General features: G+C 40.1%; 1 protein-coding gene and 1 long non-coding RNA gene across 2 annotated transcripts; one reads left to right on the plus strand and one right to left on the minus strand.

The window, feature by feature from the left end:
- Window positions 1-22,342: 22,342 nt before the first annotated feature.
- MDFIC2 (MyoD family inhibitor domain containing 2) lies at window positions 22,343-64,708 on the minus strand. The gene is made up of 6 exons (XM_015875453.2): window positions 64,533-64,708; window positions 63,764-63,851; window positions 42,198-42,236; window positions 35,184-35,252; window positions 30,302-30,523; window positions 22,343-26,606 (listed from the first exon to the last, which is right to left on the minus strand). Exons 2-6 carry the CDS (start codon window positions 63,849-63,851, stop codon window positions 26,347-26,349), a joined length of 678 nt encoding a protein of 225 aa, XP_015730939.1. The 5' UTR covers window positions 64,533-64,708; the 3' UTR covers window positions 22,343-26,346.
- LOC107320015 lies at window positions 24,782-27,958 on the plus strand. The gene is made up of 3 exons (XR_001558090.1): window positions 24,782-24,847; window positions 26,351-26,509; window positions 26,911-27,958. It is a non-coding gene; the product is annotated as an uncharacterized LOC107320015 (long non-coding RNA).
- Window positions 64,709-144,179: the final 79,471 nt, after the last annotated feature.

Raw genomic sequence — 144,179 nt, forward strand, 5'->3', positions numbered from 1 at the left:
GCTTTGTAGAAAGATGTCTGTGCAACTAGCTGGTGGTGAAGCCTCATGCACTGCAGCTTGCACCTCCCCCCCTGCTTCTCAACCCCGCTCTGGCTGAGATATGAAATATTCTGCATTGGATTCATTTTAGCCAATTTTTGGAACCTGTTTTCCACACTGCAAAGTAGCAAGAATAGTTCTGCTAAGCTCAGTGGTCCTCTGACATCAGCTGGCATTAGCAATAGTGAATGAGAGGTCTAGAAAAATGTTTATATATACTGTCAGCCAGGTAGAAAGGTGGGAAAAGGAGTGCATTAAATATTCTGCATTTATTTGTCAATATCAGAGTGTGCACTGTCAGTAACCCCTGGCTTACATTGTTTTACCATGTCAATATTTCATAGCATCATAATGCTATTATATGGCTGACTAATGGGAATGGCTATTAACAGTGTTGATGTAGTTTGAAAATAGCAATCCATATTTTATGGACCAGAAAGAGACCAAGCCTTTACCTTAGACCTTAGCAAGCGTAAAAAGGGAGATAATGTAAATGAAATTTACCTTCTCATTTCCATCTTCCCCCAATTAGTTCATAATTCACACATTGTCCGTCTGCTTTCATGCCTTGAATGCACTTACACAAATTAAAATATCCTGAAGAGGTCTGCTGAAAAGTCATCCTTTTTTAGCTTGAAGTACCATAGATAGTTCTGCTCTACCCAGCTGAGGAGTCTTACTAAATCACATCTGTCTTTCATGTTGTAGGCTATGCAGTATTTTGAGTGATTTACCAACACATACTGCTAAGTGTATGGACTGTTGGTGCTGAGTGTCTTCACAGGGAAGAGTAGAGGATGGTGGCTTCCCAAGATCTCAGATGATGACCATAGTATCTGTAGCTTCAGTCAGGTTTGGTGTGAATGCAGGAGTTTAATTGTGATAGCAGGCAGCCCAGATCTTACTTAAATCCAGGGCTGTGTGAATAGGACCCTGTTATTTCCATGGGCACTAGGCTAATGGCACAAGCCTGTTTCCCTGGCTGAATATCCAATATGTTAAACATTTCTGTGCCTAGTAGAACACGCAGCTCTGCCTGACACTCCAGTTACTCTTATTTTCCAGCTCCTTTTACTTCGGAGGACATTAGGAGACATACACATTGCTGAGCAGCGCTGCTCTGAATCTGTGCAGGTTTCTAACACATGCTGTAGAGAAGCAAAAGGAAGTATTATTATGCTGTAATCATCAATCTTCTGCACTAACCTCCTCTAGACCTTCATGGAGTTAAGTCTATGACATTAAAGAGAAGAGAAATGAAAATTGCAAATGGCCTGTGAATAGCCTGACTCTGAGAAGCTGCCATAATGCATGGTTTTACACAGGCAGACTAAATAGACTTTAATAGTAACCTAATGGCGGAGATAGAAATTAAATAGATTGGGTGTTAATTAGGTATTGGTTAATGCTATTATTTCACTTCATTATTCCATATTCCACCCTCAAAAAGTAGAATCTACCCTTCTGCTTGGTAAGCCCCTACATATGTAACAATTAAACCCTATTGCACTCAGTGTTGGGGTGTAAGCTCTTCTATTCTGCAAGAACAGCTGGAATAACACATCTGAACTTTCTTCCTTTGACAATTAGCAGCATATTGTTATGAACTTGTTTCTATGAAAACTACATTAAATATCTCTCCAAGCTAGAAGATCATTAGTTAAGTATTCAAAGAAAGTGATGGGAAGCTTTCATCAAGGCATCCCACTAAAATATTTTATGTTTCTTACCTTATTACCACTGCACTCTACTTATAAAAAATGCCGTCCACACAGTGGTAGGCAGCATATTGCCCTTAAACTAAGTGCCAGTGAACAAGTATAGAGCTTGCCAAAAAGTGGGAACCCAGTGGCCAGCCTGTGAGTCCAAGAGAGCAGGGTGTGCTGTCAAATCTGGCTTCAGTTATGGGCATGATGTCAACGTTCCTTGTGAGCACAGTGAGACGTCAGAGCTGCAGTAAGCTTGCTGGGAAGAGAGACTGAGTGACAAAACCACTTAGGTGAGTGAAAATAGAGTTTATCCCAAGGCCTCTTGAAACTTCATTGTCATTTATGTTTCCCTTTGGATCAAGGCACCAAATTTCCATGGTTTATTGTTTTAGTATAATCATGGATGGTCCAGTAATGGGTGAGAGTGATACTACTTTTCCCAGTAATCAACTGTAGAAAGATAACAACAGGAATATTAAAGGTAAGCAGGTTTCCTTGGGTACAAAAAGAAAAGTCTGATTTACTTCACTCAGCATTACAAGAGTTCAAACTGAGATAATTTTCTCATTGGATTTTGCAAAAAAACATCTTTTCATTTTTTCCCCTGGAAATGCTGACTCCTTCCCATAAAAAAGACCAGGGATCTAGCATGGGCAGGCATGTTCAGTGATGTGAGTTTTCATCCCTGTGGGATTTTATCCAGCCTGAACAATTGTGGGTGTAGACTCACAGGATAGGAAAACCAGATAATTTTCTTGACTTTTTATTAGTAGCCCCACACAAGCATTTTGTTCCCTGTAATTTATGTCACTAGAGCCTATTTTCTTCTAAACTTAATCAAAATATCCTTGGCATGCTTTAAACTTTTAATACTGTGGTACTTGCCAAGTTAATTTTCAGTCTTTTCGTTGACACTCTGGGTTCATCATTTCCAGACTCCTGCCATGACATAACCATAAATCCTCTGCACCATCAGAGCCCAATGGCATCTTACTCAAACAAGAAGGGAGGGTTTTTTGTAGTTAATGTATGAACCAAAAGGCTGTAAGAGACTCCAGGCTATAGGGGCCTGACTGGGGGTGAAAATGACCAGTAAGAGCTGCCCTGAAGGGGCACTTTTACATTAGGAGAAAATGGAAGAGCAGGGCAAACAAAATGCCTCTTTCTTGCTAATGTTCTTAGCAAAATATGTCTTAAAATATATTTCAAGTGATTTCTGCTCTAATTAAGCAAAAAGACATTGTCTTTCCCCACACCTTTAAAAAACTCTTTTTTGCTAAGGTCGTCCTTTTAGGGATGTGTCATGGCAATGGGTTTGGTCAGCACAAACCAGCGTTGCTCTGTTAGCACAACTCTATTGCTTTTCTTTCCTCTTGACTAGCTGGGCTGGAGCGCTGCAGGAAAAATGTCTTGATCACCGAGTGAGTTTTAAAAGCATATGATTTAATCTACAGAATTTGAATGGAAATATTTTAGTGCTATGTTCTCACTTTTTTAGTGGTTAAATGGAAATGGAAAATGTTAGCTTAGAGAACAGAGTGCAAATTGAGCATTTGTACAACAGAGACAAATTGCTCCCACCTCCGTTCGGTGAAACAAGAAATCATAAAGTATTTTTCTTTCTTAAAAGAAATTGTAAATATGAATTTGTAATCCAATATGTATTGGCCCTGGTTTCTTCGAAATATATAGTTTCCAAATCTGAATTTAAATATTTATGCAGTAGCGCACATTCCTTTTATAGCTAATATAGGTAATATATTTATCTTTCGAGGCAGCAATATTTTTTCACTCATCTCTGACTTTTAAGTTTAAATATGCGTATGGGAAATGGTGCTATCTAGGAGTTGTCTATGCTTATTTCTATGTACAAATCAAGATAATTCAGATTGCTCTTTTAGGAGGGAGGTTTTCTATTTCTGTGTTCCAGCTGATCAAGCACATTGTGATAGTTTATTGTCACTTTTCATTTTTCTTTTATGGCTTAGACACTTTTCTGTACACACCTTCCAGAGTAAGAAGGCAAATTTCCACAGCCAGTGGAACTGATGGGGAAAAAAAAATCTAATGATAAATTGCAGTTTTTCCTGTAAGAACCCCAGAGAAGATTTTCATACATGTGAAGTCTGCTTTGCATCATTCTCACACTTTAAAGGGCTTGCGATGCATATATATTTAGAGAAGCGCGAGAGGGATTCAGAGTAACTGAAGCTCTTGTCCATATATCTGAGTAGCTGGAAACATCTATTTCTGTTGGACATTGCTGATAGATCCCTGACGTATTCTTCTCTGGTACTGAATCCATGGCAGTTATAGCCACTGACTCCTGCTGAAGAGGAGATGCTGAGACCCTGCTGGTTGTTGCTGTCTGGGTTTCCAATCCTCAGTTTTGCTTGGGCACTGAACTTCCTTTTCATCAGACAGAATTCCTAGATAAAGTTTTAATTTCTTCTCCAAATGCTTGAGGAAGAACCTTTGCCCTGGGGAAGTTCTTCCTCTCTCAATTTTTCTTCCTTTTCTTTGTCTTTCACCCCATTTTAAAGCAAAAGTAGGTGACAATGGAGTATTTTTTTCCCCCTAATTTTCAGAGGCACTGTTTTTTCACAGAAATTTTGAGTAGGTGACCCACCAGTTGTTCCATAGAGAATTTCATGGGCTAGAGACACTGCAGCTACAAAGGATGTCTGAATGTCCTCATTTCACAAGGCTGCTCCTCATTCTCTGTATCCTGAGCTCTCCATCCAGCAGGACAGCTATGGAAGAGTCCTCCCTTCCCCCTCCCCAGAAAGAAAGTCTCTCACGCACCAGCTCTGCAACAGAAGTATTATTCTGTCAATACAATGGCCCTTGGGATGTCAAAAGTTAAAAAATCTGAAGTGGAGAGAAAAGCCTGATACAGTTGCACTGACTTTGCATACACTTTGAATGAGCCATCACTGTGTCAATCAAGTGTCTAAGACTGAGTGATTTCACAATGTCAATGCAAGCTCTGTGTTAAAATCAATGGCAGAGTTCCTATTAATATTTGGAATTTCTATTTTCTTAGACTCTTAAAGCTATTTTCATATCTTTTGAATATTTAGCAATGCATGTGAGAAATATTGCTGCTCTTCAGCAGTCGTCTTGTTTTCTGCATTAGGGGTGGTGTAACAGTAAAGTGTTTTTCATGAACCTCCCTGCTGGCTCCTGCTTGAACAAGGATGCCTGGGAAAGATCTCTGGTAAGCTCTGTGTATATACACTAGAAGAACAAAATATTCCTATGGTTTCTGAATCTGCTGCCACTGATTCTTACTTCTTTAGGTCAGTCAGGAGAAGAGTCCATGCAGCCTTAGAGATAAGTTAAGTTGCGAAAGGGATGAGAGTTGATACAGCCAGATATCTGCCTGCTTTCATACGGACAGCCCTGATCCAAATGCCTGTAAGAACCCACTGTATTAACCCAAGCACCAAGCCAAAATTATCTGACATCTCCCATAATTTTGTAAACTACACAGGGGCTTATCAATGGCATTAAAATCATTATGCAGTGCCCCATTAAGTCCCTCTGCAGCTGAGTTATAAGAAGGGAAATAAGAGAGAGCATGCTCAGAATATTGTTCCTCGGCATAGGTTGCCTGTCGACTGTACCAAGAGAGCAGAAGGCGAAGCAGCACTGGGTTGTTGGAGATAATGCCAGCACATCAGCATTAGGCAATAATGGGGAATGTATTCCTCATCCTTCTTCTCTCCCAGACAGATAGAGGTGATATATCTTTTGGCACTGTCAGCCTAATCTAGGTCAGTCCTATTGTCAGGCTCCTCAAATAGTACCTGTCCACAGTTAAAATTTATGTTGGAAAAGCATTAATGCAAGCTTTTAATAAGATGAAGAATTTAACAGTATGCTGTTATCTGGAGATGATATATTTTATATACAGGAGACATATTTAATTAGCTTTGCAATAGTCAAACTGGCTCGTGCCGAGGCAGGCACTGCTGTACCTTCACTCCTTCCTCCCATAATTAGAGGCAGCAAATGCAAGGCACATATTAACTTTTCTGGCGGCTGAGCTGCCTTGGGTAGACCTACACACAGACTGCTGCTCACATCTAAATTAGCTTTTGTAAAGCATACTTGGTGGATAAATAAAAAGGAGGGAAGATCTTCCTTGAAGTTTCTCTGTTAGGTACCAATAGCAAAGGAGGAGTCCATGGACATTCACGTGGTATTGCACTTGGAGCTAGTAGGGTTGCAGGGAGCCAAGTTGTCCCCATCACTGGGAACCCCCATCTCCACTGCTGGTCCAGCATCAGCATAACCGTGGTTTGACACCTATCAGCAGTGTATAAGCCACATTCCTCCCTCCTGGAGTCAGCAACATGGTTGCAGCCAAAGATGCTTAAATGAAAGGTGAAGTTAGGAGCTACTGATGATCCTGCGCAGGTTGTTACAGAAAAAAAACCAAAAACACTCCAGCTTCTCCATTTCTCCATCAGCCCTCATCATTTCCTCTCTGCTTGTGCTAGACCCTGCCAGGAAAGCAAACATCTCACTGCCATGTGCTTCTGGAGGCCCTACGCAGTGCAGTGGCCAAGGACACCCTTGAAACCCTGAAGTGTTTCTGCTCTTGATTACAGCTCACCTGTGCCCCAGAATAAAAACCCTCCATGGGCAGGGTGAGGTCTGATGATAGAGGAAGGCTGAAATGCTGGGACCCCATGGCAGCGTGACAGCAAAGGTAAGCACTGCCATCACATGTGCCTTGGGGACAGCATTCTGAGTAGACTATAAGTGCTCTGATGGGGAGAACTTTGTTGTCTTAATGCCAACATGATTTCTGAGGATCAGTAATAAACAGCAAATCTGTTTCAAAGGGGTCACATTTGTTAGTGCTTAAAAATGAAACATCTGTGAAGAGATAAGTCAAGAGAATGCTTTAGTTCTCCTGTAAGAATGATATATCTGAGGCTAAATAGACAAACATGTTTTATAAATACAGTCTTCTAGGCTATTAAGATTCTTCTCCTGGCTGAAAAGATGCAACAAATCACCATAAACTAACTAAATTTAAATGGTTTCTATTTAAAAAACGACACAATAGCTCACTATTAATAAGCTGTTGAATAACAGGCAAGAAAGACATAACTATGATATTAAATAGATAAATGTAAAGTACTCCGTGTGAGTTTAAATGTGAATATCACATTAGGAGCTGAAAATTACAAAATTTTAAATACTGTAGGAGGTTGTTATGTAGGTAGTCTATAAAAAACAGACAATTTGGAATTCCTCTAAAGAACATAAATCCTAGATAGAGCTGCTAGTTCCTTTGATAAAGACAGGTCTCAAGCTGAAGGTTTGATGTTTAAACCCCCAAAAGGTGTCTGAGCTATCTTTTTCTAAGGGATTATATAAGATAAAAGCTTGCACTGTAAGTCCCTATTTTAAGAAACAGAGTTGCTAGGAAGTTGCTAATACGAAAGGCTAATTGTGCATGCAAGAACAGCATTGCTCCATTCACAAAATGAAGTGCTAACGGTTTGACATGAGCTGAACATTTTCTGCTCAGAAGCTGCTGCAGGATGTGCTTCATCCAGGGCTTCTCCTGGCCTGGAGCATGGGACAATGCCCGAACCAGGCCAGAGGCAGCTATAGGCACAGTGAAAGAGTTGTTAGCTCTTATATCAGTTAGGAGTGAATAGAAGCACGACACATGTAGGTTTTGTTCAGTTTTCCCAGACTGTTTGCATCTCTTTTACCTATTGGATTTATTCCATTCAGCACATTTTCTTCCCCTCCAACCTCTCCCCCTAACATTCCCATCTGACTGATCTGCTGCCCATTTGTTAGTTTTCTCTGGGATATTTTCACCTTTGGGTCCCAGGTTTCCAAGCTATAATGCAAGTGCTTGGTGCTCCCTTTGCTGTCACTGAAATTACCTTTGCACCCCACAGGCGACATCTTATATCTTAAGAGGGCTGTGTTCCCTACTGGTTCCCTACTGGCACCTAGTGCTTTCCATAGACTAGGACTGCAAACCAGCCCTGCTAATTTAAGCTTTGCAATTAGTTCAGATTCTACAGTCTGAACTTGATTCTGTGATCAGGGGCTGAATCTAAGGCTAGTTTGCAGTATAATTCCTCCACCAGATCTGACTTATGTGATCAAGGTGCAGGAGGAGTTGTATACTTTTAAGTGAGATGAAGGGAAAAAAGATGCTGAGTACGATTGGGTCAGCAGGGACCTTACATGCACCCTGCTGCACAGCCTTGTAATGCAGAGCTGACCCTTCTCCTTTCCTATCCTCTTCCTTGGCTGATGAACACACGTAGTGCAGCCCATGTTGTCATGCCTTCCCATCCATGGCATTTCAAGGGTTCATTTTAACCATCAAGATCTTATATTCCTGGTGATGCAGCAATTTATTTTTGTGTACAAGGGCTTGTATTAGAATTAAGAGCCAGATCCTCAGCTGATGCAAATTGACATCACTTCATTAATGTGGCTGCTCTCTGTGTAGCTGGGTTGATTTACAGCAGCTGAAAATCAAGACTCAGAGCTTCCTTTCATTAAAACACTCCTGATCTGTAAAATAAAGTTGCGAATAAGATGATGGTGACAGAAGGGGATAGTCTGCTTTGTAGTACCTTGTTCGCTAACATTATAAATGGTATGGAAATTCAGTTGATGTTTTGCCTTTAAAATATTAGTTAAATCATTCTGTCAACACATATTTTTTAATACATATCCTCCCTGTCAGATTTTACACTTAATCTTGGAGTCTGTAGACAGCTCAAGAGCATCTCTTTCCACAGCGACTCCTGCATCAAGGTCTCCTTTTCTGTTACACTCAGCTTGCATCTGTTTAAACACAAGATAGGAGATAAATGATAGTGCCAAGCTTAAACATACATCATCAGGACTCTGATGTGAGGCTGTGGAAATGGCAGGCCAGATGGTGTAACGCAAAACTCAGACATCACAGTTTGTCATGCCGTGCTCCAGTCCACTGTACTAAAAATGGACTTCCCGCGCACTTAGTCAATCATCCCTCTGGTGACCAGGAAGTGGGGATCAAAGCAAGAAATGTCATGAAACAGAGGTTGTGGTCCTGCTTGGCAGCTGTTCAGCCCTCCAAAACTGGGCATTGTCCTTGCTAGCTGCAGAGGAAAAATTAATAGTGAAAGGAGCACATTTGTGGATGATATCAGTGGGTCTGAATAGTCACACTAAGGGTTAATGAAGGAAACTGAGCCTACTAATAGAACAGTCAAGAATATAAAGACCCATCTGGAGGAATGTAGTGCTAGGGAACTGTTTTCCTGGAGGACACTGGAGAGTTCGATATATAAATAAGTTCTTGTTATGTTTGCTTGAGGGAAAGTACGTAAATGCCACCCAGGGAAGAAAATTAGCCACTACCTCACTATATTTATAGACAAAGTGTTGATCAGGGAGGGAAGAGGAGTGGCAGAATTAAAAGATGCTAATTTGAATGAGTTTTTGGTGTGAATTTTTGCTTGTGACATACAACAGAATATAGAATGGTAGCCATATTTTAGATTTTTCACATGCTGGCCTTAAGATTATATTTACAGCTAGTCTTACTGATGGACAGACGTCAGCATCAGATATATGAAACTACCAGGAGTAATTGTATTGAACATTCACTAATAGTCATATATATGTGTTTTGGGAGAATAGTTGCTTCAGTTTTGTATGTGTGTGCATTTGCAGTGAAACGTGTACTGAGGATCCATTGCTCCAGCAGCGCAGTAGTGTAAATGCTGGGACAGAGCAGCAGTGAGCTGAGCCCTCTGCTATTAAAGGCAAGCTGGGAAGGAAGGAACCAAGGCTTGCATCAGCAGATTAAATACATTGTAGACCCGACAAATATGAAATGTTGCTTCTAGTTATCAGGAAAAACAAACAAACAAAAAACATTTGTTGTATTATGCAGGGCGGATTTGCTTGTTAAGCTCCATCAGCAGGAGAAAAAAAGGAGTATGTGGTGTATGTTTTTGATTTATCAAGGTACGTTTTGCATTGCACTGATACCTCTGCAGTAGAAGGTTTCTTAACTCATAAATTCTTGTCTTTCTGTTATTCTGTCTTATCAAGCAGCACCTCCAGCACGTGTGTGAGAAGTGGAAAGACTCAAACAAAATGCAGACATGTTTAAAAACTGCTCCAATTACCCAATTTTCCTACATATTCAAACTGCCCTGAGATTAGACAGGGCCGAGTAAGAGCCCAGCACAGCTTAAAGCTTGTCATTATTTGTTGCATAAAATGAGATTTTTGGAAGCACATGTTGACGATACAGTGACTCGCTGGAGCAGACTGATAGAAGTTGAGTTGTCCTGGTTTGAAAGCATAGAGTTAAGCTGAATTTTATTTATGGGAGCAAAATTCCGAGAGCCCATTGGTATTTTATAGAGCTTTGATTCGATAGGTTATTGATTTTGGTTTCAGGGGATATAGCCTCTGTTCAGAAAGTATCAAGCTCACACTGAATAAAATTGTCAAAAGCCTTAAAACCAGTAGTGAGGTACTGGTTAGGTGCAACTGCAGTGCTTCTAATGGAGTGGGGAAGATATGCCTTATTGCCTTCAGACCTCTGGAAGCAGTTATGTGTATTAAATACTGGAATAACTTGATATTTTAAAAGCTTATACGCTCATCCAAGTAAAATGGGTTTAGAAGACTGCTGGGAGTTTCATTATTTTATGACTAAATCGATACCCAGATTTATGCTTTTTGGACACAGAAACTTAAATTTAATTGAGAAAATGGATCTAATGAGAATAGCCTTTTTTTTTTTTTTTTTTTCCATGCAGGTGCCCTTGTTTAAAAGCACACATGCAAGCAGCTCTATACCAAATAAAAAGAGCAACTTTTGTTTTAAGGTTTGAATGCGCCCACCAGAGAGAGGGACACAGCTAAAACACTGGGGAATGGGCAGTGGCAGAGAAATAGTTCGCCCGAACACCTGAGAAACCAAAGGATTTTTTTCTTTCCTCTTGAATACAAAATTCATTAGTTAATGCATAAAAGCATATTATATTCCAAGTTATCAGCAAAATTAATGGCCAGATGGCAATAACCTGGCCATCAAATTCTGCACTTCTGGCTGACTCAAGTGCAGCATCAGTATTTCCTTTTTCCCATTCTTTGGCGAATGTTTTATATGTATGGTATTTATAATACACTTTTCCTACTATAAATTATTATCTGTAGTGATGAAAATCAGAAGGAAAGTGTATCAAATGTATCTAGCTGAAGTCTGCTGCTTGCGTGGAATCAATTAAACAAAGAGCCCCAGACAAGTACTTATGCATGTGCTTAATTTTGTTCCTGTCTCTGAGGCCAACTTTAGACCATGTGCTTTGCCAAATCAAAATCAAAACGTGGGGTAACCCCATTGACTTCAGTGAAATAACTTGAGAGCCAGTCCCACATATTTGTCTCAATATGTGTTTCATTGGCTATAATAGGCAGGAACTATTTATGACACGGTTTTCCTGGACTTTTACAGGCACAATTAGCACTTCGAGGGGCAGAAGAAAACTAGAAGGAAAAGCTAACAAGTATAGAAATGTAGATAGAGATTCATTAACATTTCATTTCTTCTATACTTAGGCGCACACACACACACACACACAAATGACTCTCCGCTGGGAATGTACACATCTTGAAAATTCAAATTACGCACTGAGAATAGGTTTGTGTTGCAACGTACAGCACGAAATTTTCAAGTTTATGGTTGGCAAGAAATTAGCATTTACTATATAGAGAGACAACATGATGGGGTGTATTTTGCTCTTTATGCAGAACCTCCATTGATTGCTATGGGAATATTCTGCACGGAAAGGCGGTGGGAGCTGTGCCTGTAACAGGAAGCAGCAGTGATAGTGATGTTTCTGTCTGCACAGAAGTAAAGTGCTAATAAAAAACAAAACCCTGCATTTGTATTGTTTAAAAGTCACAGCCGATAGATTTTTATTTTCCCCACTGACTTGAACAGTAAACTTCTGTAAATAAAATCTGACATGCCTATTTTATTTAATGTAGTTTAAATGAGTACTCTGGAAAACAAAAAAGGCTTCAGTGAAAAGATACATGGGGTAGGACTTGAAAAGTTTACTGGTTAGGAGGGTACTTGGGTAGGGTGCTGCTTTTCCTATGGAAATTGGTATGGCCATTGGATACTCCTTTCTTTGCCAAAGTGCGAAGGCACCCCTTCCACACAGGGGTGAGGACAGATTGGTGTAAGGGGACCAAATGGCCCATGTTGGTCCCTGTATTTCATGGCCGCTTTGGGTTCATGCAGCACAGCGGCAGTGGGAGCAGCCAGAATGACTCTTCTGCTGTAGGGCTTACGCTGGGGCAAACACTGGGCTAAGCATTCACAAATGCACAGCTGCAGATCCTTCTGTAAATAGCTGCCCATACAAATAAATCTTGAGAATGGATAACTGCAAGCTGTGTGCTCTGTGTCTATTACTGCTTGCTGTGCTGATAGAAATTCCCCGGCAAGCCCACACCGTTCGGTTCACATCAGCGGGTTTCTGTTGGAGTTAATGGTGTGACTGTTGTGTGCAGGGACTGCCTTTGTGCACTGCTTTGCCCAGGGTAATTTGGAAGGAAGTGATCCCCATGATGAGCCCACTGGCTGTGACGTAAACCCCTGTGCTCTGTCCCGTGGCTCCCAATGCTCGCTAACAGTGTGCTGTGCCATGGAGGAACTCAATACTTATTAAAAATAGATTATTTCCTGCCACTTAGCCATACTTTTACTAAGAGTTTTTGCAGTAAGTTTTCTTTTTTGCTGATATATTTCTTAAATTATTGTTTTAATGATCAACATATGATTACTCAAAACAAATCTAAAAAACCTACCCCAAACCATGGATGACAATCTATAAGACCAGAGTGTAAAATATAACACTGGAAGATAAATGGCACTCTCTTAGAGACAACCAGGATGACTCTAATGTCCCCATGCCCTCTCCCCACAAAGAGCATCCAAGTAAAGGACACTTCATCAGCCTCTTTTCAGAGAAGGAAGCTCACATCTTTGTGATTAAGCTGCCCAGAGAAGAGCCTGCTCTTTCATGCTAGAGCAGTTTGCGTTTGGTTTCTGCCAAGTGAAGTTTTCTTTTTCAGGCATGTTTTTCACTTTATTCTGTATATGAATAGGGTCCAGGTAAAATATTTTTAATTCATTTCAGGCTGGATTAGTTATTGGAAAAAAAGAGACCATTTTTTCCTTGTTGTTACTTGATTTAATTAGTGCTCTGTTTTTAAAGTGGCAAGCCAAGCTTTGCCAAGTCTGGTTCTCTGACTCATGCTAAAGGGTTTTATAGCCCCACCTGCATATATGAGGAGGAAATAAGACCCAAAGCTTTATTTTTAACTCTATGTTAAGTGTAGCTAAACCATTCCATTAATGGTCTGTGGATGCTGACTGGAAGCCCACCCGAATCCTTTGGTTGGTGGATGCTTCTGCAGTTAATTAACATAGAAAATAACTGAAAATTGTGTTATCATTGCTTTTCTTCTCTCATGGGACTCTGCCCTTTGTGCTTCTTGTGGGTGGATTAGAGGCAGCAGGTAACTCAAAATGCCACTTGTTTTCCTGATGGGATGGAGAAAAATGTGACTGCATTTCTCTTTCTCTTTTTCTTCCTTCTCCCTTTCTCACAGTCCATATTGGCAGCTGTGCTTTGCATTCCTAGCCCAACATTTCCATCCCCATTCCCACCTCACCCTGACCCCAGGGCAGGTCTCCCTGCTTTGGGCTCACCAGCAGTCTGGGTTTGAGCCTTGTTTAAGTCCTGTTGGAAAAAAATGTCATATTTACCATTGCTGAGGCTTTGCACAGGAAGAGGCCTGCTGTGGTGGATCACTCCAGTTTAAAAAGGGCTTGGGTTTAAAAAGAAACAACAACAAACATAACATTCTTTTTATGAAAGCTGTCCAGGTTTTGACTTTGATTTGTTTTTCCTATTTTTCCTCAAAATTCTTGTGACTTTATTCCTGAGGCTAAAAACCAAAAATTTTGTGAGCTAAACAAATAGGGATATGGTTTAGTTGGTGTGGTGTTGGTGGATTGATGGTTGGACTTAATGATCATAGAGGTCTTTCCTGTCCTCAATGATTCTATGATTGAAGGCTTCAAAATGACAAAAACATAGAATTTCCTTTACCTCTGCTCAGAAATGATACTTTTAAAAATAAATTCCTCCTTTTTGTTTTTAACCCTGAGCACAGACAGTCAGAGCCAATGAGTGGTCAAAGCCTCCTGCATGGTGGGAGAACTCTCTCCCCCAGGCTCTGCGTAGTGCAAGAGTTCTCCTTCCTCCCTCCCTTCTCGCTCCCTCCCTCCCTAGAGCTGCGTCCTCTGGCTGTGTCCCCGATCCCGCTCTTCCTGCTGCTGGCACCCTCCCTACTGCCTTTGGCAGGAGCAGGCCTTTTCCTGTTGATTTTTTTTCCCCTCCCTGTCAATCAGTTCCTTTGACATCTAAATGTCAAATGACACCACATGGCATTTTTCGCTTGTGATTTAATTGCAGGCGCAAAGCGGTGGGTGCAGAGCGAGAGGGTTTTGAGAGAGTGGATCATTAGCAAATTCAATCAGCTGGCACCGGCTCGGGCTGGCATGGAGGGCTCTGGTGGTGCCAGGGAGGCTGGTGCCATGCACAGCTCCCCAGGCTGGCTGCTCACCTCTGCTTCCCCCAACCAGCCCATGATCCTGCAGTGCAATGCGAGGGTCTCTGCTTCCAGGAACGATCCTCCTGCAGCAGCACATCAGCATTTCTTCTATTGTAACATCGTTCCTGGAAGTGGTACGATGTGACATGCCCTCGCTGCCTGTCTCGGTGTGAATGAGAACGCAGCAAAGCTCATGTTTCCCATTGTTGAAATACCAGCATAAATCTCTCACTAATGCACTGCTGTCTTTTATTATAACAGTCACTGTGGCATAGAGAAGTACGTCAAATCTCTCTGTATTGGTGCAGTCAGTTGTTGGCATTGCCCTGACATGTTGTTTCTTCCCTTAAGATGGCTTTGTGAAGGGACTCAAATGAGTTGCTCAGATTCTGGCAGCACCTCCGCATGTTTTGACAAATCTGAGGCTTCACTGTTTTGTGTGAGAAGGTTCAAAGCAGGGGGAAACTGAGTCCTGGTGGTGGGCTTTGACAAATCCAGGCCCATGTTAGTGCTGAACGGGTGGTAGTAAAGAACCAGGACAGGAGTATGGGGTGTCCTTCAGCCATGGGTGGGAGAAGGTTAATCTCATATTCAGGTACAGCTTTATTCCACTTTTCCCCTTCACATCTGAGTATTTCAATTGTGTCTGCAGGATTGCTCACAGGTTGAGGTTTGAGGTTGTTTAAGCAAACGCTTGTACAGAGAAATAAAACCACAATGAGGTAATGAATATAATGACTGGCTGATGAATATAATGACTGGCTGTTTGAATTCTGGAGCATTCTGTATCCTTCCTATCTGTCCACCTGTTAATGCCTTCTTTTATTTTTCTTCCTGTTTCGCTGTTTTTCATTCAGTGAGCTCTTGCATGATGGGAAGCCTCCCTGCACCTTCCAGCAGCGGGCTTCCCATGGCCCAGCATAAGCAGCTTGTCTCACCTGCTGCAGGGTGCTCCTAGGATGCCTGCCCCAGATGCTGGCTTAAAATTGCCTCTTCTTGAAAGAAGGTGAGCCCCTCTCACCTCCTTTCAAAGAAGCAAAAGGAGCAGCCTCAGCCAGCTGACCCCTTGGTTCATTTTCTCTCAAGTTTTTGCTCCTTATAAGCAGAAAAGGAAAATACTTATAAGGTTTCTCCTCATGCCTGTAAGGCCCTCCTCCTCCATCCCTGGTTGGGAAAAAACACTTGAAGCTGGTGATCTGGGTCTAGGGAAGGGCTCATCTCAAAGGTCCCAGTAGGGCCACAATGGCAAACCACTGCAGAAACTTCAAGTCATTTCCAAAAAGAGGGGAGCTTGAGTCCCATGTTTTCCAGTTTTTCTGCTTTTCAATTTCCAAACGATGCCATTTGGAAGTGGATGTCCCTTTAGTGTCCAAGAGAACCAAGTATAGGACATATTCACTTTTTTCATGGGAAAACTCAGGCAGAAGGCTTGTCTGAGGCAGCAGGGCTGCACATAGATTCTGGAGCAGAACTGGACTTAAACTGCACCTCAAGTGAAAGCTTTCCTCTCAGGTCTGTCTAGCAGCCTCATCTCTTTGCAGATATCTCCAAAGTGTCCACCCCTAACCCTTCTCCAAGGATGCACACTTTGTGGGGCTGCTGCAGGGTAACTTTCAGATGCCCCTTGCAAAAGATTGCAAAGCATTTGGCATCAGTGCAAATGAGCAGAAAGTGTTTGGCAAAGCTCCCTGGCATTTTTTTGTTTTTCTTTTTTTCTTTTTTATTTTTTTCCATTCTGCACAAGATGTTTTACAGCCTTTGTGAGCCCATGTAGAAGCTGGTTCCTGGCATGTGGTGTGCTGGAGACTGCAGGCTGTTGCTGAAGCCTCAGGAGTGCAGCTGGCCTTTAAGCTCTGCTTTATGGGAAGGAAACTCTCATCTTGCTGGAGGGAGAAATGATCTTGTGACGCTTGGTGGAAATAGAGCTGGTTTCGTTTGGTCAGAGGGAGAGGTTTTCCAAGGAAATATGAGGTTTTTAATAGTTTTCCCAAGTCCAGAAAAGTTCAGTCCAATTGTCTTGCTTTCCCAGGCTAATTTTACGAGGAGGCCCTAAAATGTGAATGAGGAGTGATTTAGTTCAGCCTGAAAAATAAAATTAACACCGGTATGAAAGGGACTGAAGCCCAGGGAACTGCAAGTGCCTCGTATTTTACTGAAGGATGCAAAGGCTGCATTTGGTACATGAACAAAGTCCACTTTAAATAACGTATTTCATACTTGCCTAAGAGAAAAAAGTAAAATAAGATCCCTTTGGGTCGAAGCAAGCCCTCAGTGCAAAAAAGGAGAACACTGAAGTTCCTTTTTTTACCTTTTCTCTTAGAACTGACTTTGGGTCCTTTCCCCTAAAATCTGCCATTTTTCTCACTTAGGTAGGGTGTTCTATCTATTCTTCTCACCAGCAATGTTGGAATTCATCTGGGCTCTATTTGCTTTGGTGCCTTATGTGTGTTCCCATCCCCTTTCTTTTGTTCTCTTCCTCCAGCACTGTCCACCAGCTCACCCCTTGGCTGCAGGCATCTCCTGTACCTCACCCCTAGAGCTTCAGGAGGGTCTTTAGGAGCAGTGTGACCAAACCTGGGTTGAGATGGATGGCCACTGTGTCTGTCAGCAGTAGATAACTCAGATCACTGATATTTGGACCATTCAAAAGACAGTTTCTTTAATGTGACAGTTTAGCACGCAGTTTTCCCAGTCAGTTAGACTTTTTGCAACCAAACATATTCTGGTAACTTCTTTGCTATATATAAAGTTTCCCTCAAACCTTTCTCCAACTAAGTCCCGTCTCCTCCCTGTGAAGCATCTGCTTCCCATTGCCGAATTTTTTTGCGTTCCTGTCCCTTTGGTCGTGTTTTCTCTGAATCCTTAAAAAAAAAAAAATTGCATTTTGGCTGCGCGGTCATGCCAAAGAGTGTGAGAGTTTGCACATTTCGAGCAGGGATTGGCCCGTCTTGAATTGGTGCATCCAGAGAACCTGTCACAAGTTCGTTGAAGCACTTCTGCCTTCTGTTGTGCTGGCAGCGAGCTGATGGGCGCTCATTTTGCATGTCTCGGCTCTGCGCTTGGCTGCTGAGGATATTTGCAAAGCTGGATATTTCTGGTTCTACTCCACGGAAGCCTTAAATGGAATATTTGCTGTGCCCTGCCTTACAAAAAGGAGGCTGGTAATAAAAGTTTGAAGGCTCTTGTTCAAAGCCTTGTGTCAGACCTGCCTGGGCGGTGATACGTCTCTCTCTGTTTGTGAAGGAGTTTCAGAATTCCTTGGCTGTCACCACGCTTCCTGAGCTCTCCTTGCTTTGCCTTACTGATGGGTTTCGGAGCGCTTATTAATGCCAGTTCTTCCTATACTGTTCAAGATGTTTTTTCAAGCCTGGATTTAAAGGTTGGGAAGCAGCCTGTGGCTGAGCTCAGACCATCTGTGCCCTGAACCTCCCAGTAGGGCTGACAGCAGAAAGTGCTTATAGAATCATTAAGGTTGGAAAAGACCACTAAGATCATCAAGTCTAACCATCAACTAATCACCACCATGGACACCCATGCTGCCGTCTGGAACCCCAGGGCAGGTGAGAAGCACTGACAGGGAGCAGTTCCTTTTCTTATAAAGCAATGTATTAGAGCCTTGATAGCTCCATTTCTGTTCAGCCTCATGGCCTCCATCACTTAGTGGCAGGAGGAGCCAGTGTTGCCTGACCAGCATGCAGCAGCAGCTACAGATCACTGTCTGCCTGCAGAGCAAACTGCATCCTTTGAGGATACCAAACTGGAAGTGACAGCATATGGATGCAGGTCTATCACCTGTCTCATCTGTCAGCGGTGACTTAATTACCTGGCACCTTGGACTCCCTTCATTGCCCAAACAGAAACAAGAGGAAGGAATGACTGATTAAAAACCTCCTCTCCCCCTGTAGATGCTGGGCTTTGTTGCCAGATAATTTCAGTGGTACCTTCTGACCTTAAGAAAGATGAATCTAAGTTAAATATCAGGCATTTCAATCTCGGCAAAGTTCAGATTTCCAAGATGAAGAAATACAAATAGTTAGAAAGGAGACACCGTGCCTGCTCAGGAGGGCTGAACAAGTGCCATTAGCGCTTGAGTGTATTCCCAACTAGATATAAAAGGAATCAGGAGTGTTAAGGAAAAACAGAGTAAAGTGTATGTCTATTACAGCTGTCGCAATAGGAAAGTTGCAACATTTGCTTGTAGGAAAAGATGCAGAAGCACACAGAGTACCTGTTAATGCGAGCGAAGCCAGGCTTGGGCAAGATTTCAAGTGTTGCAGACATAATCCTGAAGGCTATATACAGAGCAGCAGACTTTTCCATTATGTTGGTTGAGATGTGCCATTACAATTTGTTTTTAATCTTTTTTTATTTTTAGCCTGCTGAAGTTTTCTGGGCCTTAGATCTAGTAGACAGCTTAGGAGCACTGTGTGCACTGCAGGACAGGGCTGAGGGAGCAGCGTCCTTGGCCACATTACAAACACCGCTAGTCCCTACTCTCCTTCGCTGCAGATCAAATTCTTAGTTGAGGAAATAACATTCTCAGGGGGAAAAAAAAAATCCACCCTTGGTCCCTTTGTCTTGATTTCCTGCTTACAGGCTGTGCGGTCTTACACTTTTCCCTATCTGGCTTGAAAATTAGAAGCTCTCTGGGTCAGACGGGGTCTCGTCCCTCCCCTATAAAATACTGGTCATGACACAGATGTTAGACACAAAGCCAGGGGTTTTATTCTGCCAGGGATTCTGAAGTCGGGGGGGGGGGGGGGGGGGGATGCTTTTTGACATTAGAAAAATGAAAGGACTTGCATAGAAGGATAGTCAAAAAAAATTCATTTGGGAAGAAAAGGAAGGTTTCTGTTCTAGTTCTTATTTTATATTTTAATGAAATGGAACAGATGGTTGACCTGAATCTCAAGGACTTCCAGGCTTCCAGGAACGTGCCTGGGTCATCCTTGCTGCTATGGGCTGCCAAAGCCCTGCAGAGCCCTCCAGGGAAACCAGCAGTTCCCAACACTTGGTTGCTCGTGATGCTGCAAGGTCGGTTTGAACAAACGATCGTTCTGTCATGAGCAACCATTTTAATGGAAAATTTCTGCTCTACTTTAGCTCTGATAATTATACAGCTTCTAAAGGTATTAACAAATAATGCTGATCTAGCTTTGTCTTATGAAGCTTTGTATCACAATTAATCTTTGCCCACTCTCCATCATTTCTTGCTTCTTGGAACGCAGAAGCATTGCTATAAATATCCTTGAATATAAATATGGATTTCTACATACACACATACACTCAAGTGCACAAATTGATATTTTATCATATCGTACCGTACTGTGTCATATAACTTAATACAGTATTGCAGATATGCAAAAAGAAGAGGCATTTTTTCTGGCCCGGTTAGTCAAAGTGAAACATCGAAGGTTAATTTCTCTCTGCCTGTAATTTGCACCAAGTAAGTTAAGCCTGACTTTACTGCACCATAATAAACTTTGGGTAGTATACCTTGTATAAAGGTAAAATACATTTTCCATGACTTAAACCCTTGTGGATCAGCGCTATGCTAAGGGCAATTAGATTTAACATCCCTGGAAGCTCTGAAAGCATTTTAAAGGGCTCACTTTTTTGTTCCAACTCCGGTGCTCAGAGAGACTGAGACATTTTTGGAATGGGTTTTGATGGACTTATATGAAAATTTATATGACTAAGAATTGGATTTGTTCCTCTGGAATATTATGGATTATTTTTGCACTGGAATTACATAAGTGTGCAGAGCTGCGTGCAGTTGGCTTAATGTAGCTGAAAATATACATTCTGATTTCCACTTGGTAAGGTGGCTGGATTTTTCTCGATTCCCCTCTCAGTAATGACTTTGTGGTGTGTATGGGTTATAGTTTACATGGAACTTGAAATGTGGAGTAACATCAAGGCTTTGGCAATTGATTGCTATTCAATTACATCTTTGAGAGGGTGATGTTATTGCGTGTCCTTCTCCTCTCTTGATTTTGATCAGAAGATCCAGCTCTCCTATTCCAAAAGAGAACAGATTAGAAAACCCAATCCTTTCATTTTGAATGATTGACTCTCCTACTTAATGCCAACTTTCAGCACATTTTTTTTTGTTCCCTCCATGAAGAGCAAAGACAGTATAACACCCCAAAAAATTTTAGGAGCTCAAACAGTGTGTCTGTGGACAGCTCTGCTGTTTCCCAAGCAGCGAGCTTGTGTGTGCAATGACTGCATTGAGTGCTAAGGAGGACTGATACTTGGAGAAGATAAATTACACAAACACACTGAACTAAAGATGAAAAAATTGAGCAGCTAACAGCATGCTTCCATTAGGTTTTCGAGTGTTTTATAAGGTGGAACACATGGCATAAAACCAAAACTCTACTTTTGTTCTGCATCTTCACCTCACCCTGTGTGCTTTTTAAAATGGACATGTCACTTTGGCTGTATAATCTTCTCGTATTTAGATTTGATTTAAATCTTGCCTTTTCTCAGCTGTGCTTGCTAATGGAATCACTCATGCTTTTTATACAGTTGATCTAATAATATTTTCTTCACCGCTCTCTGATACTATTTTCTACTTTGTAGAAATTGTGGCAAAGCTGGTAACATATACTGAGTCTGCATCTTAATGATATTGATGGTGATTTTCCTGTGTGCTCGTATAAGGTATGGGGCTTTCCTCTTTCCCTTCATACCATGATCATTCCAATATGCTGTGGTATGAGGCAGTAAGTGACTATTTCAGTGGCAAGGTTCCCTAATAACAGACAACTATGTCATTTAAACTGCCCTGCTCAGACAGGCCATCAACACAGTGCCTATGAGAAATGTTTTTTTTTCATCTTCTTCTTCTTTACATTTTATAAGCAGAGTGCTGTAGTGCCTGTGAACTGGGTGGTTGGAAGTCTACAGTCTTCTGAGGTCTCTCCTTAATATCAGGAGAGTGGTGGCTCACTCCTGGAAGGTTCTACGAGAAGATAACTTGGTGACCTTCAACATTTTCTGGCTTGTAAATTTCTCATATTTCAGGTGAGGATTTATGAGTAAGTACATAATATTTAGTGACAATAGATTTTTCTTAGCTCCCTTCTGGACATGCCTAAAGAGAGGACAAAGCTGACAGTGACTGCCTGTTTCATTTTCTGCTCATGCAAATTCCATGATGACTTTCCTGGGGGACTGGGAAGAGACATGCTGAGTATGCCCCTCCAGAGCTGTTTTTCTCCTTGTTTTAAGGGGGATCTGAGATGCCAGAGGATATCATAGAGGAGTGAGGCCTGTTACAGAGGCAGCAGATGCATTTCAGTATTGCTTTTTCTACTCTGACCATGGAAGAGCTAGCACTTGGGACAGAAAGTGCTCCATTTGCTCTCAGGCCTTGGCATTTCTCCTAAGGTTACAAATTATAATGATGGGATTTTGTTGTTGTTGTTGTTGTTGCTGTTTTTTTTGTGATATGGGCACACATCCATTAGCAATTGGCTTGTGCCCACCAACTCATTTTGCACAGGCCATGGAGCACACATCATATGGCAACAATTCCTGTTCACGTGCAAAGCTAAGAAAATCTAGATTGTTACCAGCAAAATGACAAATTCCATATAATTGTTTTGCTTTGCAGTGTCAGGAAGTATGCAAAGAAAAAGTGCAGTTTCTCAAGAGCTCTTCCCCCCCTTTTTTTTTTAAACCACAGGAATGATAGATTATTAATCATGATTAATTAATACTCTGTTACTGTGAGTTATGGTAGAGAAGTGCCTAGTGATCCCAGTCTGTGCAGTAACCTTATGTTCTTGCATAACAGGAAACTTTCCTTTCATTTAAGACACCTAAAATACAACTAGGCATGGATGACAAAGACAGCAATACAAAATACAGATTAAAAACATTCATTTCACATAATTAAAAGACAAGTTTAATAGATATATACATTCTTAGTCAAATGGTGAATAAAGTTTTCCATATATACAGGCATAACAATAGGATTGCAAGCATCTTACTTGCTCCTATATTTTGCTTTCTTCCTGAGAAACAGTGTTTTCTAGAGCTCAGTTGTAGCATGCAGTCTGAATCCCTAAGCAGCACTGGAGTTAAGGCAAGAGTCATCTTGACATTTGGAAGAGCTTGGTTATTCTGGTTGTGATTGCTTAAGAGAGTATGAAGGATTAAAATGCTCTAGGAAGTAACAGAAAGTCACAGGCAATAATATAATATGCTCCATTCCCAAATTCAGAAAAATACATGGGACAATTTTTGTTTGCCCCCTACCTGAAGGTACTTCTGTGCACGGAGTGTAAGGCACCAGAACTACAGATGGGAAGACTCACTCAAAGATCAGTTGGAGAATTGCATTTCCTTTGAGATAACTGCTTAAATTTGCAGAAGCACCCCCAAAGCCCCATCATTGGGTTCTGTACGATATTTAGCAAATGACAATTTCAGCTGCAAAGAATTTGCATCCAAATCAGGAGATAAAAGGACATTTTATGTTATTATTTTTTTTCGTAAGGATGAGATTGGTGAGTCATTTCCAAGTGGAGATCCTTAGAGAGCATCCCATGGTCCGCTCCTGTAGAAGGCAGCAATAAAGATCTTCGTTATTCTCTCCGTCTCTCTCTTCCCCCAACCAATCTGTCGGCTCATTTATGGTGCTGAGGAGAGGCGTCGTGTCAGAGCGATGTTCCCGTTTGCAAAATGGTAACGTTTATTTGTTGTTCTGAGGAGCCAGTTTCACACACTGCAGAGCTGACATCTCTCCGGGAGCGCAGCTGAGTCCAACATGTTCAGAACAGCCATCCACCCAAATGCCTCCTACTCGCACACTCAGGCCTTTCTCCACAGTAAAGGAAAAATACAGAGAGAGCCTCGAATTGTTCCTGATAGTTCTGCTTAACTGGAATGTCTATATCCATGTTCTTATCTGATAAACAGGTATTTCTCTGGCTGAGGAAGTCAGTTTAATGTAGAAATAGGGTGGTTCCCCAAGCAGGAAAACTGATTTCTGGAATGCTGAGTGGAAAAAAATCCTTGTTTTTCTGGTGTCAACACATTAAATAGTCCCAGCATGGTGAAAGTATATTACAATTAGCACTTTTATGGCAGAAAAGTTGTCATGAGCTCTACAATGTTGCATTAAATAAAGTATGAAAAACATTAAATATGGAAGAATATTAACACATTTCTCAAGATTTCATTGCTTATACAGAATTCTTCTACAAATTTACTTCCTAAAGCAGGAAACTGAGCAATATGTCCTTGTAGACTTTAGGCAAGAAGATATTGCTGTACTGTTTAAAACACTACTGTTCGTAGAATCATAGAATCATCACCAAGGTTGGAAAAGACCTAAAAGATCATCCAGTTCACCTATTACCAATAGCTCCCACTAAACCATGTACCTCAACACAACATCAAATTGTTCTTTCATCATGTTGGCAGTTCCCAATATTTTCCAGCATGATTTAGTTCATATTGTTGGGGCATCCTGTCTAGCTATGGCTGTGGCCCCAACTGTTTAAAATCTGTCTTTGACCTTACCCATGCCCTATTGTAGACTTGACTTCAGTATCCAACCTACACACTACAACAGGAAGAAAGGATTTATTTTTTTTTTAAATAGTGGAATAGCTGAAAATAATATTTTATACCAGTAATCCCTAATTTAATTTGGTTTTCGAACTGATACATGAAGCCATCTATCACAGGTTATCCCAGCATGGCAGAATCATGAAGTCTCGTGAGCTCAGAGCTGGAAAAAGACAAGCAAACACTTCACCTCTATACACCTCATTGTCTGTGCTTTGGTGTACATCACCCTCTGGATGCCTCTTGGGCTCCTGCCAGGCATTGCAAAAGTGAAAAGTTCTTTTTTGGATGGCAACATCAAGAACAAGTATTGCCAATATGCATCACTATTGGTACTCCTCTCAGAAAATATGTGTGGGTGAATTTTTTCCTCTTCTGACTTTTAAATGTTGTGGGTCCATCTCTTTATTCACATGAGCCTACTTGCCAATTTGTTGAAGATAACCTATGGCATTTTTGGAATGATCCAGGCTTCTGTCACCAATACGCAAAATGTTGCGTTACCAGTGTAGCCTTAGTGCTCAGTACGATCAGATTTAAGATCAAAACCCTGCAGGAGAGTGCAGACTGGAGCACTGAAGCTCAGCATTGCTCAGCCCCAGGTGTGCAAATACAGTGCCTTGCAGATGGTGGTGGTTAGCACTTTCCATGTTTAGGTCCCATTGCATCTGGCAGGTTGGCACAGGTGTGACAATTAAGAACTAATGACTTTCTTCCTTCAAGTGGCTACAACTCACAAAAGGCCACTGTAATTAGAAGAAGAAAACCTATTATTTTTCCCACCGATGTCCTGGAAGGAGCACAGAAGCAAGGTATGTTGGGCGTCAGGCTGCATTTCTAGTTTTGTTGTCCTCAAAGCTACCTCATTTGTTTATTTGTTATTGTAAAAGTATTTCATTTTCTATGAGGTAAAGAAACTTTGAAAGATATTTGGTAAAGATTGTTAGCATTTATACCTACTCCTTGCTTTATGATTTCCAGAAGATGAAAACAATAGAAATTCACATTGGTCTCTGTTTCCATACATTAAAGATGGGTGTGGCACAACTGGAGATTTGAGACTCAGATTATTAAACAAGTGGCTTCAATGATTTCAGCAAAGCTGAGTATCCTGTAGTTTTGTCCAGAACTCTTCTTTGGGATACCCCAGGCATTTCTATGCTGAGATCAGTGGGGTTCTGGGACATTTTGTGACTATACAAATCAAATGTGGTCTTTGGTATTAGTCTATAAATATCTAATGAGAGCAAGCAACTCTGCATTTTTCTCTGTGCTTAATACGATCGTTCTGCACCTTGAGGCGGCTGAGTTTACGTGCTTTTGTTGTCATATGTGTGATGCACAATATGTATTTCCTTTCTATTAATCAGACCTGCCATCAGAAAAGAGATAGAGGGAGTCTGAAAGCACAACCAGGATAGATACTGTCATTTTGTAATCTTTTGTGCACAGGTAGAGATGCCTGTTTCCACTAGAATAGGTGGCAATATTCTGCTGCTTGCAGGAATTTTGCAAATGAAAATCAGGCAAAGGAGTTACTGGCTATCCATGGGGTAATTCTCCTCTGGAAGTGTGCAGTCAATTCCCATTTAGGCTAATTACACTTAAGGAGCCCTTTTCTGCAACTAATGAACAATAGGCATAACCTGTTATTACATAACCATAGGCATGCACATTAATACACTGCGCTACCCTGTTAAAGTGCTTCCTCCACAAAATTCACTGGAGGTTTTTAGAGGCATTTGCTGTAATTACAGCTAGCATGGTTTCTAATTCATTTAATTTTCTTTTCTACCTAAACTGAGCATATATAAGTGTGTTTTAAGAGATTGAATAAATAAATTTTTAATTATAAAATGATGCTGTATCATACATTATTAATAATAACCAACAATGTGTAATACATGTTTATGTATGAATCCATTAGGAAGATGAACTAATATATATCAGTCCTAAAAGAACGTCCTAATTTGTCCTGTGTTTGTGAATGGGGGAAATCCATGTTTAAAGCAATTAGGGGTTTATAAAAGCATTGCATTGGCAGCGGGTAACACATGGATCACACTTGGCACTTAGGAATTCTGTTGTTGTCTATGGCAAAGGAGATCTTTTATTTTTTTTGCCCTTTATTGTCATAGAACCAGAATGTTACAGATATACAGACCTCAAGGGTGGGAGCAGCATGATGGCATAGTCCTGGTTGGAAAACATTCCTGTTGTGGGTTTTTTTCACTAAAAAAAAAAGGGTCTCCTTGTACTCTGTCCAATCCCTTTCAGGCAGTTTTCAGGATTTTTGTCAATTGTTTTCCTATTAGCGATAGCAGACTTCAGAAATCTCCATGGCAAGTTCCAGGCACTCGCCAGTCTCGTGGCAGGACTCAAAGAGGCTGCAATCAATGTCACAGTCACAGTTGCAGTCATTGTTGGAGTGGTCTTCATCGGAGGTCTGGTAGTATCTATTGGATGGACAACAGGTATCTATCAGCCAGTGTTCACAGGTATCAGGCAGCATTATAAGAAAGTCCCAAAACTGGCAGAATAAGCAGGCCAGGATAAGTGTTGCACATTCATCTAAGAAAAAGGAAAAGCAGGGAGACATGAGAAAAGGGGTATGTTTGATTACCCAAGATTGTGCTGCTGTGATTATGCAAAAATGAGATAATTCCTTTAATTTGACACTATGGAAATATGGAAAGATAAAAACAATCAAAAACAATCAAACTTTCTTTGAAGGTTGGAAAATAAAAAAGAAAATCAACAAAAGAATTCTCCTCCCCCCCCCCCCCCCCAAAAAAAAAAAAACAAAAAAAACCCACAACCTCTTTCAAGGGTAATTTTTTGCTTACAAGTATTTTGGTACTGAATCTTTTTTCAGGAAATCTTTTCTGGGCTGCCTGTTGCTGTGCTCTTATTCAGTCTTTGCTGGAAGTCAATGCACAAACACCCAAAGCTTTTGTGGAAAGTGGAGCAAGTCTTCAGACTCTCCAGTTCTGGTTCTTACTGCTGTACCTGGTTGTTCTGGATGCATGGGACATGGTGTCCTTAGCCCATGAATTAGATTTGGTATCTGGGTAAGGACTGAGATGATCTTATGAAAGCTGTACTCACAGTGGGCAGAAAACAATTACAGATTCCTCATCTATTTACAGTTTGGCTTCTATTAAAGGTTTGATTCCGTGCAACTGTTTAATGACTGCTAGATGGCCTAGCCAAAGAGAAGGGGTAACAGCAAATACAGAGAACCACCCTTACAGAGGGCAGTGCAGATGGATTCTCAGCCCAAGGCCCTTCTTCTTTCACTCCCAGATTTTACCACTTTTTCATTTACAGCCTTGTCAACTTCCAAAACAAGACAAAAAATATATATATAAAAAATTGGAAAACAATATCAGGAAGGATCATGTCAGCCTGTGACAGAAGACTTTCTGTTCTATTCAGTCCCCCACAAAAAAACATATGTATGTATTGGTTACCACCCCAAGTTCAAACTATGGCATCTGGGGAAGCTGGTGGAGTGCAGCAGGGCTCCAAGCAGGTGCAAGATTCTGACGGTGTGAATCCTGTTGGATTGCAAAGAACCAAACGTTTCCATTTTCTTCCCTCCTTGTTTTTGGAAAAGAAAAATGCTTTCAACAACACAAATGTTTTTTCATTGGTTCGTTCAGGAAAGCATATGGTTACATCCGCATTTCTTGCCCTGGGATGACTAACTGTGAACTCATTCAACTGCATTGGTTCTGTTGTGGCATTTTTTTATCTCACGTAACATAAAGTTCACAGCCAGGAAGTTTCCAGAATTATGTTCCTTTTTTTCCACCTTTCTTTTATATGAAAGATTTCTTGATGGAAAACAAAATTAAAAATCATTCTGATGTCTTTATGTATACAAAAAGAAGGCAGTTATAGCAGGTAGCAAGAACAAATAGCATGTGATTGAACTCCTTTCTAAGTAGCATATCATCATCAATGCTATCAATTTTAATACTTATTTAAATATGTCAAGATCTATTTAGGTTCAGACAAGCACAACTAACTTCTAAGTCGGTTCTGTTGAATAAGAATGACTAGATTTTGGTGATACTGAGTAAATTCATGCTTATATTTTTTTCTAAGTAAATGAACTGAAATAATTATAAAATTGAAACATTTTATAAGGTGACACTGCTGCGTTTAATTGTATGAAATTTACAGTGTAGAAAATGTAATCATTTTATCCAGTAGCCTATGGTGTAATTAAGACTATTTTTCTTAATGTGTGTATGAAATTTCCTTTCTATACCTAGATACAAGAGATCACATTCAAAATCATGTATCAATTAAGGACCTTCCCTTTATTTTTTTTCCCTCTCCGAAGATCTGTTTTCTAATATCTTTTTTCTATCCCCCCTGATGTGCTCACCATATTGGTGCTCCTGTAATCTTCAGAGGAAAGGTGCCATCCTTAGGGCTCCATCCAGGAGAAGGAGCACACAAAAAGCTTAAGATTTTAATAATAAAGTAATGTTTCGGCACAGAGTCTGTGATGTGAAGTAAAGATGCTTTTAAATTCCCATCAGAGCACACACCATGAACTGTGATAATGGATGTAACACATTTCGAAAAATCTGCATGTGTGAGGCTTTTTTTGTCCTGTTTTAAGTGGGGTAATGTATATAAATAATAGATATTAGCAATTAAGCATCCATTCCTATGCATTCATTTATATATTTGAAAATAAATTAGCCACAAACTGCATAAAAGGAGATGCAATCTCCTGTTTTCTCTTCTGTTTTCCCCGCTGTTTGCAAAAAGACATTATTGCATTAATCTCAGTGAGAACAATGACCTCAGCTCTCATTCTCTACATTAGTAGATTAATTACCACAAAAGAAGAACTTATAATAATTTACCCAGTCTGCCTCATCTCTACTTTTCCCTGTTCTTGTCTGGTGGCTGCCAGTTTGCCCTGTGTTCAGCACAAACGTGGACTAGAGCTTGCTCATGCCACCAGGGCCAGCATGGTGAGACCTCTGAGCTTTGGATCTGCTCTTCTCTCAGCACTTCTCCAATTGCTGTGCTTTCAGAGATCCTCCATGCACCAGTGAGTAGGATTTAGCTTTGTTATGTGTGTGAAGTAAGCAGTAACCTCTCAGAGTAGGGAGAGCAGGGTATGCAGTGACAATCACAAATCTGGTTTCCTTTGGTTCTCTTGGCTTCCATCCAGTATGTAACATTATTAATTGAGCATGGCTTTTTTTTTTTTTTTTCCTTCTTTTAATTATTTCTTTTTTAAAAAATTTCTTTTGCTTTTTAAGGATTATGAATTCTGTTATATACATCATGTGTGCACACCTGTGTGCCAGTAATGATTGATGGGCCTGATCTGATAACCAATAAACTCAAAAAGCAGTGAGTGTCTGGGTGGGAGGATGAGTCCCTTAAATGGAAGGAACAATGACTGTCCTTCATTGAAATTAAATGAAGTCCAACAGAAGTGATGGAGGCATCACCTCTGTTACAGGATTGTTGTTAAAACAGAGATGACAGTTGTTTCTTGAGAGCATTACAGTTTATTGTGTTTACCTGTATTCAGAAGTTCTTAAATCAGGGATAGTTTTTATCCTATGCATGATAGATCTCAACATTGCTTGATATGAAGCACTTACCCATTATTGTATAAGACACACGTTAGAAACTTTACAAATGATTCACATAAGTACTTTTTTCACGTCTTTGTTAACAACCAGGAATAGCTCCTCATGTGCCGGTTATTTACTAAAATCAGGGCTGTTGTGCTATTTACATTCCCAGGAGTCACAGCCTGTGGCCTGTAATGCACACAACCATTTCTCTGCCTCCTTTCTTAGTTCCTTCTTTAACAGCAACAATAAAATTACAGATACTCTGCTCCTTAACCCATGCTCTTATACAATTATAAAGATCAGCTCCTCCATCTTACAAGGTGACACAGCTCTGATCAATAGTCCAAGAGCACGCTATGCTTTAGCAATATGTAGTGTTCACATGTAGGGGAGCACAGGAGCTCTGTAGGCTGTAAGCTTCTCTTCTTTTAGTCTAATATCATTGAAAATTTAAGATTCATTTCTACAGATTCTCATTACTCAAATGAGAAAACGTCTATAGAGCAACTTATTACTGCTTTTGGCTATGTTCTTGAGCTTCCCATTAAGCATGTGAGCACTTATTTCAAGTTAGATATGCATTGTGTTCTGAAGTGGTTGTTATTTAGAAATGTGCTTCAATGCAATTTGTTTTACCAAACATACCATCACTGTCTCTCTGATGAACTGAGGCATCGTCTTCAATGTAGGTGAATTCTCTGCATTTCTCCAGGGAAGCAATGGATGATCTGCTTGCTTCTGACAATTTCTTCTCATTTTTGGTTTCTTTTGATGAAGTGTCTGCCATGCTAAATTCTGCGACTGAACTCATAACAATACCTTTCACAGTCTTTTCATCCGTATGTTTTTCATTTGTAAGCTGGTTTTCTGGTAGGAAAAGAATGGAAAATAAAAGAAAGACTTGTTTGTGATACTAAGGCATAGATCTGAAGAAATAACATATACAGAATTTCCAAGCCTATTGGTGTTTACTTCTAAGGGCTAACCCACTTGATGATTTCAGTCTCTTTATCTATGTAAAGTTTATTCATCAAGCATGCAATCATAAACTTGCACTTAAGGGTTTTCCCTTAACCCAGAGGATTTATAGGCTAAGTAATGACTCCCTTCCACTGTGTGGGGTCAGGTGAGAAGAGAGAACAGAACTATAGGTTTAGCAGAAATCTATTTGGAGCATGTTCTCCTAACTTCAGTTTTTGATACGTGAGAATGCAGAACAACAATTTGGTTTTTCAACAGCAGCTCTTGTTTCCCTAAATTTACAGCCAACAATGTGTGTAGGGAGCATCCAGCTGGAGCTGGGCCAGCTGACCGTGGGTTCATAGTCTTGTTACAAAGAAAATCAGATTATCTTTGTTTTAAATTGAATTTTGTTGTTTCTTAACTTCATCCATGCTTATATTGTTGGCCTGAAATTCAACTAGAAGGTGGGATATTTTGCATGCTGTCACTGTTCCAGAGAGTCATCTCAAAAACCGGAGACAGAGCTTACTTCTGAGTCCCAATTAAGGGAGAAGAAAGAGTTCTGATCTCAATGTATTCTTGAAGAACTTCTTAGGAGCAGATAAACGCAGGTTGATGTACAGTTACACTTATTTTCAAAAGTGATCGAGAGTCCAAGAAACACAGTCATTTGCTTTACTGCTGGGATGATAAAACCTCATTAGTTCTTATCTCCTACTGATTAACTCCTGTACCTCACATCAAGCACAGCCTCACTTCTTATCTTGCTTGAATCTTGTGATATCCTTGCTCTTACGCTATATACAGAAAATCAATCTTTACAAACACCTCAGTTTTGCAAACATTACTTTCAAAGAGGATCAGTAAATACTCTAAAGCAGTTAGTCTGCTTTCTGCTTGCAAGGCGCCAGAGGAGAGATCTTGCTTATCTCTTGTTTTTTGGGTATCTTTGATGCCTGCTGTATATTAAAGAAAAGCCAAGAAAAGATTGATAGAGTGAAACCTTGCAGTTGTGCTCCTACAATTATACTCGTAGCAGAAAGAAGGAAATTTGGGCAGGACGAGTGGACTGCAATATGAGAGGATAAAAACATTGTGATCATTGGGCTTGAACTGAGAGGAAGTAAAAGTTCAAGGTAATACTGTCTCTGGAGAGAGTCTCATGGAAGTCAGCAAGGTGGTGAGGGGAGCTTGATGTAAGAAAAGAGGTGGAAAGAGCTGGATTTGTTTGCCCTGGAGAAGAAAAGGCAAAGACCTTTCTAGAAGCTGTTTTCTACTGCAGGGTGATGGAGAAGATAGACCCCAAGTTCTCTCTGTTTTGTCCACTTACAGAAGGAGAGAAAATTCCGTATAAGATTTTACCCATAATCAGATTTCATCCCGCTGTCATCTTCATGTAGTGAAGTTTCTAACAGTGAGAAAGCTGGGCACAGGTTATCAGAGTAATAGCATGGAAGAGGATAAAAGGAAATGCTAAGCTAGTGTATTCATTTTTATTTTAAATCATGGTTAAAAAAATGTTTGTTGGCAGGTATGTTTTTTCTTGATTGTGAACTTGTTCTGAAGACAAGGTCTGCTGTAAAGGAACTGTGGGTTTCCCTATCCCAGTGAGTCTATAGGTTGGCCTTAGGCAAGGAATGACTGGTAGGATAGAGAGAAGTGGAAGGAAGAAGGCAGCAAGGCAGTAGCGGCACAGAGAAGGGGGCTTGGAAACCTACAGCTGTCAGGTTTTGTGAGCGTTATGATGACAGAAAGCCACAGGTGAGACTTGAGAAGGGCAGAAAAGGCAGTGGCTCCTCTGGGTGAGATGCAGCAGGGCAAAGCCTGTAGGTTGCACAATTGATTGAAGGAAATGAGAGTCCTGGACAAACATGTCTGTTTTTTTTGGATACAATAATTTGTTGATAGCTTTTTTTCCAGAGCAATAAGTATAGTTTTTTCCTCTCCAACTTCTTGATTAACCTCTTGAATCCAAAATGTGAAAATTCATGCAATTTGGATGTACTTATATGTACAGTAACTACTATTTCCCAGTGTTTATAAATCAATGACAAATCACAATTTCCCCTGTGCTTTCTTCCAATAATATTCCATCTCTTAGAAAGGCAATGTTAATGGAAGTAGCAGAGATCTGGAGGAAGCAATGTTCTCCTGGTCATGCATTGCTATTATTGGATAATATCTGATTTGTGGGTCCAAAAGGCACGTGCCCCACCTGGTATTCAGACGCCAGTCTAACAAATGGATCTTATTTGTCCAGGCTGAGGGCTGAACATGGGCAGAGCACTTGAATACATGTGGGTCAGATTGAAAGGTCTGTGCAAGAATGACATATTGTATCATCTCCCCCTTTCAAAATTAGCCCTAACTTCTAAGTTGGGTATATTTTAAATTGCAATATATCCGTTCAGTTTTCCTATTTTGCCACAACACAATGGCCTGTGGAATGCATTTAAGCATTCAACAAATGAGACTGAAAAAAATCAGACGGAAGTAATCAGTAAATGCCAGACTAACATTTACTGTATCCACCAACTTCTACTATTCATGCTTCAAGTTAATTTTTATTCTTGAAGTGCTGTTGAAGAGAAATCAAAACCAGAAATAGAAAGGCATAGACATAACCTGAATTTTTCAATACAGCACCATCAAACAAAAGGGTAACAAAAGCTGTCATTCAAGGACTCTTCTGTTTGTTAAAGCGTACTACATCTTTGAAAATACAGTACATTTTAGTGTCAGACTCTTAGTTTGAAAAGCTCCCTTTAAGTAATGTTATACTTGTCTTGTACAGCTAGATCAAGTCTTCATGCAATCACTGTAACAAGCAACTTGCTATGACAAGCGAGATCCGTGCTTCCAGAAAACAGTGCGATAGAGGCTAAAGCAGTGTACAATTATAGGTCTCCATTTCATTTTTATGCAATTACCTTCAGTTCAGCTGTGGGTCCTTCTACATTATGTCTTTTATCAATTTAATGTTTGCACAAAGTGTTTAAAGAAATAAAGATTAAGCTAGACCAGCATAAAAAAGTGGTACGCATTTTTTTCCCCTTTTTTTATAGTTTCTGCATGGAGCAGTAATAGGCTGAGTGATGAGAACAAATAAGAAGAGCAAAACAGGATTTAAAATATATATATTATGTACTACTGATATTATTTATGACTGTTTTTAAATGAGAACATTTTAAAAAAATAGCAATTGGAGATGGGCAGGAGGGGAAACTTTGTTAGCCTTCTAAGAGCCCGTGTCCACAAATGCCCATTTTTAACAGGTAGAAATCATCCAGTGAACTGGATTAGAAGGGAAAAATAGGTGCATTGTGATAAAAAAGATCTCAGGCTATTTTGTGTCGGTTAGACTGTTAGAGGTGGTCAGGGGCAAACTCCCTTAATGTACCATTTTTGAAGAGTTTCCTGGAGTAGCCAATTTATTCCTCATCCAGGGAGGATGAGGGTTTGCTTGGACTGTTATTGCAGGGGACTGGGTTTGCTTACCCATGCTTGTATTAAAGACAAATAGTAGAAATTTAATGTGAGTATTGAGACATTTATTAAGCTGGGTGATTCAGGCCGCTGACAACAGCATCTAAATTCATGAAAGCACAAAGTAAATCACCTGCTTCCCACTGATGCCAGCCACAGATCCCTCTTGTTAACAGTGAGGAGCAGTGGTGCTGTTTGAGACTGGTATTTACAGCAGGTCGCCTGACCCCTATTTCTCTTCATTGGCTCAGGCAAAAACCAGGGTCTTGCAGCCCTGGAGAACAGGAGGTAGGATTTCCTTGCACACTCTAGAAATTAGTTTTTATACAATGGCATATAAGGGCTTTAAGTCTGTTCTATTTATTTATTTGTTTGTTTGGCAAGGGACACTGGGAATGAGAGGGCTGTGCTCAGCTGGACAGGGGTTGATGCAATATGGGCAATGCTGCAGAGCTCACGTACATCTTACAACAAGGAACAAGTGGGTGCATGGCTCTGCTCACCTACTGTATTTGTTCCCAATCCATTCTGGCTGCAGCCCCAGCTTTGTGTTCCTGGGGCAAAGAGTCCCAAGGGTTAACAGTGAATTCTGTGGAAAACTCTGGCAGTTTAGGATGTGTGACTTCTTAATTTCACCGTGAGGCATCTTCGTATATCAGTGCAGAAGAAACACCGAAGGAATGCCTGGCTGATCTCCCTGCCATTCCCTATCCTATGCACTGCTGTCATGGCCTGTCTATTCAATATAGCACGTGCTTGTCACTTGAGGAGCTGAGTGCCATGTCCATTCAGTCCTGAGATAGAGCCAGCAGACCTACATCAGACCTGATGGAGGATAACTTGTAAGTTTAAAGACTCGAATTGAACTCAGTTGATTTGAAAAGACTCACAGGAAAATGAAACTCAAACTCCAGAAAAGAGAGTGAGAGATAGAAAAGGAAGTAAGAAAAAGACCTTTGGTCACCTGTCTAAAGGACACCATGTTTTTCTTTAAATAATTATTTGCAGCCATGTGATGGGAGGCCAGATGTGCAGCTGTATGGTATGATGTGACACATGCATGGGGATGGCAGCTTACCTGGGTGGTCCTCACTGCTCAGCATCACCTCATGGAGAACTGGGAGAGGCAGGGAGCTGGTGCAGCTGTCTTGGTGGAAAAACAACACAGCATTGAGAGAAACAGTGTAAATAGATGTGGCTCAGCCCAGAAACTGCTCCAACCACCAGTCATTTAGTGGAGTCAAGCATTCTTCCTTCATCGAGACACAGAATGACTTGGGTTAGAAGAGACCTTAAAGGTCATCTCATTCCTTGTGAGAGAAAGTTTTATCTGAAAGGCCAGGGCATAGGGAACAACACAAGCGCAGTAGTTCTCGTTTCAATTTGTTACAGGAAGTGTAACTGAGACTGGGATATTTGTAATGAACTGGGGCCATCATCCATTCACAAGTACCCCAGAGACTTTAGGTGAGGTTCCTGAAAGGCCAGTGAAGGAGGAGGAAAGAAGACGCACTCAAGGTGCAGCCTCCATAGCTTAGCCCTCCTAGTGAACAAGATGCACAAGGTCCTCATGTGAATGCTGAGATCCTCCACTCCTCTTGCACCTGCCCATCCAATTCCCATGCAGTGCTTGGAGTATTCAGTCTTTCTTCTTCACCCAGAGTCAGAGGGACAAAATGGGATGGGGGCCTGTCCCTACAACAAGCCCAGGCAGTTCCAGAGTAGTACATCATGGGTGCTCTCATGATTTCATGCTCATTGCATTTTGCTAAGCTCAGGCATGAGGATAAAAGGGATCTAGAGACTGTTTATTTTTGTAATAGGGCAACAGAAAATAGTATACAAGGCTATAAATATTTGTATGACATCATGAACTTGTGCAAGTGCTTCTCTTCTGATTTATGATGATGGACTAGTAATTCACAGAAGCTTTGGGTTTACTTCCTTTTTTTCTTTTTCTTTCTGTAACAAAGTTGCAATCCCTGGAGGGGGTATTTTATCAATAGTGAATTTTTGACCTCACTGCATACACTTTAACTTTATGAATTAGTGACCCAGCTGACTGTAAAACCTTCTATAGGCTTATTATAAATCTATCAGAGGACTAGCAAAAAATTTTGGCCCAGATCCTAAACTCTGACAGGCATGTGTTGATGGACTGCATACCAAGCACTTCCACTAATATTTCTCACTAATTATACCATATATTTAAAAAATGAATGAAGCCAATGTTTATATGTAGCTTTAACTGCTTTTGATATAAGAAAGCAACACAATCTCTAATAAATTTTCACCTTCAACATTTCTATTCATTATAATTTTTACCATGATGAATGAAGTTAGAACGGGAAAGGGAGGGTGTTCGTCTTGAAATCTGTTCAGTGAATGACTGAATTCACTTCCCTTCCCCAGCTTGTATTGAGGAAGGAGGGAACAGATGGACACAGGAAGAAGAGGGAGGCGAGTGTGGAGGGAAGGAGATGGGTGAGGAACAGATGGAGTTGGGGGAAAACGAAGGGAAGAGTCAGGAAGGATGATAGGAAAGTTTTCCACCTGACCTTGAGCTGAAACTAGGATCTGCATGTACCTTAGGTTGCTTTGAGATGCATACTTATATACCACTGAGGCACTTGCACCTCAAAGTCATGTGGTCCATCCCAAAGGATTTACTGCACTGTACTCTACACTTTGGTGAGGAGGCAGATGCCACAGGTGGGCGTTTGTGCTGCGTTCAAGCCCTGCTGGTAATGGCAGAGGGGTGAAATAAGAGCAAACACCACAGTGCCCAAAATGGGATAGGAGGTGGTAAGTCAGCCAGGCATCTCAGCCAGCCCAGAACTTAGAATTCTGAAGAGGTATCTTGCACCGGGTTGGCTGTTAGAATCTGATTGACAAAATGCTCAAAGTGATTTATGATTTTACTTGCTTAAAATAGGACATTTGAGATGGCCTGATTTTCAGAATGTGCTCGGCATCTGCGCTTTGAGGTGTATTGAATTATATAGCCCAAATCACTAGTAAGTCCTGGAAACCTTGACTGTATTCTTAATTCTATTAAATTGCCTGCATTGGTTCTGGCTCTGCTAGCTGAAAAATGGAAGAGGTGAAAGTTAAATATTGGCCATGTGTGCCATTCCCTTTGAAGAAAATGGGAGCCATGTGCACACACCTAGCAGAAAAGTTTGGCCCCAACTATGATTTCACAGCTGGGCCCTAGCTTGAGGAATGCTAAGGCACTAAATGACTCAATTGGGGTAATCTGATCAATGCTGTATTTTTTACTCTGCATTTAAATTGCACACACAGCAAGAGCAGAGTTAGTTTTCCTCTCTTTCAAAATCACTTTTCTCTGCAGAATTGATAACACACATATATGATGTTTTGCTCTCGTCACACAAATAAGTGAAATGGCAGAGAACGTATGTCAAATAAAACGCATAATATTACATCCTTTTTACTTTCTGGAGGCTGTTTAAGAAAACGGCTTCATTAATTTTGACTGAATAAAAGGTTCCTTTAAGAGATTTCAATAGGTGACATGAAAAACGTTAATACGAACGATCAAGACAATGGAGGTTAAAACTGTTTTGAAAATATGTTTCTTTTATAGATCTCAGCTGCTGGAAGAGTTACAGAATAAATATATGGTAGTGCTGACATTCAGTGCTGTTTCATCTTAGGAAAAGAGTTTTTAATAAAGAAAATTCTTTTCAAGGAATGCTTTCTGCAGCCAGTCTTCCAAAAGAGGTTTTCCCCTCTCCTAGTTTAATAAAATTAAAGTAATTTATGTCACACTGATATGTCGATATGTTTTTCAATAAACTTTTTAACAGAGATTTTTTTAAAATTCTCTTCACTTTAAAAATTATAATTATATGTCTTCCTCCCACTTTGAAAATGGCACAAGGTGCTCATTTGCAGAGCTCTACTGTTCAAGTCTTCACTGAGAATAGAAATGTCATGACTCAGTTAACAATGCTTTATTATTCACATTGATCTTTTTTTATAGTGTTCTTTATCTCAAAAACATTGTAAATCAGATATCTTCCTCCCACTCTTTTGTTCATTTGCAAATTTTTATTATTCTAGTTTAAAAAAGCAATGGAGTGTCAAGAGTCAGTGTATATTGTTTATGTTCTTTTTCGCTTTAAAATTACTTTTAACTATAAAAAGCAAGGATGTACAGCCAGGAAAAAAAAAAAAATTAATAATAAAATTAGCTGGATTTAAGGATGCTTAAAAAAGAATTGAAAGGATCAGTGTGAATTTTATGTTGTTCACATACACTTCACAGTCGCAATGGACTTTGAAGAAAAGGGAGACCAAACACTTTATGAAAAGGTTTTTATGCTTTAATTCAAAAGTGCCTATTGCATCAGACATCATCATCTGCATTAGACACCAGACATAATTCATGCTCCCAAGGAGCACAATAGCAACATTCACAACTGCTTTTGTGGCACGTTCCCAGGATGGTTTGCAGGTGCACACCCGGAGCCCTGCACTGCCACAGCTCAGCACCAGATCCATGGGGCCCTCAGCTGATGTGTCCCAGATATATCACTGGTTTTTCACAGCAGTGTCATAGCAGTGGGACTAAGTATGCAATTGCAACAGAGAAGTAACCTCCGCTGGTCAACAGGTCGCAGAAACCAGTGGGCTCAGGTACAGGACATGGCCATGCATCCTTTGGGAGAGATGTTCCAGAGCCCTCTGGGTTTGTTTCCAGGTCAGATCTTCCATGTTCTGCCTCAGGCCCTGTTTCCTTTCCTACCAAGTTCTTCTTCACATCTTTATTCGTGTCCTGGTTGCTGTGACAGTGTGAAATATATCCATGATAGTAGGAGAAGCTAGTGCAGAAGGCAGCAGGACCTCATGGTGTTTCATATACTCCTTCATGCTTTGAAGGGGCAGCAGTTTCTGACACTGATTTTAAGCCCTAGATTGGACTTCTGGGTCATGTGGCAGCTCTATCCCATAAAGCCGCCCTGGAAAGTTGTGGTAAAGAGAAACGAAGCCTTTCCACATCCTCTTTTATTTTCTTTCTGTTTTAGAGATAACTCAGAACTTCTAAATTCTCTTTATTCCTCACTTCAGCATAAAGCTGTTGATTCTGGTGTATTATCTTATCTGAACTGATCATGTTATTTTTCAAATGAAAGAAGACCCAAGCCTTATTATTGTTATATTCCTGTCTGGGCAGCACTGCTGCATTAATACAGCCTTCCTTCATTCCTCTCAGGGTTAATTGCCCTCCCCATTGGTGAGGTTAAGACTGTCTGCCAATATGATCAAGTTTCAAAAACCAAACCCAACCAGAACGGAGAGCCAAGAAGTGGGCAGGGGTTTCTTTAATGTGTTGGCACAGTAAGGTAAGCCTCAGTGATGGATATGCCTGCACAATTGCTTACTGTTTAGTTTGGGAAATTTATAGATGAGCCACTTCTGAATTTATTACAAAGGTGATTTTTTATTTTTTTTGGTTTTTTTGTTTTTTCTCAGTATTTTTTCTCTATCATTAATTTTGGCAAGGTTTCATATTTGGTAACCTCTATCTGTTGAGAAGCTGGAATATTAGAGCAGCTAAAGTCAGAATCTGTGAGCTCGTTACACACCATCTTCCTTTTGCATCCCGTGGTCTTTGGCAGTTATGGTCACAAATTTATCAGCATTAATGCCAGAGGAGCTCTGAGGCTGTCAGCACTTGAATTTGGTGGAGGAAAGCAGCATCAAAGCAGCACAGTTTCTTAAAGAATACTGAAAAATGCAGCCTACCGCTCACTGCTCCTGGATGGTGTAGGAGAGAGAAGTGATACTCAGAATGTCCCTCCCTGTTTATACAAAACTGTTTGGAACAAAACAGCATTCTTAGAAACAATGAATCTTATGGCAGAACAAAGTTGCCTTCATGACTGTACTCCAGACGTTTCTGAACGAGCTGCTTGATCGTTTGAGCGCATGAAATATTAGGTTCAGCCCCGTCACCAGCAAACACTTAAATACTTCTCACCATGACACCTTCACTGTGGTTGTTTCTGCCTGGCTTTGTACACATTAGCATGTGTAGTACAGGCACAAAGTCTTCACAATACATGCAGGCTTTCAGTGGAGAGCTGCAGATTTCCTGAGATCTCCCTAACATTGACTATCTGTTCTGCGTGGCGTAGAACTGTGCTCCTGAGGAGCTTTGCTGGTGCCTTATGTGAGCTGCACACAGGGATTGAGGGCTGGTTGGACACTGGGCACTGAGCTTGCCAAGGCCCCAGGAGAAGCACCCTTGTGGGGCTGCATGGACACAGGAATAGATCAGAAGACCCACTGGAGGAGCTCATCCCTCTCCTCAGCACTTCCTCAAGTCAAAAGCTTCAGGAAGGCTCCGGTGGACATCCCCTTATAAGCACGGAGGTCACAGACAAGGCCCTGAGCATGAATGAAATGCAAGAGGTGTCACTGAGGTTTAACACTCAGTTTAGGCAAACCTTAACCCCATTAAATCTTAAGAACAGGGTCTCTAGTTTGCTCTTTTTTTCAGTCTATTCTGTATTCAATGCAAGTACATTTTTTTCTGTCACTATACCACTATTGTTAACAACTATAAATGTATTAAAAACACAGGGGCATTTTAGTATGTGTATTGTGCATAAGAAATATTGTTACATGACAAGCTCCAATTGGCAAGTGAAAAGAGGTTTTATTGAAGGAAATCGCAGTAGCAAACAGTGAACTATGCAGAATAATGGTAATTGTTCCTTTAACATTGGCAGCGCACGTTCACTTAATATGACTGCTCCTCTGTCTCTGCCTCATCCAGACCCAGAGGACCTGTTAGACAAGCAGGCAGCCACCTCTCTCTGGGATCAAGCTGTCAATGCAAACTTGCTTTCTTTCTGTTTCTCAGAGCTAAGCTATACCCCCAGAGCTCCTGAAGCTTTTCCTGAGTGAAAGCTTTAAAAAAGCTCCATTCTAAATTACATCACACGAGCTGTTCTCTTCAGACTGACAGAACAAAAGCACGGGGTAGGGGGGCTGGGGGGAAACGCCAAAAGTACCATCTGAGTGACTTCTGAGTTGCACAGAATGATTTACCTCCTCATGCTTTATCAGAGCAGACTAACATTGGCTTGACCTTGCCCACCAAAGCCCAGAAGTGTCCTTTAACTTCCAGAGAAACTTTGCATCCTGTGTGTGTGCGCAATACAGATAGTGCTAGGCTGTTGTCTTGCATCAGCAGGGTCTTGGACGCTGCATTGAGAATTACCCTTGTGGGGGTAAGATGCTTATGGAGCATTTTTGGATAGTGCAGACTTTAATACAGCCGGTTTGCTGTTACTGGTATGGCCCAGTCTGGTGTATCTTCTTATTAATAACACCCCAATTAGCAGTTATAAAAAGGACTGCTGAAGGCCAGTTCCAAAATCTGAAAACTTGGGTTGGCTCTGAGTGGGACTCTACAACCACAGGTCATCAAAAGAGAGCAGATAGACATTCAAATTCTGCTGTGGCTGTGGAGGAAGGGGTTAAACTGACTGATCTTCCCTTGCTCTGAAAGTTTTCAGGTGGTTGTGATGGGTTACACCCTCTCAGTCAGGAAAATGCTGTCAGCTGGGAAGGAAGGCAGGAGGTCATGGCTGTTACTCCTTCCTCAGCAGATAAATACAGGTAGGATGAAGGCAGAGTAAAGTTGTGGCTGCTCTTAGTGTCTCTTTGTGTTTTGTCTGAGCTTTAGCAAATTAAAACAAGCAGATGTGGCTTATAGGTTGGTCCTTTGAGGTTCTTACTCAGTTTTCAGAAGAAAATTCCTCGTATTCTAGGGCATGTAGGCTAAGTTAACTGCACTGCAATTCTTTCTTCATTATACTATTTTGGAATAAACCTTGAAATATTTCACTAATTCATAGTAAAACAAAAATATTCTTCTTGTTGAAGATAAAGTGAAGCACGATGAGTCAATAATAAGGAAAAAACGCTTTGCTCGTATTCCCTGTGGAGTTAGATTATCTCGTCCTCTTTTCTCACGTGAAAGGGACCACTAAATGTAGTTAGAATTATATGGTACCATGAGGAGACAGAGCTGAGGAGGCAGGGATTCTACCTGAGTCTCCATGGGGCTGGAGGATGGACTTGGTCAGTTCTGGAAAACAAGAATGGGAAAGAAAGACTTAACTAAGCAGGATAACTCAGCTGGGGAGGTAGGGTTGCTACCCCATGTAAACACCGGTGTTTTGCAAAGCTGAATTGTTATTGGAGGAAAGATGGGAGAAGTCGGGCTGCCGGGGTTGGAGGCTTTGTCTCCTGATTGACTTCACAAGAAAGGAAACAAAGTTGTCCTGATGGAAACTGGGAGATAACTGCTCCTTAAGGGCCCAGCGTCCTCTGGCCTTTCAGACTGAGATGTGATGTTTCCCCAGGGGATGCAGCCAGTTTCCATTCGGTCAGCACGATGCAGACAGAGGAGCAGCAACTCCCTGAGGACCCCAGCTCAGTGCTCATCCATGAATCTGAGTGAGTAAACCTTATGGTTTTGGCTTTGTCTTTTTCTTGGCTGATTATTTGAGTTGTTTTTGCCTGATCGGGGAAATGGCGCTGGTTTGCTGTGTAAGGGACCAAGCTAATGCCTATTAGAGCTGATTGGAAGTGCTTAGCTTCGGGATGTGCTATATCAGGTGTTGTATCTGCTTCCTACGCCAAATCATGAAAATCTTAATTAGGCAAAAATCGTCATTAAAATAATTGCAACCGAGGAAAATGCTGGTAATGAACCTGAATATAGTCCTCATTGCTGTGTGCATCGTCACAATCCTTTTCCAATCAATGGTAAATACAGAGATGCTGGACTTTCTGTTTTTGATGCAAGAAGAGTAAGTCATTATTCAAACATTTCTAATTCATTCCCTTACTTTTTTTGAGCTGAGGTTTTGTCATATGTTTCAACAAGACGAAGTTTCTCAGGTTTTTAGCTCTATTAGGGCTTTGCATTGTCTTTCATCACCATAGTATCTGAGCATCATAAAATCAATGATGATGACAAAGCAGAAATGTAACGGTGTCTGGAGCAATACACACTTCTCCTCTGCTTGGAGGGGAAAATGTAGGCCCTGCCTGAGGGAAGGACTGTGTACTTGGGTGGCATTGCTGCACTACAGTCTGTGGGATTTTGTGCTGTGCAGGTGTCACTCATAAAAATTTCAGATCTTTATTTATTTGGTAGATCTGGAGCTGTATGTGTGAACTAAGAAAAAACCTCACCTAACTCGTAAATCCCAGGTAGGGTTTGGAATTGTGGCAACCAGAAGCTTGCTTGTAAAACGAGGAAAACTTGAGCTGGAAATGATTTTGAGGGTGCCACAGCCCTGTTCCCAGGCTCCTAATGTGAGCATAGCTGGCTTTGCTGCAGGACAGCAGTAAAGGTCCTGGTGGCACAGGGATGTGTGCTGTGGGTCATTTACACCACCCCACAAGCAAGATCTGGAGTTTCTGGGATAGTGTGTTACTGAGGAAGTTAATTGATTCATGCCTCTGCTCCTCCCTGTTCTGATTGGCATCCTGTGTTGCTTTGCTTTGTATGCTGGTACTGCCTGCCTTTGGGGTGTATATGGTTAGTTGCTTTTGCTTAATCTGTGGTCCAGAAATTTTACTTAGAAGTCTGTAAATGATGTTACTTGTTTTTCTTCTAAGAATTATGTGCAAACCAAGCTTTGTATGCTCTGAAATAATTGGAAATTTATGCCTTTTCTGTGCATTCATTTCATAACTCTTCTAAGAAGTGTGATGTGTTTGCATGTTTCTGTAACAAATTGCAATGGGTAAGGTAGAATCCCTGCCGAGCTCTATGTGTTTTCAAGTAGCTTACTTTCATCTCCTCCAGAATATGTGGCAGCTCTAGGACCATGGAACTTAAGGCAAGAAATTTAAGGTCCCATAGACAGACAAACGAACAAAATCACAAATGTACAAAGCGAGTTTGTAAATGTGCTGTATTTTTCCTTTCCTGAGGGAAAGACTTTGGAAGGGACCTCCAGAGATTGAGTCCAACCCCCCTGCCAAAGCAGGTTCCCTACATCAGGTTGCACAGGTAGGTGTCCAGGCAGGTCTTGAATATCTCCAGAGAAGGAGACTCCACAACCCCCCTGGGCAGTCTGTTCCAGTGTTCTCCTATAAAGCGGGAACACGTACACTTCTTAATCGTATACAATTGTTTTGGCACTAAAGTCATGGCTGTGAGTTAATATATGCCCTGTAAATGTGGTTGTCAATGTCTTTTGGTTGCCTTGTTCAGCTTCAGAAAGAGTCTTAAACTTTTATGCAGTTAACTTCTATGGCCATTACAGTTTATGGCCACCATTTAACTACTGCAGGAGGGTCAAATTTTGCAGGCTCTAGTTGCTTTCCAGCCTGCAGGATTCCTCCTCCTCCAAGTCTGTTTTCTTCACTTGCCAGTACGCTGCCTTCTGTTGAAAGGCATTCCTAATACCAAATAAAGCTAAAGATGCTCATTATAACAAACAAGTTGTTTCCTTTTCCACCAAAGTAAATGCTTATACCATGAGGAACCTGCATGTGCTTCTGGTTTAGGGCGCAGTAAGACAGCCATTTGTTAGAAGGCCAGTGCAGTGCATGTAATTTTGCTTTTAATTACACATTTACTGGAAAGCAGCTATGAGCATTGATAATCTAATTTTTGCCCGGTTGGTGGTGATGGAAATTCAAGGAATGGGGAATAAAAAGTTATTGCCATGTGTGCTGAATTGTGGTTTGTCAGCAGCAGTTGTCTTGTAGTTAAGTGGCCATCAAAACCCTTCTTGGGGTGGCAATAAATAAATAATAATGAAAATAAGATATATCAACTTTCAAAGAGCAAGAAATAGTTGCAGTGATTACTGTGGCACAGGTTTGCAGTCTGTTTCTGATTATCCTTTTGGCTGGGGAGTTGGGGTTTCTAATTGCGAGGTTAAGGAATCCTTTTTATGTATCTCTTGCCTCCTAATCCTATGCTAGACAGTATTGTTTTCTGTGTCTTTTGTCTTCTGGGGAAGGAGACAATCTCTGGCTCATACAAACATCTTGTTAAAGTCTGTTGAGGATTAGGGGGTGTGACAGTTTTCTTGCTGAGCCTTTTTATTGGGGATTTTTATGCTTGCTTTTTCTGGGAGGTCTTTGAAATATCTTTTATGTAGCAATCATTTCACTCTTTCTTTGTTGTCTCAAATGTTGAGGCTGTATTCTTCTCTGTTCCTGTTTATATGCCATACTAGCTGGTCACAACAGTTTGGCTTGAAACTATCATCCTGCTGTGTGCTTCTGAATTGCACAGTATTGCTAACCAGTCTGTGACAATTGCAAATGTGAGCATTATTTTTGGCCATCTGAAGCTTTAGCATGGTTGCTTGCTATGAAATACTGTTAAAAAACGTTCCAGGTGAAAAATAACCATCTCGGAGTTGGGCATTTTTAGTGTCTGTAGCTGGGTACAGGCATTAAAACTGCTCCTGCTGTAATAGGGTCGGTCCCCCTCAGGGTGGTGTTCATCGCAGCAGCTGCTGTCTGCCCTAAACTCCTGCAATAATCAAAGGGAGAGATGAGTGTCCTGCTGGCACTGCAGCCCCTCTTGATAGAAGAGCTTAAGCCAAGAATGAGTTGCTCTTTGGAAGAAATGTTTTGTCCATGCTCCTCGCCCTTCTACCCTGCAGTGTTTGGCTATAAATAATAACAGTAAAAATAATAACTTAGGCTAGAAACCAAATTTATAGGTGACTAAAATCAGATAATGAAAAGATTAATCCCCTATGAAGAAATAAAGGAATTTCTTCAGCTTTTCATACAAAGATTGGAAAATTTGGTTAATTTCATATTCAGAGAGCTTTGTCAAAAGCTTTGCGAAAGACTAAGCAAATTGATGAAGCAAAAGACTGCTTCTTCAATTTAATTTTCTAATGAAACCAGCATTTCTACACCTTGAATAACTGTTTTAACACACACGGACCCCTGAACCTTTTTTCAGTGAAACAGTAAGCTCTTGTTATAGCTGATCTTATCACGGTGCTTATTTCGGACACTACATAAGCTTATATACTGGCTGGGAACTCAGTGCTAAGCAGTGAGCCAGGGCTGTGTTATGTTTTGCTGATTGTGAAGGTACGAGAGGCAGGTCATACCAAAACAGATGCATCACCTTCCCTTTGGTGAAGGCCTCAGGAAGTGTTTGGGAAGGCACTACCAAAGCTATCGCTGATTAGTGCGTGCTAAGGGCTGCTTTGATTTGTTTTTTTTTGTAATTGTAAGGCTGCTTCCTTCTTTCACTCCATTAAATATTTTCCTATAAGGCTGCTGTTTCTCCTAGTCAAAAACATTTCCCTTGTAACGCAGTATTTCCACCTGCATTTGCTTACAGCTTTCCCAGCCCAATTTCTAGTGTCTGAGGCCATATATAACACTGTTCCATTTCACACTTAACCACAAAAGCCACTCTTCCAGATATGACCTCAGTTTATTTTACATCACATGTCTTTTTCTTAAGGTATTTTATACATAGCATAATATGCAATGATACGGCACTGATGTTTATCAAAATTGTTTCACACTGTAGTTATTTCTATTCCTGTCTTTTGGATCAAGTGTGGTACAGCTGCAAATTAATGCCACCTTCTAAAATGGGTTTAATGTGTTTATTTTCTTACCACATTCACTCCATCCACTAACTTGTTATATGGATTATATTTAATGGGAATCTTGTGGGACTATCAAAGGGCATTTATTTTCTATTGAAATAACAATTAAGATAACAGACAAACTAATATAGTAATCAAATAAACCTGACGAATAACAAAAACTTTTTTTTTTTTTTAAAGCTGCAGAGGCATGCTAACAAATCTATTTGATCAATATATGGGATGTGAAAAAAGAGGAGACAAGATTGACTGATGAATAAAATGGAACTGACACAAATAGGCTGACAGCCAGTCGCAAGTCTCTTTAGGGCAAATGCAATTAACTTAGAATAATAGACTCAAATTTGATGGTTAGAAATGCATTTTTATTAACAATCACAGGCTGAATCATTATGCACTCTTATGAATAAAATTGTACTTATACTGAATGTCTGTGTATACATGTATGCATGTACATACAAAAAAGGCTTGTTGAAGGAGGGCTTTATTTTTGTGACAGAAAATAACTGTATGAGATTTAAAATAAAAAGCATACATAAGTACAAGTCTGAATATTCAAGCCAGTGATATAAAAGTCCCATGTAGTATGCGAGTATTAATGATGAAGGCAATAAGCATCAGTCCCAGGACTGCTTGTTCTTTTGGGATGTGAAATTGCAATCAGGGATTTACAGATTTCATTCTAAGGCAGAGAAGTCATTACTAGAAACATAAGCTCATTCTCTTTACTTTAATAGCTATTTTAAATCATTCATTTAGAAAATACATTAACTATTTATTGTATAGACTGTACATTTCTATTGGCCTTCCATTTTCATGCTTTTTAATAATCCTTTTTAGCAAATTATTTTATTAAAAGAAGATTAGAATTAGCAAAAGGATTCTACCAATTTTTGAAAATGCTACTCTTGAAGAAGGATATTTCCTATTATTAACAGGTACAAGGTATTAAAACTTTAAAGAGACAGAAGATATTCAATTGCTAATGTGTCCTTTTTCTTTTGACCTTCATGGCAGAAGCTGATTGCTATTTGTACATTACTTTAAAATTTACTAATCTCATTTAATTTCTGAATAAATATAATCTTTTTTCCTCCCCAAACATCCTTGGATTTAGATGTGAAAAGAGCTGCCTGTAGGATACGCTATGGTGCAGAAGTCTTGCTTGTTGGAAAAGATAAAATACACCACTTAATGCAGAGAAATTCTAGACAGCATAAGCAAAGTGTGACATGAATATGAAAACATGAGGCCTACAATTGCAGAACAGTTTGTGTTGGAAGGGACCCCAAGGATCAAGTTCCAACTCTGCAGTACTTGGTACTTGAATATCTTGAGAAGGTGTAATGTTAGCTGGTAACATTTGTGCACTGGAAGAGTCTTAAATCAGGTGTTATCCAGCACTGTGTACCTGCTGGACCACTGAATGGCCAAGGATAGGACAGCAGAGAAATAGGATGCTCCTAGAGTTTACCTGCGAATAAGCTGATAAGTAATGTTGTCATGCTTCTAAGAGTTTCTGGAGTTGCTGAGCTGCATCCAAGAATCAACTACTCTCAGCCTTCTCCCTTTGGAAGGTGGTTTTATTCCTCCCCATTTCCCAGAAGTGAGAAGAGCACAGATGTATGGAAGGCAGCCTGTCTGGCTGCTGGTGGGGAGAGAGGCCCGCGGAACGCATAGAGAAGCAGGGAGGGGATGAAGCTGGGGAACAGACTTCTTGGTAAACGCTTGGTATCTGGGGAGTTAGTGCGTTTGCTGCTACATTTTCTGCCTCTAGTTAGCCATGAAGTTGTTGCCATGAAGGCAAAAGTTTCAGGGACTCCAGTGATGGCTGGAGATTTTCCAGCCGTTTTCTTCTCCCTTAATCTAATTTAGATATCAACAGCAGTGCACCACAACTTTTCCTGAGGTGACTTCTTGAGTAGTTGCTATCGCCTATTCTCAGAGACAACGTGGGAGGACCACACGTAGTGCTAGCACCACCAAACCTGGTGTGTGTCTAAAAGAAGGGTATGAGACTGTCAGGTCTGGCATAGAGTTGTTTTTTCTTTGACTCAAATTTGTCAGGGGTTTGAACTGCTGAAGGATTATCACAGATCTGAGTTTGGTGAGGAGGAAGCTGAAGTGCTCAAGTTTACATTTCTGATTCTGTTTCTCCTTAATATCTTCATAGCTCTGTCGCTGGAGTCTGCTGGAAGCAAATTTACTTCTTGAGTGTGATGCTGAGCAAAGGATACATACTGTTTTATAACCGCAGTTACTTAATATTTTAAATGAGCAAAAGGTCTTTAAATGATTTATATGAAAGTTATAGTAGGTAAACAGTCCAGAGAAGGATCAGATGATCCACTGATTTAACTGGGGGTAGATTCTTTGCAGACAGTGTGAATCTGGCATAGGAGACTGGAGCTGTGGCTCAGCTCTTTCATCTTACTGGTTTTAGGAGTGAAATATTGTTGAACTCCACACAACATTTCTGAAGTATGGTGATATAAGAGGAAGGCGACTCAGACCTTGCATGATGATAGACTAATTCTCCACTGATGTAATCATGCAACCAGAACAAGAGTGACTCACTCCGTCCATAAATATCTTAGGACCTTCTTCAGATCGCATTTAAATTTGTTCACACCAAACTCATCTCATTTGCTTGAACAGGCCTATTCCTGAGTAGGACTCATGCATGCAAGAGGAAGTCCAGGCCCTTAAAAAAATGAAATCATAATTAATTACTTCTTAATAGCGGCTCTACTCAAAAAATAAAAAATAATAATTAAAAAAAAGTCTGGTATTTCCAAAAACATATTAGAAAGCAAAAGAGGATGATTTTAAGTGCATTAGTTTTTTTCTTAACCAGGCAGCAGTAGAGCTGTTGATAATGTATCATACTTACAATATGTTTCTACTGGCATTCGGGCTCAAAATTTATTTTTTTTTTATGTCTTCTTTTCAGTAGTTGTTTCATTAAAAGAGGATTAGAACTAACAAAATGCGACCAGCAGGTTTTGTGAATACCTCTTCCAAGAAGGATATATCCCCACCAGCACCTTCCATTTTCATTCCACTCCTCCTTTTTAAACCTGTTCAGGTTTGGATCTCTGATCTCGCCCTTTCATGATCCCAAAATATTAAAAGATTCCATTCTCCATTGGTTTATACTCTTCCAGTTTGCCTGATACAAATCTGGTTTGGCCGGGATGTTCTCAATGGAACAAAAATACTTTCTGTTCACCCTATCCTCAATCAGGTGCCAGGCAATCTGTTGTAGCTGTTCTGCTACCTGAGGAGCAGCGTGCATATATAGCAACCCCAGGCCAGCCTTCACTGTCACGGTATAGGAAACCAAAAATAGATGACATGAACATATTTCCTCCCATAAAGCTAGGTGAAATCTACAGATTAGCAGGTTTAGGTGATAGAAAATGTAGTTTTGGAATGAAGAACCTGGAGTCTAATACAAAAATAGTATCCATATTCTATACACATTTGAGTAGATAGGGATAGAACGTTGTATCTGTGCATTTCTCCTTTCCCCAGTGATGAGGGCTCTGCCAACAACCTGTCCTCCACATCAGGTGTACATCTCTTCCTCTGTTAGCACTGCGGCTGGGAAGCTACAGAGAATTAAATTGCCTACAAATTCATAACTTATTTAGTGGCCACAGCACTGATTTACTGTGAAATTCAGGATTATTCTTAAGTTTGGGTTGTACTGGACATTGTGTTGTAGTAGTGCCAAAGGCAGAGGGGAAAAAGCTGAATTTTCAAGGCAAAAAGAATCAAAGATGATGGACCTGAGAAGGACCTCCTGGCTTTGCTACTCCCATGCATGCATTAATTGCTTTAATTCCTTTAGGTTCAGTTTGAAACATTTGTATAAGAACATTTATGTAGTTGTAGTGAAACTGCTAACGTTCTCCCAGGGGAAGCTGAATTTGTGAGGGTTCCAGTCATGCTTCTCTTAAAACAAGCTTTCCTACAGTATTAAGGAAGGAAAACCACAAAATTGCACTAAAATAGCAAAGAAAAAAAACAACCAACTCCACAGCCCACCTGTATAAAACTTTGCTTTCTTGTGAAACTAAACAGAACTGTACCTCCCTCGAATTTCAGAGTGTTCTGTAGTTTCATGAGATTCTGGGACCAGGCAACACAATTATCTCATCTGACCAGAGCTCAATAGAGCTCGTACAGCTTTCCCCAGTAATTTTCCCTTCGGAGTGAATTATTCCTCTGCACAAAAGTGAACGTGGTCAGACCCCACCATGTCTAACTAAGGGCTCTTTTCTTTTAAGCAAGGTGCTGCTCCCTGAAAGCCAAAGGGAGGTTTGCCATTGACTTTGAAAGGAGGGGGACAAGCTCTTTATTTGCGACTTAAAGCAAGCATGTTAGAATTATGAAGAATGATTATTTAAAATAGCAATGATGTAATATCAGTGTCAATTCCATTATTTTAACAGATGTAAATTTGCTCTGCTCTTGAACTCTGGTGAATTTTAATGGCAATATTAAAGAGATACTATTAAGACTACTTAAAAGAACTATTTGTAAAAAGTGTCTCCAGCTAGGGAAAAAAAGTTTAAATTGCTTTTTTATTCAGTCTGCACAATTATTTATTTGAATGGTTTTGTATATTACAAATTAATATGGATTAGAAGCTAAAAGATCACACTAATGTTACCAATAGCCGTGGGGCATGGGATAACTTGCTCTGTTTAGACAAAGATAATGGACTTCTTATCTAGCTGAAGTTTAGGTAGCCTACACTTCACCATACGGCAAATATAGATTTTTATGGTGCACATTATGGACAATATACATAAAGAAATACTTGAAATCTGGCTAAGTAACTTCAGTAGGGTACATTTATGTATATTGTGAGGCAAGTTACAGGTCAGCTCCAATACTGTGCCTGGCTCATGGTGATTGTTGCCACTTTCCTTGCAGCCAAATGAATTTGAAGGTACTCATAGAATCCAGTCCTAATTTTCAATGGGACACCAATGGAAAAAGGATTTTACATTCTCAAACCAAAAGGAAAAATCTGCAGTAGTTTCTTTTACCTTTTCCTTGTTAGGAATTTTAAATATAAAGTGCCTTAGTGAAGCTGGACCTTATGAATCATTTGACCTAACAATTATGTTTTCTCCTAAGCATTTATGAGCAGCCTGAGAACGTGTTCTTCCAAGTACTCAGTTTTGATCCAAGAAGAAATGTCTCTTTCTATTAGTTTTTATTTCCTCCTCTTGCTTCAGATGGAGTATTATAGAAGGGAAATTTCATGAATTTTTTTCTCCAAATTTCCGTTGGGGGGGGAGGGGAGGGGGGAGTAAGCAGGCATTTTTATCTTAAAATGACACTTTCTGTTTCACAAAAATACTTATCATTTCTGTGAAAGCCACCGTGTGGAAAATCCTAGGCTGCCCTGTTATGGCAGGGAGGATGTGAGGGTGTATTTCACTGACACAAGCTTATGAAAACTCAGATTCGGGCACTGTGTATAATCACAATCAACAGGGACAAAGATCTATTTCTTCTGCCAACAAAAGTTTATCACAATTCTTATCTCTGGATTTAACATCACTTACTCTATTATGCAACAACCCAAAGCAGACAGCTACTTGCAGCACTCCTTGTTTTGTAGCCCTTGGCTACCTGGTTTAGACATGAGCAATCCAGAACCAAGAGCTCAGGGCAGCCAGTTTGTAGCATAGATGACCAAAGCAACCGTACCTCTATCAGCATGTGGTTTTAAAACTGAGCCAAATGCAGCCTAACAGACAAATTGCAGCAAACTTGGAAGAGGTCTTCTGCCAGAATTCAAACCCCATTCTGCCAACCTGCTTGTAACTTACTGGTATAGTGTACATAGTGCTCCTGAGAATAATAAATGCATAATCCCATATCCCACAGTCCATTACCACATAATACTTGAAAAATTCTCCATTAACAAAACACAGTACATACAGATAAAAATATCAATGGGTCTCATTAGAGGGAGAAAAAATGGAAATTATGTATTGCATTAAAGCCAAGTTTGGGGCTCTTGTGCAGAGTTTGAGGGGAGAAATACATTTCTGCAGGTGGTCTCCAGTGTGGAAGAAAGGATACAGTTTCTTGGCTATGCTGGCAGTTAGAAATAGACCAAGAAGCGGCCTCTATTCTAGACCAGTTTTAGTGACTTTGCTCCTAAAATCCTGGGTACAAGAATCTTATCCAGTGTTTGCCTTGCTCTGTGGCAGTGCTGCCCAGGTTGTGTTTGGTTGCACAGTGGCCCATAGAGTACTCCACTCTGGTTCTTATCAGCAAGACTGTTGAACTTTATGTGACAGGGATGCGAGTGGGGCTGAATTACTGGGGGGGATTGAGGCCTGAGATAAAGTAATGCAGGAGAACTGTATGTGATGAATACATACGGTGCAGAAGTGTGACTTGAAAACCACACAGGACAAACCACTTGTGCTTTAGTGTGTATATAATCTTTTCTTACCAATTGATAGGAATACCTGTGACTGATATCATTATTGCAAAATGCTATTGCTGGCAGGACAGTGACTTTGGTATCATTCATTTCTATGAACAGCTTCTGCTCTTTAGGCCTGTTGTGCTCGCTTATGTGTGAGATGCTCAGTTTGTGCAATGGGTCTGAAAGGGAGCTTGATAGCTGCAGGACGCTGCCTGAAAGAAGTCCAAAAGGACCAAAGCTTAATTCTTGAGTATATAAACAAACTGTTTTGACCTGCTCTTTTGACTGAAATAATAGAATCTTTAACTAGTGGTGTTTATTTAAGGGAAGAAATGCTACTTTTCATAGATTTATAGAGTTGCATGCATCTTTCTTTGCATAAATGCAAACATATTGAGGATCTTTATGATTTCCTACTGTTCTTACTACACTGTAGGCAAAATCTGGGGCATCAGTTTCCACCAGGAATCTTTGCACCTTGCTGTTAATGTGGTGTTTCTGGAGAGATCTCTAATCTGCGGGAGAAAGAAATTAATGGAACTGGAAGTCTGGGTAGGGAGGTCTGTTGGTTTTTGGCTCGCATAAATTCTCTGCAAAACATGTGTGGCCCTTAAAGGCTGTGTTGGGAGGAACAGTTCCCCAAGCAGTGCAGCACCACGTATTTCTGCTAGCCTGTGTTCTCAGTGCAGCTGCAGAGCATATCTCATAACGTCATCAACTGCAAGCATGTTGCCTTGCCATTCTAGAAGGGCCTCCAAGACTGTAAATGACAATGGGCAAAAAAACTCCCTGAAATAAAACATTTGAGCTTGAAATTTTTGAGCCCTGCTGGGTCACAAACCCAAGGCGATCGGTTTGTCCCAGGCTCTTGCCATGGAAGCTCTTCAAGAGAGTAGCTGGTCAGGTATGATACAGAACATAAATTACATGCTTTCAGGGGCATGGGAACTTCCCTTTTCTTTTGAAGCAAGATGAAGGGGAGAATGTTGCTGTTGTGCTCTCTAGAAGTTCTGGCAGGCAGGGTTAGAAGATTATGAACCTGCCTGGTGGCCCAAAGGTGTTACCTAGATATCCATGACATCTGTTTTCCTGAAGTTGATCGTGAAGTGCCATTATAGTTTGACCACTCATTGTTCAGTTATCTGACAAGTTTGTTTTATTAAAGAAATAATGGTGTTTTACATATAAAACTGTTTCATTTTGTATGAAATTTAAGCAAAATGATCTTAATGACTTATGTAAAGGGAGGTATTGGGTTTTCCTTTTTCTTTCTCTTTTAGCCCTGGTCTCACACAGGCATATTAATGATTATTTGTCAAAGTCACACTGTTTGCTTACAAGGTACGAAGGCTTTTTAGACACTATAATGACAGCTTTTGATTCACTTGATAATATTTAGAATAAGCCATAAAAGCCAATCTCTGAACGAACAGACCGCTTTTATTGGCTTTTAGTGCTATTACTGCTATCATAAGTGGTAAATTGGCCTAATGCAAGTAATACTGCTGTGTCATACTGTAAAAACCACTGCTTAGTTTTATATTTTATTTATTTTTCATAGGCTTTTTTTTCTTTTAAGACACTGAGACTATACTACCCTTCTACAACTCTTGGTGATTCCCTTCAAGTGAGAGCTGGGGGAGCTTCCACTGCTGTTTGAATTTTTTTTTTTAATATGGTGATTATCATCTCTGCTGGACAGTGCTGATCCTAAAGTTAGGGACAGAGAGTTGAAGAAAATCATTCTGAATTCAGGATGTCATTTGTCGAAGGAGCTTCCAGGGAGCCTTGTATGAAGCCAGATTTGGTGTATTTATGTAAGTTTAGAACATCTTTATTAAAATAACAATCTATATTCAAAATTAGAATATTATTCATAGTGTCTGCCTTGCTGCTTTCTTAGCCTCTGCTTTACATGCTACACTGGATTGACTATTTTTGGTACAACCAAAGCTGCCTGACTTCCTTGGGTTTGTAGGGTTCCTGCAGAGTCTCTGGGTCCTTTGCAAGGACCCTGCCTCTCTTAGGCAGCCTGAGGGGTGATGTTTCCTTGTAGAGTGGCAGTAAGTAAAACCCAAAGTCTTTACAGCTCAGGTTGTTCTGCTGGAAATGAGATATTTAAACATGTTTGTTTCCCGAAAGTGGCTGTCTCTCTGAAGCTTATAGCTGCAAGAGGAGCACTTTGTAGGAGGACATTACATGAAGCTGCACAACAAAACTGCAAATACCTGAGAATGTGCTCTGTTTTTCCAAGATTCCTCTGAACTTATTTCTAAGTTTTATGTGAGCTAAGTGAGCACCATGCATGTAGCCAGCATGAAACATGGCTGAGAGTAAACCTGAATGTTGGGCATGGCTTAGTGAGCATGGTGGTGCTGGGTCAAAGGCTGGACTAGATGACATCTGTGGTCTTTCCCAACCTTAATGAATTCCATGAATAAACTTTCTGACTGTCAGTACATAGGTCAGAAACCCTTGGGATGTTAGGCCTAGGAAATACCAGTCTGAATTTGGCTTTAGTGATTGAAGTACTTATGTGATTAAGTACTTGGTGCTGTTTGATCTGAGAATCAAGAGACAATGAAGATGAATGGTTCTTGGGCAATAAAAAAATATATTGTGGTGTTTTAAAGCCTGAATGTTTCATACCCAAATTTAATTTCATTTTGTTATACCATGAGACTTTTGAAAAAAAATTATCTTAATGGCAGAAGAGCCTACGTGAGTAATAATCACTAATTTAATTGAACTCATGCTTGAAATAATTGTTTACTTTCAATATCCCACGGGAACAAGAAGGTGAATCAGATTCCAACTATAATTTTGGCATCTGAGTATTTGTGCAGGTGATCATATAAGATAACCATCCTCTTTAAATCTGATGTCTGATGCTTGCTTTGGTAGAAAAACATTGCATAAACTTGTGCTCTTCTCTGAAGAACTCAGGTGAATTTATTTACCCAAGTCTCCATCTCTGCTTTTCAAATACAGGTGCAGTTGCACTGTAGAAAAGTGTTGCTATCTGCATCTTTGATATTGCAATAACACTTTCTTTTGAGACTACATGTAGGCATATTTAAGCAGAGATATGCAGGAATGTAATTTGTCAGTAATCAGTTCTCAGATGTCTCAACACCATCAAGGCAATGTTTGTGTTTTTCTGCAGAGCACAACACTGAGCAGTGCATCTACTTCATCTCTGAAGCCTACTGACATATTCAGGGATAAGTTTTTTTCTTCCTGCACATATTTCTACACTGCGTATATTCATTTATATGTGAGAGAAAACATTATCGTGTTTAACTGCTGCAATCATAAGCACATTAAGTAGACAGATAATAAACAATCCATCTGAATTTATGATTAAGTTAATTGTGTCTGTGTTTTTCTAATGTGTTTATTCAGATTAAAGACTGAAATTAGAATGAGACTATATATAATCAGGAGACCCTGAGAGACTGTTTCAATCCTATAAAATAAGAATTAATCTAGTTTAGGGGGAAGGAAAAGATCTCTGCCACTTAAGTATTACTTAGGAGATAACGAATCTTTGTTCAGTTCTTTTTGAAGAGATGAATCTCAGTTATGGTACATGTCATAAAGAAACTTATCCGAATGGGGGGCTTCAGGTCTTTGTGTTTGCTTTCCCTACATTCATCCCTCCATGCAGCACATGTACATCTTAGTGTTAAGTTGAGAAATCTTGGTAATAGGTTTCCACTTCTTGCTGGATAGGTTAATATGCTTTTGCTGTGACTAGAGCCAATCTATTGCCCTCCATGCAGGTGCCCTCCCAGCAGAGGAGTCCTTGCTCTAATCTGGAGCAATGCGCTCTGAGTAGTCCACCCAAACATATGTACTTGGGAATCCATAAACCATGCTACTAGAGCATCTGGTAGCTGAGAAGCTGGAGTATTTTTTTCCTCTGGAAGATGTGAATTTAAGTCCTCTAACACAGTTGTGTACTCTCAGCACAGAACAGACCTGAAGTGTCCCAGAAGAAGTCACTTCCCACTAAGCTGCTCTGATAAGGGTTTTATTACGTCCAATATTTGTTATTGTGCATATAGAGCAGACACTTGGTGTCTAAGTGTATTTACATTTGGATTTAGTTCTAAATAATTATTTTAAATTGATGGAAAAATCATTTTTTTTGAACCTCAGCTAACATAATGAAGCATAATGTCTAAACTTTCAGAAGCAATAGATATAACACCAGAGGCAAATAGAAAAACAGCATGCCCAGGATTTAACCCACTTACTGCAATGCAATTGAGTATTTAGAAGCTGCTGTATTTTGGAAAAGTATTACAAATCTGCAAGGAGAAAAGGCCCATTTCTTATAATGTGATTACCTTTACCTTAAGTATCTGATTGTTCCCCCAGTAGTAAGGATTTTGCTGTATTACTATGTGACAGTCAGTCCAGCTCTACATATCAGTGCATAACCTTGCAGGCCTACAAAACTCCTGAAAATTGGCACTGAGCTGTTTACATCCATGATGTCCTGTCTTTAAGCTTAATTAAGAATTTCACTTCTTTGAGATAATCTAAAAGCCCACCAATAATAATAATTTCAGTGTTTTTAGGTGTCTAATGTGCATTTAAAATCCAGCATCTCTCAGTCACCTCAGTATTCTCAGTATATTCTCAGTAGAATATAACACCAATGACATTTCCATTATTCAAGATAAGGGGAAATATGAATAATAATATTTTTCTGAGCTTTCTGGAGCGCAGGCTGAAGTTGATTAAAGAAACAGATTGGGCTGTCAGTGAGGAGAAACAAACCATTCTACGGCAGCGATGTATGTATTGGAGACTAACGCCAACAACGTCCCTAATTAGGAATAGGTACGCAGTCAAAAGCATTAAGAATTATCAAGTTTCTAAAGCATGCTTTTTTTCTATTAGCACAGAATTTTCTTTATCCGTCAAGGTATTCTACTTACTACAGGCATCCTTCTTGTTTGTATTACCTTCGAGCTGGGAAATCAGTTTCGTATTTGACCCTTCCTTCTACTAATTGAAGAGGTAAAAACAAGACATCTTGTGAATGCTGTTTTATTCTCACTCATTTATGCCCTGAGACAATTACAGGTATACTTTAAACATGCTGCTTCAATTAAACTTCTGCAAATCAGTGTAACTCCACTACTTTAGTGGCACTGCTGATCGTGTTGATGCAGCCTATCTTACCACGGAGGTCCTTGGTAATGAGGATTCTGCTCTAACGTGTGCTGCTAAATCATAAAAACCAGCGGCTAATGTCTATTTGTGTTATTACATGGGGTTAGGGTTTTAATTTATTTTCTTTTTTTGACTGCAGTCATGCAGCTAAGGGGAAAATTTTGCACCGGTGGGATCAAGAGCAAAATTGCTCTGGAAAATCTCCAGGGCTGAGTGATACAAAACAACATCTTCAGGTATTGCCTTGCATTGGCAGTTGAACACAATGTACTTATTTCATTTGTGGAAGATACAGTTAAGAACTCAGACAAACCTAAGTAAACCTTGTCCGGCTTTGAAGCGTGACTTTAAGATAACCCTCTCATCCACAGAAGTGTCAGTGTACATTCATTCCACCTATGTGTCAGTACTCGAAGCCTTACGTCTCCAAGGATCCTCCGGTTCAAAGATCAAGGACCACTCAGTTTATAAAACTATAATTAGGAGTGGTGAGCTGGGACCATTGCAGATTTCATATACTCCCTTCCCATTGGAAGAGAGTCCTTAAATCTACTGTTTTACAACTTAAAGGAAGGGTTGTCTCAATTAATTCTTGTGGTCATAGTCCTGAAGCTGACAAGGCATCTTCCAGGAATTTGAGCCTGCTGGGATCCTTGTCATCAGTTTTTAAATGTGCTTTTGTGTGTGTGTGTGTGGTTCTTATCTGGAAGCAGTCTGCTTAGACTACAGCATTCATCTTATAAGCATTTGGCATTTTCTGTTATGTGAAACTGAGTGGTTTTTCTTTGCTATCAGTACTCTATAAAGCTTTTCAATCCAATGACTTAGTTCAGGCTGGGAGAAGGGAAAAAGCTGCTGGACGCAAGTCAGCAAAATGCAGGAAACAAGTGTCCAAGTGTGCATGCAGTTGTATTTATCATTGTATTTACTGACTTCTGAGTATAGGAAGAACATCTCAAGTCAATATGTCCTTCCTGCTTTGTTACTTTTACAAAAATCTCTTAAAGTCTTTGAGTATCCAGGGTGAGAGGTATGATGGGGAAAAGGTGTTTGAGTGCTGCAAAAACAAGAAGATTTTGCTATTGGGAACACTTCCCAAGGTGGGCTGTGGGATGTTATGGGACGGTACAGTTGGGAGTAGCCTAATTCCCACATCAGAGGTCTGGGATATACCGCTAAGAAGCATGGCACAATCTCACCCAATGGGATAACTCCTAGAATAAGGTATTATTTGAATAAAGTGAACAATGTCACCACAGCCAGGTTCTATGATATGAGTAAATCCTCCTTTTCATATGAACTGTGGTCCTTGGAGAGGTGAAATGCAATCCTGAATAGAGGCTCCTTTTACCACTTAAGCCCTGTTTTATGGTTTAAGTGCTGACCTTGCACTGACCCTCAGCACAGGGCTGAATTTTAGCCTACAGCGAAAATCTGCTGGCTAGAGCAGCCGATTAAAGAAATCAGGGCTCGATTTCTTACTCTTTGCAAGACAATGAAATTAGGCTTTTTTTTTTTTACAAATATTTCTTATCAATGAGAAGTTTAGGGCAGAATGGAGCTCTTTTGGAGCAGATCTGGTAATTAGCCTTTCAGCTATATTTTTGGCAGGAGAATGGCAAGGAAGCCATTTCATTAACTTTTCCCTGGAAGTTATATATGGAGGGCATTTGTGTACACAGCTGGGCAGCATAAAACAGGAGGGCTTTGTGTGAGAATATCCTGAAATGAAATTTCTGTGCAACTTGGATTTGTGTTCCTGGGCTGCCAGGGTCAGTTTGTGATGAAACCATGGGAGGGCAGTGTTAAGCCCTCACGTTTTCCCTCACATTCTGTCTTTTGCGAAGGATGCAGAAATGGGGAAGTAACCACTTCTTCCCCTGTGCAAGATCAGTGTCACCTTTTAAAGACCAGTGTCAATTAGATAAACTCCTGCCTGCTTCTATGTATCCATATGGCTGTAATCATCAAGTGATACCAAGAGATTATATGTTTGTAAGGCATTCCAAAAACCATATGCTGAATCTGGGTGTGAATTTAGCTCTGCTTTGACCTCTCTACCCATATGCTTGCTGTTCTGACCCTGTATCGCTGCCCTGGTGGAAAGAGCCCTGGTCCAAGTGGAGGAGGCACCTCTGGCCATGAGGGTGGTGTTCAAGTTGGGTATGTCCCTCTCACAGTCCCTGTGAGTGTTACTCCTCTGGTGCTGCATTTCTGAAGCCATATTTTGCAGAGGATTCTCTAATAACTGTGCTGATGGCCTGCTGCCAATTGGTTTTCTCAACTTTAGTGTGATCTTCAAAAACAATAACCCTAAAGGAGCATTCCATATTACTGTAAAAGGTAACTGATGCAAATTCTTGATCTCAAGACTTGTTGGGATATGACTGTGACCACCTCTCCATCTTCATTGAGGTCCTCAAACCAGGATGCCTGCTGATGTTCAGAGCCAGGCTTTAGCACTGGGTGACCTAGGAGGTACCAAGCTGGTTTAGGACTTCTGTATATCCTCGGAAAACCAGACAGCACATCCACCAGTCTGATTCCATGGTTACATTTTTATTATTTCTCAATAGATCCACATTTTCATAGCTGCTGTGGAGGACCTCAGGCCCTTGATCAAATAATTATTTTTATGATAATTAAGAAACTAAAGGAGAGGGTAAATATATTGCTGTTCCTCTTAAAAATAAGTTCTAGGGCAGTGTTTTTATAGACATTACTCTCCAACACTGTGCTAGCTTGATGCAGCATTATTTTTTCCCTGTGTCATCTTCAACGCCAAACAGTCTTCTGGTGCATTTGTGGCAGGGATAAATGTATGTAGTAGTGGGTATGAGTGACTTCAAGGTAGAGTCATGAGTAGGAATCTTTTGTGTCTTCCGGCCTAAGGATACGATTCAATAAACACAGCCTAATGTTTTTCTATAGCACTTTTTTAATGTAGCTGTTCTGGTTTCTGTTTTGTCTCCTGGAAGCTTTTCTTCAAAATGAGGGTTTGATTTCAGCTTTTAGAGGCTGAGAGACAGAAATAAAGTATCTTCTTTGAACAAAATAGAAGAAAAATAAGTAGTAGCCAAATTAAAACACCATCTTCCAGCCCAGGTTAAGTGCTCCTAATATTGAAAGCCAACAAGCAAGTAACAGATGCTTTATTTTGGTGCTGACCCACTGCACTACTAGTCTACGGGCTGTTAGTCTGCAAAGCTCTAAGGAAAAACAAACGTCTACAAGAGATACTAAAGCCACAGCCTTGTCTGTATTTTGATGTTTATTTCTGATACTATGTGGTTCATGATTGTTTCTTTTAGAAGGAACAAATAATCAATATAAAACCATGAATAAAAATAACTTTTCTTTAAAGCGTGATGTTAAAAGAACATATAGTCTTCTTACTGTGCTTGACGGAAACAGTACAAATCTGTTTTCCACTATTCATTGCTTATTAGAATGCCTGAAATCTATATGTAATGTATTTTTAAAGCATTTAAACATAGAAGTTAAGCTTCTGCTCCAGACAGTTTGTTTTAGCATACTCTAAAAAAGCAATGTTTGCTTTAAGCAAAGAAACAATAACAGTTTCTTAATAAGCAAATTTCAGTGTAATATTAAATAATGTCCATATCAATAACTCAAGGAAATATTCTGTCTCTTCTGAGACACTTCATCTATTTATTGACTCAGCTGCAGGAAAAGACCTTCAAGGCCCCGCTTCTCTGTTGCATTTTAGAGAAGAAGTGCAAAGAAATAGCACTTGTCTCACTTTCTAAATATTACCTCCTCCAAGAACAAAACAATTAAAACATTGCTAATGACCTGGAAACCCAGGACTGTGGATCTCCTTAGGAGGGGGAGATCTACAGTGTGGATGTGCATCGGTAAAACTAAACCAACTCAGGAATATACTGGTAGGAGAATTACGATTTGGCTCCTGGAGTACATCTAGGCCAGAGGATGGGTAACTGTCAGGCTCAAAGGGCTCGTGCCAATGGTCTAACCCTGCTCAGAGTGTCTTTCTTACTAAGGACCATTTAAAGTCCCTTGTACTTCTTTTGTAAAGTTGCAGTCTCTTGTGCTATGCTGTATTCTGATGAAACAAATATTTATTTCATCTATGTGCTTGTTGTTTACAAGCTAATGTGCAGTGCTATCTTGTAGAACCAGACCCAGATCTCACTCATCCATGCTGTTCTTTGCGATCCTCTACTTGCAAATCTTCTGCCTACAGATGTAGCGGATACCTTGCAAGCAGGGGGTTTTGGTTGTCCAGCCAAACAAGCCCTACATGTTAACCAGTGAAACAACAAAAAACCACAGGGCAGAGGCTTTTAGGTTTACTTTAAGTTGCCGCTGAGGTTGCATTAAAAAAATCAAAATTAACTTCACGAGCTTAAAATAGAGAGACATGTTTTACAGATGACATAATAATGATTGTTGTCTTTTCCTCAGTACCCACCTAGTTAATGCTTTCAAAATATGAAGTCACTTGTTGAGTCTTCCCAAGGCATTTGTTAGGATTACAATACAACTGCTTTCATTTAGAAGCCTTAATTCACACTTAATGAGGCTTGTATCACGCTTATCTTGGAAGCCTTTGCCCTAAGACCCACTTTAAGTCATATAATTATTATACCTGCGTATGTATGAAATACAGTGAAGTTACTCTGCAGTGATGAACTAACCTGCACAAAGAGGGCCTAAGAATGAGCTGTGTGTTAACTTACAAATACTTCCTTTCCAGCAAGGCAATCTTTTTTATGCATATAGGGATAAGTCATAAGAAAACTTTTATAATCATGTGTTTGCTTTCTAAAATAGTTTAACATATTACTTGAAACACCCGTATTTGACAATTATTTGCAGTGAGAGAGCTACTAATTAGCTGTCAATTCCAAGAGTCTATACTTCATGAACTGCTGACAACTGATATTACTTGATCCTAAAATAACACACCGCCAAGTCCAAAGATTTGGGTTGGTTTTTTACATGTTTGAGGAAACTCAACACATGCGGATCCTTTTCAGTAAAAGTTTGAGTTAAGAAAGTCTTTTCTTCAGGAATCAAGAGGATGGTTCATCTTTCTTAGTGCTGTAGTTGAGGTTAAGCAAAGCTTCCCAAGGAATGCAGGCATGTTGGGAAAACAAACTTTCAGGATACTTAGAATGTTGGCAGTTTAGGCCACTGTGCACCAGAATAAAGCATACATGGATATTTCATAGGTGTCAAGTTATGGAGTTGGCGGTGGAAACCCCTAGACCTATTTAAAGCTGTAAGATTTCTAGTGTGGCTTTATTCTGAACACAACCATGCAACTAATAACCCAGCAATGCAGCTTACCTTTCTTCAGCCAAGAAATATTTTGCTTGTCATTTTCAAAACTTTCTGCTGGTTTGATTTGTGCCTTGTCTGTCTTGGCTTCTGACATCTATGAGAGGGGGGGCAAAAAAGGAATGTTGGGACATCAGGAATTCTCTTAACATTTATCTCAGATAAATATGTTCTCTGTTTAGGTTTCTGTTCTGAGGAATTGCTCACTTAACAGACACACTTTTTCTCTGCAGATTATTGATACTATATTATACCTGTCATTAAATTTATGTTCTGTTCCTAAATGCTTTATCAATATTACATAGTTGCTGAATATAGATGGTTTCTTTTGTAATGTTACCATAAATTACATGATGAAATGAATGAGTGAGACATTCATAGCAGGCTGCTAAGAGAAGTACATACAACAAACGGAACAGGCACTGTCTGGCTGTAGAGGAGCATCCAGCCTGCTCATCGTGGTTCAAAGTAGCTGTAAAGCCTGCTGTCAGAGAGGTATAATTATGTAAATAATGATCAGCGTTTATAAAGGCAACTCAAACAAACTGTATCCAAAAAAAATCCTTTAGTGCCACTTGTGACTATTTATTTGCTGTAACGAGAAGAATCACATGCAAGTTACAGTACCTGAGGGTATTATGTATACAGGAGCTATCAGCCCGTGCACTGTGGTTTATTTCCATCGCCTGCTAGCAATGAGATTAGGCTGTCCGGGCTTCTTCTAACTGCTTTCTATTTTTGCTGAATCCTTTTAGCAAAAGCATTTCTCTGTTTTTACCTGTATCTTCCAAACGAGGGTGAAGGCAGCAGGGCTCAGATGCTGAGGAGGAGTGCTTTCGGCCGAATCCCTTGCTGTGTGTTGATGTCCAGCATTCCCATACACTGACAAAACCGAAAGGATGAGCAGTGCACTCTCTTCCTGCCTGCTGTGTGGTGCTAGATTTGTCTTGCTGCCAGAATCAGCCAACTTATTGCTGAGGGGTTTTTTTTTGTTGTTTTTTTTTTTTTTTTTTTTTTTTCCTTTTTGTTTGCATGCACTTCTAAGGCAGAGTAGTGAAGCAGGGGCTGGTCAGCATCCCAGCACTACTGAAGGGGTGGAAAATCAACAGCTTTGCAAAAGAAAAATTGGTTTGGTAAAGGTAATTGCTGCAGTTCATAACCCAGTGGATCAGCAAGAGGAGGAAGAAAAGAAAAAGTCAACCAGGAGATTAATAGGGACTAATCAGAGAAATTAGTCAATGTTTTGGCTAAATGTTAGTTGCAATACTGAAAGCTGTAGGAATTAGACCCTAAGTGTCTATTTACAGCCGTCACTTTGGCAAAGAGAAGGGTCTAATCCTGTGGGGAGCTGGGTGCTGTGAGACCCCAAGGAGCTGTGGGCATGGTGAGTGTTGGGCAGGACTGAAGGCTCATGTGGGAGCAGCTCTTGTGCTGATGGGCAACACAGGGGTCAGTGTGGTGGGCTGGACTGCCCTCTGCCTTGGACACTGAAGCTTGGAGGTTGTTAGTTGGCCCTGTCTGTCTGTATCAGTGATACTTCTCTGATGTTGGTGGGAGCAAAGAGAAAAAAACTTCAGGGTGCTCAGAGGTCACTCCCTACTTTTTCTATAGGACAAAAAGCAAATGCCACTCTGCTTACCCAAACTGAATTTTGTGAGTAAATTGCTGAGTACTGGATGTACCCAGTTATTTTACCTTTTAGGCAATATTTACAAAATTTCAAGCAGTGTTTGTCACCAGATACTGTAATCCAAGATCCCAGTGCTTAAGTGTGGCCAATAAATAATAACATACTCCCTTTGTTATGACAATTATCTTCCTCTACTCTCCCATCACATGTCATTCTTGCATGAAAAAATGTTTTGCTTTTTTTTTCTTTTTCTTTAAATCTCCTGTGCCAACATGCCTGAGATTCTTCTACCATCTTTAGCTAATTGTGAATTGCATGGTAAGTGCCTACTTACATCTCCAAATTGCAATGATTAGTCTTGCATGGTTTGAAAACCTATTTTAAGCAGGGTACTTTGGGAATAATTGCAACCACAGGGGGGAAACATCTAGGGGTAATATTTTAAGATCTTTGTTCCATTCCCCTTGGATGCAGCTTTGAGAGTCATCTATTTTCAATTGCAGTTCCCCTGCTTCTCACAGAAATACTTACCTATTTTTTTCAGTGTTGTTGCACCTGTAATGCTTTAAATTTATCAGTGGTGCTGATTCTTCAGCTGGATTTGGTAGGATAGGCTACATAGCTTTCATTTGGCCCTAATAAAATCAACTGGTTTTCGTGTGGAACAGCCAAGACCTACCTGATTGTAACTTGGACCTGATGTTAATGGCCACTTAAGAAGCACTGTTTAAAATGAAGATATGAGTAGTTTCCAAAGCAAACTAGAGAGGAAAATTTATACATTCACTCAACACATTCATGTTTTTCTAGAGATTTTGTCAGCATCCTAATGTCTCCTAAACAAAGTAAAAGAGACAAGAAAAGCCCCTCCAAAACCACAGCCATGAGAGCTGTTGTTCTTTGAAATCACAGGCCCTAAAAACTTGTCTTCGAGTTTGTTTTTGCTGATTTTAAGGTCTGCTTGAAACCAGCAGGAGCTAGAGCTAAGTCCAGGTAGCCTCCTGGAGTGCAATAAACCAGCACTGCTGGAAGATGCTGATGGCCCATTGCTAAACATCTCCCTAAAACCTTAACGATACTGATTTGACAAAATCAACCAAATTTAAACCTGGCTTTTAATTTGCTTTTCAGCAAAGGTAACACAGGTTCATGTTCTGAGATGACCTATCCATCTGCCATTCCCAAGTGTGATGCCTGCAGGATCCCTTTACCTGCTGGTAACATGCAAACCTTCAGATGTTACCTAACCTGAACCTTGGGGTATTACCTATCACTGCTATTCAGTTACTGGTCCTGGCGTTTCCAATCCAGAAGGATATAATACATTGTTCCTTAATCTCAATCAACTCTAGTTTTCTACTGAGGCATGTTTGTGTGCTCTTTGTTTGTTTGTCTTTGATTTTTTGTGAGTTTTTTGCTTTTTTTCATCAATATTTCTGTTTCCTAATCAATCTTAAAGCAGTTAGAGGAAAGGCAGGCTTGCCTTGCATTCTCAATAGTGCTAGACTTTGATAAGGAGAAATAAAATAAACATTATGCAAGAAGGTCATTAAAATATTGAGTAAACTTGTTTCTATTAAAGCTGTAATTGAATTTTTAAAGCCATGGCCCATTTTAAATGCCGAACTTTAGTTTATGGAGTTTATGGTTTGATAATTCATTTCACTTTTATTTTATAGGTTTTACTTTATAGCCATTAAATAGCTATGGACCATCACTTGAACCTTTTCCTTCCATATTGTGAAACAGGGCATTTATATGGAGGTTTTTTTTTTTAAAGAGCATAATGCTAAAATAGATGCAATATCAATCAATTGCCAGATAAATGTACTGTATAAAGTGCATGTTGAGATTAGAGTGACTATTTTTCTGGTCTGCTCAACTAGGATTGCATTCAAGTCTTTGTGGAGAGGAAACTTTAATAGATTGGAGTAACCATCAAAGCAGAGGAATAAAAGTCACTGTTGGTCCTAGCTATGATAAAAGGTTGCAAGATCTCCTTGTGCACACCATTTTAGTCAGGAGTCCAAAATGAGGCACTGTCCTGAGTCTAAGAGAGATGTTAGTTATATCCATGGGTCCAAAGTTATATTTCACTACCAAATGGGGTTTTTTACATGAGGACTTGAACTGTGTACCTGGAAGTTTCATTTCCAGGAGATAAAATCTCATGGAATTTCTACATCGTATCATGAAATTAAGCAGTTATTTCTCTTTTGCATAGCCCAGGTAATATGTAGGTAGGCACTTGTCCACTGGTAAGTGGCGCTCTGTAGCTTTGGAATGCCCTACACTGTAGTAAATGTGTGTGTGTGGGGGGTGGGGGGGAAGTGTGATGAAACAGTCTTTGCTCCCTTTTACACCCTGGGGTGATCATTTCCAATAATAAAGTAAGTATAATGTGATGTGCCCTGTCAAAGTTAAGGAATTTCTTCTTGATCATGCATCTGTAGGTAGAATATTAAGTTGTGGGAACATGGTATACAGCCAAATTATCCTGGTGATTACATGTAAAATGCATGGTTTTTTAGCCGAACCGTCATGTCCTGTGAGTACTTCAAATGCAAAGCAGCCTGTTTATATAGATTACCTCAAACTGGCACTGACAAATGATCTATATGCTGCAGAGGCTCTGAGCAGTACAAAGATAGTCAGACTTCACTCCCCATCACTCTGTCTAATAGATACTGGGTTATTTTTCAATAACTCAGTGTCCTACAAGAGAGATACATGGGACATTATCTCACTTTGCCACTTTATGCCATTCTGAATTGGTAAATGGGAGTATGTTTAGGTGGAAGGAAGAAATAAATTCCTCCTACCAGCTGTAAATTCTTGGATTGGTTAAAATGAAGGCCTAAGCTTTATAATGTTTTTAATCCTAATGTGAGGCACGTGAACCTTTGTAAAACCTGTCTGCAAGCAGAAACTTCTCTTGTGTTGTTTGGTTTTTGGTTCCCCATTACCTGTGTGAGTGCTGTCTTTATAGATGGTTCTGCACTGGTGGGCATTTAAATGGCTGTGTTTGAGTGGACAGTGGCTTCTGCAAGTGTTTTTCCCCCCCAAAAATATTGACACATAGTGCATTGTGGGACACCTTGCTTTTTTAAAATGCTTAGTTTGGTAAGTAAGGTGGAAATGTAAGTCCCTTGGCTAAGGGAGATGTGCTGCAGCAGGTCTTTGTGGACAGAGGTTTGAGTATTACAGCAAAAATTAGGGAAGGCTGGATGAGATGACATGAGAACATAAATGGAATGTTGTAGCTACTGCTTTGTCTCAGCGTATGCTGGTGTAAGGGAGACTAGAATGCAACCATTGTGGGTTATGTTCTTCGGTGACAATTGCAGGATGCATAGTGGGATTGCTGACAGAGTGAGCTCATACCATCCTGACCATCCTTTATAAGCCAGTTAGGCGCTGCAGTGGTTTGGTATGCGTGCCATCATATGCAAAAAGTCAGTGGCAAATATTTGTAATGAAGAGGAATCCAAGCACTTACTGCTCGTAAGCAAAACTTGAGAGCACCTCCCTAAACAGCAGTATCCCAGATGAGATGTCAGTGAAAGCACTGCGCTTCTCAGACAGACAGAAAACTGACTTGAGTGTTTTCCCTTCAGGCTTTCCGTAAGCCTCTTCCCAACAGTATTGAAATGTGGTCAGCTTCTCGGAGGTGCCGAGAATGGATGGGAAGGATTTCTTTTTTGGTCAAAATTACTCTTATCAGAAAGGCTAAATTAAACAGCTGGCTTATTTCAGAAAGATGTCAGGGAAACTTCTTAAGCAAACCACTGGTGAAATTAGTTTCTTCTGTTCTCTTGCTAAGTTTGTTTGTTTAAGTCTCTGTTAGGCTAGAGAGAAGGCAGCAGTAGAAAGAAAACAGCAACTTCGTGAATATTAAGGGTCTTCCCAGAGCAGAAGAAACTTCAGTTCAAGCTCCTTAAGAACGATTATATTCATTTTTATCTAAGGTGAAACAGCCTCAGCAGGAGAGATTAAGTACTCCTTGTCCTAAAGGAAGTGGTAGCTCAGTGATTATGGGAGTTATTTGGGATCTTTTTTTGTTAGCTCATCTGTAATGCCTGTGATTTGAACAAGTGGAATGAGAAAAAACTTTGGAGTCTCAAAGCCTTGTGAAATGGGAAATCTGCTCTCTGTCTGAACACACATACCGCCATAACTGAAGTCAACATGAGTTCTGGGAGTGCAGCACCCTGAAAATCAGGCCTGATGTCTAAATGAAATTGAACTTCAGAATGAAAAGCAGTTTTCTAGCCCTTTGGGAGCCAAAATAAAAAAGTAGGTTTTTTTTCCTATTTGATCAGCTATTCACAAATGATGCCTTTGTATCTTTAAAATAACTGCGAACCAAATTTAAAACTGGAAGCTCTCATCTTTGATGTTATCTGCAGATAAGATAGAGCTTTGAAGCATTAACAGAGACTAATTGGAACAGAATACCAATACAACCAAATAGTAATGGAAAACACAAGAATGGTTTGGAGCGCTATCGCTCTAAACTAGGAACGTTTCCTTTCAAATACTATAGAATTTCAGGGAAAAAAAAAAATAGAAATGCAGTTCTCTGGAGTGTAGATGAAAGAGGAGAATTGTCTGATTTGATGTAGCATGATACTTCAAAAACAATCATAAGGATTAAACTTATTTGTACGTATTCACTGATGTTTAAGTATCAAATTCTTTCCTATACTAACAAGCTGGAGGATGGAGGAGTTTGGGGAAGGTGTCACAGGTGATAGAGTATCAAATTGATATTTTTACTTGAAATAGGCTCACTTCCTGTTTTGTTTTGAAAACTGCATTTCTTTCCGTCCTGAACATGAAAAGAATTTGTCAAAGTTGCTGGAAGGGAAGGAAAAAAATACAACTAGTGATGCTATATATAGAAAACATGCAGCTGAGAATAGAGGAAAATTATATCTGCAATCAGCCTAGACCTGAACATTAAATAATAAATTGCCATCAATTCTAACAGCATGTGATTGTGAGACAAAAGTAACTAAAATTTGTCATGGAGATTCAGCTCATATCCCATAGGCCAAGGCTGTTTCAGTGCTCATTGAGGTTCTGCTGGTGAGACAAACCAGGGGAGAGCTAAAGAGGAGAATAAATGCACTTTAGGGTTACTCTGGGGGGTGATTTGCCCTGGTACAAGATCAGGCAGCTCTTTGGGTGTGCTGCTTTGCACCATGAGCAATGTCAGATCCTGAGCTATTTTTTCCAAATCTACTGATGTAGTGGAGTGGAGATGCGTATACTTGTATCCTTACTTCTAAAAGCATGTGATGGCAGTGCTCTCTAGATCTGGACAAGAAACCCACTTGATATAAAAAGAAAATTGTACCCGTTGCTTAGTCAAGTTCTCTGATCTGAAGCAATACCAGAACTGAGGTTGCTCAGGCAACCTTATTTCTGCTCCCTCATTCGTTAATGTACTAGATGATCGTAGAGTTGAAACTACTAATTTTCAGTTCTGTTTAGCATCTTGGGTTTAGTCAAGGATTTGTGCAAGACAGCTTCTCCTATCATGGAAAGCCTAGAAGAAGGTTTTTGCAGCGTGTTTCAGGCACCATGCATGTTTTAATGAAAATGTGAGGGATGGGGGTGAGGTGGCCGTTCTGAATAATCTGCCAAATTAGAGTGTGATTTCCAGTGAGGGCAATTGCTTAGTTGTGAGACCCCAGCACGGAGAACCTCTGCCCTGTTAGGACAACACCCTCTGCTGTCTCTCCCTTGCAAGAGCAACCCAAGCAGCCCAGCCTCTATAGTCATGGTCCCACATACGTGTTTCATTTTGATGTGGCATTTTGATGTGGTTTGGGCAGTTTCTCTCTGAGCACACAACTATTCACCGCTATGGACTTCTCTCTCTCTCTTTTTTTTTTTTTTTTTTTTTTTTTTTTTGCACCAGTCCCACTTAAATTCTTATCTCTGATTTCTCTACTGTGCTATCCAGTCCTTTTTCCTCTCCCTCGATTAGCAAGCACAGAGTCTATCCTGTTCTGGATCTTTCACATTTGGAAACATCAGGCTTTTAATCCATCTGGCTTTTTAAACTATCTTATCACTTCCAAACCTTTTGGAGGGTGATCATCTCTCAGTCTTTACCTTTGTTTAGTCGTGAAATACCATACCTCCTTTATACTGTGTGCTTCTGCAAAGGTCTCACAGCTTAGTTTGAGTGAAAAGCACGGTCTTACTTGAGTATGCTTAGTTGTCTCCTTAAAAGCAAAAATCTCTCTTATCTATAACACTAGAAAGTAGTACACAATATGCAGCTTTTGTTTTTTCTTCTTGCGAACCTGGAATTTTGTAATCCTGTAAAGTGCTTGTTTCCTCTTGTAAATATTCCTCTCTGTTGCTATATTTCAGTGTTAGGTTTCTCAGGGGACAAAAGCAGTAAAGAAAGAAAATGAATAAATAAACAGCCCGAAGCCTTGAGTGTCCAAAAACACTGCAGAATCTTGATTTGAATAATCGAAAATTGAAACACTTTATTTGGGTACATTTCACACATGAAAAACTTTGCATGCAAATCTAAAGCCTGCTATTCTCTCCCATTCTATTGAACATTTTCATTGCTGATCTTTTATCTGTTGTCTGTTCCAGCATAAGAACACACCTATGTATTATTCAAAAATAAAGATAACAACTCCTGTACTTAATATTAAAAAGAAATGACCTGCAAAACAGAACAGAAGGACCGTGATCCTGTGTGGGCTTTTTTTTTTTTTTTTTTTGCAATGTCTAAATGAGGTCCCTTGATTTTTCTTGTTTTGCTCTGCTGCAGGAATATGAGAAATGTCTGAGTTTGGCACTTGATGCCAACCTCTCTCAATCTTTGAAGCTTTGTTTTTTCCTTAGTATTAGCTGACAATAATTAATCTAATTAAAAACAGCAAGAAGACCTCTGCTCCCAAAAGTTTATTGGGAAGTTGGACTTAGAGGGGGCTTAATGCAGTCATCCCAAATGAGACCATTTCAGTTGACTTATGCTTCTAATTAAAACTGCAAAACAAAGCTAAGGGTCAGTGATGTCTGACTTCTCTTGACTTGAGAGAATGCCAGGAGGGTTTGTGTCTCCAGGTCTGTCCTAAACATGTGGAAAAGAAACCAAAATGCACAGTGGGATAGGGCAGTGATGTGCACTGTGATGTGGTTGGGGCCTGGGTCTGATGTATCTGACAGTGGTGAGTGACAGGAGAACATCGCACCAAGGCCTCCAAAGGATCCTTCTCACTGCCTGGCCCAGCTTGTTGGACAGTACTTAATTTTTAACATGTGGAAATTTCTGAAATATGCATCTTAGGATATCTGCTTAGCTTGCCTAGAAAGCTTTAATAATTAATGGATATTCAGAGTTGAGGTATAGTAATGATTTATATGGGGAGCTGTCTTTACACAATCTGCTCTCAAAGCTTTCTAGAGTATTACTCTTAGTGTCTAATTAACTTCCGAAGAGTGAAAGGAGCGGTATCACTACACTGATTGATCAAGGGCTTAACTGCAAGTCATATTTTCCAAGTGATTCCCCAGTGTCCTCTCTGCTCTTATGAGTTCTTTGCTGAACTGTCTCAAACATCAAGACTGACTTTTAAGTTTCAGATTTAGAACCTTAGACGTCAGGATGTTTCTGCTGCTGTTTAGCTTGTATATCTGTAGCACAGAAATTTCTGGTATTTAGAGATGACTTGGTATGGAATAATACAGGCTGGATGGAGCTTTGAGCAATTTAGTCCAGAAAGAGATGTCCCTGCCTGTAGAAGGGGAGTTGAAACTAGAAGATCTTAAAGGTCTTTTCCAACTAAAACCATTCTATGGTTCTTTAATCTAAATATTTTTATTTTCCCCTTCCCCATTAGTGAGTGTTCCTGGCATGCCATTTCAAGCATTCTTCCTTTCACTCGTTGGCATTTACTGTAATAACTATATGCTAATACACTAAAATACAATAAAAAATTATAGTAAGTGATAGTGATTTAGTGCTATGAAATGATACTGCAAGTGCCAATGACCAGCTAGGGACTCTGAAAATACAGGGTTGTTTCCTCCTCCTCCTTCCATTTGAACAGTGAGTGAGTGAGGCAAATCCTTTTATTTTCCTCATCTCTAAGAGGATGTTGAGTAAAACTGTCCATCTTCACAGTACCTTATTATCCATTTAAAGCCTGTTTCCTACTAGTTTGTCCTGTTTGTCCCACCACTTTCCTGCTTTCTTGTAATCTCAGAGGAGTAAAAGTATCTTACAAATCTTTGCTCAGTCATGGCTACGTTTACTTTTCATGCTGGCAGCTTGTCATCAGCTGGTGAAGCAGACTTCAAAGAGAATCCAGTCTTTCATGAGAAGCCCAGTTCCTCTTGGGCCCAAACATGAGGGCTGCCCAGAGCCAGGAACACATGGCACCTTGACTTTGTGTGTTGCTTTAATCACACATTATCAGTCTCTCAGCAACACCTGAGAAATGATGGAGCCACTTCCACCTCTCCCTTTAAATCAAATATATCACATTTTAAATTCTGGCAGTCAATTCTTAACCTGTGCCTTTCACGTTTATGGTGTTCAAAAGCCTCAGCATAGGCTGCTCTTAAACCAGCACAAGGTGTGCTGTGTATTCGCAGGATATGGGTTTCTCTTTCCCACAACGATGGTGCCTTCATCTCACACCTGAGTGCACTGCAGTGATGGCGTTGGCTTTGGGACAGTTACCACTTGAGAACATCTAACTCCTTTGGATCCAAATATTCTTCCGACAGGATTAATGGTCCCACCTCTTAAGAGATTAGCTACATCTCCATTTCCTCTTTTTATCCAAACGACATTTCTGATGCTAATAACATCGGCCAGACTGAAAGAGGAGATAAAAGCACTGGTGGCAGAGATCCACATGTGAAGGAAGGTGTCATAACGTCTTGGAGGGCTTATCTGAAGTTTGTACCAAAATTAATAACTGGCTTTGTCATTTAAAACAGCCAGGAACCCTAATGTATTTATTCTGAATCTTTATCAGTCAAAAGATAGTTTGAAAGTGATGCATTGGAATTTGCTAGAGAATGTAATTTTTGTGGAACCAAAATGAAGATCTTCAGTGTTATTTCAAGAAGTTGCAGAAAAAGGCTGAAAATAGAGTTAAGACAATTTGCTTTCTATCTCTCTTCCTTTACCATAGAATTGCAGAGTGGCTTGGATTAGAAGAGACTCTAAAGATCATCTCACGTAGTTTCAGTCCTCCTGCCGAAGGCAGGTTTGATACCCACTGCTGTCCAGAGCCACATCCAACTGGCCTTGAATGCCTCCAGGGATGAGGCACTCACAGCTCTCCAGGTGGCTTGTGCCAGTAGAAATCAAGCAGACGTGTTAATATTTGGCTGTTACCACTTCTGTTGGTGCCCCCAATTTCTGATTTACTATTAATGAAAAATTTGTCAACCCTTGCACAAAAACTAATGGTTTACTTACAAACAGCAATATTAATTAATGTAAGAAAGTGATTTCTTGATGCAGATAGTATCTCCTGATGCAGATACCAGTCTACCTCTCTCTTTTCAGTCCAACATAGACCTATCTTGGCTTAAAAATAAGAGATGTTGGCTTTGGGGAACTGTTAAAAATCCAGACGTACACCTGTCTTAGTGCTTTTGGATCAAGTTGAACCGCTCACATTCCCATTACAGTAATTATAATAACAAAATACCTTGCCCATGCAGTACAGTGTTAAACATACAGCTATTTGGAAGAGAAGGGCTGCAGACAGCAACATTTAAATTGTGGGGCTTCTCCAGGGTGAAGCTGCAGAGGAGCTGATCAGTAAAGCAAGAAATGACTGCTCTTGTGTTTGAAAGGGGAAGTGCTAATAGGGATGCTGCTACCTGAGGAAAAGGGCAAGTCCTCTTACAGATAAGGGAAGAGAGAGCTGTAAGGGGAGGAAGCCATGTAAGGAAAGATTAGAGTTTTTTTAGAAGTGGAAAATGATTTAACATGGAAATTGTATCTCAAGCCAGTCCTGTCTTTCCCAAGACCACTGCACGTTTGTAACCCCAACTTTGCAGACCACACTGTTTCTCTTAGATAACAAGGATACGGAGATAGGAAGAGGCACAAAAATAAATTAGAAAAGGATTTATTTAATGCTGCTAATAATGTATTTGGACATTATTATCATAATGAATCTTGTAAAATGAATTCACTGTTTCCCCTTTTATATGATGTATTTCTGACCTTCACCCACTTGATATGCGATTCCTATTCAGTGAAGGTGCCCATAATAGAAGGGCAAGAAGGATGATCAGAGTTCAAACAATAGGGTAAGAAATGCAGAGTAGTGGGAAAAAGCTTCCATTTTCCCATAAGCTGGGGCATAGAAGATACTGCAGCCTCAGCTCTACAGTATCTTATGAACAAACAAATTATGCATGAGTTTGCTCAGGGGACTACTCAGCTACTCAACAATAATGGGTAATTGCCCTCACAAACTTATCCTCATATCACTCATACACACCAACACTTACACTGAAAAGAGAAGACGCAAAGAACAAATTTCAATATAAAACACATTATTATTATGAAAATGACACATTTCCATTTAACCCTTTTCTAGCAAAAGGAACTCACTGCCTTTCAAAGAAAATGGGGCTGAGAAATTTTAAGTCTTAGTCTCAGTATTTTCCCTTGGAAGGCATGCTCAAGATTGTTTTACTTGGCACATCCTGTACTCTTCATTGTAGCAAAGGCTTGCGAGTATCTAATGACACAATCACAGAATGCCATAGAAATTTGGAACAAAATCCCCGTCTTCAATACAATTCAGCAGATTCACGCCATATGGAAATCCTGCTGTTTAATGTAACACCATTAAAAGCCACATATTGCTAAATTCATCTCTCAAAGATTTTTGCAAAAGTTGCAGGAACAATATTATTTCTGAGTTTTTAACCTTTATTCAGCCTCCAGCATTCTGAAGACTCAAATGTGTGTTTCATAACTGGAAATCCAGCTACTTCATATGGTGCTGATATTTTGATTTTTCAAGCATACACAGTAAGATGACGATCTTGCCTTCTTCATAACGAACTGACGAGTTACAACTCAATCACTGGGGAAGAACCATAGCCAGAATTCAGTATCCTAAACTAGGTTAGGTTAATTTTAAATTGTTCTGCACTTCTTCACCTCAAGCATGTTTCGCTCCCTTTGCTTTCTATGTACCTTCAGTTCTAGTTTATAAGTTCTCTGTGCCTAGTATTGTTTCTGTGTTAACATTTTGAATTGCAAAGCCTTTTGATATTTCTGGACTGCAAATGAAACTTGCTGTGTAACCACTCATGCATTTTCAGTCCTTACCTTTAGGGAAATTTCCTGCAGAAAGCAGCCTTTACAGACGTGCAATACACGTTGATAAAGTTCTGCTGCTCTGTAGGTGCTTTACCTGATGTTTTCTACCACATCTGCATAGATTTATTGGTCCTTAGTGGGCTGCTCATAGGTGTAATGATTTCTCCTGCTTCATCTGCTTGCAAGAATTGCATCAGAAAGCATACAGGAAAATATAAGAGTTCAGCCTCCTGTTGCAATGTGTTTACCCAAAATCCCGCTGAAACTTGAATTAGTGTTTCTACTCAGCGTTAGAGGATGTGGTGACCACCACAGCAGAGAGCTCATGAAAAACAAGCATGTCACTGTACACTGCTTGCTATCCTGAAAGGAGCATCCTTCAGCTCAGAAGTGCCTTGTGTGAGATTTATGTGCTAGGGAGCTTAGAGGCACCTGAGAAGAGTCCAACAAGAGCTGTAAGCTGCCTTTTCAGCCTGAACCTATTTCAGGTTTATCTATTTTCTTTTTTCCCTGCCTAAAGCTGGGGTAGGGAATTTCACAAGAATTGAAGCCAACATCTCCAGCCTAAGAGGCATTGCAGCTTCTGTTATCTGTATAATTGGGTCAGGAAAGAGTGAGATGAGTTGGGACAGACACCTTCAAGAGATGATAGGAGAGTCTGGGGAGAAGGAGTGAATTGACTAAAACTAGAAAAGAAGATGAAACACAAACAGCTGCTTGTCTTTAGATTGTTGATTCATGGCTCACAAGAATATTGGTCTGGATCTGCATGGCCAATCAAATTTATTCTGGGGAAGTTTCAGATTTTCTTTACGCTGCTTTTGGCAGCTTTGCAAGTCCGGGGTTTGAACTTCAGAGCTGTCGGTAGGAGCAAAGTGGGCTTTACTCCTCTTCAGGGAAAGCTAGCATAGCAGCTAAGAGTTAGAAAGGAACAAACTGCTCTTTCAATAAGATCAGCAAACACTGAGTTATAAATTACCCAGTAGAAAGAAGAGCACCAGGCCTACAGATTTTCCCTATTCTAGTTGCTAGCAAAACTCAATCCCTTTCTGTTGCAGGAGCCAGTGAAGCTGCATTTGAGGGTTGTGGTGACGTTTGTGTATCCCTAATATATTTATAATTTAGGACAGAGTAAGTGTATGTATTTCGTATTCTTCTTCTACTAGATATGTGGAGATTTAAACAGGTGAAAATGTGTCCACAAAGGACTATAAAGAAAAGGAGTTATAAGATAATGCAGCAAGAGCACTGATGCATGGTTATTGCAAGTAAAAGTGGTTAAGGTGTAGAAGGAGGTATATAAATGACTGCAAGCCACTCTTTCAAATGTGACTTTCCATGTTGCTCTTAGCAGTATCACCAGATATGATCAAATCATTTTTACACTCCTCTGCCGCTGTAATTCTTGCAAGTTAACTGCCATCTTAAAAAGAGGGTGTGGGGTCCACAACAGATAATGTGCTTTCAGTTGTGTGATTCTGCAATGCTGCTGGGGCTGTTTGTGCAGGAGTTGAAGCTCACAGCTGCCTTACCTCTGCTCCCACTGCTGGCTGTGGGGAAGATTCCTGGGGGCTGCCTGCAAGAGAGCTGCATGATGAGGCCATTGGCTGTGGGTTGAGTAGCACCCAGCGTGCGTCAGCTCCCCATGTGCAAGTCTTGGTATAGTTTTAATTTATTTTTAAGAACACAAAGATACATGATTTCAATATTGTGAAATCCTGTATATATTTTGGCTCAGTCAGTCATATGCCTGTTTACTCACAGATTCCCCAAAATCTGCATTTCCTCAGGCATTCATGTCTTTCAGATTCTTTATGCTTTTTCTGCCTCGGTTATTTCTGAACACCATGCTGCCTGCTTCTCCATAGACACAGCTGAACATGACCTTTTCTGTTAGCCTTGTTTGCAGCACACGTGGCCAAGTGACCACAGCTTGGCTCCCTCACCGCAGGGGCATCAGGAACTACCGTCAAGGTGGGAAATGTCTTTCTGCACTCTGCCTTCCTCCATCCTAAGTCAAGGAGAAAAAAAAGCAATAGTATAAAAGGAAATCTAATAATGGACACTGACATAACCACAGGGGGAAGAATGGCATATGTCCCCTACTCAGTACCTGTGCAGCCTGGGCAAGCCCAGCTAAACCAGGAGTACGGTGAGAGCTTTCCAATATACTGGCTAAAAGATGTTTAACTGAATGCCTGTTCAATTGATATGAGGGCAGTGAAACTTCTCCCTCCTCAGGCTTTTGTGGAGGGCAGGTTTAGGCTTCTGGATACCAAAAGGGCTGCAGTTAGGATTTCATTTTGATGGGAACATCAGAGCAAGGTTAGTGAAGGATCCACTTGCCCTTCCAGTAGTTGGACACCCATCTCCATACTTGATTCTCAGCCTCTCCTTACCAGTTTCTGCACTGTAAGTGGGTGAGCCTCTTTCTTTCCCATTTCTTTGAAAGTACCATCCCTAGAAGGGACCGTGTGCTTTTGTTGCACCCTGTGTGATGGGATTCTTCTTTAGGATGGGGTTCTTCATGTTAATAACAATAAAAATTGAACCCTTTTGGATCTTCCCGGGAAAGGAGGATTGCTGGGGCGAAAAAAAAGCATGAACATGAGTAAATGCAGTCTTTCTTGTCACTGAGCAGTATGTCATTGAATTCCCCTTTCCCTCTCCTATGTAAAAGATTTTTCTTCTTCAATAAATAAAACAAGTTTAGGGTACTTGCATTATCAAAGAGCCTGCAGTCCTGATTAGGAAATCTATTTAACCTGGTGTCAATTGGCCTCCTTGATGTAAAAATCCGCCCAAGTCCTGGGAGGGAGGGCAGGCAGTGCCCCACTTGAGATTTCTGCAGGAATAACTCATTTTAGAAAGAAGCCGAGTCAGAGCAAAGCCATGTCTAATAGTCAGAGAGTGAGGAAATGTCTCAGTGGAGCATTGAAAGGAATAGATGCTCATACTGGTGATGAGATTTTGTTTTAATCACAGTGATAAACCTTTTAATTTTGGTGCACAGCAACTTTAAAAATGAAATAAAGGGTTTGTGACTAGTGAGAGACCTTGGTGTTGCTTCCAGAGCATTGCTTGAGCTGTTATTAAAGCTCTGCCAATGGTTTCAAGTGGAACAGCTAATGTTTCAAGTGTTCATAAATAATTGTTTAATGTTCCAAGCACTTTAGGAGCAGGTTTTAAAAACTAGCCTTGCACTGATTATTTCCACTGCTGTAAAAACATTCTTTAGTCAGTAGCTTTGTCTACTGCACAGAGGATTCTGCAGAAAAGAAAAAGGAGAACAACCACCGTCCTCTGTGAGTTGATGTAGAGTGGCGGACCTTGTGTTAGTAGCATGGACCTGTGAACTAATGGTGCTGTTAGCAGAATTCCCCTACAAAACTGAATGAAATCTGGAATAACTTGGTGGGATTGTGAGAGCAAGGCCATGTTTGTGGCAGTGATGTGCCATCCTTCTCTGCCTCTGTAGGTGCTGGCAGCAGGCAGGGGGATGGACACTACTGGGTGCTCAAGTAGGGTAGGACCCAGCCCTGCAGAGTAGGCAGATCCAGTTATGATGGAGGGTGATGAACCCTGACATATCAGGCAGTCATTTTGGTCAGGCTGTGCAGTATTAAACAGAGAATAGATTGAGGAGTAAGAAACTTAAAACAGCTGGCAGCACATGAAAGTAAGTAGTTCGGATGACAGACCTATCCTAACTCTGCTTATCAGCCACAGCAGTTTGGAGAGCCTTTCAGTTTGATCTCTAACTTCTGGATTTCTTTTGAACACTATTCTTTAAGATGATGCCCTAGTGTTATTTTGCTGTTGTGCAAATGACATTCACTTCTGATGGCTGAAATCGGTTCACTTCTGATGTCTTAAATCTGTTTTGTTTGTTTGTTTTTAAAGATAAATTTCCCCTGAAATAACATAAAAATACAAGTATATATGAGCACGCACAGATTTCAGTCATTAGAAATTTCTGTTAAGTAGGATAAAGGTGCTTTGTACATATGTACATAGTTTAATAGATTTGTGTGTCTAAATAGATATGGAAATCTGCGTAACACTATAGTCATAGGAGCATCAGTCCTCATGGGTGAGTGCTTTCAAGACTAGGACTTAGCTGTTACTCTCCCTGTGAGGATTTAACCAGCAGTTCTTCCACTGCAATAAATACATTCCCCTTTGCTTGTTTGCTGGTATAATTTGGAGATAAGGAGCATGAATTTATTTCTACCATTTATTAGAACTAGATCGCACAGCAAGACTGAAGGCTTGTGCAAACACTGGTTGCCGTTGGTTTGTGGCCTTTACTGTTTGTCTTGTTTTTTCCTTCTTTTTTTTTTTTTTCCCTCTTCCTGTAGACTCTTAAATCCCACATCTCTTTAAATATCTCATAAGTGATCTCAGGAATGCAGTGTCTCCTGTTCAGGTGTGGAGAGCCGGTTAAGCGAGCAGTGAGCTGGTCTGCCAAGGAGATGCTCGTCAAAAAGGAGGGGAGGAGGGAAAAAGAGGGAGAAAAAATAAATGAAATCTTGTGAGGACAATTGTTTGATCTGGCGAATATCTGCGGAGAGCATCTCGCTCCCCGGCCGGGATTACTCTTGCTTGGCTGCCCTCTGCCGGCACCGCCGCTCGGTACAGAGCGGTACCGATCCGGATCCGGCCCCGGCGGAGGGGGGGGACCCGGGTGGGTAGAGGGGGGGCGGTTAATTAAGCATGAAAAATAGCCAGCATTTGTATGGATCAAAGAAAACAATTATGCATAATGGTTGAACAGAAAACAATTGACTATTATTGAATGAGAGGATTGCTCTAATTAATCCAAAAGATATACCCACTGCTAAATGAGGTGAAGAAAAAGCTCAAGAATAGATTTAACTCCAGAGCGTAATACAGCTGAGGCAAGAGGGCAGTTTATGACTCAACTCTGTAGAATTTCTGCTTGTAAATGTGATTGCTAACATTTATTTTTTTTTTCAATCACAGCTTTCTTAACTTGCAAATGAATCTGAAATACGTAGAAATAATAGTGTCTGTCGTGCAAAATGAATACAGGTTTTTCTTCTTTTTAAGGTTTTATTTTTAACTGTCTCTAGCAAAAGTGCATTAGTCATATTTATCTCACTCGTGAAAAAGCCTCTTTCTGTATCTCACTTAGGATTTAACCCCTTTAAGGTTATCTGTGGTGTCAGCACACTGCTTTCAGATGTGGACGTCTATCCCTAACTCTTTGTGGATGTTTTCTTGGCATTCAGACAGCCTTATGGTGTGAAGGAATAACTGTAAATTCAAGAAGTAACAGCAGAATGTCAGCACTGCCTTGTTTGTGGTCAAGCAATCTTATCAATGAGACTTGTGGCCAAGTAACCTTATCAGCAATACAGAAGAAGGAATAGGGAAAGCAGTGGTGAGGAGGATCGGGTGCTGCTCCCTCTCTTCTTTCTCCAACCTTTCCTCTCCCTCCCATTTCCTCTTATATTTTCTAATATAAAAGATGAATGATCAGTACCTGTGACCCTTAAATTCCTTATCTTCTGTTACATTTACACGGAGAAGATTATTAAATCTGCAGATAGTATTAGAGACCGAACTAAATTCTTTTGTATTGATATAATCATGGGTGTTATTTTGAATGTGATGGATGTAACCTGAGAGCAAAGTACGTCCAGGATGTCTAAAAGGCAGATGTATGAGTATTTATGAAAAAGTCTGTGTGCTCTTAAGATGTCACGCATAATCCGCACTGTGTGTCTCTTCAGTGTCACAAGCACATTTACATAGATTGTCATGAATTTCAAATTGCACCTCAAATGAATGCCAGTGTAAAATTACCTCCCAGCACAATGCAGCCTTCCTGTAAGAGTTAATCACTTAGGTCCTGCTCTGTTGGGAAGAAAAGCTGGGCCTCCTGTGACACATGCAGCTCGTTGCTCACAGAGCACCAGTGTCAGGTGCCCTGGCATGTTTTAGCATCTCTGTGGACTGGATGCCACCCATGTCTGGTGCTGCCTCATGCCCTCAGCTGAATACAGAGCATAAAAATGGTTGTTGCAAATACAGCTGTCTCCCTAACTGGTGTGAGCAGTGTCTCCAAAGGGTGCTGTGTACATGCTTAGGGCTCTGTCTTGCCAAACCATTCATAAGAATCCCACAGAGGATTTGTTCCAACAGGTACAAGAGCTATGATGCGCTTTCCCACTGCTGTAATATTTTTGCAGTCATCTAATTGCATGAGCCTTGATGGTGGGGAGTGATGCCTTGAGTGTGTTGTTTTCCAGTAATGGCCAAGTATAACCAACTGCATTAGTTGTGTGCATCCAAGATAGATTGTGGTTAACTCAGCAAGACTTTTTGGTTGTGGGGAGATGAAAGGAACTGGAGATTTTATGAAGCCCTTCCTAGGATGATAGCCAGCACCTGGTAGGAGCAGCTGGGTCATCTGATTCCATGCTTCTTGCCTTGTCCTGGAGCACATGGCATCTTGTTAAAAGATTAATGCTTCCACTGTGCCTACAAAAAAAATAAAAAAATAAAAAAAAATAGCATTATACATTGATTTCTGAAGGCTGATGCAGTTCCTTGCTGTAGATTACTCATTAGAAAGGCTCTAAATTATGGTGTGGCCATGATCTCTGTTGTTCCCTCACTAAAGGCCACTATGCAGATCTCTGTTCTAGAAAACGGTTGTGGACAGAGGTGGCCATTCATACCTGCTGCTTGAACTATCATGAGGACTGGGGGAACAGTGATCCTTGGGTGCTACAGCTGCTTCAGCAAACGATGGGAAGGAGAGAGGAATGTTTGGACCGATGGCATTGCAAGTGATGAGAGACATGTAAATGCCAGCTATGCTATTTAGCATTTCTCAAGCAAGAGAATGGGCCAGCAGATATGTTGTGGATTCTCGCCAAGAATGTAGAGGGACATGTTGTTAACTTGCTGGTGTCTGCTGTAGCCAAGAAACTGAGTAGCCATGTAGGGACTTTGGCGGGCGGGAGAGAGAGCACATGCAGAAATAAGGCTTCTCACTCAACAAATTCTGCTGTTTGCATGCAGAAAAGAGGTATTTTTGCAAGTGGGGACTTAGAAACAAGATAAAATTTTCCCACTTCTATCAGAAAGGCAGTTAGTGACAAGTACATGTGAAAGGCTCAAATTCTGGTGCAAATTTTCATGAAAACAACTGAGCACACAGAAAATCTGGAATTGCAAAAATCAGGAAGCCATGAATTTGTGGACTGACAAGATGGAAAAGATTCATTCTTTGTAAGAATGTGGTGCCATTTAACCCTCCGGGCATTATCATGGATTTACTGCAGGTTGAGGCATCTCTACTAAGAGACAAAACTGTTTTCTCTGTGTTGAAAACTGAATAATCCCAGGCACTTGGGATGTGTGGCAAGATGTGGAGACTCTGGCCAGGATGTGCCTGTGCTGTCCTGTGAATACTTATTTGGATATCAGCCCTGTGTGTACTTAGCTGCTAACCCAAAGCTATGGATGTTTCATTTACTTTTTCTGTCACTGTATTAAAAGATGCAGAGAGCTTAAAGCAAGTATTTTGTTCCATCCCTGAGGTAGCCATTGTTTGAGAGCAGGTGAAGTAATGACTATATATAGTCACTAATGTGCCTTTGGATAGTTCTGAGAGCAACTAGTGTATAAATTTAAGGTATTATTATTAAGGTATTATTATCCTAGGTTTGCCACAAGTTGCAAAAAAAGGAAAAAAAAAAAAAAAGTGTAAGAATTACCTTGGAGCACCTAATAGTGGCACAGTGGCACAGTTTAAAGTTCTCTTTCTGTCAATATTGTATTCATTTTATCTGGTGCTTTTGATTAAACAAACTAATCTGGAACAATTTCAGTAGTTGATTTGCTAAATAGAAAGAGCACTAATAACTGAACATCAAGTTGCACCCCTCTGACATCTGGAGAAAGCAAAATCCTTTATGAACAAATCAGGTGTGGTCACACTGAGTCCTAAACACTACTTAGCTACCATCATGCTGATTTAATCAATCCTCGTGCAGAAAAAGAAGGTAGAAAGTGGAGAATAATACACCTGGTGATGAGATATTTTAATGAAATAGGTTGGGATAATTTAGTGGTGAATGTAAGTACTATGGATAAGAGTGAGTCAGAAATCATGAAAAACAACAAGCGTATCAGAACATGTGTACAACATCAGGCAATGGTTGAGCATCCGAAGACTACATTTCACATTTAAAGTTCTGATTTGGAGGTGATCAGTCAAGGGCCAAGGAGCCAGAGGTAAAAGCTCTGCAAGCATCACATATAGTTGTAGTTTGGGAATCAATGGGAATTGGTCCTCTGGGATTCTGCGCTGTTCTTAGCAAACTTGCAGGGAGAGCAACAGAGCTGACTGTGGAGCTGGTATCGTGTGAGTCGATATGCTTATTCCTGGATGTGGAGGCTGAAGTGAGGTCTTTGGTACCTAATTAAGAGTCACTGTGGGCTAAGCTAAAAAATTGGCTTTGTACACTAAGGCTAAAACAGATATATTGACCTCTGTGTCCCAACAATGGCCTGGATAAATCATCTTTCTTCTTGTATGATATTATCAGTGTGAGGAAGGCAGAAGGATGTTTGAGGGGAAGGATGGAGGGAGTGAGTTAGGTTGTCCTGCTTTAGTGTTTGGACCAAAATCTAAAGGTAAAGAAAAGCATGCTGCAGGTTCTCATTTATCCTTCTGTGAATGAGACTGAGCTGAGAAAGACATTTGGGGCATCAAGGCACAGCATGTTTGGGTAGTAAGACTAAAAGCAGAGTTTGGGCAAAATCCTTGTAGATGCATAAGATGAATGTGGCGGGCACTGGGAAGCACTAAGAGTTACTCCTTACGCTTGCATCTAATGCTGTGTATGTAGGAGTGAGACATGGACTTAGTGTTGTACTTGTCCCATCCTGCCTTGTATTACCAGATGCGTTGTTGACAGCTGTGCAACAGGACTTTGTAAGTAAAGAAAAAAATGTAGTGACAATTTAGAGAAAGATTAAAACACACATTTTTAAATATGTACTGTTTATATATGCCTAACAAAAATGCAGGGCTAGACAGGTCTTGAAGTGATGTTGGAATGCTATACCTAGATTAAGCAGCTGGAGATCTAGCCCAGAATTTTTCTGAAACAGGAAGTTTTTTTTCTCAGAATGTGCACAGGGAGCAGATCCTTGGGTTTGGGTAGGATCCATTTTTATACAGTCACTGTGCAGACCATAGCCACACTTGAAGCCAAAAATAGAAAATATATTTTAAAACCTGTTAAATTTAAAAGAAAGAAAAGAAAAAGAAAAACCTCCATCAGAACTTTATATTCTCTGACTCTTCAGACTTTCAGGTCTGCTCTCCTGATTACACATTTTCTAGCTGATGACATGCCATCAGCTAAAGATGGATTTTAAACACAAGTCATGTCAGAAGTTTCATTTAACCTCTTCAATATAACAAGCTGCTGATGGTTTACATTTCTGACAGCAGAGGTAAATTAATCTGTGATGGATGTTTGGAAGAGTGAGAAAGAAGTAAAATGTGAACTGATTAAGGCACTGGACATCTTCTGGAGTTTAGTGAATGGTGGGAGGGGTGTGGGTGTGGTGGCATTTCTAGATCTTCAGCTTTAACTATAGATATATATCATACTCAGTATACCCAAGTATGTGTGGTTTTAAAATAAAAATAATTTTCCATTATCCTGTGCAAGTCTGACATTTGATGAGGTAGAATACTTCCAGATGGGTTGGATTTTGGAGAATAGGGAGTAGGTTATGATTTGTCTAATGAAATGTTAATTTTTTGGCAGACAGAGGGGTTTAGGGTAAATCAGTTAAACCCAAAGATGATTAAAAAGGGATTTGTGAAACTTTGGAGTAGTAATTAGTATTAATTGAGGCCATCATTATTTTATATGATAAAGGTAGCATGCATATGTGGTTGGACAACAAAAACATGCTAAGCTCATCTTCCTTCTTTCTGGTTGTTGTAAAAGTTTGGGAGGGAGCTCTTGTTAGTAAGTAGCCCCAAGAGATGTAACAGGGTAAAACCTTGACACAAGCATATTCAGCCAGGAGACAGTTGATTTCTCAGCTGGGAGGTACTTTGGGAAGAGATGGCATCTTGCCGTCTCCACCCGGACTTGGTAATAATTCTCACTATTCATGAACAGATGTCTTTGGTTAGATTCCCTAGGTGCATTTGAATTCATTAAAGGATCTGGGGAATCAAGATATTAATTCTAAATTATTACATATTATAGATTATATTTTCTGGAAGAATGGAAACGTGGCAAAAAGAGGTTGTATTAAAGGTGGCAAATGGTGTCAAGATAGTATACTCACAGAACACTATTAGTCCGCTACAGGCTGTATTCTATTTATTTTTCTTTAACACAGGCTATCTAAATCAGTTTTGTGAAGGTGTCAGTCTTAAATTCTGTGTACTGAGACCAAAACTCTGTAGTTGGAGACATCCGTAAGTAATATTTGTCCTTATCTTCAGCTTGAATAAAATGCTTTGTTGAAATCAGTATCAGTCAGGGTTGAGACAAATTCCTCACAGAAGTACTTTGTACTTTTTAAGAGCAGTCTGCAACCCTTCCTTTCCCAGGTCAGTTTCTCTGGGGAAGTTTGGAGACAGTGTTTTGAAACAGAATATTCAAAAGCTTTTCAAATCGTCATGACTAAACTCTATTCTGGTACTTGGTTACATTAACAGATGTGATTTTTTGTCAATGGGAGCTTGGCAGAAGAACAAATTTCATCAGCTAATATTTGTAAACTGCTTTGAGATCCACTGACGGAAAGAAACCTGGACCGAGAAGAAAAAAAATGCCAACTATTGAAGTTTGTTTGCTGAATTTCCCATCTTTGAATCTATATTTATAGGATTTCTTCACGTCTCCTTAATTATCACCTTCCAATTTTATTCCTCTATCTTTCTCCCCCTTTTTCTCTGTACAGATGGTACTTTAGTCATTTTTCTGTTCACCCGAGGTTTTGTTAACACAGAGGAGAGACAGGTCACTTCCAATCGGTCTTACAGATATGCTCAGTTTGAGTTTACTGCTTCCTCTCTCTCTCTCTGTCTCAGAAGACAATTTAAACCATTAAAGGATACACAGGAGCTTTTTCTTGCTTGATTCCATGTAACTAACAGTGTCTCATTTCGGAGTAATTCTCAAAGGATGCCTTTTTTCTTTCATTTTTGCAGTTGATTTATAATTTCTTTGCTCTGATTTTTTTTTGTTGTTGTTGTTTTTTTCCTTGTTGCTCTTCTTTATTCCAGTTTTGCAATGGACTTGAATGAAGAGTATCTTTTGCAGTTGATCTTGCCAATGAGACTGTTGCGGGTGATGGGCAAGCCATGGCAACTCATCTGGAGTAGTAGTACTTGCTCAGTTTGCAGTGCATCTTGTGAGGACCCTTGCTCCTCATTGTAAGAATGGATATGGCAGCACAAGATTCAAATACTAAGTATATATGCATTTGTATGTGTATATTTGGTAATTTCTTTGCTGAGGTTCCAGAACTGCAGAGTTATTTTTTTTAACTTGTAAGAATCACCTGAGCAGACATCTCTTCTGAAGTTGGCGTATGCATTATTTTCCTCCCAACCCTAATGCAGCATATGTTTCAAGCCAGTCCTGATAATGTTTTTCAGTGGTATTCATCTGTGATATTTGTAGTGAGTTTCTCGTTGTAATTGTAATTCAGAAGTTGTCTGTAGCCCTGCGATATGTGTGTAATTGTCCCTGTCCACTGTAACCACCAAGCACCCCCTGTCAGCAGGATTGATGGTAATGTTTTGGCTCCTTTTTAATAATTAATTGCTGTTCCTTCCAACAACAGGGGGTTCAAGTGGAGCTTTTGTTGTTCTAAATTTGAAATCTTAGGTCTGTGGAGATGTCTCCAGGAAGTATTTTCTATGGTTCAGCATACACTGTAACCACAGGTGTTGCACCATCAAAGAGAGAGCCCCATATGCTAATTTAAAAATAACGGGCCTGTTTATTGTTACTGTGCATCATCATTAAACAAAACAACAACAACCACCTGTCTTTAGCTGTATAATTAAACTGATGGGTCTTTATTCTGTGCTAAATGATATGGTAATATATGAATGCAGAGAAGAGAAATTGTTCTTTGTAATTTCTGAGGTGCTTCAAGCACAACATTTTAAAACTGGGATATTTTAAATAACCTGTTACTAATAAGATGCTTTGCCTCATGTATTAACGCCTACTTTAGCAGTTTTTACCACCTTAGAAACTCATCTTCCCATAGCTCTTAATGGCGACATATTCTTGTATCTTCATCTGTGTTTTTTACTGTTCTTTACTGATTCATTCCATTTGCTTTTTGTCAACTCAGTGGCCAGATCTCTTGCTAGTTGACCAGATTTCCTACCAAAGCACGATTCTTAGAAAAAATGCCCACTCCTACGGTTACTTTAAGTGAAGAATAAATTAGAATGCTTTTGCAGATAGTGTTTTCTCCAGAAACTCTTTTGACACAGTAACTTGCATGGTGAGTGTTCTTTGATGAGTAATCCCAAATCATGTTTTCTTTTGAAAGGCCTATTTGAAATCCCTTTTGCTATCCACGGGGCCTGTTAGCACAGGTAGAAGGGAGTGTTGACCTGCAGGATGTCTTGTATTGGATCTCTCCCAAAGGACATGGCTCTCAAAGGGTTTGTTTCTATGGGAAGTTTTGATAGACCTCTAAAAATGAGATGAATGCAGGTCAGCCGGAGAAACCTGCCCCTTTTCTCTGATTCCGTAGGGATGCTTGTCCCTCTGAAACCCCTTCTTCCAGAATTCAGCCTCATCTTTTTAGGTTGACTGCCACTTGTCTACCCTTCCCATTATCTTCGGCTCTTACAAAAAATCTTCTTGTCCACAAAGTGAGCCTTTGTGGTAGAAATACTGCCATGAGATAGCAAGTTGGCATCTTCATCCTGCTAGTTGTGAGCATAGTATTCTGAGGGCAGAGGCTGATTTGAGAGTAGTTGAAGATTTATGACGCAGACATTCTTTACTGCATTTTCTTCAATGGACTGATAAGAATGAATTAAGGCAAGACAGGAGTGTTTCTTCTTGGATCTTTTGTGGCTGAGGTTTGAAGATCTGTTTATTAAATTGGTTGTGAATTTTGGAACTGTTATATCTTAGTAGTTCAGGTGGTATAATTGAACACTAAAATTGCGTGGTTGTGTGTAAAGGACTAAAGTATGTTCAGTCCTCTCTACACAGGCAGAGAGACGGTCTACAGAAGCTATGCTAGTCACTACTCATTTCAAGAATATTGCAGTAAACCCGACACAGTCCTTTCCACATGAACATTCAAGCCACAAATTAGCTCCCTTTGCCAGCTTATCTTTCTTTGGTTTTTGGTCTGAAATTGCTTTTCTCTTTCGAAAGCTGTTCTGCAAAGTGCCTAATTTTGCATTGGAGGTCCCCCTCCAGATTATGGTATGCACTGATGTGTATTTTTGGTTCGTTTCTCGAGGACTATGTTCTGTAGACTTATTTCTAATCACCTATAAATAGACTCATCTGTGTTAGGTCAGTATATCTGAGTAAGGGAAGCCACATGATAGCACGCCTCACTTGTTGGAGCAACAGCAGATCTGGGGAGAAAACTTGGCTTCATGGGAGTGGATGGAAAATTCTCATTGAATTAAACACATCCAAAATCTCTGAAAGCTTCTTCTCCAGACTCTGATCCATTGTGTGGGATGGGATGAGCTGCTCAGTCTTGGTTTAGCCTTCTTCAGAAATATGACTGGCGGGACTCAGTTCTGCAACAGTTCTGGATCCTGAGGGAATAAGAAGCTGAAAAAAGTATTTAATTTATTTTTCTATTAACGTGCACAGTGCAGTTTGTACTGCCTTTTCTGGATGGTGTCGTTGGCCATGTTATTTATCAAGTCTGTGTGTCGTAGTCCATATAATAATTTAAGGATAATGCATTAGGACCAGTCAAGGTTCTTATGAACTTAGGCACGTGTTGAAGAGTTTACAGTGCCATTATGTACATTTTGCCATAGAACTTGGCTAAGAAATAATCTTTCAACAAGTAAATTGACAGCTTTAGCCTCTTTTTAGTCTGTTTTTTACTTCAGTGAATGATGTATGTAACTCTAGCACTTATTGAAGGTAACTGGGGAAAAGAGAAATAAAAACTATAAGTTTTCCCCATTACATATGATCATTGAACTAATTTATTTTCTCAATGTTTTCCTTTTAGGAAAAAAAAAAAAAGTAATTAAAATTTTCCTACTAGAAACTGTATTCTTTCAAAATTCACTTTTTATGACTCTTGTAAGTTTGAACACATCGTAGAGAACAACCAATGGGACAAAAGCCTAAACCAGCAAAAGCTGAAAACATGGCTGTGAAATGTTTAGTTGAGCAGACAGTGGGATAAACATTGCAAGTAAAAGTGCATGCCATTTTTATTTCTAGAGGGCTACAATTTTTACTCTATTTTTGATGACTTTAAAATATTATTTAAGATATCTTTGCAGCCTGTGAGCAAGCACATGTAAGATTTGTATTTCTTTGCCTGTTTCCACTTGCCCATCTCTCCACCTTAAGGCAAGACCACTGTACCTGTCATATTTGATGGACGTTGTCTAATCTATTCTTCAAGACCTCCATTGACAGAGACTCTCCATCCTCCCCAAGCAATCTATTCTAGTGCTTTACTAGCCTCATTGTTCAGTAATTTTCCCTAATGTTTAACCTTAATCTTTCTTCCTGCAATTTAATCCCATTACTGCCTGTCCTATCTGCCGTGAGCACAGAAAATAGATTCTTCCCTTCTACTTGTGTTTGAAGGCTGCTCTCCTATGACCGGTCTTAAAGCTAAGCCACCCCAGTTGCCACATTTCCTCAGTGGTCCTCATGGTCTCCGGCTCTGGATTGCAGGTTGATGACTTGCATCTTTCAATAAATACAGCAGGGAAACCTGGGAAATGTATCTTATGTAGTTGAGGAGGGCTTGCAAAGGAGTGTTAAATTCAGTGAGATGAGTGGGAGAAAAGCTGAGTGAGCCTTTGTGTTCTTCTCCCTCATCACTGGGAATGTCACATTCCCTTCCCTCATTCCAGTTGCACCTTGCACTGAGCAAAGGCTGTGCTTTGCATTTTGCTCAAATACAAGGTAACTGTCACTTGCCAGCATTCCTACAGCAAGTGTCATGATGCAGCCAGTGATGGCCTCCACCTATCTGCTCCCACTGCTCCATTCCCTTTTCATAGAGCTGCCTCACACCATGCTGAGGCATTATTTTCTGCCCTCTTCTCCATCCTGGGCATATGGACCTGAAATAGAAACTTAAGGGTATATGCAAACGTTTTAATGATGGTATTTGCATATCTGGAAGTGATTTACAAATCGCTGCACATGGAGCTGCTTAAAAACTTGGCACTGACAGTCTGTAGAGGAACATGGCTGAACACAACAGAAATGGAATATTCTGCTGGTTTTTGCCAGCTCTCACAGAGAAGCACTGCAGCTTTGGCGAGCACCAAAGCAAGTCTGTCAATGGAGGAAGATGTCTGAGTACTTACACCAGTTCCAGTCCTGCCCAAGGGGAAAACACCCTGCGATGCACTGCCTTTCTCTCTGTGCCCACTGCCTCGAGCAGAGTAGCAGCTGCAGTTGGTCCTGGTGGTGGGAACCGCTCTCCTGCACAGCCAGAGAGCGCAGGAGGAGGGGACCTGGGGCTTGGAGCAGCCCGGGGACACTGTCAAATATGTTCTTCCAGATCTTTTTTCCCTCCTTTGGGTATATATCTGTAAGACTTGGAGAATGATTTAATTGAAATATCCGAATTTGGACTTTTCAGAAACTGGCAATGTTTTACAGTGATTTGTGTATCTGGTTTGGAGGTGGATCTTCCTTCCAGTTCCCTCATGCTGGGAACTAAATCCTCCCTTCCTATACCTAATCTGTAAGAGCTGACAGTGTCCAACCTGTTTCACATGAACTCCCTATGGAGATGCTGTAATGACATAACTGAGCAGATGCTCCTAAATCCTGCAACATCACTTTCCCGTTACTTTTAAAAGTTCATCACTGTAAGATGGTCTCAGAAAGAAAGGGGAGGCCAGACAGCACTTATCTGTGTCCACCTTTAGACTTGACAGTTTTGCTTCCCATGTTTTCCTTTATTTTGGCTTGAAGTTTCTTTATGCTAATAGAGAGAGGACACTGATGCTTCTGGGGAGTGCATAGCAAAAATGCACTTTCTAAATCCTTAATACAAGTGGGTGGTAGGTGGAAAGAAAATGAATTTAGCAGGGTTGTTTGCAAACACAGAGAAATGTTGATGTTGCGTGTATAAGAAAATCCTTGCAGAGGAATGCAGTTTGATGCATTTAGTTTATGAAAATGTTTGTTAATGATGAAGTTCAGTTCAGGTGGAGATGGGACAAGTTCATGGGATGGCTATTCTGTGAGTGATATTTCATCACATTTACGGTTGGCTAAGGATAAACAGAGCTGAAAAGAGGGAATTTTCTGTAGCTATGACCCATCATCATGCTCCTGCCCAGGCATCTGCTTTGTTGTTTGTGGGTAAAGGTATAGTTGAGAGGCTCTGGAAAGTAAACCACAGGTTTGTTGCATGCTCATGTTTGCAACAGGTGAAGGAAATGCAAGGAAACAGCAAGACAGGGTATCTTGCAGTGCACCAGCTTCTGAGCTATTGCCAAGCATTCTGCTGGCTTTGTAAGGAAAAAAATATAAGTACTTTAAAGAGAGAGAAAACAAGTCAGGGCTTGATTCCTGCAGCTGCTAACAGCTGCTCTTCACTGAAATATTTACCTGTGTCACTCTGCTTACAGAGTTTGATGTATTGCTTGCAACCTTGTGACTGTGGGATGTGCTGATATGGTCAGATAGTAGCAGTAGAATATATTCTCTAAAAAGAAAAAAGAGTGTCCTGCTGGAAAAGACCAAATAATTCCCCAGACTGCCCCTCCTCCAGACAATGCACAGCAAACACAGCACTTACAGCATGTTTTATCACCGTTCTGCTAACATTGCATATACTTTATATTTTCTTTACAATTGCATAAATAGCATATAGGAAGAGGGACACTATTTAGGGAAAATACTAATTAAAACGAACAATAGAAAATAGGAGATCTTATGTTTCTAAAATTAGAGGCTGGTTATTCAGTAATAAATAGCTCTGTCATTATTAGTTTGCAGTCCCTCCTTTCTCTTGCCTGACACACAATATCACTGTTATCCATGGTTTGCCTGTCTAAACATGGTTTCTTTCCAACGTTCTACATTGTTTGCTAGCCCATGTTACAAAAGCTCCCCAGCTCTGGGCTTATCTGGCAAAAGAAAATAAGGAGAAATACTCTTTCTAAACAAAATGGATTTGATGAAGGAATAAAAAGAATATTAACAAAGGTACTTTCATGCACTTCCTGCTAGATGCTACTTGCCCTCTGCTAATTTCAGAAACCCAAGAGCACAGATCGAGTTTTTGTTTCCTAATAATTTGTAAGTATTTTGATGGGTTTGGTTATGCTAAGAATGTGCTTGCTTAACATAAAGGGAAAGTTTGGTTTGTGTCATTACTCTGTGAGCAGTGACTATGTGCAGCCAAAAGCTGTGGTTTGGGCTGGGCCCGTGTGAAAGACGAAAGACTCTGCATGCATGAGTAAGGACCTGGGCCTTGGGTGGTTGTAGCAATAGCAGCCTCCTGGCTTCCTGGTTATTCTGTTTTAGCAGGATCTGACATCAGCAATCTCCTTCTGTGGGTGCAGTTTGTGTGGTTTGCTGAGCTGTGTTGCCTGAGCTTTTTCTTTCATGGAGGATTAGATTAGCTCTTCCCAGAGGTCCCACTGCTGCACAGTCCCCAAATTTGTCCTCTCCATGGACTTCTATGTACTCAGGAGTAAGCCTTACATGTGCTGGAGCAATCTGATAATGTTATTTAGTGCTGAAACTGTGTTGTGCATCACTCAATTGTGTTTTGAATCTACCTGGAAGACACTGGACTAGATGAAGTCATTTTATGTTGTTATTGCTTTGATTCCATTGTTGACTGGAACAAAAAACAACCTCTACTAAAGGGGAAAATGGAGCGTACAAGGTGTAGGAGTCTGTGTTGGCTCAAAGGACTGTAATAGGGAAAACAAAGAGAGGAAGAGAACAAAATTCCCAGGGAAAAAAAAAAAATACATAGAAAGGAGCAGCAGGAAAGAAAAAGGTATGAGAAGCCATAAAAATCTGGTGCTGTCAGCTGAAAATTGGGGAGATTCTGTCATATTAATGACAGGAAACCATATCTCTATTAGCTTTCACTGACAGAGCTGCAAGCAGCTGCTGTGGAAGGAAGATGACTCGAGCATGAGTGAAAATATCTAAGACACTGTGCACTTATTTTGCAGAGAGAGGATTTAGTGAGAATTCGTCTGTCACTGTCATATCCTCTAGTGAATGTGTTGCCCTTGGCAATGGGTGCTCAGTAACTGATTTAGGTTTTTTGTTGCTTGGTAGTACAATTTTTCTTCTTGGTTCACCTGGTAGCTGTGATTTTCCAAAAGTAAAGAACAAACAAATAAAATCCTGAATTATAAAACAGAACTTAGGAAACACACGCTTTGATTTTTGGTGCCACTCATTTCCTGGCATCTTGTAGATCTGTTGCAAGTAGATTGCTTGCTAATTGCTTTACAGGATCTCACCTCCTGTTTTCAGTCATAACTACATATTAGGGGGAGGTGGTGATGAAAGGGCTTTCTGCTTTACTAAATGAGTTGAAACTGGGTGAAACTTTTTCAAACCCTGAGTATACAGCTAGGGAAATATCAGTAAGTGGTGGTGCCCATTTGGTTCTCAGTACAAGGCCGAGCTGACTGCTGTATGTCAAGGTGTCAAATGTAGGTGTGTAGTAGTCCAGATAAAGGGAAACTCACAACTTGCTGCAAAATAAGATATGGTCGTGACACTTGAAATAAGAACAGTGCTAGGAGATTTGAACGTCTGCACAAGTTCTTTCTGCAGCTTTGTGTAAAAGACCTTGCAGAGTAAATTGGGTCGGGTTTAATTTATCGAAGTTGAGAGGGAAGAGCTGGCTTGACACTGCTGAGTTTTAATCCTGTGGCTCCTGGCAGCTGTGGTAGTCCCAGCCCAGTGCATAGGTCATTCATCCATTCCTTGCTTTGCATTTATCACTTCACCAGTACAATGCTGCATAATAAAACAGAGAACATACTGCACACAGCAGACATCATCCTGTATTTAAAGCCCAGAATGAATGAGCAGTAAAATCTTCCAGGAGTGTAAAACCCAGACAGCTTTCTCTAAACCTGTCTGTGCTGACTCAGAGGGTAAACTTGAAATAAGCAGTGCATAGTGCGATGCTGAACCTCTCATGATCACATACTAAGTTTTGTGGACTCGAAAAACTCCACAGCAGTTTAGAGGAAAGGCACAAGTCTGAGAAAAGAGTTTCTGGGAACTGACTCGTCTCCCTTCACAGCACTGATTTCCAACACTGCATTGTTCAGAGACTGATGCATTAGGGAAAAATAGTTGGGTTTTTTTTGTTTGTTTGTTTGTTTTTTTCATGAGTTTTCTCAAATTTGCTTCAGTAGAAGCATAAATCTTTGACCACAGGGTGCTGAGCAATCCTCACCTCAAATGTTGGCTGAACATTTCCCCTCTGATTTTGGCAGGAGTGATGGTGTGTCACTGGGCGGGGGGGGTCACGCTGTTTCCTCCCCCTGCATAGTGACAAAAAGCAGAGAGCAGAGGCCCTGATGTTTTGGAAAGCCATCCTTCACCTCCTCGTCAGCTTGGCTTCCTTACTGCTTTTAGTCCTTCTTAGGCTTTTGTTGCTGTTCCTCTTCATCCATTCCTCCCCTCTCCACAACTAATAAAAATAGGGGGTATTTAAGTTTTTTGGGTCGTTTTACAGAGTTAAGCAACACTGAAAAAAAAGAGTACTTTCTCTTCATTTAGTATTTTTAAAGAAGTAATAAGTAACACGGCAGGATACAATTGCAATAATATGAACAACTCTTAGGTATCTGAAGCTTTATTCCTTGGCCTCCCGCCTCTCCTGATCACTATAAGTCATGCATGAGCTATTACTTTTACTGTATATAATTTCTAGTATCCTTTGAGATCCAATCACGCCTCTGACAAAGTGATTTTCTGACTATTTCAGCCATGCTTACATAGCTGTTTGTGTATGTGTGGATGTAATTTATCTGTTTATTATAATTCTAATAATGAAAAGAAAGTGGAATGCTATTATAACTCTCAGCATGGTAATCAGTTTGTTGTTATTGCTGGTCACGGCAATCATTTTAAAGTCTCCATTTTGCTAATGATGCACCTTAAATTTTCCAAATTGGATGGGATTTAGCCATGACTGTACTGAAGACATGAGGGTAGAACGGGGAAACTAGGCCCTAGTTCAGCAAAACACCTGAGTGTGGGAATAACTTCACTCATGTGAGTAGATCTACTGGTTTGTAACAGACCATTCTGACTTACAAGTGTAAGTGTATATGTTAACTCTGATGCTTGGCTTGAGGCTTTTGTGCTGCCTTAGGAAATCTAGCCTTTGGGGGAATCTTTGTAAACAGGGTTATTGTAATTTGTGTCAACATGAGATAAACTATCTGGATTAGCTTTCAGAAGATAGGAAAGATGTTTTTGTTCTAAATCATGTATTCATACTAAAGCAAAGTGAACAACAGAGCAATATGAAGTCAATGGCTATGTAGTTGCTTGTAGCAAATACTTTCAAGAGGACCATCATAAAATTAGTTCTGTAGCTTATGCAGTAAGAGCAGTGGGAACAATTCCTCCATCAGTGGTCAAACGGATTTGCTAACATTGATGACTACAAGTTAGGAATACTATTGAATTTTTTTCTAATTAGCCTTTTTTTTTCCTTACAAAATTGCCTCTTAATAATTTCCCTTCTTGTCCAGTGCATAAAGGTATTCTTGTATGTGAATTTAATTTATATGCCAATGATGTCTTATACATTGTCTTGTCTGCATCTCATTACTGTCATTAATAAGCACTCCAATACATCTTGTTACAAGGTTAATTGGGACAAATCTAAAATACGTCCCCTTTTATATTGTAAATATGATATCTCCTGGCAGCACAGTCCTCATGCCTGGACACAAAAGTTATGGTGGCTTATTAAGGGCTCCCATATAGTATCATAGTTGCATTCATTAACTACACTATACTGTAAATACGGCTCTATGGAAAAGATTTCTGATTCTGAATTATTATGTTTTTAAAATGCATGTTCCTTCAGAAGACCGAGCTGCAACCTGTTATGACAAATAAAAAGAGGCATTTTGCAAGTAAAAGATGTTTTCTTGTGGCAGCAGATAAGAGCCATGGTGCTGTCATATCTAAGTGCATCTCATGTCAACATCTGTCAGAGTCATCTAAGACTGCACACAAGAACAAGGATGCAGGTCACAAATACACCTTCACTCCCTAGGAATAGGGGTTAAAAATGAGGAGAAGTGGGACTTTCACTGATATGTAGATTCCTGTCGATGTGACTTACACTGCCAGACCCCCCTGTCACACAGCAGAAGCGCAGATAAAGTCTTTGCACTGGGGCTGAAGAACAAAGGCTGTGGATAAGAGGGAATCCTGGGCTCTGTGTTCCTACACAGCAGATAGGAACTCAATATTTCCCTGGGCCCTCTCACTCTCTGTGAGGACTCAATGGTTTTGGAAGGAGCATGAAGGCCTCCTGGGCTGGGAGGCTTTACCTGAATTCTCTGTACGGTGACACACAGGCATGAAGAGAGTGCACTGCTGCACAGACGAATTTCATCAGCACACTGTAATTTGCATTTGCTTATTACCTTAAAAAGGGCTTTCAGTGTTCATCACCTGATGAGCACAGCTTTTCTCCCAACACCAGGGGGCTTTGTCCATTGACTATGATGAGTGTGAAGGGTTAAAAGCATCTATGAGTTGTGTCTGTGATGATCTTTATGGAGAGATTTATGGCCTGTACTAGAGATGGAGTTAATTCCTCCCTGTAGATCTGTGTCAAGATTAATACACCAGCTAAGTCCCTCCAAAAGAGGGCTGTACTGGTCTGCTTTCTCCTTGCAGAGTTGAATTTCAGTCTTTCAGTCTCCCTTAGAATCACCCCATAACAAATTCTTGATTGTAGGTAGCACCAAATGGGATCAGGCCAGGAATCCTAAATCAAGACCATTTCATAAATGTTCTGCATGTCTGTAACTAAAGCCTTACTTTTGAGTGTGATGCCCCTGCATTGGAATACTGTGACCTTAACTTAAATTTAGTCAAAAATGTGTTTACTCCACAGTATATACAGAATAAAAGAAAGAAATAGACTCCCATAATGCTGTTGCTATGGGAGGCATAGAAATACTATTAACATTCCCAGATCAAGTAGGATACAGCGTTATAAAACATTAGATAAGGAAGTGTGTGTGCATACTTAAGAAAATGGTAAATTCCAGCCACTCATTAGCACAGTGAGTCCAACCATTTTTCCCTAGCATACTCTGTAAAGTCTCCTGTCCCCAACCACCAGCTAAGTAGCATTGTAAGGCAGCATAGCTTAGTCCCAGTTTAAGTGATACAATACTCTGCTTCAAACAAGCCATATTAGTGGCATGTTATCTCTACTGTTGTTTGTTCCAGATCCTAGGCAAAAATTAATTCTGCCATGCCAACAAATATTTCATCTGATTTCTAATGTACCATTGCTAAAACAAATGCAATATATTTATCCTAATAAAATCCATAACTATTTTTTAATGGTAACTTGTTAATAGTAAGAACAAAAACCCAAAAATGTGAAGATGCCCTGTATTCATGTATTCAGTGAAATTAGATCTGTTATGAACACAGAGACAACATGAAAATGTTAGGCCAATGTGGATGACTTCTGCTTGGGGATGGATTGCAATGTAAAGTCATATGCTGCAGCCAAGGCCCAGTCTCACAAAGTGCTGAAGTGATATTCAAGCATCAGGACCTGCTCTAGTTTGTATGTAGGTCGGAACTAACTATGCTGTCCTGGAACAGCAATACTGACTTGATGGTGAGATGATCAATTAAATAACTAGTTTTAAATTTGTCTTAAGAGCCACATGAAACTTAGTGTTGTTCTTGTAGGGAATTAATGCATTTGTGATAGAAACAGGCTTCAAGTAGCATTCTTGTTAACATTAAGTATTTTAACAAAGTAAGCCCTATCACACATTATCATACCTGAATCCTCTCTAGCTTGGCAAGAACAAAACAAATAGTGAATATCAGAGATCTCATCCTGTGGAAAGTATGCCTCAAACCAAACCTCAAAACATGTGTTTTTATCTCTTTAAATGATCCAATGTACACATGCTGCTGTCAGCTCTGCTCAGTGGTTAGGCACTCCATAATGCATTCTGAGTAGATTACTTATTGTTTAATTTTACAGTCGCTCTGCAAGTGTCTGGAAAAGGAAAGCTTAATTTTACTAATGTCTTGTATCATTACTAATGAAGCAACATCCATATCAGCCACATCAAAAACACATTTGTTGTAACTGTTGCATGCAATACGGAATTATTTGTTCCTATGTTTATATTGCATTTCCAAGAACAAAGATTGAGGGGGAAAAACTAACAAAACCCAACCTATACAAATACTCCCAAGTTCTAAAGCAGTGTTTTGAGATATCAGTTCAGTCCTTAAGTACAGCTATGAAATAATTCCTTAGTCAGAAGGGCAAGAGCGCATCCTTTGACTTTAATTTCTCCCATACCTTGAGCATACAGATAACAGATAGAGCACAGACATCTCCAGAAGGTATATTGGGAAGTTAAAGGATTTATTTTCTGGGGGTTCTGTACCATTTTGTGTTCCTGGAAAGACTCATGCCTTGGCATGAGTTAAGGTATACCCATGTACCCTTCCCTTCGTCACCAGGTAATGTCTCACTCTGACTCTAGATTGCTACCCAAACAAAAACAAGCCTTGAATGCCTAATCACTGATGGTGTTTTGATTTTCCTCTCATCTGTGAGTACCACCAGGCAATCAGCAAGGAGGGGAAAAAAAAAGAAAAAAGAAAAAAAAAAAAACAACATAGAAAAAACCACGTTCTCTCAGTCTATTTTTAAATACAAGTAATTGGCATTTCTTCCTTCTGCTAACAGGTTCCAGGTAAGCACAGCTCAAATTGACCTCATCATATAACCCTCTAGGGAGGAGAGGGTTTTTATAAAAATAAAATAAAATAAAAGGGCCCAAGCAGCTGTAATGTGTAGCTGTGAATCAGGAGGAAGCAGGACTCAGCATCCTGGTGCATGTCAGGCACACCCCTACGACCATCCCACATCTCATCTCTGGCTTGACCTGCCCAGTGTGAGTGGTCCAGCCCCACTTCATGGGTAGACCTTCTGGCTGTGTGCCTCCAGCCAAAACACCCCTGAGCAGCTCTGACCCCTTCAGCACACCAAGGGAGCACTGCATCCTTCCCCAATTCCTTAGCACCTGTGCCCAGGTTTGAAACAAACCTTGCACCCATCACTACAGTGCGGTGAGGTGGCAGGAAGAAAACTCCTTTGCCTGCTTTACTGCATAGTGCCACAGCCCTGACTTGTCTGACTTTGATGAGAGAAGATTTTATCCAATCAGATATATTCTGCATTTATCATTAGAAAACAAGTCAGGAAGATCCATTTTCCTCTAGCAGAAAGAAAACCTTATCATTGAAGTTGCTGCCTAATGACTTCTTTCCAACAAATTTAGGGAGATTCTGGGAGACTGACTTTGATCCTCCCACTTCCATGTACAACCTGGAAGCAGCTCCTGGGCTGCAGTAGTACAGGTGGAAATAGGGACACAGACAACTGTTGTGAATAGGAGTTATTTCTTGTCACGCTCAGATGTACAATTCTGTTACTGAGGTTTCTTATCAGAAAAAGCACAATAGAAGTGAAGTGTATGAAAACGAGTGCTCCAACCAAATGTCAGAGTCACTGCTGATAACACAAGCTCAGTAGCAAAAGCAAGATATGATAGCTTGTTTATCTTCTCTTTGTGTTGTAACCGTCCCTTCTGAAAAACAGAGATCGAAGGAGCCCTGAGTCAGACAGGTTCTGCTAGAAAGTGCTGGATGAAACACATAAGCAAGTGGGTTTGTGTTGAAGGAAAATGTATGTCAAGAAATACAGGAGACGTGGTAGTGGTTTGCCTGGGAGGACTCAGAGATAATGGTAGGATCCATTGTGTTTTCCAAACATCAGCACCTTTAGTTTAGGAATTGCTCTCTGCCTGTTTGATGGGATCTGTTCTGTGCCTGCCTGCATCATAAGGCTGTTGCTGCTTCTTGGGGCATTTTGAGACCAGTTTCATTTTTTAAAACTGCCTGCAAATATCAGCCCTCATTTGAAGGCTGGGGTGGATAAACTGTGCTGTTTGCCTTTGATGCATGGCCAGAGATTTTGAAAATCCTTTGAGGGACAATTTGGGAGTTGCAATTGGTAATTAGACCAAATGCTTAAGTGCAATGGCAGTAGGAATTTAAAGACACATAACCCTGAATATTGAACTCACCTACCCAGTGCTGGCGGCATAGAAATCTGGTGGCTGCGAAGAGTGAGTTTTGCCTTTACAGATGCCAAGAGCTGACAACCTCAGCAGTGCAAACACTTCTGTGCAGGTCCCAGTGTGAGTGTCACACAGCCAGAGGGTCAGGCACTGTAGTTGCCACAGCTAGAGGAGTCTCCCTTTGCTATACAGATGTCAGGATTGCATTCAGTGTATCACTGTTCTTGTAAGCATGTGTTTGCAAATCGTTTCATGGAGTCAGGGCTGCAGTTTGCAGGAACAAGGAGCAGTGAGTCATGCCACAAGCTGGCACTGGTAAAGCCTCTCTGTGCTCACGAACTACACCCAGGACATGTCTCCTTTACCTGGGGGAAACACACTTCCCTTGTCCCCCTCCAAAGACAGCAGAGCTCAGCCTGGTTGCTGGGGAGCAGTGGGGTGGGATGTGTGGGTCACACCTGTACATCGCTGTTGCCATCTGCCAGCTGGTTTGCCTTTAATACAAAGAAGAGACACCATCATCCCTTTGCTTAGTTGTACATTTCTAGTGAAGATGCACCTGCTTCCCTGTTCTCAAGAGGAAGAGGTGTAGGTGTGAAGGTGCAGTGGGAGAGGTCTGATGTACCATGTTCAGTGCACGGTCCTTGAGCAGTTCTAGGTGGGTCCCACCTGCTGCCCCTGTCTGAAGCTCCTCACATTGTTCTGCATACTTGAGCTATAGCAAGGGGTTGGTTCTCTGCTCGTTCTCTGTTGGTTCTTCTTGTGCCCAAATTCCAGGCTGGGATGTTACAAAATGAAGTAAGGTTCAGTATACTCTTAAATAACTGCTTTTCAAGAAAGCAAAGATGTTTTGCTGCAAGTCGTCTGTGCGTATGTGTAGCAGATGTGTTAGTAGGAGGGCCATTTTCCACCACTCAGCAAATAGTATAATGGGACATTATCTTTCAAAGCAAACGTTTTTGTACTAATATCTGATCAGACACAATGGTAACACAAACGGTTCCTTTTCTGAGACCGATATGTCTGTCCTGTGTATTGCTTACGAGCAGTGAAATGAGGCATTTGGAGACTATCAGAGCAAAACGAGCTCGGCTAGTGATTTCATTTCTCTTGCTGTTCCCAAACAAGGATGTATGTTTGGTATTTCCCCCCCAACTCCACAGATATACTTAAGGGTTCTTGAGACAACTTGGCAAGTGGTTGGGCTTGAATTCTAAGAAAACAAAAGTACTGAGGATGCCACTCTGTGACAGTTGTGCTCCCCAACTGATCCAGCTGGGTTCAGTGGGGGGTTTCCTAATGGTAACTGAAGCAGTGCTCAGACTGTGAGCAAAACCCTCCACTTGCCACTCAGAGAAGCAGTCCAGCAAATGCAAATACGCCCTTACAGTAGTTTCTGCAAACCCTGCTTGCAAACAACAACCACATATAGGCATAGCATTTGGGGAGTCATAATCTAATCGAAGTATGAAAATGTCAATCTAGTGAGTTTTAATTAGGAAAAAAGTGATCAGCTTTTGTGTTCTATGAAAGTCTGCTAGTTTAGGTTGCACTTCTGGTGACGTTTTAATACAAACCCTTTTGAGGAACGCTTCTATGAGCACTGATAATGTTTATTGTACGTGTGAATTAGACGTATGGATTAATGCCATTATCACAAAGTACTTGTGAAAATTTATAGTAAGGAAGCTGAACTGAATATGGGCAAGCAATATTGCTGATAGCATTTGAATTTATGTGGCAAATTTACTAACATGGTGTTAAAAAATATACAGCGTGTGATTAGAGAAGAAAATTCCTCACATGCATTTTATTCTATAAAGCAAGGACAGTCATTCCTCCTGTGAAGTTTATGTTGGTTGAAAGCATAAATTTCACTGATATATATACAGGTTTGTGTTCCCAGTGGTGAACAGTGTTACATTTAGAAAATTGACAAAATCAATGGCAATAAACCAAAGATCAATTTAAATTTCACATTTAGCTTCTTGTTTCAGAGCGTCTGCGAAATTTACAGCCAGTAACATGTTTTATGTTTAGAAGAAATAGATGAATACAGCTGCTGTCCATTTGTAGCAATTGTTTTCTAAATCTGTGAAATGAAGAGGGCACGTGTGTCTATAAATACATAAATAAAATTACACATATTGTATACACAACTGTTATTCTCCCATACACGCTTTCTACAGATTGTTTCCTTATCTGTTGAAAGCGTAAGAGAATGGACACTAATGAGTGTTATAAAAATAATGAATAGTAATAGATGGAGATACCCAAGCTTTCTGAGTTGCTAATTTACTATCCCCTTCCAAAATAGCTGTCAGTATAAAATCAGGTCACTATAGAGGTAAGGATCTATAAATATAGTTCCTATGTCATATCCCATCATCTACAAAAGGATCGTGCTCTCTGTCCGTTTAAAGAGGTTTACATATTCCTTATAATACACGTATGATAAATTAAGCACTCTTTTCTGGACCACTTTAAAGGGAAGGAATTGAAAACACAGTAATGATATAATTAATTGCAGCCTTATTCTTGTAGAAAAATTACACCTTTTTCGATTAGTGTGAAATATAAGTGTCAAAGAAGTAATAAAATCCTGATCAATAAAACAATAATAACTATGTTGTTAAAAGCAGACCTAGAAAGGTGTTCGTGGCAACGTATTTTAGGGGTTAGAAACCCTTTTAAAATAAACGGATTTCATCTTTACACTATGTCATCTAAATCATTACAATGTTTGTGTATACAATTATCATCAGACGATAAATTGCAGCTATTGAATGGATTAAGTTTGAACTTTTTGACCTCATAAATCTGGGTTTGTCATAGCTTTAGCAAATGCTTGTGTAACAATCAGTTGATTACATGGCAGAGCAGATGTATGTATGTTAACTGGAAAATATGAAAGGAGCAGGGTAATTCAAAGTTCAGTGGAAGAAGTTTATAAACGTCTGACAACAGAGCGTTAGCACATCCTCAGTGCACCTTTCTGGCTATGAGCTGGGATCAGTTTTTATTCTGTCTCCTCCTTAGTTTGAGATTTAATAGAAATAGAAAAAGAACAACAATTAATAGGCAAAATATTGAATTGGTCGATGGAATTTAATGGAACAAGAGTAAGAAAATATATCGGTGGGCTCTAGCAAATCACATTATTAATAAATCATTAAAAATTCACAAAATTAAAATTACTACCAAAGAGTTATTGGTGGAAATAGCAGTAGAGTCTTGTAGTGAAAGGGTAGCATGCCAAAACATGAGAATACAAGCTATGGATTTCTTCAGGATTAGTTTAATACATGGGTCAGATCTCTCAGACAGAGATGACTGACTTGTATGAAATTATTCATCTTGAATGGGTAGAGATGGGAAATGACTGAAGGCCAGGTTTGCATTTCCAGTATTTTCCCATCAAGTTGGAAAGGACTTTCCTCTTTTCATCAGGTGTTGGTGACCCAGAGAACAGAAGAGCTCAGGATAACTAACAATTATTCTCCAGTGTTTGTAGTAATTGATAGGCATTTTGCTATTAGACTACATTTTCCAAACAGTGTTGAATGTGTTGCTGCAATTCCCCATGCACTCCCAAACTGCATGTCTGTCTTTGTAAGAAAACAGTAGCAACAACGCCTTTGAGTATGCACTATCCTTAATTTCTTAGCTGGCTAATATGATGTGAAAAACCAGCTCTTTGAATAAGAAGAGACTTGTTCAGCATGCACACCTACTGAAAGGTATGCATGGCATAAGTGCATTCTGCGCTACCCACATTTCTTCCTATTATTGCTCAAGATGCCTCTGGAAAACAGATTTTCCTCTTGATGAGAAATACCTGGCTGAACAAGTTATCATTATATCGTAATCTTTTTTGTATACTCCTATAAGAAATACTTGCAACTACTGCTGTAGTGCTGCTCTTCTTGAACTGGTCTGCAATACCCAGACTTCAGAGCAGGGACTCGAAGATTGGTGAGGGAGCAGCCTTTATGTCATGATGTTCTTTTTAACAGTGAAAACCTTCAAAATCTAGCCAGGTCATTCACTGATTGAAATTGCAGCTTGCCCTTGAATGACAAAGACTTTGATATTTAGCATTTTCCATGTGTTCTGTCAATGCGGAGTAAACCCAAGCCTTTCTGCAGAGCAGCACACTGAGCAGCTGAGCACACCTTTCAGCAGCAGCTCCCCCATGTTACTGCACTGGGAGATGGTGCTCCAAAATTACACCAGAATATGTTCCCACAGCTTTATCATTCCCAAACGTTCTGTTTTGCATTGAAATCTCAATAATAATTTTAAAGGAATAATAATGTAATAGTAATAACAACATTATTAATATTGAAGTTTTATTGTAGGCATTTTCTTTTGTCTTTGAAGCATAAGGCAGGCAGCTTGGATTATAGTGTTCCTACATGACTGTCTTTCTTCTTTGGAGTTCAAAATGTATCTGCTTTAAATAGTAAAGGCAGATTCTCAGTGTGAGGCAGATCCTTAGGATGTAAATTGTCATGACTCCCAGGAAGTCAACTAAGTGGCAATTTTCACCACTGGGTGATACTGCTTTTAAACACCACCGTGCTAAGTGTAATAGGAACCACTCTGGAAAACCTCTATGTCCTTGGTGTTCGTGTCTATGTGAAGTGCCTTGAAAAGGTAACTGATTAGGTTGTTAGTTAGCTTAATTTTTCTTTTCATCTTCAGCCGTGTGTCTACGGAGAGGTTAATTTGGAGGGCATAGCAAAGTCATTTGTTTAGCTGTTGAAATGGAAGTCTGCCTGAATTTGTGCCGTTCTTTAACATGTAAAAAGTAAAAAAAAATCAACCTGTCATTGAGATAATGTTGTGGTATCACTTGAGTTGCCAGTGAACAATAGTCTATATCATAAGAAAAAATATACATATTTTGTCACAAGCCTCTGATCAGTAGACACGCGGCTCAGAATGAGCATAGCAACTACATTATCTTTCACCCCGAGGTTGAGGTCATTGTCAAGGATTTGAGGACAAGCTTGTATTGCAGCTGCCTGCATTTAGAGCTGTCAAAGCTTAGAAAAACCTGCCCAATGGACACGTTCTTGTTTTGTATCATTTTTTTTTTTTAAAGCCCTGCCATCCTATGGGAGATTTAACCGAAGCCAGTAAAGAAATTTATAAGAAAAGAACAGCATCCTTAAGTACCTGTTGTTGTTTACCAGTCTGATCCTACATACTCCAACAACAATTTGCTCTAAGAGAAAACAAATGACGACTGATCAGAACCTGCTACTCAGGCAGCTGCCCACTGCTTGCTCTGTGTGGTCTGTGTAAGGCAAGGCTCTTTGGAGGGAGGGTTGTTTCATGGATATTCAGATCTCAACAAAACAGCTTGCTGGAGCCCTTATCTGCAGTGCGTTTGGCCTCCTCGTGAACAGATGAACTTTTCCTTTCACTGTGTTGAGTCTGTTATGCACAATTAAAGGGGAGCATGGCTATTTCATTTCTGACCTGCCTAACATATAATTAGAAGGTTTTAAAGGTACTTATAATTGAATTATGGGGGGGTTCATGAGCATTCCAGGTAGTAGGTAGAGATGTATAAACCAAAGCTTATCTGGAATGCGTGCAGGGAAATCAGATGATTTAGTAGGTCTGTGTATTGCCTGAAATATTAGATTACAAGTGTGAGTCAAAAATCTACTGGTTAAAATTTATTTTTATTAGGAAAATTATCCTAAGACTCTAGCACCAATTTCTGTGACAGCATAACTGGTTGCAGCTCGATTGATTTCAGTGAAGCTCTACACATTTATACTTAACTCAGGCTAGGGAAGGGTCCAGTGAATTAGTCCCAGGCACATATTTATCAGGCATGAAACATTCAGCTAATCTCTTGGAGCACTGTAATTGGCTAACATAAAACATAACTGGATGATTAAAATTACAGTTGACTTTCATATTTGTTGTCAAGTAGATTTGAAATGTGGGGAAATAACTTAAAGGGTCCAATTTTGTGCTCTCTCTCCAGTGTTTATGGATTGATTGTCAGATGCAAAGTCCTTGTAGGCTGGCAACTCACAATTGCTCTCAGCTATACACGTCCTTCACCTTCTGTGAAAACTGCTGTTCTGGTGCATAGACAGGATTATTTAGCTAAACGTCAGTTTGGGAAATACAGGAGTATTATTAGAGGCGAAGGACGGCACCTTTCAGATCTGACCGACATTGTCCTCTGTGTGGTTGTGGCTTTGGTTTTGATGGAGGTCCCAGGACTTCTCTTTCAAAATGCCACAAAGCCAGAAAAATCTGACTGATCTCTCCTTTGACTGTAGATAGCTGAACAACGGGCTATTTCATCCTGTCAAGGATGCTTTGGGAACAGGAAGAGGTGAAATTAAAGATGAATCTCTGCCTGATTCATAGTCTCAAACCATAATGTTGTGCGATGGAGTGAAGCACAGTCAGTCATCTACCACATAGAACTACATCTTCTCCAATACCTATCAGCTCAGAGCTGTGTTGATGGATATTTCCAGTCCCTTGTTTAGAAACAGAACTACTTCTAGTCTTTAATTTAGAATGTCATATTTCATGAATTTATAACTGATAGCAAGAAGGTCTTTGAATTATCCACACTAAACTATTTGATAAGGGAAATTTTTGTGAGGCTGATAACTTGGTTGCCTTCAAGTGCAATTGCAGAGGAAGAACTGGAGAACATGTCTTTAGGTAGTGTTCTTATTGCATCTGTGAGACACTGCTCACAGAAAGCATTAACGTACTGCTTAAACTAAGGGCATTTTGATAGTATTCTATTTTAGCATACTTCAAATAAACAATATTCATAAAAATGTCCATCATCTTCAATTATAATGACCTATGAACATTTACTAAGGGTCTTCCAATAGTTTCTGATCTGTTTCCTAACAAAGCAGTGAATAACATCAATGTATGTACTGTGTCGTATTCAAACAGATTTAGATTAATAAGTTATATTGATTGGTTAGCAATTCAGATAGTATCTGATACCCCATCTCCAGCATCAAAAAACATGTGTTTGTATTGTTCCCTTCTGGAGTTCTCATTTGCTGAATGATCTTTTTGACCTGACAGTTCCTCTCTCTTTGATAGAATCAATATTTTAAATGTGAAGCTAAATGCACACTGGGAATCCCAGGCATTTATAACTTTGTCTATATGCTCGAGTGTTATTCATTTCAGTCTGAAGGCTCTTTGACTCATAAAGCATAACTTTGGGTAGCCAATATCTGAGTATTTGTATAATTACACATCTTAATGGTATGAGTTTAAGGTTAAAACCTGTATTTCTAAAATATGTTTAGTAACGAAGGAGGGCAAAATGGATCTGCCTTGTGTCTGTATGGCCTCTGACTGCAAAAGATAGATAGGGTCTGGGGATCAAAAGCTCCCCTTTACCAAGTGGCTACCTCTTAACATGACTTGAAACTGATGTTGAAGCTCTTGCCATTCAAACAAATCACCACAGTGCTGCTTAAAACATGAGTTGATTTTTAATTTGTATCATAATGACTCTATACATTGTGTGACCATGAGTGATTTAAATCCTTGTCTTGTGTAATGGGTCCTTTGTGCTGAGTAGGTCACCGTGGAAGAGATTTCTTCTCTCTATCCTCCCAGGTGGTCACTAATGCAGAGTGCCTGATATATGTTATATAGGTATAAAAATCATATAAATTCCTCTCTATTTCAATGTATATATTCCATTACTAACCCAGGCATCAGTTTTCAACAGTGCTTTCCAGAAAGCATACAAAGGCAATGTGGACAAAAGAGCACAAATGCAAAGTGAGAAGAAAACAAAAGAGGGATATGAAATAGTAGTAGAGGAGTAGTCTTGCACCAGTTTGCAGTGCCAAGAACACTCACATTACATCCTCTTCTGGGACCATACCTCAAAGAGGATGGAGTATATCTCAGAGAATTCCAGGCTGAAATGATCAGCTTCTTCCAGCCCACATTTTTGGTCATACATGTATGTCTACAGGATATTCAGTCCAGAAGTGGTTCTCTTCTCATCTACCCATCAGAATACAGCTACACGGTTGTAATTCTTCTGGACACATAGACATATCTAATTTCCCTTTTATTATTATTATTATTATTATTATTATTATTATTATTATTATTATTATTATTATTATTATTGATATATTTGTTTACGGTAACTCCAGAAGAAACAGACTATTTCTTTCAATTGTGTTGTCAGCACTCATCTGTGGCATACAATATTCATGATGCTTAGAGAGGACCGTGTTGTCATCGGTCCGCTTTCATTCTGCTCCCTTAAATTCTACTAATTCAGAAAAGCCTTTCTTTGGCAATTGAACAAATCCACAAAATTGCAATTTTAGATTCCTATGCAAATTGTTTGTGTTCTCACTGTTTCTCTTTTGATCACTGCTGAGGAATGGACTTATTGGTTTGCCATTTCCTGTTCTTGTAAGAGTCTTTGTCATAGGAATAATAACTCAGAACGCCAGTGGTTCACGAATATTTAAAAGTAATGAGAGGTCTGCATACAAAGCTCTTTTGCAAAGTGGATTGAGAAGGCTTTGTTTTTGCTTTTCAAAATGTTTCACCCTTTTCTGAAAGGCACAGCACAGATACATTCTTATATCAATCATGCTAAAAAGATGAAGTATTGCCAAAAAATTCTTTTATGGTAAACACTGCAATTCATCTCTCTTCATTCCCTCTTCAGTTCCTCTTCTTGCTGCAAACATCTAGCCATTCGCAAGCAGCTGGACCTGGCCAGAACATGCAAGCCTTTGCTCTTACGTCTTATTTCTTCAAACAACTAAAAACAGGCATTCATTAAAATACTGATGTCTTCGATTTGCTGCCTGTGCTTTGAAGAAGTTTTTCATCATGGCTTTTCTTATCAAGATTTCTGTTCTGATGGATTGCTTTTCTAAGGTTTTTGGTAAACTTTCCAATAATTATTACTTTCAAAAACAAGCCAGTCGGCAAAGGCCGTTGGCACACAGCAGCTGCCCGTGAGCATTTTTCCTTTTTTAATATTGCTGTGTAAAATTTGGCAGCTTTCAAAATGTAAACTTCATCTAAAGCTTCTGGAAATTGCTGAGCGCAAATTCTTTTTTGTTTAATATGCACAAACCCTGAGAAATGACCTAGTAGGAAATGCCATCTTTACCCATGTGAACAATCAGATACATACCTGATTCTCATCTCCAGGACTGCAACAGGACAGCCATGGCCTGAAATTGCCTTGCTGTTGATTTGTCCTGTGTATCAGAAGGAAAAGTGCAAGCTTTCATAGGAAGCTTTTATCCTGGATTCTGATTTCTTTTGAGTGAAGAAGTAAAATGTATACCAAAAGTTTTTTTCTATAGAGCTTGTGTTGTGGCATGCTTCTTCTGCTATTTTTAGTTATTAGTGAAATCTCCAGTCTAGCAATCTGTCACATACTTAATTGTTAACTGCTTCTGAGACAAAGCATCGAGAAAAAAATAACCCCTTCAAAAATGGATTTCTGAAATCTTTCCCACTGCCAAATTATTTCTGAAATAGAGGTAGCATTTGTGAAGCTCAACTTATTGCATTTCCCATATTCAATACAGAGAAAGATTTAGAATAATTACGTTATCATGTTTCTGAAAGCAGTATCATGGGATGCTTGTCTAAGGCTCCAGAGCTCCTTATTAGGTAGTTGTTATCCTTGAGTCATTCCAATAAACTTTGTACAACCAAATATTTAAAGATGCTGGTAGTGCAGAGGACCCCAATGAGTGCTTGACGGTTTAATTTGGTGTGCTGCTATTTGAATTTGACTGTGAACATGTTTGCAAGAGGCAAAGCTTTTGTAAGGTGGAGAAAGACAGGCCATTGCTCAAAAACATACATCTTAAAAGTGTTCTGGAGATGACATTGAGGAATCGGTCATTAAGGTGTAGTTTATTGCAACTGCATGCACTGAGAAGAAAAGTGACGTCTTTTATTTGGCAAAGAAATTTGGAAGACCAGAAGGCGCCTCTCAGATCCATCCAAATGGACACCCATAATTATAGCTCTGCATCTCTTGGTTTGGGTTTTGTCAGTGACCTAAACCGATGCCAGTATCATTACAGAGAGTGCAGCCACAACACAAAGCAATGACGTTCCTACTTTTGTTTTCCTACTACTTTTAATTTTTTTGTAAATACATTTTAACCCCATAGGGCATTAAACACATAATTCAGCCATGCTGTATAGTTCTACTGGCTCTTAATTAAGCCTGCAGTATTTCAGTGTAGTCTGAAAGATTGTATAGTATTAGTTTGCACTTAAGTCCAGTAATCAAACTGGGTTTCCCTCCTTCTAACTGGAAACGTTTGCTGTTCTGTTGTTTGGGTTGTTGGTTTTTGTTTGGGTTTTTTTTCCAACGTTCCTATCTTTAGGCTGCGTATCTCTCTGCTTCTTGTTTCTTTATTTAAGAAATTGCTCCCCTTTCCATTTTCCACTCACCACCTTTCTCCTTATTATTTCTTTCTGGCTCAGTGCATTTACCTGCCAGCTGCTTCCCTTTGAATTTTTTCAGCTTCCTTTGTATTCTTTCTCCACCCATCAACCAGTATAATAATATATCCTGTTGCAGCAAATGTGTCTGATCCCATGCACAGTAGTTAATCCATGAATTTCCTTAAGGCTTTTCATGTACGATTTGCTCTGCACATGACACTGTAAAATTATATTTTAATTTGTTAAAACCTCTGATAGTTATTAATATTTATATCAAATCAAGCTTAATGAATATGTTTTTCAAATCAAAGCCTGTGTATAGAAGGAGATTGCAGAGACTATCACTGCTCCTTATTGAAGGCTCACAGAAAGTTTTCAGCCATCTCAAAGAAAGCATCAGCATTCATTTTCAACGCCGAGCCTTATGAATCCTTATGTTTATAACACTCCTCAACTGGAATAAATCTTCCAGCTGATTATCACAGCATTTGGCACAGTGCCACAAGCAGTTCTGGGAACAGTATTCAATCAATGTGTAAACGAGTGAAATGCCAGGAACTTTGGAAAGACTGAGAAGGATGATTAGTTAGTAAAGAATAAACAGTGTTCAACTGTTGAGGACAGCTACTAACTAACACAGGGCTGAGGAGAATTTTCCATAATTTAAAATGAATATGTAACTTACAATTTAGACAGGTATTTATATTTTGTTATCTCACACTCCAATATTTGTTTAAGTGAAGCAAGGTATACAGGGTTAGACTTTAAAAGAAATAAACACTTTGATTATACTGAAACATGTTTGCATTACCAACCATTAACTCGCCGTTTATTTAGAGTTAAATAGGAAGCTAATGGAATATAAAAACTGAAAGATGAACAAAATGTTTTTTAAAAAATCTTTAAGAATTGGTATAATAAAAAATCACTTTGAGTATTACTGGAAAAATCAAGCATTAGATCGTTGCCATTAATTCTATTTTCACGCTTGGTTTTATTCTTACAATAAGAACGTGCCTCTTTCAAGTTAATTTCAGTTGTGCTGTTGGGGAAGAGGATTTGTATTGGTTTGTGTATGTTTGAAAGAAAATAGTTTGTAAGCAGTAATAAGCTTCTGCATTTCCCTTAGAAGTTAATAATCTTCAGAAGGGTTCACCCAAATACCCAGAATACTCCTCAAGTTCCAGAGGTAATAGTTGGTCCTATACACCCATCCGCTGAAGTCCTGATTTCCACAGCTTCCAGCTTATGTGCAGCGATGCCTTTCATTCAGCTGTGCCCACCCAGTGTTGATGGAATCCTAGAGGTTAAACAAAAGTAATTTTTAGGAAATCTTGAATTTTCCATTAGATAAAGGAATGGATCTCATATGCAGAGCTCAACAGCTGACATACACAACCGTTATCACTTAGAGCAGCATTTCTCTGTAGAAGCTATTTTTCAAGCCGCGCACTGAACTTCGGCTCTTTGTTTACCCGCCAGGCATAGCAAGAACTAGGTGGAAAATCCAAGCCCAAAGTATTTTTACATTATTTGAAAGAACTCTGGTTAGCAGACAAAGTATGTGCTGACAGCCTCTCAGACGCGCCGTGGTAGCAGAGTCAGTCTGTTGCTGTATCCTGCCTACTGCTCGGTGCACGGAAATAATATCTGCAGTGCGTGTGACAGGAAGGTGTCGGGGAGGTTCCTTTGGTGAGGATGGGTTGGAGATGTTTGTGTACTTCATGCTATGTTGTTACATTTATAGACAACTGTAAATATAATGCATCTGAACTCTGCCATGCAGCAGGAAAAAAATATGTAGGCTTGCATTCCTTTTACCATAGCATTTAGTAAGTTCAGAAACTGTGCAGGGTCATGTACTGGATTTATTAGATCTCATAGTTTTATACTTTTATACCCACAACTTCAGGTCAGCTGTGCGGCTTTTCCCATGATCTCATTATGCGTCAGTTGCCATGCACACAAAAGCAAAGTCTTTGAAAAATATTTGGATAATAGAAGAGTTCAAGTTTTCTATTCTCAGACAGAATCTGCAGTCATCTTCTGAGCACTGCTTTACAGTAGTGACGCTGTATTCCAAGTGGGAATAAATACATGTTTTCCAAGGACAAGAGTAATATTATGACAGAAAACATAATAAAACACTGAATTGGCAAGATGCAACAAAATAGGGGTAAGAAGAGGACTGTTCAGTCTGGTTTGAAATCTCTAATTTAATACATGGTTGTGTAGGGATGTTTAAGAAGGGAGAATCTAATGTGAAATACAAGAGTTCAACATACGCAAACCCAATGCCCTCCAAAAATAAGGTATTTTGCTGTATTACAGCTCTCTGAAACATCTGCCTTTATTATTTATAAGCGCCCTGTCTTACTTCTTTCTTCAGACTAAACCCTTGTGCATTTTGGGTTGGCACCGTACCACTTCTTGATGTGATACAAGGACATGGGAGAGTGGGAAAGAGAAAAGCAGTGGAGTGTGCGTGAAGGGCTGTTTGTGTGTAAGATGGAGATTTGGCAGCAGGCAAAGCAACTGCAGGAACAACAACAAAAATTGCATTTTAAAATACCTAAGTGAATACTTTTAACGTCGAGTTCTCTTTGTAATTGGTTCAGCTTTTTAATCTATGAAGAAGGTTAAAAGTGCTATCTTTGTTGAGTAGCTGCTGTATATCTATTTCTTGGAGTTTGGTTTTTTTTTTCCCTCATGATGTGGAAATGGTTTCAATCCCTTTTAATATTCATTTAATGTCAGTGCAATATATATTGCCACCTTACTTACTGCATTAGTAAAAAATGTGCTTATGTGCTATGATTCTCTTATGATAGAAACATAAAATCTCGGAAGGATCAAAGTCCACCAATATTCACCCTTCTGCAACAGCAGGAAATTGATCATGAGAGAGATGCTCACCTAATGCTAACATATTATTATTATTTATTATAGCACTAACAGCGTGTTAGGTGCATTAGACACCAGTGTGAAGATGAGGTCCTTGTCCTGGAGTGGCTTCAATCTCCGGGATGATCTCACAAACACTTAGCTATATGACTTACTACGCACGCAAGAAATCTCTTTCTTGCTCTCATAGTGAAGTGACTTTTCTGTTAGGTACAAGACATTCCTACAGGGCCTGTGGATTTAATTAAGCTTAACTTTCCTCATCTCCATCATTTGTGTGCACACATAATGGGGAAAAGATCCAACTCTTCTGGTGCTTTATGATTATATGGAAGTTTTATTTTAAAAATGCCACCCCTGTTCAGCATGTGCCTCTTATTTCCCTACACTGTATTTCCCACTTAATTTTTTACAGTCAGTAAAAGCTGTATTTTGTTTTACAGTTCTATTAAAACAAAGATCTTACTGACTACAGTGAAATTCCCAAAAGGCATTGCTGTTGGACCACAGTCTACAAAGGCAGTTATGTAAACCAGCTCAGAAAAAAAGAACGTACATTATACTTTGTCATGTATATGTTAGGGTTATTCAGATGGTAAATTCTGGTCTAAATCCAAACTGAAATAAGTTTTGCACAGATCTCTTTAAGACCTCTTTAAGACCTCATTTGTTTAATCCTTCTTTGTGTGCTTCCTTCAAGCATCTCAAGAAGATCTTGCAAAGCATCACTATTTGTGGTAGTGATGATGATGTCTAGCAGAGCAAGAGCTGGCATCTTGCTATCTGCAGAAAAGTTATCTGAAGATATAAGCAGATGACTTCACTTCTTAGTAAAACTATTCAGCAGATATCAGTACAAGCGTGGCAGATCTTTTGACTTGCATTGCCTAAACACGTATGTTTTGTTTTGCATGTTGTTGAATGTCACAATATCTTTCATTTGCAAAACATCTTTTTTTTTTTTTTTTTTTTTTTTCCAGAAGTCTCAAAGATGCTAGTGAACGGGAATAACTTTAAACTCATTTTTGGACATATGAAGCTTAGAGATTGCCAATTTCCTTTCATATGTTGATGAGAGAGGGATGTAAATGAGTCTTTTTGTTAATTTTTCCTTTAGCTGTGGATATGTCTTTTGCTGGGTTTTCGCTAGGATGTTTATCCACGCAATTGGTTGATGAAGTGACGCTTGTGGACCAGGCTGGGTTTCTTGATGCCCACACTTAGAACTGTGCAATTAGGCAAAACTTTCTCTCTCTTGCATGTGGTCCAAGTTTTTGTTGATGGTCACAGACTACTAAGTCCTGACTTTGAGTATCAGGGCCATGAAATGGGAATCCATTACCTGTGTGAACTGTGACCAAAACCTCTCATCACCCAAACTGTGTTTCCTGTTTTTAAAAGAGAAACACAAAATTATGAAAAAACACAGCAACATGACAACATGTAAATTATACTGATAATGAGAATGTATTTGTAATTACTAAATGCAGAGGTAGATATCAAAGCTGTGTTTTTCAAACAGGGTATTATTTGTTAATTGACAAGAACTTCAAAAGAAAAAAACTGAAGACGCGATCATTATAATGTGCACTAAGTGCAGCTCAAACACCATTTGAGCAAAACAATGTTTGCTAGCAGGGAGGATAATTTTGAGGGAGGAAAAATTAAAACAAGGTAGTGTTAAGAGCAGCAGGTCCAGTTGCACTGGAGAATAAGGCTAGGGCTCTTTTCTTCATATCAGTGCTATGAAATAATTCTCTGTATCGTTTATTCTACTGGTCTTAATTGATAAGTATTAGGTGATTGATTCTTGCAAAAGAAAAGCACTCAGTGGAACTTATTCTGCGTTGGCTTGGCTTATACTTATCATAAAAATGAAAACTACTGGAGCATAAAGAACTTACAGAAAGGAAGCATTGCTGTGGATTTAGTACAGTTGGTGTTTGATACACTCAGTTGTATTCATCACATATGCTGTTTCAAGACATTGCTTACAATGCACTGGATCCCATTACAGGCCATAAGCAAGCATGATATTTGAATTGAATGATGCATTTCGTGTCATTCTGACTTAATTCTTATATAATAAAACATTCTGAAAAAGCAAGTAGCATCCACTTCCACATAATCTCTCTTAAACCTTATTTGTATTTAACTGTATTTTTCTCATCTTAAAAAAGGCAAGGATTGCTGAGAAGCCAAAAATTTTAAAAAGAAGCTGCAAAGATGTTTACTGAGCACATGCTATTTATTGGCTTTTGGATGGTCGTAATGTTAAGCACATCACAAGCGTAAATGGGCTTATTTCACAACTTGTTCCTGAGACCACAAGGCATGAGTAATACTCACATTTATAGACAGCCACCAAAGAAACACAGTGCAACCCAGTGCCATGTCTGTACTGCATGGGGAGCCTTTGCTGCAGCTGTAATGCAAGCAGATTTTTTTTAATACTGTTTTTACTACCAATCTTAAAACTTGGAGTTGGTTTTTGTGCCCTCTCAGTGGACAACTCCTTCTCCATTAAACCTTTCAATTCATCTAGACACTGGAGTGCCAAACACAGCCTCCTCTCCAGTATTTAAGGATACCAAGCGAGGCAAAATGCTGGCGTAGCTCTGCGGTTAGCAAAGTTGTGTTATGCCTGTTGGTGGGTTCCCCAGCCCCATGGCATAGAACAGGATCTTTGTCACCAGGACAATTGCTTTACCTTTCACTCTGTGATAATTTCATTCTGAACCAAAGTCCTTTCTATGGTTGAGGACACCTTCATGGCATCACCCAACCAGAGCACTGATGTAAGTTACGTGAAACATGTCCCGTACTTTCCCTGAAAGGAGGAAGTGCATTTTCATTTAGTCTGCAGGATGAGTAGTTCCCAGAGAAACCTTTTCATTAAATGTTCCATAGGTAAAATAAGAATCGATGTATAGTTTAAGCTGTTGGCTGCCAGCCCCCTGCAGGTATGTACTTATTCTTCTCGAAAGAATGACCTCAAACAGGGCTCTTTTTCTCCAAGGTTTTGTCAGTATGTGTCCTCATTAAAGTGTTCTTTTGTCAGGAATTCTGATTTTTTCTCCCATGTCTTTATGTAGATGATATTCTCCGAAATCATCATCACAAACTCCAGTAACTTACGAAGGTAACTTGTTGAGGAAAGGAAGGAAGGTTCAATTGAAGGAGATTCAATTAAGAACACTTGAAATTTTGGCCAAAGTTTACCCCCCCACACACATATTTCAAAACACCTACCAGCTGTCTTTGTTTCTGGAGCTTCTAGTTTTCAAGTCTCTCACCTTGCAAATCTCCATGTATGTGCTTTATTTCTTAAGTGTGTGCAGACCATAGGCAAAGTATGGGCATATGTGTGCGTAGGACTCGGATGTGTTGTAGCAGATGGTATCATGGTACCTACATTTCTTCAGAAGTCAGCCGAAGCCTTTCAGCTTTTTATGCAGATAAATAGGAAAGCAAATTCTGAATGCTTTGTAAGGTTTATTCATTAGAATTTCATACAGGGAATAGACAACACAATGTGATAGAAAACTGGTTAACCTACCCTCTCTGTTACTGTGCGTGTGAAAGCTGAGTGCCAGGGTTCAGCTCTTTACTTAACATTCTGCATGCAAGAGAGCAAGGAGTTATATCTCTAAAGCAAATATTTTCCCTAAGAGAAAAAGATCCATACATCACCAACAGAGAGAACAGCCCTAAGTCTTGAATCTTAATATAACTCTTAGTTCATTAACATCAAACTCGGCATTTTTGTGCGTCCCAAAATGTCCTTATCTCTGTAGAGTTCTGTGTTGATTACTGAAGGTGATTTTGAGACAAAATACTTCTAACAGTATGATACAGTTTGTCTTTGTGTCAGAGGAAAGGGTTTCAATGACTTGAGGTAAGTCAGCAGAACAGCACTTGTGCGTTTGCCCATAGCCTTACCTGAAGATATAGTTGAGCTTGTATTACAGAGAATTCAGCTGTATAAATACCTCGTGCCATCTGTGTATGGCAGGGGAATTGAGCCAGTAGAAGCTCAAGACCTGTGTCAGTGTTCTCACAGAAGGACTGTTTATGAACAGATGTTACGTGGTGTTTTTCACAGAAAATGGGCTCTGGAGAGAGAAAATGTCTATCAATTACCGAGGTATTATGTATAACAGCAATTTTTAACCTTGAGAATGATACTTTAAAGTTCTCTGTGAAATATTCAGTGCCGCGACCACTTCCTTTGTGCAAAGTAGCATATGCTCTTGCAGACTGCACAATTATTTTTTTCTAATGTTGCATTTTAAGTTCTTTTTTAGAAAATGTACCGTATATTGTAGGGCTCCTTAATCCCTGCTCAAAAACTTCCTCTTTTTGCTGTTTCCAAAACCAAGCTGGGTTTTCAGAATTGGGTGTCTGTGTGTTACATCTTGAGCCTCCCATAGAGATCCAATGAATACACATATTCAAAAGCCGTAATTTGTTAAGCAAACTATAAGCATCAAGTGAAAAGGAAAACATGTATTCTGGGTTAGACTCTGTCCCAACCTTGACAATTAGCACTGATTTCAGCAAGATATTTGAAAGAATGAGGTCTTAAGCTTAGTGAATATAGATGATTTTACTTGAGACTGTAAAATAAGGCGATACTCCGAAGAACTTTCTAATTATTAAATGCATGTATTTATATAATAGACTACCCAGGCTATTTCTGCTAGACCAGTCCTATCTCATTTTCCATTTTTATCACTTCTGTCAAACTCTTGCCTTTAGAGGACCTTTGAACTAAAGCTTTTCACTGCACAATGTTAAAAACGGAGCCCCCAGTTACTGCTAACAATTACAGCTATCAGTGTTGTGCTGCATTTTACCAGCCTGCTCTTGCTTCAGGAGACTAACAGCATCTTGCACAAATACACTGTCATTAAATATCCTCGCATGGGATGTCTGTGTGTCAGAAGACCCTTATGTGACCTGTGGACCGACACCGTGTTTTGCATAACATATATACTTTCATTTTCCTTTAGCTTTCTTATTATTTATTCAATAAATCCTTTTTTCTTGCTGACAGCAGTTGTATTTATAAAGCTAAATCCAACACAGCGAAATGTTCATCACTTTATAAACTAAACGCTAATGTTTTATTTATGTGTAATGAACAGAGAAAAAAAGAACTGAATTGATGTTTACCTAACAAGCTGCAAAAAAAGTGCAGTAACATAATAGTGAAGTTCATAAGCATTCTGGCTTGTAATTTTTGGTGTCAACATTTGAATTGCAGAAAGAGCTTATGCAGACATAGCACGTATACAAGTGCAGTTTAGATCTACATCTATAAAAATAACATCTGTTTAAGCATACATTACATTTAAAAATAACTGTACAGTGATCAGCTGGTTAAGTACAGTTAACCAGATGCCGTTTTAAAGTGCCAGATGGAACAATGAAACTAAGATTGAAAATTAAAAAATACTGTGAAAGGTCAAATCAATTAAGCAACCTGTTTTGTTGGCATGTAACAGTTAAAAGTAAGTTTAAACTACTTAAGGAGTGAGCAATGTGAAGATGAAGCAGTTAATTTTTAACTTGCTATTTAGAAGAGGGAAAGATAAAAAGCCTGCTGCAGTTGCAGGTTCGCTCAGCAAGCCTGGAGGGATACCGCTAAAATAGACACCACTAAGTAATGCTTGCTTTGTTTTGCTTTCAATTTAAAATAAATAGCTTTCTGTCTTTTAAATAACACTTTTTATGGCAGGCTGAGATCATGCCACACATGGGCAAGGATTTCTTTCTCCTCCTTTATGAGTGGTGGGTGACTGGCCAGATCAGCCTCCCAGCATGGCTCATTCACAGCAGAAACGTGCAGGTGGCCTAAGGACAGGGCTAGGGCTGGGGTCTGAATCCAGTGGTGTTGTGGGATGGATGCAGCCACCCCTCACAACTGAGCCCTGTAAGCCCCATCTTTCCTGGAAACTAAACCCACCTGTGTTAGGAAGACACTTAGGGATGTGGTTGAGTGGACATGGTGGTGATGGGTAGTTGGCTGGACTTGGTCTTTTCTAACCTTTATGATTCTATTAAAAGAGGTATAACATTCAGGTTTGGAAATAAGTGTGCCTCCAGTTATGTGAGTAAATAATATTTGTTAAAATTGCACCCAGTAATAAGCCACTGAAAGACAGATATGGGTGAAAGAGGTTCTGTCATGTGAACTTGTTTTAAGCATAAGGAGAAGAATAACATCTTGGAAATCTCTGGGAGTCAAAGCATTATTTCTTCAGTCCTAGACAGTGTAGGATTCACAATCTACGTTTTAATTTTGAGCAATAGGACTGTGGTATACTTGCTTTAATCAAGAGGTGTAATGATGGCTGCAGGTGTGCTGGCAAGCAGTGTAGCATTGGTGGCCAAACAGAGAGAAAGTGTTGATTTTCCCATGGAGAACCCTGCTGCTACCTTTTCTTAGTTCTTTTTCCAGCCATAACTGATTTTCATATTGCTGCAGCTCAGTGTCTCTATCTCCCAGGTATTTCTCTTTGCTGGAAAATGCTCCAGAAACAGTGTAGGAACTGATGATATTGGGAACTGCCCCTGAGTTGGAAAGAGAGGGTCCCTGCAGAGGATTTAGGACCATGGGTCAGAGGGAGATGCTCAGCTGCGATGGGGAAGAAAAGCCCCCCAGCAGTGACATCCATCAGTGTTGGAGCACGGCTGCTGAACTAGAAAGGGAATGTTTCCTGAATGAGTACAGGGCTATTTTCAACCCAGGAATTCAATGTTGTTCTTTTGTTTTAGTAACTTTGTTTATATGTGGTTGGTGGAGGCGAGGGGAGGAGGGCAGAGCGCTGGAGCACGTTGCTCCTTCCTGACACCTCCTCTCCTGCTCCCACAGTTCCCAGTAAAACAGCAGCTGTACCTCTTGCATGCACAGCCAAATGTTTAGTCCGAGAACACAATGAAAAGATTTTGTGGCTGTTAAAATAAATAGCTTCCCCGTAGGGGGTGGAATAGTATGGCCATGCCTAGGAACTTAGTGTACCCTTCTTTCAGAATCTAGTTGGATAGGACACGCTATGGAGAGAGAGGAAACAAGCCTAGCTTCTGCACTTGGCTCACTGCTCCTCACACTGAGAATAGTTACCATACAGATCGCTGGTCTTTTTGGATTCCCTTTCATGGAAATATTTTGCGTTCCTGCTGGTTCAGTGGCTGATGTTCAATTATTTTTATTATTATTTTTTTTTTTTCAAACAGTTTCTCTTGGTTGACAGCATAAAGCAAACATTTGGGCTTGCTGTAAATAGAGAACATACCGGACCGGAGGCAGGTAGCTTGTGATTTTTAAGTGGATTGCCAACCAAAGTTTGTAAATCTGGGAAATCAAATCATTACATTTAACAGACAAATGTGTATAATATAAAATCAGTGAAAAGATAACATAATAAGTAGTTTGACTATTATCTGGGGGCCTAATTAGACTGGAGAAATCACTGTAGTCAGTGAAATTAGAGTTCTACAACCAGGGGGAGGGGAAACCCAGCCCTTGAACGAAAGCTAATGGAGCCCTGTTGACATTTGCTGTCCCAGGTATTCGGCAGCTGTTCCTCTCCTTTGTGGAATGCAGGGCTTTGCTCTTGCCAGGCCATAATTTCCTTAATTTAATCCCATGGCAGAGGAAGCAATGGAAAAGACCAAAGGGGCTCATCCCTGCTTGAAGCCCTGATTGCTTCACTACATGCAGTGCCTTCATGGCTGTGCTCCCCCCGTGCTCACCCACCACCGTGGGCACTGAGAGGCAGTGTCCCTCGAGCAGAGGCCCTGGTACTGCAGGTCTCTGTAGCCAGGACATTGGAGGGATCTGTGCACCAGGAGAGGTCTGAAGGACAGTGATGGAGAGGCTGGAGTATCTGGGAACAAGCAGAGAACGGCATGGATTGTGTTGGGCTGGTAGCTCTTTTAGGGACGTGAGTCATTTAAGCAAGGCAAAAGATGAAACAAATAATTTTCAAGGAGGATTTTTTTGCTTGAATTCTGCCAGCATGTTTAGCTGCAGAGGAGATGTCTGTGCTTGCAGGGCACTGTGCCTCCATAGCTGGGTGAACTTGCATTGGTAGAATTTGAGTTTTAAGGCTGCTTTGGCAGCCAAAATGAGGTCTGGGACACTTCCTCTGAGAACAGCAGTGCCAGAAAGCTTGATCCTCTGGGGAGGGTACAGGAGGAGATCTATGAGGCTGTAAGCTGCTTGTTTGTGTTCCTGTTTCTCCATGCCTGGTCATTCCCCATTACTCCTCTCCTCAACACTCTCCTGACCTGTAGCTAAATCACCCTTGGCAAGTTTTCCTTCCCCTGTAAAGACGGTAACTCCCCTGTCAAGTTCTTGAGCATTTGTTTGTGCAGTGAAATCTGTGATGCTCTAAATCTCAATGTGCATCAGCTGGCATGCTCTGACATTTGGAGAGCCTCGCGTCCGTTGTGTGCCAGACGCACAACAAGAGGCCCCAGCACAGATGTAGCTGGACCCCAGGTTCATCTCTGAAGGTAGGGAGGGATGTGCCGTGGGTCAGCAAGTGACCTGGGGGCTTTTTGTGGGGGAGCATAAGAAGGGAGCAGTGGATAGCCAGCTGGCTGACTGCAACAAAACCAGGGCATACACTAGAATATCATTTTCTTCTGAATTCCTAAAGTACTGAGACATCTGGCTACCTGAAATACAGCAACAAATAGGTCAGCTCAGATTGCAGAGGCATGCCTCACATCACAGAGCCTTTACGAGAGCCTGCGTCCTGCCAAGAGAAGTCTTCTTCCTCGTAACAGTAACAATTTTCTTCTCTTCAAAATCCTCTGCAGGCTTTTTAACTGGGATTGCTGGGAAACGTTAGTCTGGGAATCGTTAATTAAAAACCACATAAAACCAAAACATGTTCTAGGGAATGCATTTCTGGAGTGGAGGCAGGAGTGGTTCAGGTCCCTGTGCTGTCCCAGCAAAGTGCAAGCCGTTCCCTCACACCCATGTAATGGTCTGAGCTTCCCTTTATTCCTCTGGTGGTGCTTCTAAGCCTGTTTTGCCCTAAATTATGTTTTCAGATACATTTCAGCTCCTTATTAAGGCAATATATAAGAGTTGAGGTAGATGATGCTACTGTTTTTCCCGTGTTTTATAGATATTCTTTTGTGAAATCATTTTCAAAGCCTGAGGGGTGCTCGCATAACATTCCTCCCTTCTCAAATCACAGAGGAACCAGCTGACAGCAATAAATAATATCCTTCAAGTCAGAGTTAAAAATAATAATAATAAAAAATATCGAGCTATATCAATACAGGGTGATATCGTTGGTGTTGACACAGTGTGAGTTCTGGGGCACAGGGTAATGCCTTTTTTCAGTCTTTAGCAATACACCTCATCTTGACTGAGCTGTGTGTTATTTCCTGCCTCCCTGCCTTTCCTGCCTCAGTCTCACTCTCTGCTGAAACAGCTAAATTTGCTGCAAATGAGGAATATTTTGGGACATGAATTTTCTTACAAAATATAGGAGAAATCTAATGCTGTAAGCAAATAGCTCTCTAATTAGTACAGATTCAGCCTATCAAAAGCATTTGTAGGTTACTGTTATTTAAAACAAACAAACAAACTATAAAAAACTATAAAAAACCACCAACAAGAGATCAAGAAATTAATGATGAACCCGATACTGGCACTTATAAAAGACACTGACCACAGACGTTTTTGGGAATGGTACCAGAGCAGCCATGAGCTCAGAAATTCTGGACCTGGAACATATGGGTTTCAATAAACAGATTTCTGTTCCAGTTCCTCAGTTGCTTTTTTTTCTCTTTCTTACTTTTTTTTTCTCCTTACTGTACCAGCTTAATTTTATGTGGTTGTGCGCGATTCCTTTATTAATTAATCTACAAGTATTTGGCATTGCTTCCTCTCCGAGGTTTTCTTTAATTTGCAAATGTGCTGTTTTTGTCTGAGCAGGACTTGTGTCGCTAATGTTAGAACAGCAACGCATTTAACCCTCTGCTCCGTTCGATTGCTATCGCCTCCTTTTCTCCTGCAAGGAGAAGGAGCCGACCGTGTCTGTGTGCACACGCACACGTGCACGTGTGTATTATTAGCTGTGCTGTCAGTTTTAATCCTTTCCTTTCAATCATCATTTTTCCTCAGACATGAAATATTTCAGTCTCACGCACCGCACTGACTGTTCGCGGTGAAGCACCAGGAGCATTTTCGAGATCTACAACAGAGGAGTACCATGAGGATAGAACAAAAGAAATTAAAACACTAGATATGCCACAGTTGTCTTATGCAGCTGTTAGAAATTTAATTATTTTATCTCATAGAATAATGTGCCCTTCAGAAATCATTTTGGACTAGATGTTTCAAACCAATGATCTGTAGTTAATTATCTTTAATAACTGTTGCACATTATGGTTAGATCTATGTTTTTGCTAAACCAATTAATAATATCTTCATTAGTATAAAGACAAGGTAGCTGGATCCTTTCATTTTTCACATTGAAAGAGTAGATATTTTAAACACTGTAATTTACTTTAGCCATACATTCCCGATGATGTGACTAATTAATGAAACTTCAAAGACATATAACTTCCAAAAGCTACTTATTTAAAGTCATTGTTGAGCACTTAATGACATTATGTTGGGGCACCGCAGAAGCCCTCGCTGCCTGAGTCTTAGATTTGCTAAACCTTTTTAAGCTACCAGACTGAATGAAGCTCAAGTTATATTGGAAAGGAAATAGAGCCAATATTTCTTCGTGTTCATAAAAACCACCCCTGAACCTGTTGCTTACAGGAGGATCTATCCAAAGTCGATGACCTCCTTTCTGCTTTTCAGTTGTGGCTGTCAGTTGTGCTTAATCAAGCAAATCTATGTGGAAAAATGCTGGTAGAAGAACAAAGTAAATATTCAATATTTTGAGGCTTGGCTGGTGTTAATTTATTTTTATTTTTTTTTTCAAAATCATTAGTTTTCAAAATATTCCTTTTATTTTTATTTATTTCTATATATTTTTTCATGTCCATAATTCACTTTCAGGGCTGGCTAATAACTGACATGTCGTTCAGTCTGCTGCCTGGCAATAGAATTAACCCTGAGAAGAGTATTAAATGCACAAATGATGGCTTAAAGTGGTACTGGAAGTTTGGGGCCAAATGTTTAAGGTCCCTCACTGAGGCATGAAAACTGATGAAAAGCTTCTCCAAAAGCAAATCCCCTGCAAAATTTCCCCAACCTTGAGGTAAACTGAATGCTGTTTTTCATCTCGTATGTATTTTCATACAATCTTCAAATATCATGCAGCCATCGGGGAAGGCTTTCTGAATCTTAAAAGAGCATTGTATATACAGCCCTCCAAGAAGAGGTATTTCCCACTATGGAGAAACATGCACTAGGAATCAAGTGAAAAAGGAAAGGGGAAAAAAAAAAAAAAAACAAAAAACCAAAAAACAAAAACAGAAAGAAAGAAAAAAAAATTACATCTAAGAGAATAAAATAGTTCAGTCAACTGTACACAGGGCTGGGAGGCCAGGAGAGGAGTGTTAACAGCCAGTTGTGACAGCTACAAAATAATTATCCGAGCAGCGAGCACCTGGTCCTTCAGCTGCTGAGTTTCCCACAGGAGTCGTCTTTAGTCCTGGTGCAGATAGGGAAGAGGGGGAATACATTTAGCTGGCATTACACTTAACCAGTAGCAGAAATGGGGTCTGCGGGCCATGTTTTGCTGTGTTCCTGCTGATTGAGCTGGGGGCTCCTGATCCCATTTCATGCAGAAATACTGCTTCCATCAGGAAGGTGGTGAGGGTGGATTCCCTTAATAGGAATCTGGTAGCTTTTGGTGGGGTTTGGCTGTGGAAATGCATTGCCCAAAAGCAAAAAAAGGAGAGAGCTTTGTAAGGAGTTGGCTGTAAGGTTTTTGTGGTGTTAGCCGTGCCATTTGTTGACTGGCATTTCAAATCTATATTAACCTCTTGCAACGCACAGGTTAACCCAAGTGATCAGTGTTTAATGATAATATTAATACGTAATAAAAGGAAAAGAGCAAGAGATCAAAGAAATGCTTTCCACAGTATATTTCCTTGGTTGTTTTTTTTTTCCTTGTTGTTACTGTTTTTTCTCTCCATCTGCTTGCTGAATTGAAAAACTGAGTTGGAGATTCCTCAGTCCAGAGTGGCTTTCTTGAAATGACCAGTTCAAACCATCTTGTAGGAACTTGGCAGGCAAACCATCAAAAAGATGGTTTTCTAATAGGAACTGTATTTTGACAACTTGTAAACTCACATATCACTGGGAAGCGATGGCATATTTCTCAGATGCCAGCACTTCTGCAAAGTCCTCCCCCTCCCCATAAAGCAGTGTCATCTTAAAAATATCATGTATTTGTGCCAGACTGTTTGAAGCTGTTGTTATTAATGCTCCAGTGAGCTGCGGGAGCCTCTGTGATCCTGAACTCACTAATCTGTTGGGGTGAGCCCTCTTTTTCTGAAGGAGAGAAAAATGAACGTCCTCTAAATTACTGTCATCGTTTGTTAATCTTTGATGTATATTTTTCTTCAGCTAGTCTGAAAATATTAGCGAAGGGAAATACTGGGTTGTTTGTAAATCACACGTGTAATTTCAAGCATAACTTAAAATCCCATTTCTGCAGCTGAACTTAATGTTTAAGACTTAAAATGTTGCTGTGTTTTCATCTTGTCCTGTTATGACATTTACCATTTCTTAATTAGGCATAGGACAAAAGTACCAAGTTAGGATGCCCTTCTAAAAATCTAGGGTGTTTTCCATGCTTTCAGTGAAGAAAAACTTAATTCTAGTAATCTTTAATAAAGGTCCATTAATAATTCTGGGATATTCTGAGACATAAGTAAAATAGGTGGCTCTATAAGATCAATACAGATCCTCCAAATACAACCCATTCTTAAGTCGACTGTAAGAAAATAATGCCATTGTTCATTTTCTTTCCCTGAGGTTTATTCTTTGATGTCCTACATACCTAATCAATCTTTAAACCAATGCCAAGTTTGATTAAAGATTGTCAGATGAGGCTGGTACTGGTTACTTAACAGTTTTGCTTCAAGCAATGAGTACACAGATGAAGCAGCTTGGTGTTTGGATACAGTGAAAGCATTGCACTAGCTCAAATTTCTATTATCAGTGCATAAGGCATCTTGCTGCAGAAACAGAAGATGGCTTTGGAAAAATGAACATATTTTATGTTTTTCAGCTGTGTAGTACATACATGTCAGAGTATGACTGGAGATACTTTGCAAGTGCCGCTGCCACGAGTGTGTCTTGAATTGTTGTTTGAGCTTTTAACCAGCAAAGATTTGTGTGTTTTTCTAGCATAGAGCTGTATGCTACTTCACGTCAGTGATTTGTTAAATATCTTTTGAGAGCTCTAACCTCCCCTATTTTCAGGCTAACGCTGTAACTCAAACCCTTCTCTCTTCCTTTTTAAGTCTGGACAGCCAAAAAAATCCAAACATTTACAGTATTCTGTGTCTTGAAAGCAAGTTACCAGGAACTGGGAGAGGCTCTATACACATTAGGTTACAGATGGAAATCATTATTCCGTTTGATGAAAGTTTCAATAATATTCTCCAATCTTGAGGTGAAGAAGGCTTTCTTGTATGGCTCCGTCACAGCATTGCATTTCCAGTGCGAGAGCAAAATGAAACTCCACAGTTTCCATTGACTTCAGCTTTGCACTGGGGGTTAGTTTGCACGTGAAATAAGTATCGTATGTAAGCCAGTAATGAATTTGAGCAAATCTCAGTTGTATAAGCTGATGTTAGTGAAATTATTGAAAATTTACCACTTGAGAACTTCTGGTAATTAAAGATCACTTTTAGAGGTTCCCTTATTCCTTGGGAATAAGCTTGTGAAGTGTTCATCTAAGGGCTATTTGTAACCTGCTTTTCTTAGAGTCACTCTTTGCTATCACAAAACTGGGGCCTGGATATGAAGAACGAGCATTTTTATCACATCTCCTTCTTTGCTGAGTCTGTGCCTGGTCGGTAAGCCCTCAAGGAAGAAAGATATAATACAGGGAATTTGATCTTTAATTTGGATATCTTCTTTGTAACACCTTAAAATTATCATAATGTGATACTGTTACTGGAGAACTAATTGGGAAACCACAGAAACTTGGAACGTGTATACCAGGCCTGTGTTAATGTTACTTCATGTAAATGCATTGGGTTTGGAGTTGGGGGTATTTTATAATTTAAGTGAGGCTTTTAAATGATGTGGTTATAATTTAAACAAAATGTATTGTGCATGGGATGATCACTCAGAAACCTCATGGCCACTTATCCAGCTACTTGTCCCCTGAGAATACTTCATGTTGTGAAAAATCCTGAATGGGCCAGCAGTGCTTAATACATAAATGCTTCCTAGCTCCCAAGAAATGACTGATTGAAAACGTTAAATGTTGCTGCTGCCATATTTATGAAGAGGAATCAAAGCTCTCGGGGGCTGTAAAAACCTTCATTTTCCGGTGGCAGCCTGACTCATCTGGCCAAAAGATACCCATCAGAAAGGAGCCAGATGAAAGGGGCACTGAGCCCAATCTAAGGCAAATGTGCCGCAAGGTATTTTCTTTTAAGTAATCAGTATTTAAAAAGTCGCTTAATGTATCCATAGAACTGAGAACAGGGATTTCAGGTAAACTCAAGATCAGACAAGATATTGGTTAAAAACAATCAGTAGAACTGCTCTGAAACCAAAACTTGCCAGAGACTGTATATATTGTGTATATTTTCTTTAGTCATTAACATTCCAACTATTTCTCAAATGCAAATTCATATTCACCTGCTTGTACTGGTTTTAGCCGGGGGAGGAAAAACTGCAGGGAGACCTCTGAGCTGAGAGGTGACTAAGATGACCCATACTGAAGGTGGGAGAGCTGGCATGGGGACCTGCCTGGGTTAAGCCCTGAGACTGAGGAGCTGCTGGGGAGTGAAGCTACTGAATTCTCACTTCTGTTTTTCTTGTTGATCTTTTGGATTATTTTTGTTGTTTGTTTGTTTCTAGCAACCGGAAACATGATTTCATCTGCGTGCTGTAATCAGGATTACATCCTGAATTAAATCCAGCTTCGCCTTATTTATTACCCGTCGAACCGCTTTGTGCAAATGTTACGAAAGAGAATTGCGTCGGGGAGTTTTTCTGTAAGCGAGCCATTGGTTTTGGCTACACGGGGTCCTGTCGGGGCGGTGCTGCGTCCACCAGGCGGCACCAACGCATCTCGCATCCCCGCTGCCTGCCCGGCTCCGGCTCGCCGCGCTCCCCAGCGCTTTTTGTGAGCTCTCCGCTGCCAAACCCGCTCTGCCTCTGAGCCGCGAAGGGCCGGGTTAACAAAAGAGGAGTTAACCTTGATAAGAGCCGTCAGTAATTGCCTATACAATAGATATTGTGTGTTCTGGGAGCTTTAAAGCAATGATAATATAAATTGCCTATTTGCTGTGACAAACAGTGTTCTTGTAGTACTTTTCCAGCATTTCAGTGACTTGTGAGTTTTGTGATAGATACCCAGTTGCCGCATAATCTTTCTTAGTCTTTGCAGTGCTCATAAAAGAGTTAGAAGAGCTGGTTTGATTGGATTTCTTCCAGTTAACAAATACGTGCACCACTCCTCTCTCTCCCACAGCGGGTGAGATGAAGTTATCTCTGGTCTTTGCAAAGTTGTGCACATCATGTTTCACTTTTCTCAGAGACATGCATAGTCAGTGTGGCAGGTAGGTACAGTAGCAGGTATGAGACAGTGTTGCAGTGTGGGGACCTGCTCACCTGCAGTTGGTGGCACCTACAGGACATCTTTGCCAGCTGTAGTTTTCCTTAGTGGGTGCAGGATGTAGGCATGTCCCACACTCATGAGGCAGCTTAAAGTCTTCCCTGTGCAATGTGTGGCGGGAAAGGATATTGCAGAAAGACGTTTTCAAATGTTTAAATGAGCACCGACGTAGAAATTGCTTCTGGGTATAGTCAGTCAGTGATATTGCTGGCTTTGTTTTACACTGATACATGGGAAGCCCAGCCAAACAAGGTCTAGGCCCTGCTGAGTTCAGTTTATTTCAGTGCATGTAGAAATTTGTCAGTAAACAGCAAAATGGGAGAGGAAACAACTGGATACAGAAGGAAAAAAACAACAGTGATTTTTTTTATACCATTGGCATGGAATGGGTTGTTGCTACCAGTAAGGAGGGCAGGTTTCCTGATTTCACCTACTCATGCAGTAAACTGCAGCTGGAGAACCCAAGTTTTACAGTAGTGAATCATACTGTGCCTCTTTCACTGATAACCAGATGACCAGGGCTCACTCTGTAAGCTATGCAAGTCTTGAAGCCTCTTCTCAAGGAAAGCAAGGCTGTTTTAGTGAGAGATCAGGTTTGGAAAAACACCTTATTAAACTTAAGAACAAGACCTATGCAATTTTATTCTATTTTTTCTGTTGCTGACACTACTTGTCATAATGACTTCGAAAACCAGAAATACAGATTATACCCACTGTGCTTTTTACCAGCTCCATAATTGCAAATGTTGCAATTGCTGCACCTTAACCAAAATTCCCTTTCTATTACTTAGCAGTCTGAGTACAGATCAGAAGAAACAAACATATCAAAGCTTTTGCTCCTAAAACCTGACTGGCTCTTCTCCCTTGTTCTGTGGTCAAAAGTTAAATAGGATGTTCTGATTATCACCACTCCCAAAACAGATCAGTGGTTGGTTGTTCTTTTTTTTCCTGTTCAAAATAATTCCTCCTCTTCTTGCTGTTACTCTGTGCCAGCAAAATACGGGAAGCTCGACCTTATCTGCAGTTCTTGCCCGTGTGCCACACATCCTGCACCTACCAGGAAGCACGGATAGGAAGGGCTGTCCAGTGGAGACTTCTGGGTTCAGCCCTTCCTAACAAATTGGTGACTTAACAAGGGAATAGTAACCCACTGGGACTCTGATGTGAAGTTATTTGATGATAGCAGAACTCTGAGGTTTTGTTGCAACTGTTTTGCAATCAATAGATGAGGAAATGCTTTGCACTGTATGCATGTGGATGCGGTGAAAAGGAATCTTCACCTCCTCAGTGCTGAGTGGAGAAGGGGAAAGGCAAAACCTCTTTCGAACTCTACTGCATTCACCAGTGTAGAGTGAAAGAAAACATTCCTCCGTGATCCTGATGCTGGCGATGGTCCAGAGCCCAGAGCACCCTGGGAAATACCACTTTCCAAACCCCGCTGTGCTACCTAATCACACAACGGGCTACATATGCCATCCAAGAAAATAAACACAGGTCTGTGAAGCTGTTTGTCCTGCAGGGCTAGGAATGCTCTTCCTAACTTGGCAGGGCAGCATAATCCTCTCTGAAAGGGGAGAGCTGCTTGAACTCAAACTGACTAATGGGATAGAAGAGAAACCCATCAGAAGCTGGCACCGTCCTTCCCTCACCCTTCCAAAGTGCCACCATGGCGCTGGGTGCTCACATGTGGCTTGTCTTGGTGTCATGGTGGAAGGCAGACCACGACCCCGTAGCCCAGCAGGGCCCCAGAATGTTGATGAGTGGCAGGTTGTACCCTTGGGCTTGTGGTTTATATGGGAAGTTCTTAGCTTTTCTTGGCCTCTGGGCAAAGTCTTACTCAGTGAGTTGCTTGCTTCAGTAAAGAGCATGGTCTCCTCTCCCTGGCAGCCTCAGGAGTGAATGAAATTTGCAGCAACTGCAGATGCCTTCAGAGGTTCTTGTGCTTCACACAGGTCTGGGGCTGGGTCCTGGGGTTTCAGAGAGGATGGAAGTATGGGGGCTTGTTGCATGTTGCCAGCTGGTCAACAGCAACTGCAAACTGCATTGACTTCCCTGAGTCCTGATCTGGTGCTCTTCTCCACTTCTGAGATCAAAACTATATTTTTTCTCTAAGATTAAGACTTGCATGGATGATAATACAAATTGGGATTAGGCTTTAAATCACCTTATTAGCTCTTCTCGAGAGATGAACTGAGCGACACAATTTGATTAAAAATTGCCAAGACCTCCCCTTCCAACCCCTCCCACAGTTTCGTAGGAAATGTTTGCTTTGTGGAAGCTAAGAATGAAAGTGTTCCGCGAGGGCTTCTTTAATTACAGCGTTAATAAGGTACGCTGTATGTTGCTCTAGGAATTTACAGATTTGTTGCTTTAAACTTACTGCTATCTGGAACTCTTGAAACTCTCAGAAGTTTTAAAAAGTGTGTGTTTAGGTTAAGGTTAAGTTGCCCTTGACAGCATTTTTTAAAAAGATTTGAATTGTTGAATAACCACCTTTCACCCATCCCTAATTGTAATTTAAATGACAATATGCTCCCAATCAATAGCTCTTTGTCACACTTTGAAGATCAAGGATGAGATTTCACCCCATGAGTTTACATGGCAAAAGCTCCTTTTTCATAATGCTAAAAATGCTGCATCCTGCTGTTAAAGAAGTATAAGGATACCTGCTCTCAAATAATTAGTTTTGAATAAAAGCATTTAAGTCATACTTTATAGCCATTAATTTGAAACAATTCAAAGCCCTTCCTTTCTGCACTTTGTTCACAGCTAAATATCACAATAGATATTTTAGCTGACTGGAAAAATAAATCAGTTATAGCAGAGTAATACGAACAAGTGAAGTTAGATGATGCTATAAGAGGTGGCTCTTGAATAACTATCTTATTTTTTTCATCACTTTTGTTTCCTTATAGAACCACCCCAGCTAGAGGAAAACTGAAAAGCTTTTAATGGTTATAATTGAGTGTATGAGACTTTGCAGAACTGTGTGCATGTCTTATAGGTACATATGGGGGCAAGTTGCTATTTCTCCAGTTGTACACGCAAAGACAAGAGATTTATTACACTGACTCCACTCGCAGAGCTGAAACTTTTTTCTTTTTTATTTCTATTGCTAGGAGCCCTAGACAAGGGCCAGGACTCTCCTGTGTTCAGTGTTATGCAATGCCAAACAGAATGATGGTTCTTTGTCCCAAAGTGCTTACAATTCCTGTTTTTAGTTGGAGCAGCAAGATGTTTTAAGAAGGATAAAGTCTGGTCTGTTTCTGTGTTGTCTTTGGTAAACCCAATCTAGTCTGGTCTCAAAAACAGAGCAATTCTGCTCGTTGCCAGGGAGAATACATAGGTATCCAATGAGTCATGGTCAAACATACGGCCATTATTAGACCACAAACACAGAAGGAGAAAAAAGATTTCATTTGGACCTGTTGTCAATGCAGAGCTGGTGAAGAGGAATAACAAATAACCGAGTGGAGGAGTTTGCTCTTTAGGTATTTATGAGGAGCTTCTCTCCTTGTGGGGATAGACTGGGGAAAAGCAGAATACGCACATTGGAAAATTTAACTAGCGCAAAGGACACTGTGTCATGGTCTAAGAGCATTTTAATGGCAAACTAGAGACAATGGGAAAAAGAAGCTATATTTGTAAAGGGCTGTAGTGAATGAAAACAACTTTTAATTTAGAAGTGGCAATCAGAAGAAAGAATTCAAAGAGAGAAGTGATTAAGTTTGTGTTAGAGCAACAATCTCTGTGGCACTATCACAAATAAGAGCACGTTCATCCAGGCCAAACAAAGAGGATGCTGAAGAAATAGGAAACAGGACATCGGGTGCTGAGCATCACAATGCACAGTTCTGTTCTTGTGGCTTAATGGAAAAGGTCATGTCAGAGAGCTGTTATGCAGAGCTGTTTTGCAAGGCTGGGCCATATGTAAAGATTTAGAGAAAATTTTCAATTAAGGATGGAACACAAGTTCTTTTAAACGTGGTCTTGCAAAAGTATGGAATGCAAAACAACCCATGGTGAAAAAGGAAAAAAAAAAAGAAAAAAGAAAAAAGAAAACACCAAAAATCAGAAAAATCACTTGGGCAAGTTCTCTCTTGCCAAGGTTATTTGACATGGTAGGGAGCTGCCTCGTTTTTCTCAGGCACTGAGTTGTGCTTGAACCAGTATGGAAGAATCTCTGTTATTGGTGTTAAGAAGGGAACATCTCTAAATTAGCCCATCTGTAGGATTATAGGGAAAGAATTGGACAGCCTCAGGTTGTGCTCACTGCATTAAGCCATATTCAGATACATAGCAACCAATACTGCCCTAGCAGTAGATGTTATATGCAGTGATCTGGACATAAAGATATGGTATGGCTGTGCATGACTGGCTAATCACAAAGCCTTTCTGTCTAAAATGGAGATAATAATATTTCCAGTTCTGACACTAGTGGTTAGGAATTGATACTTTTGAACATTCATTTTTGAAAAGCCATATTTGTACAAAGTATTGTTTCTTTTCACATTGTTTCAGATTATTAACACTATTGGTCATTGTACCACTATAATCAAAACACAAGATTTATTGATGGCTTTTATTTCCTATATGTGTCATATAAATGCCTTAACAGATGCACAGGGTAGTGAAAATGATAGGGTACTTCAGAATGGCTCAAAGTCACTGCTTCTTTAATAAAGGCTTGGTTCTGTAAGCTGGAAGAAATGGAATTCACACCCCAACCTATGCACAGCTGCAAGCCCTATTAAGTGAAACCCCTCCTAAATATAGATCCAATGGCCTCATCCCTGGCCAGCTTCCAAAGACCATAGAGGCCTATTTCCCTCCTTCCACACCCCCCTTCCAACCCACAGTGAGCATCAAATCACGACTTTCTGCCCTGTAGCTGGGAAGCACCAGCAAAGAGCTCGGAGAGTCCAAGAGGCATAGCAAAGACTTCCTGCACGGAGGGCAGTTTTCACATGTGCAGTCTGTAGGGAGAAAGAACATTACATTCACTGTAGATATTTTGAAAGTGTATGTTTATTTTCCAGTGTATTGTCACTTTAAATAGCAAAGAACCCCCCTTCCTTTTTTCTTCCCCTAGTAGCCCTCAAGACAGCATTCACATGATGAGCAAGCCTGTGCTGTGCTCAGACAAAACATTTTAATGATCAGGAGAGACCTGATGCTTGGCAGTTGCTGAAGATTGCATGTTAAGAGCAAGCTAAATCATCATATTGCAGCTTGAGTAGGTCCAGTGATGGTAGATTACATTGCAACAATTGCGCCTGCCAGAGTTAGGGTTGAGCGGGCCTCGTGTTATAGACCCCAACTGGTAGAGTTGAGTACTTTGGCCACTTCATATAACATCGAGTGAAATTTCTTCTGTGAATTGACACCCAAACACGTCACCTCCCTTATAAAATGGGATCCAAGCCCCGAGCAAGGCTGTAGTAAACCTCGTTGTTACAAGCTCAGCTTTGGCAGCACATCTCTTATCCACAGGCAGAATGTTTGGTCAAGGTGTTCTGAGTGCATGCATGACCAATGTGCCACAGACCTGCAGAGCTCATTGCAACCAGTGGGATCTGCAACTGGGATCAAGAATATAACAGGATTATAGAAAACAAACAAACAAACAAACAAGCAAAAAACAAAGTTGGATAAAAATTAAGGCAAATATCCAGCATTTTGTTGTTAAGATTTGCAACAAAGCTTTCTGGAAGGCGCAGAAACATTTATTTGTAAGGGTCAGAAATGGATTTTCTTCATGGGAGAGTTGTTCTTAAGTTGATTCAGGGCAGAAAGGATACTCTGGTAGTGAGGATGCAGGTGGAAACTCCAACCCTAGATCATAAAGCCTCTTTATGGTGATAAGCATTCAGAGCAGACTTAGATCTTCAGAGCTATTTAGGACTTGACCTTTCAGTAGTTGCTGCAAACCCCAAGTGAGGGAAATTCTGATGATGGAGCCTTAGTCTGTGCTGGCCATCTCCCCATTGAAGAGCTTCACATCTACCAGTCCTTCCCAGTGCTGGAGTGGGCAAGTCTGATAAAGACAATATGGAGTTGAATTAGTTTGGGCTGAGGGAAAGAAAATCCCTCCTATCCACAGATTACCAGCACTGCTCTGCATACAATTTGAAATACTCAGTGGTATCATGATTATGAGGTTTGCTAAATATTTCAACAATATCACCAGGTTTTGCCAAAACCAAAGAGTAAAAGCTGATGAGAGAATGTTTTGCAGATTTGAAAAATCACCTGCAGTGCTTAAGATGATGAAGGTAGATTAGATAAGACTAGCAAAGTTATTTGAACATAAACATTTATTTAAAAAATATCCACAGCATTGCTGAGCCCACAAACATTGTATAAATAATACACAGTTCATGAATAGGAATGAAGAGACATCTATTCCTCACCAGGATAAATTTGTATTCTGCACCTGCCAGGTGACTTTACCATAAGTACAGCATTAGTATCTTTGCAGAGAGATCTAAAGAAAGTTGTTCTTGAGAATATGCCCCTGAAGCTTACACTTCAGTTATTAATGGGTAGATTTACAAATCTATTTATGCAATTAAAAATTAGAATACCTGTCTATTCATTTTTATAAAAGCTAAGGAGGGTGGTTGCTTAGGCACTGTTCGGGTGTGTGCTAATGCCCTTTGATACATTAATGTGTTTTTAGGGTCAGAAGCACTTTGTCAATCATACTTTTACTCTGCAAACAATGCAAAGTGTGCTTAGCTTTATGCGTTCAAATAGTACCCAGTGGGATTGCTCACGAGTAAGGCATTTGCATATCTATAGGAGCTGGCCTGAAATGGTAAACATTACAGCATAGGTCTAAACGACCATCTTTGAGTCTGTGAGTTTAAACATGACCAAACTTCAGAGGTGGCTGATTTCATGCTAGTGGTGCCGAAAGTCTACAGAAAAATCCTACTTAGGATTTGGTCTGACCTTGCAAAACGTTCAGTCCTCTTGTTTGGAACCTATCTCTTCAAAAAGAGATTTTTTTCTTTTTTCTTCTCCTTTACAGCTTTACCTGTGTACTCCCGAGAGTCTGTCTCGGCACTGGTGGCTACAAAGCCTTCTGCTCAAGTGAAAGATAGAAAATAATGCACAGTTGGGGAATTAAAAGAAAAGAAACCTGGCTAGGAACTGCCTTCTGCAATGTCAGAGTTCTTTCCTGTATCCACGTCCTTGTCATCTAATTTGATCAAACAAACAAGCAAAACTCTTCAGCTAGTGAGACTAAGTAAAAAAATTGGATTTAAGGGGGAAGGAAGGAAGGTTTTGGAATCGTTTGTGTACACAAATGTAACCCACATTCCACAAAACACTGAATATTTAAAGCTTGTTGTTTATGACTCTGTCTTTAGTTTGGATAAATTCCTAATGAGTCAATTATGAGCACATACATCATCATTTGTGAGGTATTTACTGTATTATGTGCTTAAAAATGAAAAGAAGGTATTAGCTTTCAAGTACATTTTAATCTTCATGCTGCTAACAGATAGATTTGTCTCTATACATTAATAACCTGAGAATTAATATTCTGTTTCATCAAAACAAACATTAAGATGATCTGGTAACTGCAAAATAAAGCCTGTGTGTGCAGCGAACATGCACTGTGCTGACCAGTTCCCCATTGACTTAATTGCAGGATCAAGGTCTAAATCGCAGTAGCACAGCCACACTCATCAGATGAACTGGTAACTCCTGCAGATGAGAGAGTATTATTAGATGTGCCAAGCAAAAAATAACTGCACTGCTGGTTCCTTTTTTTCCTATTTGTGCATTTTTAGTATGTTTTCCATATGCTAAGTGATAAACACCTGAGAAGTACTCCCCAAAAGATTCCAGACTAAAAAGATGAAATGTGTGGACAGAAGGATGTTGCTGATATTGTGGATATGAAAGTGGAACAGAAGTAAGCCGATGGTTTTGATTGTAGTTTTGGTGTGGTCAACTTGAATGTATATGGAACATTGGAAATCAGGTTTGAAATGTGTTTGCCTGGACCAGAGCTCTATCAGGTATCTCCTGGAAGTGATGGTCAAACCTGTGCAACTGGCACTTTGGGATATGCCTAAGACACAGCAGGATTTTACTATCATTGTATGGGGTGATTCTATCTATCTACTTCTCTGTTTTCCATATCCTATGGGTTCTGACCTCAATGGCTCTTTCTGCCCTTCCTCATCTCAAGTCCATTCATTAACAGCTAAACCAAGCAGGATGCAGTGGAAATCCTCTTCTAGACCCTGAGATTTGGGAGATGTGGCAGCAGGATTGGGAACCAAGGGCATCAAGGAAAGGATTGTTAATAAATTAAGGAAAATCCACACAGAATAACCCAAATAACAGATCGTATGTACTGTTAACCCCAGTGTGGGGCGATGACTGGGACACGTGGCAAAGGATACTTTGAGGCGTGAGGGTCCCAGATACTGAAGGGCAGAGGTGGGGAGGCTGTCCTGTATCAGGCAGGTTGGATTTCCTTTTGAAAGGCGTTTTGGACTGTGAGGAAACTCAGGATGAATGAAATCCTCTCATTTATTTTGTGTAGCTCTCCAAATGATCCTAATATGAAATCAGATGGACAACCCTGCCACGGTATATTTAATGCTGCGTCTCTTTCTGCCTCACTCTCTGCGTGCCTTATTTCTCATGCCAGACTTATTCTCCCTTTGTTTTTATGGGTTTTGCAGCAGTAAAACTGGCTGCTGTTTAGCAAGGAGAGCTGCAGCTTGATTCAAACCTTAGTTACAGACTGTTTCTTTTTGTTGTTAGACACTGCCCGCCTCATACTCTACCTGGCCAAACCTGCCAAGTTTTGGATTTCCTAGAGGAGGCTTTTTATTCTGTCTTCTTGTCTGCACATGTACACACAGCCCCCAATTATATAATAGGTGAACTCACCGTTGTGCTATTGTGTGTTTCCCTCTCTTTACAAGCTAACTGTACTGACACTTTGTTCTGTTTGGAATCCATTGTTAGCTGGTACTGGGCTGCAGCCCTGAGATCCCCTCAAATCCTCACGTTTCCCACACCTAATCAGGAGCTTATTTTTAGCACGGTTTTTCCTCCACTATTTAAGCTCTTAGAGGGTTCAAACCTCCAAAACACTAAAAGAAGTCTGGCCAACATAGTGTCTCTAAACAGATTCATGGAAGGACTGTGTAATTTGGGGGTAGCTTGTCAGCTTACGTAGGATGGCAGAAGAGCTCTTCTGGTGGAAAAAAGAGTGTAGCATGTTCTAATGCACAAGCAGGAGGTGATTCCCTCAGTGCCACTTTCAGGCTTGGCTTATGAGTGGCCTTAGAGTGCAGAGGCAGCTCCTGGAGGGAGCAGCGTGTTGTAATCCAAGCCTCCAGCATGCCATCTATATCCGACAGCCAAGGGAAGGACAGGTTCCCCTTCCAGCCACCCTGTTGGGTGAGCATGAGGCTTCCCAGCAATGTGGCTCAGCACAGCTCTTCTCATCCTCACTGGGTGTCGGGAGCATGCAGGGCTCATTGCAAAACTGCCCTTTGCTGAGAGTGGTTTCTTGGAAAAGTGACCGCATATTTCTGATCAAAAGAACAGAAAGGATGCAATGTTTGCATCTAGCTTCTACATCGTCCTTCTCTGAGGACCACATAGGAGGAGGAAGGGGAAAAACAACTGCAAACAAACAAAAAGGGAGTGAGGTGGCTGAGCCCAAATTAGATTAATTAGCCTCAGGCTGTTTTGTATGTTTATATTTAATTTAGGTTTAGCTACTTCAAAGTTCGCATAGTTCTAGTTAATAACTTTACTATAACTTATTATTTTCAGATGTTGGCAGGTAGACAAGTTGTGAGTCACCTGGAATATGAGGCTAAATAAGTAATACTCGCTGGCAGGGTTTTGACCATGACTGATTACACTTCTCTGTCTTCTGTGTTAGAAAAATATAGCTTCAGAAGGAAAAAAAAGTCTACTTTTCTCACTTCTAGTGCCATTTTATGTTGAAATGTCCATAGGGTGGGTTAGATTTCATACATAACTGTCTAGCTTTCAAAAACTTTCAATCTTTAATCTGCTGCTTAATGGTTAGTACATCCTGTAGCAGACCAGGTCTTTATTATTTCGTTTGACCTCATCTGTGAACCTAGGAAGGTCCACAAAACCTGTTTGTTTATGAGCAATGCAGTCTGGAGGTTAGTAGCCTTAAATCACAGAGGAGAAAATGAATGGGTAGCTCTTTACTCGGGGCAATAAAATTATTGTCACTCCAACTATGGATTTTTGTAGGTTGTTACATTAGTTAAATAAAATACTGCCTCATCAATGTACATTCCAGTTCCGGCTAGTCCGGTTGTTGGCTGCTGAAGCAGGAATTCATTCATGTTGCTGGCAGTAAAAAAGAAAGAAAATTGTGTTTGACAGGAGTAGGGAGTTAAGATCATAACTTCTCAGAACCAATAAGGGTTCATGGAAAAATATATACTTGGGAAGAACAAAGCCCTAATCACAGGCATTGCTTGCTAGAGGTCTGCAGCTGTGACAAATAGTGTGATAGTCATGAATATGCAAAGTTCTGTTTAGCCTGTAATTATAAGAATCATTGAGCCTATATATGCATTTCATAGGAAGCCTCAGTTGCATAAAAGCAGCAGATGTATTTTGGTGACAACAGTCAATAGTAAAAGAGAAACTCATCACAATCCCAGGAGCTCGGTGTGGACCTGTCAGGCTGTTCTAGAGATCAGCCCCCTTAACCCATAGGGAAGACTTTCTTCTGACAAAAAGATAAAAAAAGTTAAAAAGCAATGCCAATAAATTTAGAATCAAGTCAGACATAGGAAAAAGGTAACTTAGGCACCTGTCGCAGCTTATCATGGAGGAAGATTATTATTGCAGTGTTATGTGTACCTGGGGATGGAGGCAGCTGTTTGCATGTTCTGAATATCGCCTTGGGAGTAACATCTTCCCTTACCAATCTAAGCATTTTACAAACTGAAATACCTGTTTATCAGCTGTATTAAAGTATCTGTGTTTGTCAGACTTATTTCAGCAGTAAATTGCGTTGCATGTGTTGGTGTTGCTGAAAGGCATTGAGTTGTATTCCGTGTTAGGAAAGATCATCTCAGGATCTTGCACCTTGCTTGTCCTGCTCCTATTCTTGGAAGAAATGAGCATGTTTTGCCCTTCAAAAAATCGTGTGAAAGGCATAAATACATTATCATGACAGTTATTATCATGTGGTGTAAGATGGTAAGGAAATGGCTCTTTTCAGGGAAAAGACAATAAAAATGATGTGCTTAAGAACAATAGGATATCATTTAAACTATTGGAGAAAAAAAAAGCTACTGTATGAAAAGAAATCACTGTGCTTCAAGAAGCTGCAGTGTACGTGTTCAGGATTGCTTGGCTCTTTGTTCTTGTTAGCGTAAATGAGACAGAGTGTTTGTTCTTAGACAGCAGCATTCTTGCTCCCTAATGAAATTCCTTTTCTTCTTGGGATAACCACAGACTGAGCCAGGGCAGGACAGGGGGACTCAGACGTGGGTTTGGAGAGAAACTGAGTGACAAATTCATTTAAAGCATACAAAAAAACATGAGCTTTATTTTATGGCATTGCAGCTTTCTATCTCTGCTTGCTCAGGACTCGAAGAAATTTAGTACCTTTAAAGCATTTAGTTTTTGTGTGCCAAAGTCAGATGGAGAGGTGTACATCTCCATGGCTAGATGGATGTGGTCAGCAGGAAAAAAATGGCCCTATAATACAAATGCGTGACCCATGGAGCGGCATAAGGGGATCTTGTCATGCTGAGTGCTGTGCAATCTGTTGAAAGCAAGGCTTCATACTGATTAACTACCTTCTCTCTACTTCCATAACATAACTGAAATACAATATGTTACATAAATAAAAATCCTTCTGGTTATTAAGAGGTCATTATTTGGGGAAAATATTTGCACGAGCATATACACCCCATTCATCCTGAATGGAAATGATAAATAATTGGGTTCCACATCAAAATCCCACAGGGGCTAAAAGACTGTAGGGGTGGAAGGCTCCATCCTTGTGTGGGTTTGGGTTGCAGGTTTGGTGTCATCGATTTTACCCTGACAGTAGGGGCTTCGGGCACATATTGGGTGCATATCAGTAAAGCTGTTGGGTCAGCACCCACAACTGGTTTGCTAGGGCTGAACGATGGCCATGAGAAAACATCTTGCCCCAGGTTCCAAAAACCAACACAAAAGGGCAGAACATAGTATCTCCTGCGGAATTGCTGCCTGGCACGTTTGTACATTTCAATTTCCAATAAGCCGCGCTCCATAATCACAAGGCTTCTAATCTTCTACCACCCCGTTGCAGATTTTGAATTCAAATTTCCTTCTTTTTGTCTGTATTTAAAAAATAATAATAATCATTTTCCATCTATTACAAATAACAATACAGATCCGCAGACTGAATGCTGAAGTTGTAATTCAATCTCGGGCTTTGGCTGCCATTCATTGATACCTCGAGCTGTGCTCTTATTATTTATGACATCAGCAGAAACTCTCGATTGAATTGCAGCCTTATATTTAATTAGGGACTATGTATTATTTTGTATGCAATATCCAGAATTAAAAATAGCCCCTTTCCAGAATATAATGGGGGAAAG

Source organism: Coturnix japonica, chromosome 12 (assembly GCF_001577835.2).
Source record: "Coturnix japonica isolate 7356 chromosome 12, Coturnix japonica 2.1, whole genome shotgun sequence".
Taxonomy (NCBI): Eukaryota; Metazoa; Chordata; class Aves; order Galliformes; family Phasianidae; genus Coturnix; species Coturnix japonica.

Excerpts from the sequence above, each read along its gene's own strand:
- MDFIC2 (XM_015875453.2), bottom strand. The coding sequence starts at position 63,851 with ATGTCAGAAGCCAAGACAGACAAGGCACAAATCAAACCAGCAGAAAGT. Across the intron at positions 42,237-63,763 it reads TATTTCTTGGCTGAAGAAAG|AACTGACCAAGTCCATCCTC; the intron begins GTAAGCTGCATT and ends CTTGTTTTCCAG. Across the intron at positions 30,524-35,183 it reads GAGCAGTGAGGACCACCCAG|AAAACCAGCTTACAAATGAA; the intron begins GTAAGCTGCCAT and ends TTTTCCTACCAG.